At 42.5% G+C, this 142,119-nt stretch overlaps 7 protein-coding genes across 19 annotated transcripts in view; 4 read left to right on the top strand and 3 right to left on the bottom strand.

Annotated features, from left to right (window-relative positions):
- Positions 1-2,891: 2,891 nt before the first annotated feature.
- Positions 2,892-22,836, bottom strand: slc30a2 (solute carrier family 30 member 2). Of its 2 annotated transcripts, XM_015947758.3 has the most exons (8): positions 22,617-22,836; positions 13,135-13,346; positions 11,377-11,523; positions 10,769-10,922; positions 9,332-9,551; positions 8,904-9,009; positions 3,787-3,921; positions 2,892-3,237 (listed from the first exon to the last, which is right to left on the bottom strand). In XM_015947758.3, exons 1-8 carry the CDS (start codon positions 22,697-22,699, stop codon positions 3,092-3,094), a joined length of 1,203 nt encoding a protein of 400 aa, XP_015803244.1. In that variant the 5' UTR covers positions 22,700-22,836; the 3' UTR covers positions 2,892-3,091. The 2 variants fall into 2 exon arrangements, 1 of the variants encoding a protein (XP_015803244.1); XR_011516281.1 differs by lacking the exons at positions 2,892-3,237; positions 8,904-9,009; positions 9,332-9,551; ... (2 more) ...; positions 13,135-13,346; positions 22,617-22,836 and adding exons at positions 6,314-6,407; positions 7,137-7,317 and having other exon boundaries at positions 3,885-3,921.
- A 2,505-nt stretch (positions 22,837-25,341) lies between these two features.
- si:ch211-243j20.2 (uridine-cytidine kinase-like 1) lies at positions 25,342-54,571 on the top strand. Of its 2 annotated transcripts, none has more exons than XM_015947756.3 (15): positions 25,342-25,484; positions 27,342-27,547; positions 28,818-28,924; positions 29,697-29,867; positions 33,867-33,938; positions 37,699-37,888; positions 38,020-38,081; positions 47,941-47,960; positions 49,172-49,270; positions 49,541-49,634; positions 50,443-50,505; positions 51,329-51,451; positions 51,515-51,622; positions 53,910-54,066; positions 54,288-54,571. In XM_015947756.3, the coding sequence occupies exons 1-15, from the start codon at positions 25,396-25,398 to the stop codon at positions 54,362-54,364; spliced, it is 1,638 nt and encodes a 545-aa protein (XP_015803242.3). In that variant the 5' UTR covers positions 25,342-25,395; the 3' UTR covers positions 54,365-54,571. The 2 variants fall into 2 exon arrangements, with proteins under 2 accessions (XP_015803242.3, XP_015803243.3); XM_015947757.3 differs by lacking the exon at positions 47,941-47,960 and adding an exon at positions 43,184-43,200.
- A 7,910-nt stretch (positions 54,572-62,481) lies between these two features.
- mpv17 (mitochondrial inner membrane protein MPV17) lies at positions 62,482-78,626 on the top strand. 2 transcript variants are annotated; one of them, XM_015947755.2, is made up of 8 exons: positions 62,482-62,634; positions 63,753-63,833; positions 72,627-72,742; positions 72,930-73,022; positions 74,395-74,490; positions 77,620-77,652; positions 77,758-77,810; positions 78,158-78,626. In XM_015947755.2, exons 2-8 carry the CDS (start codon positions 63,761-63,763, stop codon positions 78,225-78,227), a joined length of 534 nt encoding a protein of 177 aa, XP_015803241.1. In that variant the 5' UTR covers positions 62,482-62,634; positions 63,753-63,760; the 3' UTR covers positions 78,228-78,626. The 2 variants fall into 2 exon arrangements, with proteins under 2 accessions (XP_015803241.1, XP_054604134.1); XM_054748159.2 differs by lacking the exon at positions 62,482-62,634 and adding an exon at positions 62,711-62,964.
- A 1,562-nt stretch (positions 78,627-80,188) lies between these two features.
- LOC139062685 (spectrin alpha chain, non-erythrocytic 1-like) lies at positions 80,189-87,274 on the top strand. Of its 10 annotated transcripts, none has more exons than XM_070544330.1 (10): positions 80,189-82,861; positions 84,090-84,212; positions 84,366-84,500; positions 84,613-84,689; positions 84,774-84,878; positions 84,954-84,986; positions 85,059-86,146; positions 86,227-86,538; positions 86,633-86,839; positions 86,922-87,274. In XM_070544330.1, the coding sequence occupies exons 2-5, from the start codon at positions 84,159-84,161 to the stop codon at positions 84,778-84,780; spliced, it is 273 nt and encodes a 90-aa protein (XP_070400431.1). In that variant the 5' UTR covers positions 80,189-82,861; positions 84,090-84,158; the 3' UTR covers positions 84,781-84,878; positions 84,954-84,986; positions 85,059-86,146; positions 86,227-86,538; positions 86,633-86,839; positions 86,922-87,274. The 10 variants fall into 10 exon arrangements, 9 of the variants coding, with proteins under 9 accessions (XP_070400431.1, XP_070400427.1, XP_070400416.1 ...); XM_070544326.1 differs by having other exon boundaries at positions 80,607-82,861; positions 84,283-84,500; positions 85,918-86,146; XM_070544315.1 differs by having other exon boundaries at positions 80,608-82,861; positions 84,283-84,500.
- A 6,343-nt stretch (positions 87,275-93,617) lies between these two features.
- uts1 (urotensin 1) lies at positions 93,618-95,542 on the top strand. The gene is made up of 2 exons (XM_015947754.3): positions 93,618-94,501; positions 94,670-95,542. Exon 2 carries the CDS (start codon positions 94,679-94,681, stop codon positions 95,105-95,107), a length of 429 nt encoding a protein of 142 aa, XP_015803240.3. The 5' UTR covers positions 93,618-94,501; positions 94,670-94,678; the 3' UTR covers positions 95,108-95,542.
- A 4,851-nt stretch (positions 95,543-100,393) lies between these two features.
- trim54 (tripartite motif containing 54) lies at positions 100,394-127,060 on the bottom strand. The gene is made up of 7 exons (XM_070544279.1): positions 125,854-127,060; positions 124,161-124,327; positions 108,462-108,636; positions 105,245-105,340; positions 104,897-105,130; positions 104,190-104,212; positions 100,394-103,522 (listed from the first exon to the last, which is right to left on the bottom strand). Exons 1-7 carry the CDS (start codon positions 126,169-126,171, stop codon positions 103,390-103,392), a joined length of 1,146 nt encoding a protein of 381 aa, XP_070400380.1. The 5' UTR covers positions 126,172-127,060; the 3' UTR covers positions 100,394-103,389.
- A 5,302-nt stretch (positions 127,061-132,362) lies between these two features.
- The window catches only part of dnajc5ga (DnaJ (Hsp40) homolog, subfamily C, member 5 gamma a), a 13,956-nt gene continuing 4,199 nt past the window's right edge, over positions 132,363-142,119 (bottom strand). Inside the window, exons 2-7 of the mRNA XM_015947752.3 lie at positions 138,436-138,563; positions 136,992-137,205; positions 136,086-136,242; positions 134,403-134,569; positions 133,819-133,862; positions 132,363-132,595 (exon numbers count right to left, since the gene is read on the bottom strand). Of these exons, the coding sequence (XP_015803238.1) occupies positions 134,406-134,569; positions 136,086-136,242; positions 136,992-137,205; positions 138,436-138,554 (654 nt within the window). The 5' untranslated portion in view covers positions 138,555-138,563 and the 3' untranslated portion in view covers positions 132,363-132,595; positions 133,819-133,862; positions 134,403-134,405. The remainder of the gene's footprint in view (positions 132,596-133,818; positions 133,863-134,402; positions 134,570-136,085; positions 136,243-136,991; positions 137,206-138,435; positions 138,564-142,119) is intronic.

Genomic DNA, 142,119 nt, shown 5'->3' with positions numbered 1-142,119 from the left:
ATGGGAGTAACCTTTGGATTGTGACTTTTGTTTCTCGTATACAAAGCAACAATGGATTTTATTAGACACAACAGACTCCAGTGTTGTTTCTGGAAAGCTCTGCATCTCCTTTTGGATACGCCAAAGTTGGAGTTGCAAATTTTGATTGAAACCCCCATTTTTTCTACCCAATAACTGAAAAAAATCTTACTTTTCAACAATATCTGTTGTAGTGTGGACCAGGCTTTAATAAAAGACTATAAATGTGCTTAAAATTCACCAAAAGATTATTATGCTAGTTACGCTAGCATCTCACTGAGCTTCGACCATTTGAGAATAATTGGAGACTAGTTGGAGAAACACTGAGACAAAAGTTCATCAGCTCTGCATCAGCCGAGGTATTCCTTGAATTTGAAGCATGTAAGCGGTAGTCTAACGCTATTGGTTAGTTCTAGTTGACGCTCAGTTTTCTATAGGGAGCCTAAGCCACTTCCGCATCATGGGTCCCCGGAAGAGCAAAAAAATTAATGCAAGTCAACGAGGCTAAAAATGCTATTTTCTAATCCGCTTTGCCTTACGCTCTGGATCAGACATATGTTGTACTGCAATTTAAATGAAAAGTAATGATGGGTACTTTGAGATTTATCAGCTTGAAAAAGTTCAAAATTACTATGACTACAAACTAGAAATCGGTATGTCACACATGTGACATCACTACATAATCTCCTCTCCCCTAGCGTAGCTGCTACTTACCACATGGCCAGATTTATGGTGGTTCTTTCCTTCTGTGGAAAGTTTGCTCCGTGTCTGGTTCGATGATGTCACTTTCGTGAAGCGCATCTGTAGTCCTGGACTTATTTACACCCAAAACCTAAAATAGCATTCCCCCTGTTCGAAAATAAGCACGTTCTTTGTATCAAAATGTGTCTTTAAAATTCACGGACATCATATGTGAAATCCATGGCACATAACAAGCGGAATTAGAAAATAACGTTTGTAGCCCCGTTGACTTGCATTCATTTTGTCGTTCTTCCGGGGACCCATGATGCGGAAGTGACTTAGGCTCCCTATTGCACGGAGCTCTGCGGGGCAGGGGGCGTGATTAGCAAAAAAAAAAAAAGAAGACATAATGCTTACATTATATCACAGTACATGATGAGACAATGACTTTTACGGATTTCTGAAGAATCATATTTCTGAAACTCCGGAAAGATACTTGAAAGCACATTTTCAAAAAGTTTGACATTTGGTCGGATCACATGTGGCACAAGACATAATAGCAGATACATGTAGCTAATTTCTCTTCTGTATATTAACCTCAAAGTGTCTCAATTTGATATTGTTTATTTTATGTATAATGTTGTCGTCCGACCTCTCCCAAAGTCATCTCACATTCTGACTCACGGAAATTAACATGAGAAGAGTTCTAGAAGGGTTCAACATTCTCTGCAATTGTTTCAAAAGTAAACGTCTGATGCAAATCTTTTCAATATTTTGAAAATTTCTGTGACTGGCTCAGGAGAAAAATTGGGAATTATTCGATGCTTTTATGCGTTTTTTGTCAGTCGCAGCTCAGTGAGAAACTGGTTTTAGTCAACTATTATTTATTATTTCTGTATTTTTGTTTTTCACTCACCTTTAAGGCAAATTATCACACGTATTTTTATTCTTTTAATTTATTTTTATGGCTGCAGAAACAGATTAAAATGACTTAGATTTTCCTGAAAGCTTGCTTCAAATAAAAGTTTAATGCTTTTCTCTGTGTGACGTATTAAAGGGATATTCCTCCTCTGAGTGGAATTTATTCCGTAGCCATATTCCCCAAAGCATTTTGTAACGAGCCCAGTCATTCTCCTAATCTGGCAGTACTCCGTTAGCATTAGCTTAGCATGAACAATGTAAGTGAATGGCAACAGTTAGCATTTCATGTGAAAAGTCTTGGAAATTTTTCTGGATGACTTCAATAGTCAGATCAACTGCAAACAAAATTATAAGTAACATGAAAGTATAACAGGAGCGGATTTAAGGCCGGACCACACTGCGTTTTTCAGCTGTTGCACACGACTGCTCCCGACACACTGTGAGGACTCCAGAAAGGTGGCACAAGATTTCAGCCAAACCAAACAACTTCTTGCTGTATCAGAACATACTAACGTCACGAGCGCGCCCCTGAAAAGCTTACATCGATTAAAGCCGACAGCTAACCAAAACAACAAAGCTGAAAAGCAAAAAAGTGCCGCCATTAACACTTCTTTATTAGACCCTGATACGAAGTGGTCCGTGTGTTTCTGTGTGTAGCTTCCACTCTTGCTAATGTTGCTAATTCTACTCTTGTTTTGTACTCTCGTCACTAGCTGTTTGCGTCACTTCCTGGGTGTATTTTAATTGGTCAATTGCAGACGGGAGTCATAAGTTTTCAAGCATTGTTTGAAGACTGTTGGAGGCTGGCTGGTCGTGGGAGTGTTCAGTAAGCTGTTGCTGAGCCGGTCGCACTGGATGGCCACGGACTTGTAAATCGCCCTCATGTTCACCAGTTTTTGTCAGCTGATGTGCAAAACGCGGTGTGATCCGGGCATTAGACTAGGGACTACATTACTACACACCACCCACTGTAACTTGTGGTGACCTGTAAGTGACTCAGTCTGCCAGACGTCACGCTGCTAGTTTGCAGTCAATATGATTATGGATGTTACCAAGAAAAATTCAGATCATTATTGAGTTATTTTAATGACTTTCACACAAACTGCAAACTGTTACCATTCACTTCCATTGTTTATGCTAAGCTAAAGCTAATGGAAAACTGCTAGATTAAGACTATGGCTGGGCTACAAAATGCTTTTTCTCACTCATCTAAATCTGAGGAACATGACAACAGTGGTGGAATATTCCTTTAACGTGATAAAACAGCGTAGGTTTGTATGGAGCCCCATCATCAGTGCTCAGCGTGAACACATGAATGATTTTTTTCACTAAGTCAACTGGTAAATCTACCGAGAACTCGTTGTTCGTTTCCAGGAAGCTGCAGCACAGTGGTCTAGCCCAGGTTAAGTGAGTGTGCCAAATCCATTCTGAGTCCTTTTGGGTCCAGTTCCTGTTCAGTCCGTTATTGGAGTCAGTCTCTGGGGTCCTGGCAGCGGAAGCAGTGGCTCATCTCCTCCAAGTAGAGCTCCACCTGGATGGTGACGCTGTGGAAACCAAACTTGGTGTAGAGCAGGTCGGTGGCCTCCTGCAGCACTGCCTGAGGATCTGATCCTTCCTCTGGTGTAAAACAACAGAGTAGAGAAAAATAAATCAACATTTAGTTCAGTTTTTCTATTTTAGTCGCCTTTTATATGTTGAATTGTTATATAAAAAGCATCCATCCACATGTGTGAGGGAAGAAGGCTAACAGATGCTGCAGCGTCTGCACAGGCTGAATAGTTTATTGTGGTGAAGTTCTGAGCCAAAAGGCCTCATCTGCTGATTTACTGGCCAATCTGCATCCCTGTCCTAATCTAGGGTTGGAGTGTAGATCAGAGCGCGGCTCGTGTTTGGAACAATGGGATCACAGGAACAAGAGGGTGAATTTAGCTTTAGCTATTTAACGTGTAGATCTGCACCACAGAGCATTTCTGTTTGTTCATAATGGTGTCTGAAATCATGCTTACCTGCTTTTTCTGGATAATTCTTTGGATTATTTAGTGCATGCAGATTTCTTTTGTGCACGGTGAACTGTCCTGACCTGCTAAACATGAACTCTTTGATTCTACATTCCCGTTTACAGTTCTATCCCTAAATCTGCTGGATCTATGTGCAGTTTTCTGTTACCTATAGCCAGATGGACAGAAACCAGAGACTGTCCCAGAGTCAGAGACCAGAGGTGCAGACAGTGCATAGACTTGACCGCTTTCACAGACAGCAGCACCTCCTTCACGGAGTTAAACTCGATAGCTTTTGGAGATCCTGAGAAAACAAAAGGCTGTATGTTAATCATCTGTAATTCATGTCAAAACAATCACATTTTACTGTTTAATACTTGTTTTACATAATGTTTCTACTGCCTCTAAAGGGACATTTCAGCTATTTAAAGTGTATTTTCTGTGTTAACGTTTTTAAATAATTTGATATATTGGGCCGAAATTTCCCAATATTTATATATCAGCCCATATGACTCCTTAGTAAAACTGATTTAAAGTTAGGCACATCCACGGGCACCCTGGCACCTGCAGAATTTAAGTGCATTTTTATATTCCTGAATACCGTCTGTTTAATAAATGCTCACAAAATTATTTCCAACAAAAAAGTATTATAATGTCCCAGTTTAGAATATGTAATACTTGGTCAGGTTACACATTTCTTTGATTAGCTTTAGTTAAATGTCTGATCTTAACACAGAGCAGTGAACAAAGTTATAATTTAAACAGCTGGTGTTCAAAAACTGATTGGGTTTCAAATGTTTGGTGAATCAACTAAAGTTATTAGTGACATTTTAGCATGAAAATGAGGTGGAAATTTTTTACATATCGACCATGAAAATTGGCTGACCATGACCTTTACATATCGGCATCGATACAGAAAAAACAATATCGGTCGACCTCTACTTCAAAGGCATTGAGGTCAAGGTATTTCTTAACATTCCTGCCAACTTGATGAACTTGAGACAGTTCTCCACACCTTCATCTCCTCACACTTAGACTACTGCAACTCTCTTTTCACATGTCTGAGCCGAACCTCCCTGAACCGTCTACAGGTGGTTCAGAATGCCTGTGCTCGGCTTCTGATCAAGTCCTCCAAACACACCCACATCACCCTAGCCTAGTGAACTAGACCAAATTCTTGCTTTGCAAAGAATGGTCTAGGCACGCTCCATTGGAACCTCCGCAGCTCCTACCAGGACTCTGGCTAGGCAATCACAGCTCTCTAGAGGGGTTTCAAACACATAAAGAGCTGTGATTGGTCCATATTGGTGGGCCAATCATAGTGCTCTATCTGTTTAGTGAACAAATCACAGAGCTTTATCCGCTTTGTGGGCCAATCAGGGCACTCTATATGCCTGGTGGGTGGGATGATGCAACAGAGTGAAACAAGAGTATGTCACATTCATTGTCCAGTGGAATGCGGAGATCATTTGAAAGAAAACGGTAGAACCCGCCCCACAACCGAGAGCCGTCAATGGAGTGTGGCCCAGTGTTGCCAGATGTACGATAATTATCGTATTTGTACCATAATTTTGGGCTCTGTACGATGTACGATCAATAGTTTCAAAAATCCTCAAATGTACGATAATTTCACATTGCATCTAGTAACACCGTCTTTTGCTGTGGCTTTCCCAAGTCACTTACATAATTTTAAACTGTTCTGAAGTCAGATTTCACCTCAGTGCTTACAGGTTTATGCTATTGTGTCTATTACAAAAACTGACTCTGGATCTGTACAATCAATAGCCCAATCACATCGATAGGGCCTACTCTCGCGAGAAACTGTAAGGTTATATAATGTGGCAGTGGCCCGCCGGTTTTTGCTGTTCGCCTGCGAGCACGCCGAGTTAAGTCTAATCTAGGAGGACTGAGCGACGAGACAATGGCTTCTAACCTTAAAAGAAAAACCAGAGAATGGACGGAAGAAGGTAAAGCAAAGCAACATCGGACACAAGTTTATCGTCCTGCGTGGGAGTTGGACCCTATTTTCAAAGGATGGATTGCACCTGTTACGGGGAACGAAACCAAGGCTTTCTGTCGTTGCTGCAACACCCAGATGGTATCAGAAATCACCGTTCTCTAGAATCATGCAAAGGGAGCTAAACACAATGAAAGGGTCAAATGCATTGCGCCAAACCAGACATCTATTCTTAAATGTCTCCAGCAAACTAATGAAAAAGAGAAGTTTGAAAATGATGTGAAAAATGCTGAAATCAAGCTATGTGGCTTTTCAGCCGAGCACAACATTGCACTGAGAAGCACAGACCACTTAGTACAGGTGATTAAAGGCATTCTGCTGCGACAGACAGTGAATCACATGAGGAGATCGAGATCAGCAACTAGGTGAGTAGGCTGTAGGGCTGCAACTAACGATTATTTTCATAATCGATTAATCTGTCGATTATTTTTTCGATTAATCGATTAATCGGTTTGTTATTGTTTAGCTATTTAACCTATACAAGTGATGGATGCATTTCAGTTAAGAACAAAAAAACATAAGAGAATTGTGCAGTTGACTGCAATCTATTTTATTGCACATGAACACAGTCAGCAGTATAAAATGAGCTAAACAGTGCAAAATATCAGTCCAGAATAATTTTTAGCATTAGCTGGAAGCCTGCTCCTTCCACCATGGATAGTGGCCTCATGTCTTTTACCAGCATGTTTAGAATAGAGTTTGTAAGTGGTATGAATTGCTGGGGGGTGAGTGTCTTCTTCCCCATGTAGTTGTCCATCGTTGCTTGTTTTTTTCTGCATAAGAAACACAAATAGACTGAAATAAGTACACATATAAAATAAAGCAGCACACACACTACAACACTAAATCAATATTATATTATTTGAATTAATTAACAATATACAGTGATCATTTATTTTGAGGGTTACGTTCTACAAAATAGCCCGCAACAGGAGATATTCAGAAAAAAAGTAAAACATTTTTACTATTAAAAAGCTCTAAGTAAGAAGCTCATGAGGTTTTTACTTTGAGTCGGGAGTGTTTAAATTAGCCAGAGAAATGTGAAAAATGTTTATTTTGTGTAATACTGTTTAAGAAACATGATAAAAATGTGTTGTGAGGCGTTTTACAGCGTTAGATAGTAAAACAGCCTTTTAATAGTAAAAAAATGACTTTTTCTGAATTTCTCCTGTATTTAAAAATTGAAAGTGTACAACTATGCCGCGTTATATTCACCTGGACACAGCTTGTCTGTATATTTTTCTCCGCGGAGTTGTCCTTTTTTGAATGAGGAACATAGTTATGGGTTTGTGCCGTTTTTCTCTTAACGAGAACATTCTTATAAACAGACGTGCTAAATTTGGCAAGCGCATGATACACAACACGGAGGAGATTCACGATTGCATCTAGTCAATCAGAAGTAGAACACCGCAGACTGACGCGGCAAAAAAACATGTTTAACATCCACTATAACGAACTCAGCTAAAACACTAAGTCCAGCTTGTTTATTTTCTGTTACTTACCGGGCTGGCTCTTCCAAATGACGGCTCACTTGACCGCGGTGCTCTTCCTCTGCTGCATCAGCCCCCACATGCTTTCGTCTCAAATGTGCTCCCATACTCGTGAGGTTTTTGTCCGGGGTTTCTCTTCAGTTTTGTCGCTTCTATTTTTCTTCCGTATTTCCTCTTGTTCCGCCATTTTCTCACAGCAAGATGAGCGTCAGTAACGTGATACGTCATGAAAACCGAGGGCACCCATTGGCTCATTTCTTCTTCTACGGCTCCACTGGTAGATCAGTGGCTCATTACTGCCACACACTGGCGGCAAATTTAACAGCTTGTAACCGATGTCAGATTGTGGTAAAAAATAGACTTTATGCGGTAAAATATGATTATTAAACAACTAATCGATGACTAAAAAAGTTGTTAACTATTTTAATAATCGATTATAATCGATTAAATCGATTAGTTGTTTCAGCTCTAGTAGGCTGCTTTGTCATTTATCGGGTCAGTTTTTCCACTGCTGTGATGTTTTGTCGCGTGCTTTTAACCTATGTAGAAATGAAATAAATAGGACTGCGCAAAAGTGCATATTGTGTCAATGCGTGGAGGTCGGAGTGGTGCCGACACACTCTGCACGTTTATAGGCATTATATTACTGGTTTTAAAGATGTTTATTTAAACAGGGCAATATAAAACACCTTCTTTGTTATATTATATTGGAGTGAGAAGTCGTTTATAGAACGTTATTATAAATTTATAATGTACGATAATTTGTACTGAAAAACGATAATTTAGGCCTCTCTGTACGATATTGTGGGATTTTGGATCTGGCAACACTGGTGTGGCTAGACTAAATAATACATTTATTTAGTCTGGCTTGCCAGGCTAACATCACCCCGCTTCTCCTCCAGCTTCAATGGCTGCCAGTCAACTTCAGGGTTCATTTCAAGATCCTGGTTCTGGTCTATAGGGCCTTACATGGACACGCACCATCTTACATTGCTGATCTTCTCAGTCCCTTCACCCCCAGCAGGTCCCTGAGGTCCAGTGACCAAAGTCTACTGGTTGTGCAGCACCAGGCTAAAGGTCAAAGGTGATAGATCATCTGCTGTTGTGGCCCCCAGACTCTGGACCTCTCTCCCCCTGAGCCTGAGATCAGTGGACTCAGCGGTCTCCTTTAAACTCGCCTGTTCAGGCTTTGGTGGGACCTTCATCACCTCCCTCTCCTTGTTCTGCTCTTCCTCTGCCTTCCGGGATCCACTGATTACTTAGATCTTTTTTTTTATTAAAATCTTTTTCATTTTTAAAATTTTTGTTCCTATGAAGCACTTTGTGATTTTTATCTTGAGAGGCACAATAAAAAAAAGATAGTATTTTTTTATCGTTCTAGTTTTTACTAAAAGTCAGCGCCAAAAATAACTCAGAGGCAGTGGTTCCCAATTTTTTTCCAGGAGGACTCCCTTGTGTCCAAGACAAGCCGGGGCCTCCCCGAACCCCAAATCCTACCTGTATGAAGACATTAAAAGTGATTCATTAGAGTAATAACTCTTATGCAGAGTTTTCATTATAGTATTGGATGTGTTATTGGGTGTTATTTGTAAAATAAATATTTACAAATATAATCTTAACAACCTCACAGCCTCAGCACAGACACCATTGTGGGGCCCTCCTTGGAGGTTGGGAATCGCTGCTCTAAGGCCTTGTCATCCAAATGACAACGAAATATTACATTTCTCTCAGAACAAACCATCCCAAGAACCAGATTCTGCTGACTTTGAGATCCGATACCTTCCATGAGTATCCTGAAGACGTCTCTGAGGATGGTGAGGGTGGTGCAGAGGACAAAGATAGAAAACAGGAACGTACAAATAGGATCTGCAACTTTGTACTCCGGCTGAAAGAGAAAAGAAGTTATCATTAAAGAGCGGTTAGAGAAACGTCAGATGGTGTTTTATTTTAAGTAATGAGATGTAAAAAACCTCAGGGCAAAAAGAGGTAAAGGCAGCTTGCAAGACATAAAAAAAACATTGCATTCATGCATTTATCAGGTTTACATTAAAATATGTTTGTCTTTGGCACTTTAAGAAATATTAGGTCCAAATATTCAATAATTATTAGTCAGATTGGCTGTTGTGGGTCTTCATATGTCATTAGGTTTCCTAAGAGCAAACTGATGTTTCAGTCTCACCCTAACAAGAATGTGATCTATATCTGACCCGAAAGTAGATGATGATCGCCGCAACCACAACGCCAATGCTTTGCAGAAGGTCGCCAACCACATGGATGAATGCAGCACGGACACTCGTGTTACCATGGGCACAGAGTAGCGTGTGGGAGTGGCCATGACTGACAGGGCTCTGGCCGTCCTCGTCGATTTGGTGGTAACCGCTTCCATGGGGGTGGAGGGTGGTGGAGTGGTGGAGGATGTAGGCCATTCTGCAGGAGAACAGGGAGGGGGGGTACGTGGAAACGTTCAGGTTAGCTTGGTTATGACCAGTTTGAGCTTGAAATAGCTGTCTTTGCAACAGTAGGTGTTGTCTAGAGAAATGCTGATTACGTCATCTTATCAGCTAAAGAAGGTTCCAGTATTAGTGACTCACTCTTCCACACCAGTGAGAGAGGACTTTTAGTTAAACTAAGCATTCTTTTTGTGATCGACTACATTGGAAAACACGAGGATAGGCTGCCAATGAAGATTAGATAATCTTGTCTTTGTTACCAGAACAATGAAATTTCCTTTAGCAGCAGAGTTAAGACAAATACCAATCACAATATTTAAAGTACAGAGTACAGCACTGCTTAACGATTGGGATGTCACAAAATCCTTGGGACCCAATGCAAGTCTTGCGGGAATGATAAAAACAAATCGTATGACAGTGATTTAAAAAGATAGTCTAGCTGAGGGCTCTAGTGCAGAGTATTCATGGAATATCAAACACAAAGTATTAAAATATTACACAGAAATTATTTACATGTTATTTTAAATCAAACTAATTTAAAACATTTCTTTTCTTCTTCAGTACTTTCAGCTTCCTTTTTTCCCCAAATCAGAAAATGTATGGTCACCACTTTTCTCTGTAGAAAAAAATCTGAATAGTTGAATTTGTGTCTATTGTTTAACACTTTTCTCATTTTTGTTGGAGCCTGTTGACTCAGTTGTAATAGCTGTTTTGGGGGCTTGTCCGGGATTTGGCTTTAATAAACTCATTATTTCAGGATTGAAGACAATGATTGGCATTTGATTACTGGATAAATGGACCCGAGAACCTTAAAGGTAAATCAGGGCTATTACCTGGCGGCCATGACACATTTGCCTGAATAAATGTATGTCTTGTCACGGCTGTAAAAGTTGAGTTTTATTAAAATTCACATCTAGAGAATTAAAAAGTCAAACTTTTTGTAAATTATAAAAGAAATAATAAATGTATGTTTCTGCTGTAGGGTTGGCCCTTTCACCATTACGGTCAGTGCAGATAAACGTTTTCTTTAGATCCAAATCTTAAGAATAAAGAATAAATTCTTACATAATTTCTTAGAGAGTTCGTAAACCAGTTAAACTGATCAGTATTATACACAAACGTTTACACCACTGTAACTTCAGTTAATGTTTGAAACAAATTATGCAAACATCAATTCATGTGGGAATCACTCACATAATATTTACAGCGACAGCAAAGCCAGAGGTTAATAGCATCACGTGACCCTCAATTTCATAGTCGTTGCGTACGATCCTCTCAATGGCTAAGTAGACCAAAACCCCGGTGACTATCCAGATGGACATGACTGAGATGAACGCTCCGAGTATCTCTGGGGGAGGAAATTTGGCAGGAATCACATCAGTGTGTGCACACAGTTCATCAGAACATTACAAGGCAGCACAGTCGCTAAAATCTGAGTGTGTTGATTCTTACCCAGAGCTCAAAATGCAACCAAAATCATCTTGAAATGACTAATCTGAGTTTGTTTTAGCTGCAAATCTGTAGCTCGCAGTAATTTTCCTAACAAACCGATGCTCGTTTTTTATGTGATAGTATAAAAGATGACTGATTTAAGACTTCAGAACTTATGTGAAGGTCATGCTCATTGAATTCATCTGATTTATTCTGTCAAAAATAAAGGTGGCAACATGATTCCTATTTTAGAAAAGGGAATGAACAGTCAGAGCATCAGTTGAGATTAATTAACCAAAGGAATTCAGAGTGGTTTAATGATCCATCTAAAGGTTGGTTTCATGCAAATCAAGCTCTTCAGTTCTGCTGACCTGATCTGTGCCAGCCATAGTTCATGGTTTTGGTCGGCGGTCTGGACGAGATCCAAAGGGAGAACAGGCTCACCATCATACTCCCAAAGTCCGTCAGGAGGTGGGCTGCGTCGGTCATGATGGCCAGGCTGTGGGCCAGATATCCTCCTGTTGGAGGTCCAATAAAAACAATGCTTTAAATTACCAATGGCAGTCACACCACTCTGCCTTTCACAATAAAATACATTCAGCAGAGAACGGATCTCTTCACTCTAAAAGACGATATGTTACTTAAAAACAGCTAACTGAGTTTTTATTTGTGTGAATATTTTGGAACTGGATGAAAAGCTGCAACAGGAAGTAGAGAAATATTTCCCAAATGCTCTTGTCCAAATAAACTAACTAAATGTTGGCTAGTACTTGAGTCTGGCGCTTATTTTGCAGACTTTTTCATTATCTGCTTGTGCAATCAAATTGTTCTAATCTGTGGTGTCCCGGGACATTCGGTGTAATGGAAAAGGTGCAGAACAATAGCAAATATTTCAACTAAAGTTTTTATAGATCGAAAGTACAAAAAATGGAGGTTGTGGTTAATCAGAACTTATGCTAAACAGAAGCTATGCTAATACCTCAACTCTGATCAATAGTGAAAGCCACAATGTTAAAAGGGAGTTTTCCTCTCCACTGTCGCTGCATGCTTGCTTAGTATGAGGATTGCTGTATAGTCACTGACTAGTGTTAGTGACTTGATGCAATTTGCTGGGTTCCTTATATAGGACATATTATTTCTGATTGGCTTAATGAACTGTGAATTGGAATGTTTATTATGTGAAGTGCCTTGAGACGACTCTTGTCGTGATTTGGCGCTATATAAATAAACTTGAATTGAATTGAATGGCAAATTAGGAAAACAGCCTAGCTTAAAACATTATTTCGTGCCTCTTAACAACATTCGAACACTAAATAGCAAAAAGTTAAATGTTGAGGAGATAAAAAAAAGAATGATTAAACACCAACAAATAATTCATGAGGGCCTCTCGCTTTTGTCAAAATGCCTCTGCCAATAATGTGGCTCAAACTGAGAGCAACCATTGGGCCATCCAGGTTTTGGTCTCACCAAACCGCTATACTTCCCTGGGTCCTCCGTACTTAGCAGCAGAACACCACTGGTGGGAGATGTTCTCCGCTCAATAACATCAGAGAGGGAGAAACAGCCGGCTGCTAACACTTCAGCTTCAGGACAAACTATCAGATTCCCAAAAAGTAAAACACCATTTGAAGTTGCGGACAACAAACGACGTTTGGATCTAGAAACGGCGCCTGGTGTTTAGAGCTATCTCGTTTCCGACGGACGCGGCCCAGGGGTTTTACCCGAAAGGAGGGGTGAGTGTTCCGCGATCGTGTTTGCGTTTCAAAGTTGGTTCTAAAACTAAAAAACGTAACACATTAGCGCATTAATCAATTGATGCTGACAATTTTATCACACATTAATAGATTTTAATCCAAAGCCTGTAGAACGTTCCGGACCGTTGTCATGTATGAGTCCTATAGAAGCCATTGAAACATGTCAGGTTATGGTACATTTAACATATAACTAATAAGGTCTAATCTCAAGTTAGCAATGAAACTCGTGTCCTAGTTGTTTCTTTTGTATATGTTTTGAACCTTACCGGTCACCATACCTTATTTCTTGTCCTAAAGGAAAACACTTTTCCATTTAACATTTAGAACATCTGTCTGACTTTTTCCTTTCTGTTTCCTGCATTTGTAACTTTTTACCAATAATCTCTCCAGTCATGAAGATGAGACAGACTCCTGACGCGATGAACAGCTTCTTCTTGGCCAGCAGCTTGTCCCCGCTCTCCTCACACGTCGAGGCTTTGGGTCCGTGGCAGTGCGCGCCAACTCGGTGTTTCAGCTCGATGGCGCCCGACATGCCTCCATTCTTAAAAGGGAAGTCTGGGTAGGGCTCTTTGGAGTCTGAGAAGGAGCTGAAACGTCAGAGGTTTATATGTTTTGAATGGTGTTAGCACGTTAAGGGCTAACATGCTAACACTATGAAAATCCATCCAGTGGTTAATGAGAGCCAAAAAAAAAAACACATTATTTTGTTCTTATATCAGAAGGGTGATGTGATATGATCTTTTCTTTAATCATTTAGATAAAAGGTTAGATTTGTTTTTACAATTCCATACAGTCTAATTTCAACGTTCTTCATCTCCTTTAGCAGCAGCATGTCATAAACAGCTAATGTCCAGAAATGTGACAAAAGCAACACAACCCAGCTTTTTACAGTGCTTCTTCTATTAAAGCATCCAATATTTCCATTTAAAGCTTAAAATATGAAATAATATAATAACCCATTTTTTTTTAATTTTATTACGTAATTCTATAACAAATAATGGTAATAAGCAAAATAGTCCCTTGAGGGCCAGTAGCTGAACTGGATTCTGATGAAGGTACTAATCCTGATGCTCCAGCTGAATACTATCAGGACAGAAGGGGTTTGTGTTAATAGTCCACGGAATTAAAAGTATTTTAATCAGTTATGAGAAGAGCTTTTCTAAAAGATGTGTTCAGCTGAACAACTGCAGTTTTTTGTAGTGTAACAGAAAACTTGTATTATGCAGCTTAGTAAAAATGACCAACAGCACAATGGGAAACACAGAATTATATAAAAAAAAACAGGTAACACTTTAGGGAACACAAGTTAACCATTAATTAGGTGCCAATTATAATGCATATTAGTGGACTACTATGTCTGATTTAGTCACTATTAAGCTATTATTAGGTGCTTTTTACCAGTGCTGTAATTCTAATATTAACAGGCCATAATTAAGAGTTTTATCAAAATAAGCTGTTCATAGTGTTTTGTTAACTGAAAATGAATGGATTGTTGCTGATTGACACACATACTAATGAGCTCAAATCACTATGTGGCTTTTAAAATCAATATGTGGCTTTTTTTATTTGTCGATGCTTTTAACAAAGTAATTCAAGGGGAATGGTTATTATGCATTAATAACCAAAAATATTATGTTCTGGTATTATGTAAATAAACACCAAACTCCACATGTTAATAGAGCCTAAACAACAATCAATTAACCACTTGTAAGCAAGAATCTGTTCCCCATTCTAAAGTCAGATTTTATTCATACCTAATTACTAGTAGTTTAGTATTAATTAACCACTTAAAGGCAAGAATATGTTCCCCTTGAATTACTTCGTTAAAAGCCACATATTGATTTGAGCTGATTAGCATGTGCGATAATCAGCAACAAACCATTCTGAATGGCTTATTTGATAAAACTTATAATTTATGGCCTGTTGATGTTAGAATTACGGCATTAGTAATAAGCTGTTAATAAGTGCTTAATAATGACTAGTTCAGACTTAGTAGTCCATGTAACGTGATGACGGAGCTATTCCACCGAAGGTTATTTACCCCCTCTCCTCAGGAAGAACTAATCTGCATGAGACTACCTCAAGGTCATGCATTTGCTTCTAAACTGTTTCCTTTCCAGCTCAAGAGAAGAATGAAGACAAAGGATTCTTCCCTTTTAATAAATCAAAGAACTCTATTTTAATAAGCTAATCAAACAAAGTTAGCCAGTAATAAAATGTGAACCAATATGTGAAATGACAATATTATGATTAGTAAGTTATAATAAATAATATAACTTTAAATGTTTCCACTAGACATACTGATTCACGTAGGGCTTAAAGTCACATGACACATTTATCTTTCTCATCCAATTGGAACCTCCCTTTCTGAAGCGTGGCATAGTCTCTGTGGTGTTTATAAATCTGTCAAACTTTGATTCGACCGTAAATCAAAACATCCAGATTAATAAAACCAGTCCCACGCCATCTTAGTTCAGTTCACCACATTCTAAGAGAAGTATAGGACCGGCCACCCGGACTTCCTTTTTAAGCAAAGAACCGACAAGCTGGACAAATTCTGTTGCACTTTACCAACCAAGCAACGGTTCCTTTCAGAATAAAAGCTGAACTCACTGACCCTCCGGGTCCATCTGACGCTGTCAACCAACTGTCGCTTTTTACCTGGAGACAATCCAAAGACTAGTCTGTCGTACTGCTGACGCTGTTTCATCGGCTCCGGTACCGAAAGGGGGGTACGAGGACCTGGCATTCTGGATCTGTATGGAGGTCTCATGCTAATGGTATGTGTGGAGCGACAAAATGGTGCCTTATGTGTTTATGAAACTCCGATCAAAGTTAAAAGCAAAACATCACTTCCCACTCAGACTTGCTTCTCCGGATACGAGAGTTCTGATGACAACATCACTCACACATACACCATCCATCTCACGTCTCATTCACACCAAGATCCATTCATCGCTTAGAGTTTAGAGTTAGTCTTGTTTAAAATTGTTTAGAAATAAATCTTCTTAAAATTTTTAAAGGTGACTCTCTTTTCTCTTGTCTCTCAATTAATACGAAGTGGTTACATAATCCCTGCAATAAAAAGTTCCAGTCTTCTGGTTTAAGTTATCCAAAGATCCATAAGATTGATTTCATATTTCCTATGGAATCTCACATCTTATGGATCATTAAATAGATGTAAATGAAATCATTACATTCACTAATATGCATATTAATTGGCAGCTATGGTTAATTTGTGTTCCCTAAAGAGTTACCTAAAAACAATATTTAATGAAAAATGTTGAGCAGTAATAAATGTCACACTTCCCTAAGTTACTAAATACAATAAATCAAGTTACTTTTTATCTTTATTAGAGTTTTTTAATAACGTGGTGCCTGAAGAACTGATGTTGGTATCAAATAGATGTAGCATGATTCTGAAGAAAGGACGTTACAGTCAAATAAGATGTTTTACAGGAAGGAATACGTTCCACAGTATTTTCTGTTCAGATGTTTTTAATAAAAAAGAGAATTTAGACACCAGTAAAGCTGAAGGAGTTTGTTTTTTAGGAGTAGAGATGTTACCGTGGTGGGAATCGGATCCAGCTCATCAGCTCTGTGTTTCCTGTAACAGCAGCAAGTCTGGCGTACTTTGGGTGTTTACAGGATTGATGTTCTTGAGTAAACGTTGCAGCAGAGACTCGTATCGTTTAGAAGATCTAAAAGCCTCTGCAGAACCTGACCAAGAGTTCTGGAATCAATGTTCACTTACGTAGATGGATGGTGAGCAGGGTCACTCAGAGGACAGGGATCAGCAACAAGGAGTAAACGCAGACACTAAACATCAGTCTATAACTTTAATGCTGAACTATTTATTGTCTAATGTTAATATATTATGTAATAAAATAATGGCATCGTATAACAATTTATCAATAATAAAGAAGCTAAATCGGCCCTTGAGTCCTGTAGGACCTCCACCAGGGGGCAGTAAACGTGAATAGGACTGAATATGGGAGGCTTTTGACCAAGGTACTAATCTACGGTGGCCCAGAAGGTTCAACAAAGTACAAAACCTCAAATCATTTTTTATTATGTACTTCTGTTACAGGTTTTGTCGTTGCGTTGCATATTCTGTATTTTGTTGAACCTTCTGGGCCACCGTACTAATCCTAACACTCCATCTGGAGACCTTGAAGCCAGAAATCAGACCGTAGAACTTCTGCAAATGTACAAGATGGATCTACACGGGGTTTGAGACCTTATCCACATAGAAATGTAGCTGTTACATAATATTCTTTTATTTTGTTCTTTCTGAAACTCACCTTGTGAACATGAGACACATCTTTATATTTTCTCTTTCTTGTTTATTTAGTTTGTTATTGGTCTTCAGTCTGTTGTTTTTAAGATCAGGCTCAAGACCCACCTTTTTAGTTCAACTTTTAACTGATTACTATTTATTGGATTGCTTATTTTACTTATTTGTTTTTATTACTGTTGTGTTACACATTTATGTTTTTTTCTATAATCACATTTTATCGGATATTTTACATATTAGCTCTTGTGATTTTACATGTTACGTATTTTAATCCTTCCAGTGTTTCCTCTGTGGAGCCCTCTGCCTCGGGACCGGTGGTCGGTGGCGGCGGCTGGGGCACTCCTTGGGTAGTACCCAGGTAGTGGTGGGGTTGCCATCCTCCCAGGGCGCCCTGGATTGGTGTCTTGGCTGCTGCCGTGGATCTGCTGCTGTCGAGGCAGATGGCTCCCTTGATGGTGTCTCATTCATTACCTGTCCAATCTGAGCTCAGCCTAGTGTTTACTGTGGTCTTTTAATGTGTTGTGTGTGTGTGTGTGTGTGTGTGTGTGTGTGTGTGTGTGTGTGTGTGTGTGTGTGTGTGTGTGTGTGTGTGTGTGTGTGTGTGTGTGTGTGTGTGTGTGTGTGTGTGTGTGTGTGCCTGGGAATGGTTTGTGGATTGGGAGTGAAACTGTCACAGTTTTAAGTGTGGGAAAGCGAGGGATTGTGGGTTATATGGGTCATTTTAATCTGTTAAGCACTTTGTGCTGCTTGCTTTGCATGAAAAGTGCTTTATAAATAAAGTTTGATTTGATTTGTTATTTAATCTTGTTCAGAACAAATGAAAATGAATGCCAGTCCAGTGTGTGGAGCTGCAGCAACGTCGCAAACTGGGAACATCCGTTCCAGCAAAAATCACACAAGCTTCACGTTTGAAAAACAAGAAAAATCACATTTTACGTGTTTGTGAGTTGGAATAAATAATATTGGAGCTTCAAATGGCGGGGAAAAAATCTTCTTTTATAGAAACTTGTTAAAATATCACATGAAAGTCATTTTCTGCATGTTTCGTGTTTGATTTGGGAACATTTGTAATATATTTGTGAGATCTGATGTGGTTGCACCTTTTCCACGTGGCTCACCTGTTAACGTGTCAGATGCACGTGTTTCTAAGGGATCGTGTAAAGCTTCATTCTGCTGATGGGGTTGTAGGTTAGGTTAGGGGTAGTGTTGGGGCTTTAGATATCCCTGCAACCTCACATCGAACCAACAGACAACTGGAGCCGAAGTTAGTTTTACTCTGCAGAGGACTGCGGCGTAACTCTCTCACGCACACAAATCTCACTTCCTCGTGCAGTACGTTTTATTAACAGAGCTTCATCTGCATAAGCAGTTGTCAGGGCATTGGCTGCACTCAAACAGAAAACCACCTCCACATGACACGATGGAGAAAACCAACCATTCCACATGACGTGAACAGAATACCATGTGTGGTGTGTACCTGTGATGGTATCTGTTAAAACAAGACAGTCTTGTTTCCTGTTTACCAAGAAAGTTCAGTTAACTTGCAGTCTGGAAGTTTCCATTTGAGACTTACATAGCATAATAACCTCTACCCTATACCTATAACCCTAACCCTTTTCTCTAACGGTAGGACTCCATGAAAAGATCAGAGTTCTTCTGGACTCAACCAAGAGATGAAACTCTTCACCTCTGAGGACTCCCACTCAGCCCTGAGCTGTAATCAGGGTTCCTCGTTAAAAAAAAGGGGGGGGGGGGGGGCAATGATGTAGCTAATGAGGTGGAAAAAAACTCATTTGGTCTCACTTGAATAAAACCACACACACACTTTTAACTCTCACTCCCCACACAGGAGATTGCCAGTGTTGCATGATTGGCTCTTATCACACACACAATCATATTATGGGATGTCCGAGCTCAAAGGAACCAGCCGAGCGGAAAGCAGAGTGTGTTAAATTATGCCTCCGGGATAAACACACACACACACACACGTTCTTGTATTTGCATGTTAGGACTTTGTATTGACTTCCATTCATTTTAGTGAGTCCACTGTGCCTAACCCTAACCAGTGAACTCCTAAAGTTATCTGTAACAAAAACTCAATTCACATCTTATCTGTAAACCTCACCCCTAGGGAGTACTCCGTATTAGGACCGGGTTTTTGTCCTAACAAGGACCATTGGTCATATGAAGGTTAGTAAATATCCCAAATCCGGTCTTCACAAGAGTACAAATACAAGCCACACACACACACACACACACAGAGAGAGAGAGCGAGAGAGAGAGAGAGAGAGAGAGAGAAAGAGAGAGAGAGAGAGAGAGAGAGAGAGAGAGAGAGAGAGAGAGAGAAATAATCCACAACAAGGCAACATGATGACTCGGGCTTCTGTGCCATAGTAAACACAGTTGGGGGTTTCGTATGAAGATGATATTCCTCTGTTGCTCTGCAGCCCACGGGGCAGGGGTGAGGTGTTTACTGACTCTCGGCAACGGCAGCAGAGAGGATTCAGTCATCTGTGAAATGAAATCAAATCCCTGAGGTCCAACACAAAATGCCACGTCTTTACAAGAACGCTTTTATTTCCCCTTCCATAGAAATGCCTGCAGGGGGGTGATGGAGTGCTGCAGAATGTTTTATGACCTGAAAGTCAAACTAAATCCTATTATTCCGTTTTCTTTTATTCAAAAATCTATTGTAGGAGGTGTTACCGTATTTGTCTGGACGTGTTGTTTTATGGAGGAATATTTGACAGCGGCGGTATGCTGTTTGCTGCACGGCTGATATTTTAGATGCACTGAGTCACGTTTAGAGAACAGAACCACCCAGATCTTATTTCCTGGTGTTTGTTTTTAGCCTGTTTACTTAGTAAACCTACACAGATGGATGAGCTTCCCTCACTTCCTTTTCTGGGTCATGTTTTAATGATCTTTGGGCCTTTTAAGCTTTTTAAAGTGTTTTTTTTTTATCGCTTTGCTTCAAATTTAGAATGATTTTTTTCTCTTTAGCAGTAATTTTACTCACCAATTTTGGATGATTAAACAAATTTTAGATTTGAATTCTGAAGTTTAAGAGACTAAAATCAAACAATAATGATGCATCTATCTGTAGCGAGTCCTCCAACACCATGTAGGCATGTCTAACGTTGCACAGGTGAAGACGGTGGCCCAGTGAGAACAAAATAATGGGACTCATCTCCTGCAGTGCTTAGATCTTCCACAAGGAGGCAGAAGTCTGAAGAATGTACTAATCCTGTTAAAGAGATGCAAAAGGTACTCAATATGTGGAGCAGATGTGACACATCTGGCTCTACGGGGTCTGATTTTTCTTCATTTAGATTTCTACGACATATTTTCAGTTTGTCTGCTGATTAAAATTAGAATAAACGAGTGACCCAACAGCAGGCTGGAGGCCCAACCAGAGTCAGGCTTTTCCTGCCAGATTTTCAACAATTCAAAGCAAACTAAATCCCACCTGGGAACGTCACTAATTACCAGCCAACGGTCCAGTAAACTGGCTCCAGTAAATAAAGTTATGAAAACATTGATGATGATTTAAAAATATTTTTTTTCCATTTCAAAACGTTTTTTATTTCATGAAATATTAAATACTGATTCAAAACTTATTAGAGCTTATTTAATGTTTAAAACTATTTTGTCTTTAAATAGAAATAAAACTTTTTTAACTATTAACCTTTTAATTTGTTGTGAAGTTTTTTTGTGTGTGTTTTTTAAATAAAACCATAATTATTCTATTTGTTGTCCTTAAACTAAAATTCACCTTTAAACTGCGGTTTAGTGGCCTAAAAACACCAAAACTTTAATTTTGTGTTTTTGTTTCTTTCTTTTGGCAGATAATCAAACAGGAAATGGGAACTTTTAGGGAAAAAGTCCAGTTTTATAAACAATAATATTCTATTCTTCTCAGTCACTTTTGTTAGTTTGTTAATTCAAACCTGAAGACTTTTAATTTATTGAAACATCATCAGTAATTTATAAATCTGATTTTTGCTCTCGATCGACTCTAAAGTAAATATTTTCTTCCTTGGGAGTTTGGACCACTGCTAAACCGAATTATCTCATCTGCTTTGGCTTATTTAGGGGATTTTTTTCTTTCATTTTGTAGATGAAAGCATTTTTCACAGGTTGTCATATTGGAAAAGGTAAATGACGTCATGATGAGTTACATAATTATTGGCTCATCTCAGCATCACTGATAACTCGTCCTGAGCTTTGAACTCTTTGATAAAAACCTTAAATATGATTTACATCATAGTTCCTACAACCAGACCTCTGATGTTTAATTCACTGATTTATAAAAAAAGTAATAGTATTTGTACATTTTTTTTACGTTTTAGAAACTATTTAGGCTTAATTTGCAACACAAAAATTTATATTATGCTATTTAAACTCAGATTTAGCATTTAACTGAACCAGAGCGTTGATGTTTGTTCTTTGGTTGCCTAAAATATTTATTTATTTATTTGTTTGTTTGTTGGTTTGTTTGTTTGTTTGTTTGTTTGTTTGTTTGTTTGTTTGTTTGTTTATTTATTTATTTATTTATTTATTTATTTATTTAAATGAAATGAGTTTCAGAGAAAAGCGGCATTTTTTGTATTTATTTTAAGGCCTTCATTAAAAAAAATTGTCATTTTAACCTAATCTTCAGGAATAAATTTGCCTTTTTTTTTTGGACCAGCAGCGGGAAATGGGAAGAAGTCTCCTTAAATACACAGCGTACACGCGCACAAGAACGGCGCAAATGGTGCGTGAAATCGCAAATGTGGAGCCATATGCGCATCTGTCTGCCTCTCACCACCCCTGTTTGAACCCAACTGATGGACCCGAATCTTGTATCCTTTGTTTTTGCAGATGCAGGATTATTTGCTGATCTTTAATCCGGAATTAGCGGATTTATTCAAACAAAATTTTTCTCAGTTTGCAAATTTTCGCGCGTCAGGTGAGAACCGGCTGGCCGTGAACGAGCCAGGAGACTGATCATGCAATGGCCTGTAGAGATAAAAACGACATTTAGATTTATTATGTCGGGATTAGAGATAATAAATGATAATTTCCTGCTGGGCCTGCTTAGAGTCGCTCTGTTGATTTTCTGCACCAAAAACATAATTTATTTAGTTATTTTTGGTAATAATTCTATTTCCGGGCGTGTTTAACAGATTCTAACATGCATGTGTGTTTCGTGTCAATGTGTGTGTGACATGAGGTCCCGGACGCACGCGCTCCCTCTAATGACAGCTGATGAGTTTTTAGCGCTGCTCGGTGAACCGGCCCCGGGGCCATTTGTCACAGCCTGTCCAGAAACAAGCCAAGCATGGAAATGAATTTGTTCATTCACATCAAACAGCCGCGCGTCCTGCTCAACACGCACCACATGCACGTTCCCACTGCGCAAACTCCGCTTACTGCTCATAAATATGTTTCATGCATGCACGTTCCCACTGCGCAAACTCCGCTTACTGCTCATAAATATGTTTCATGCTTTATAATAAAATGAAAACGTTCTTAAATTCAGACAGATTTCGTTCAGAAGTTTTAATTGTCTCACCTTCGCAGTTTTAGGGAGTACATCTTCGCGCTTTTCTCGTCTATCAGGTGAGATTTCTCCGAATTTGCAGCTTTATTATCCATATTTTCAGTCAAGACCCAAAAAGATAAAATTCAAAAAGTAAAAGTTAACGCAGATCTCCTTTTGTGGGGGTAAAACAGATGCTGCTGCAGGTCCAGGTCCTCAGTAGAAGCGGGTTAAAGTCCTCATGTCTCTGACCTGCAGGATCCCTTCAGTGCAGCAGCAGGAAACCATGTGCGCATTTTCCCATGTGGGAGGTTTCAGGAGTTGGGAGGCTCGTGAAGCCGCAGCGAGGGGAGAAGGCGCAGCTGCAGCAGGAGCAGCTCTGATAAGGCCAGGACTCCTGCAGATTAAACGTCACTGTCAACACGAGAGCTGCAATAAACATGAATAAGTGAAATACGGTTCACGCCCAAGTATTCTTTACTTTTTTTGTTTTTACTCCAACATTTTAGGTTTTGTTCACTATTACAGCCATTTTCCTGCTGTGGTGTCACATTTGATGTCTTACAAAAAAGAGGATAGGTTGCAGAAATTCAAAAGTTTTATTCACGTGAGATTTAACGTTATAACCATTTAATATGCTTTAATACATTTGTTATATGATTTTTTAAAAGCCGTTCAAAAGCAGTCCACTAAAATAATGTTTTGACTTTTTATTAGACTCAAGTAAAATGTGTCCATCTTTTTTTTAGTTGTTTTGTAAAACTCAAATTTAATTTCCAGCATATAACTCATTAAGAAGTACAGTGATGGCCTCAGTAATAATAATTGTACCAATAAAGAAGAATAATGATGTGCCAAATATTTAAAGGTTTATTTCCAGTAAGATAAGCAAGTGAAAAGTTTCGCTCATCTTTTGTGTCATCATTCATGTATGATGCGTTCAAGTGCAGGTGGAAATAAAAACGTAAACGTTTAGCTTCTATGTCAGAATTTAATTATTTTTCTCTGTTTAGTGAGTTTTGACTGCACATTTAAAATTGTTTCAGTTTGAGTCCTTCTATTTGGTCTGCAGTGTTAAAATAAATTATTTGTATATTTTATCTATGTAGTCTAACATGTTTAGAAGGATGAAAGAGCAAGTCACCCTCTACCAAAGTCTTAAGCCGGACGGACACTGTGCGACTTTTTCACTCGTAGCACTCAGCTTCAGCTCAAACTGTACGACTTCCTCGCAGGGCAGATCTCACGAGTCATGTGCTCACACTGTACGACCCAGTTCTCGCATGCGACCTGACTGCTCACACTGTACGTCTGGTAGCAACACGTCGTACCTAAAAAATATGCTAAAAAAAGGCAGTTTTTACACAACACGTCAGACTTTTTTGTCTTGTGTTGCCTGTTGTCCTTCGGGAGTGCTGCAGGAGGACACACAGGGATTTATGGGGGTTGGATGAGGAAAACGAATTAAAGAAAGTAAATATGTGTTTTGTGATCAGTTTAATTTGACATGAACACGACAAACACGCTTTCTTGACAATCCTTGTCATTGTGTGTTAAAAAAAGTGTAGAAATAAAAACTAACAACTTGTGTTGTTAGGGAAATAGCGGGCGAGTGGTGTTAATGCATGATTGCACATGCGCCATGAGCAGTTCTGGTACTTTTTGGGTCGCAGCTGCTCGCTGTGCCGTGTCAACCCTCACGAGGAACGAGCAAAATATCAAACACTCCAGAAGTCCGTGTGAGTTCACGATTGCTGATCGGTAGCTGGTCACGTGGTGTTAATCGCCTCTCGTAACCCCCTGTCCACTACACGACGCTCAGCGCAAGACTCGCCTTGATCTTGTGGATTCTCGCACGAGTGGAAAATCGGCTCAAAAAAGTGAAAAAGTCGCACAGTGTCCGCCCGGCTTTACTCCACTTCCACTTCCTGTTTGAAAAATGCAACAAATGCTTTTGCCTGGCAGACCGAGAGGGCGGAGCTGCTGACAAATACTCGCACAGGCTCACAACGACACTGTGACATCATATGGTACCAGCTAACGTCATGTACCTCTTAGCCAATAGCGATGACAGATTGAAATTTGAATGCAGTGCAGAGTTTTCACCTGAAGATGGCACAACTCTGACAGTTTTAGGCAGACTTTAAATTTTAACTAAGATGCACTGAAGTGCCAAATTATTGACTACACGTGTCTACAGCAAGATTAGACACTTGTTTATATCCTTTAGCAAAAAAATAAATAAAATTGATTTGATGGTGACTTGCTCTTTAAAATCTGTAACCTAGTAAAGTGAGGAATGATTTAGCACGGGAGCAGCAGGAGTAAAATGTCTTTTAAATCTTATTTTAATTTAAATGACCTCAGATTTTTGAAGTGTGTTAATAATAATAAAAAGTTGTTTAGAGTTTCAAACCACAAAGACTCGCATATAAGCATTTACATCAACTCAGTGTAGTTTCTTAATTTTCGCTCTTGTTTTCAGTTTGTTTTTGTTTATTTTTCATTATTCTCACCATTATCATCGTCTGTTTTTGAGGTTTAGTCGTTTGCATCAGTAATTTTAAAAGTTTGGGCTGATTTTCTTTAAAAACTCACCGACTTTTCGTCGCTGATGCTCAGTCGTTTATCTGTGTGTATCGCTGCAGACCGTCGGCCTGAAAACCGGGGTGAGTCTGCTGCGGTTCACCGGGTCTGCAGCAATACCGTTCTCCTCAATTACGGATTTTCTCCGATGACCATAAACATAACAAGAGTTAGCGTCTTGTGACGTCAGCACGCACGCAGTGTTTGGTTTCCGCGCCGAACCAATATGGCATCGAGCAGTCAGGGCAGTAAACCGGGTGAAGAAGCGGTGGATGAGCGGATGGAGACGGACAGGTCGATGATGAGGTCAGACAGGTAATAAAGAACCTGATGGAGGAAGGTGTGTTCGACACGCGCCGGTTTCAGCTTTGCACGAGCTCAGTCAAGCCGCTAACGCAGTTAGCCTGTTAGCTTAGTGTGTCAGCGTGGCTCCGCGAAGAACAAAAGGAAAACAAAAAGCTGGATAAATAACTAAAATCACAACGAAACTTTAGTCCAGATGGTTACAGAACTTCCCATCTTCAAACAAACGTGTCTGCCATGTTAGTCATCTCTTTGTGTGACCGTTATTTTAATTTATTCACGCAGTTTTATTAAAAAAATAAACTCAAATCTTTCCTGTACTTCTTTCCTGTTTATTGACCAATATTCTGTTTTTCAGGGTTCATAGCAACAATTCGGCTTTGTCTAAATAATATCAACCATACTATTTATTGTGTAAAGTAACAGATTTGAATGTAACCTCAGCATCTGAACAAAAGTTCTAGTAAATTATTGTGTTATTTTATTAAAAATGGTAATATATCACTGTGGATGTTTTTCACAGTGAAGATGTTCTCACCTCTCATGCTGGTCACGGCTTCGTTTAGTTTTTTAAATTGTAAATATGTAAAAATGATCTGAAACTATAGTCGATGCCTGGAACATGTCTCGAACCCTTCTCGGTTTAGTTTCTGTGATCTGTAAACGATCACAGTTATAAAACCCGACTTAGAAAATGTGACATTTATGAATGGTGTGTGACTTCATCTGTGATTTTTCGTGTTTTCTTGCAATTTTCCGTCTCCATCCAGTTGCCAACAGTCCTATCCTAGTGAGAACATATCATTTAATGAGCTGCTATGTTTACAAATGCATTGAGGGAAGGTTTCTGCTTCTGAAGATGAACAGAAACTGGAGCCAGGTGATGAGAGCCTTACTCATGCGAATGTTGGCCACTCTGCATCATGTTGCATCCTGGGCAGCGTGTGATTTCCTGGGGAGAGGTGGCGAGTTTCCCCTTCCTCCCCCTCAAACACACCGACATAAAGGACTTCACTGTGGAGACGAGCTCACAGAGGAATGTTCTAGTCAATACGTTCCCTCTTCCTTCTCCACAGGACAACAACAACATATATGCAGGTGTTATTGTTTTACAGTTTCCCTTTTTGTCCTTTAACAGCATCACATCTGTGTTGATCTGCTTTTGGTCAAAATGACTCTTGACAGCGTGAGACCTGCAGATATGTTGAAATAACTAAAAAGCTGTAACTGGAGCAGCAGCAGGAGGTCAAATATGAGCTGCAAAAGGCTTTTCTGATGGCATAAGTAAAATGCTTTCTATGCTACAGATGAACTTATGGTTTAGGTAAATAATCTCCATTTAGTTCCAGAGATGCTTCGATTCTGGTTTTCAGTGCCGACTCCGACTTTTGTACAAGTCTGACCTGCGAATAATGATTTTAGTCCTTTTCTGATTAATCACTGTTGCCACTTTAAATGTTCTTCTAAATAATATAAATATGATTCTGAAAACCAGACCTCGCACGAGGAGGGTCTATTATTGTTAGCGCGAATCAGACTTTAGCCGTGGTGAGTTCACAGATCGGACAAAGTGTCGGATTTCTTTGCTGCTGGTCTGATCACGGACAAAACGGATTTTCCTGAATCACAGATTGAACCGATTACGCTGAATTAGAATCACGTATTTCAATGGAATTCTTTATATTTTTGAATTTGGACTTTTATGTTTGTGTTTGTTTCACGAAGAAATTGAACTATTTGTGTGCTTTTCATTCTAGAGCCGTCCATAAAAATGCTGTTTTTAGATAAAGTTGACGACCAATCCCAGGTTAATTAGAGTTGACTGAACTGGAGCATAAAGGTCGCTGATGTTCCTGTCTCCATCTCCAGCGGTTGTGGTGATGGTTCCTTCTGCCTGTCGAATCGCGTGCCTCGCTGCCCTTTGACCCCTTCGTTGACTCCACGTAAACGGACCACGAGCCAGTCTAAGACTGAGCCTCCTCTTCTGAGGACCAACAAGAGGACCATCTACACCGCTGGCAGACCTCCCTGGTACAACGTCACCGGGACCACCTTCAAAGAGGCCTTCGTCATCGGTGAGAGCAGAACGACCGTCGTCTGATTCACAGTTCACTCAAATCCTCCATGAGGAGCATGCATCGTTCTTCTAAGCATGGAAGAACACAGATCCGTGTTTTATAGCATCATCATTGGTATTAAAACAAGTTAAATGTGTGGTGCATAAATGGGATTAAACACGGTACGTCTATTAGAAGCTTTATGGCTTAACTCTTCCATCTTAGTCAGCAGGTGCGTCGATTCGCTCAGTCGGGAATCTTAAAGCTTCACCGTGCTCCGGCCGATCTGCACAGTAAAGTATCTGCTTCGGCATGAGTCCCAGCAGCAGTAAAATGTGTCTGATGTTCATGGAGTCACCGTTCCGTGGAAAAACTCATCAGAGGAGCGGGAGAGGTGGACATTACCTTTATTCTGCAATCTGTTATTGTCACTGGCCCGCAGTAGCTGGCGACAATTTCACACTCCGCTGTCCCGAGGCTCCAGTTTAAAGGACCAGAGTCGCGTAAGAGAGCGTGGCCCCAGAGGCAAAGGAGAGCTGCAGTGAAGATTGGTGCAGTAGAGAAGGGAGTGAGGTGCTGGGAAACAGAAGGATTAATGACCAGGTAGGGGTTGAAACCCTTATCCAGAGGTGGCTGCTGCATCGATGACGAGCTGCTTTTATCCAGAATTCTTGTTTAAACCAGTTTTCACTGCAGGACGACAGCAAACAGTCTAAGAGAACCCGATAAAAAGTTTTTTTTAATTTAATTACACATATTTTGCAAGTTGGAATGGGTTTGTGCAGCATCCCAGATCCGAGCCAGAACCACTAACACCTGAACAGCAGTGCAGTTTTCCTGTTTCCTCATCTCCAAGTCGGCTGTTTTGACCTAAATGATTCTTATCAGAACAGAAAACCCATCCAGATGCTTCACTCAAGAGTAGTTTATGTCACATGAGTCGCTCTGGAAGCTGCACACACACACACACACACACACCCCTTTTCCTCACCGCCGTGCCAGTGGCCCAGTTCCTGAGGGATTCCCAGAAGGGTGACAGGTGACTCCGGTCTAACTTTTGTTGCTTTTATTTATCAGTTTTTTGCAGCCTTTGGCTGCAGCAACCAGAGAAAACCAACCAGACAAAAGTAGGCGCGGATGTGGCTCATAGAGCCGGTCAGGACCGGTTTTTTTACAGAGCAGTTATTCGGCTCCATACAGGCTTTCTTGGTTTGTTGTGAACTTTGCGGCTCTGCACGCTTGTCCTCGTTAGCTGGAAGCAGTGATATCCCCTTTCCTGCTCCTGCAGGTCTGTGTGGAGGAAGTGCATCCGGGAAAACCACCGTGGCCAATAAGATCATTGAAGCCTTGGACGTTCCGTGGGTGGTTCTGCTTTCCATGGACTCCTTCTACAAGGTAGAAAACCCGGCTGACAGAACTTGAATTAAAAATGTAAAGAAGAGCTTTGATCAGAAAGATGGTGCTGGATTATTTATTTATTCATCCGGTTTTCCTAGAGAGTTAATTAGCTTCTGATTAGAAAGCAATAGCTGGTTTAAAATCACGTCCTGCTGGGTTTTGAGATCAGTAATTCTTTTCTACCTTCCTGTTGCTGATTGCTGCATAACTGATCAAATCCAGTTTTACATCACAGCCCGATCCTCTGAGACCAGAATTCAGTGATTTATTTATTTATTTTTCTGGTTCCTTTTTCAGAAACAATCCATCCCTGCACTGGTTTTACTGGTTTTAGTCTCTTTTACCTGAACAGTAGAAAATGAGTCAGGAGGGTTAATTGTTTTTTTAATTGCTGGAAACCTTTTAATTTGAAGGTTTGCAGTATTTTATTTTCCCATGATTTGAGTAAAAAGTACTTTAATTTCGCAGCGCCGCCCTCTTGGGCCACCAGGGAATCCGTCAGCGCATTTAGTGGGTGGGGTAAGACTCTGGGAGGGGGTGACCAACTCTTTAACTGTGGAGGTCAATTTGAACAAAAAATACAGAATCAGCTCTTTCTGTTCTGCTGGTTTGCTCGAGAGGGGAAAAGTCACACAAATAACCTTCATAATAAAAGTCCTAACATTATATTTTTAGAGACAGACTAGGGTAAACAATGATGTGGTCCGCGGATCCTTCCTTGTTTAGTGCTCCTCCTCCTCTGGTGTTTCTGACAGCTTAATCCTCTCAGGTGCTGAATAAAGAGCAGCAGGAGCTGGCTGCTAAGAACGAGTATAACTTCGACCACCCAGACGCCTTTGACTTCGAGCTGCTGGTCAGCGTCCTCAGGAAGCTGAAGAAGGGCAAAAGCATCAAAGTGCCGGTGTACGACTTCACCAGCCACAGCAGGCGCAAAGAATGGGTAAAAACTCACCAACTACGTCTGTTATAAAGAGCTGGGATGAAACGTTACTGATGGACTTGTTTCTGTTTGGTTCATTACTTTATTTTTCCCTTTCTGGTCAGCCTGCAGCTGAGGTCCAAAGCAAAATTATACGAGAATCCTTATAAGTTTATAAATATTGTGCATCATGGAACCGTAAAAACTTTCTGGAAAAGTAATTTCCACTTATGACCTAAAATTTCATTTAGTCTTTTAATTAAAAACCTTTTACTTTGAAAAAGTTGGGTGAGACAGTAAAAGTTATGATATATTGTAATATAATATTATTAATGTTAAAGGATTTTATTAATATTAGTGTAGCAAAGATTGGAAATATTCTATTTAAGTTTTTTCCGCTTATGTTCCGAGTTTGCCTCAGTGAGATTACCTGCTAGTTTAAACAGGGTATCCATGGGTCCTTAAAAAGTCTTAAAAGGTTTTAAATTTGCTTTTTCAAATTTAAGGCCTTAAAAATCCTTAAAATTTACAAATAATCCTTAAATACAGTTTCCAAAGGTCTAAAATTATCGAAGACCCAATAAACAAGATTCTTTTGTTTCTATAAAATTTGGTGAATTTCTAGTTACCGTTCAGCATTTGTTGTGTGTGATGTTGCGTAAGCGGAACCGTACACATTCAGTTGGTTGTGAAAGGGGGCTATTTTTAGATGAGCACATTAGCTGGTTAAGCTAGTGGGAGCTTGTGCCATGGAGAAGTGCAAGTTTAATGGTAACTGGAGGGCGAATCCCACGTTTGTGACGTGGTTTGCACCGGTTCCAGGCAATAACTGGAAATTATAGCTTAAATTTAATTTTAAAAAATTGCTTAAATTTGGTCAAAGTGTCCTTAAAAAAGGTTGTTAAAAAGTCTTAAATTTGGCTCTCTTAAACCTGCAGATACCCTGATAAGGGAATTCCTTAAAGTGGCACATCGTTTTTACTGTTAATCTCTGGAAATATTCATTGAAATGCTGAAAATGAATAAAACGATGCCCAGTAGTTGATAAATACCGGCGCCTTTGTAACATATAACCATTATAATCAGGTCTAAAATACATGGGAGTGGGTCTAAGTCTCTGGGCGACGCCATGTTTCCTTCTACGGGAGCTTGTGAGGACAAAAATGAGTTTACTGATTTGTGACAAACAGTCACAGAAGTTTCACCATCCATAAATGCTGTTTTACATGTTGACCTCTTCACTCGTTGGTGATGAGAGAGGCTGATGTGCTGTCATTTTGCCGGAGGTTGAGATCCCGTGGATTTTTGACCCTAAAGGCTAGGGACGTCCCGATGCAACTTTTTCACTTCCGATATGATACCGATATCGCAGCCTTCCGTATTGACCAATATCAACCCAATAGGATATCAGCACAAATCAAACATACTTTTACCTGTTTCATAGTGTGGAATGTATGAAAGGCTGATCAAATGGTATTACTCAATGGGAGAACAAGTGCCAATAACAGTAAGTATGAAAAAAAATGACCTTGTTTTTAACCATTGGTTGCAAAAATGTGAACCTGAACAGACCGCTTGTATCAGAGATTTTGATGCAGTTCGATATACTCAGATACACAGTTTTTGGGCCGATATCAAATGACTTCCGATATCGAAATGGGACATCTCTACTAAAGGCCATCCGTTGGTGAGGTCTTAAGCCTAATTTATACTTCTCCGTCAGCTCCACCAGGGAAAGACATGCACGCACGGACTGAGATGCTTTGCCCTCATACTTCTCGTCTCCTGGGGAGTGTTGCAAAGCAATTCCCCGCCAGGACAGCAGAGGGCGTAGCGCTGTTCTGTGGTATCCTGTCGTATCCGGTCCAAGATAGTGTGTTTATATTGTGTATTTAAGAGACTTTTTAACACGGACAAATTTGTCCCTCATTCTCCTCCACCTCTTCATACACTCGCCACCTCTAAACCCACGTTTCCCATCATTTGTGTCCACGAATAGAATTCTTGCTTGCTTTTCTCTCCTCCAGTCACGGGGGAATTAAACGTTCATATTTTGGAGCTTTTCCACGAGGTATTCTTCAAGCTGCTCCATCGTCTGCCGCTAGATATCCTTGGCTCTCTTTGTTTTTGAAAGCGCAATGGCGGCGGTGTAGACGACAGCTGTGTCCTGACCAGTCGCAAGCATGCGTTCTCCGTCTTGACGGACGGATGTTTAGAAAAGAGAGATTGACTCCGTCTGTCCTTGCGAGGGCTCTCCAGCAGGCTCGCAAGGATGGATAATGGCGTTGCGTGCGTCCGTCCATCCCGACGCAGACGTAGAAGTGTAATTTAGGCTTTATTCAAACACAAAAATACCGCTTGCTTGCAAAAATGTAGGTATGTGCTGCCCCCTATCGCCGGGTAAAATAAATACACACTGTCACTTTAAGCATTGTGTCAGGGTTTAAAAGCCACACTTCACACCTTTTTTGTATTTTTAAATCATTGTCTTGAGCCAGTTAGTGCTAAATGGCTCTTTACAGGGTTAATGACCATCCATCCCCTGTGGCCAGAATATTCCACCTGCAACTTCAGATTGGTGGGCTACTCTGTTGGGACGTACATACCTGGCACTGCAGTCCAGTTCCAGCATGTTTCCTGTGTGTTTTAGATCCCGAACACGGCTGATTTGTTTAATTTAGTGATGAATCACTCCTGTAGACACTAATAAATGCTGGGAGCCGCTTCAGCTGTTAGATGAAGGTATTAAAAAGACGTACGCCCAGCCAGGAGGTCGGTTTTCCTTCCAGTTCTACAAACAGACACTAGGGGGTGCTAAAAGAACGCACAAACTGCCAAGTCTCTCTTTAAAAATCTCCAGATGATTTAGTTTTGAGAAATGATAGATGTATGGTTGTTTGGGTCAGGTCTTGATGTTGGACTAAGCTGTTTGGTGAACTCTCAGCTGTCACTGCTACAAATTTAGCTCAATAAAAAAAATGGAGTTAAAAAATGTTTTAGGTGAAATTGATGCAAAAAGGAATGATTTTTAGACAAGCTCCTGCTGAGATACAGAGTTTAGTCCATAAGACACTTACCCTAAAATGCAGCAACAGGCAACCCCCCCCCCCCCCCAGATGTTTTTGTAGGTAATAAAAATGAAAACTAATTTCTGAACGGGATGAGATTACTGTAACGGTTAGACGTCCCCAATGCCTCGGCGGATGTTATTAGTCGTCTGAATTGGTGCCAGCTGAGATGCTAATTATTGAGGATTTAGTGTTCAGCACATTAGCCACCAAAGGAAGGAGCGTCCGGCCCACGCCGCTGCGAGGAATCAATCTCTTAGTGTAGCGCGCTGACATCTCACTATTTCTTTGCGATGTAATTTCATGGCTGAGCGGCGGAGCGCCTCGCGGGAGATCGGCCGGCCTGACTCGTGACTCTGGAATCGCTTTATGGGTTTTATTGTTCTCTGATGGATGTAATTAAGTCTCAGATCCAGAGAGGTGTCAGATGTGAAGGCCAACCAGCTGCAGGCTTGTGGAAAACTCACTGGTGGATTTCTGTATGGACAACAAGCCGTTTTTTTAAACAGATAAAATAAACAAGTCATTAAATGCGTTTTTCTCTCCTGTTTTATTTACCATTTCAGTCCTGGAATAAAGTTTGTTAGAGGAAATTAAAGAATCCAATAATAAAAAGTCTGTTTTTCAGCACCAAGCAGTCGGGCTTTCCTGTAAAGATTCAGCCATCCAGCCTTCAGAGTTTGAGTCAACTCCTTTAACCCTCCCACTGTCCTAATGGGTGACCCCATGAGGAAAGTTGACCATTGAGCAGGGTTGATGGTTTATCCCTTGGGTCCACGTGGCAGGAGTGAGCACCACCACCCTGCCACATGGACCTCAAGGGATAAACCATCAATCCTGCTCAATGGTCAACTTTCCTCATGGGGTCACCCATTAGGACAGTGGGAGGGTTAAAATGGTTCTGTCAACCTTAATGTTCATGATTCTGTTTTTGTTTTGTTCCTTTTGACAGAAAACCGTTTACGGAGCTAACGTGGTCATCTTTGAAGGCATCTTGGCATTTGCCAACAAAGAGCTTCTTAAGGTAAAGAGGGCTCTCATTCAACTGGATTTCACTCTGAAGGAAACACTTTAAAGGGGTTTCTGTGTGGTGGATAGCTCTCTTTAACATCTACAGCGATCGGTTCTTTTCCACCAAAGAGCTAGCAGCTAGCCACAAAGCAACGTAAGCATTTCTAATCAAAACTTTCACAGCAGTTCCTGCATATCTTGATTTTCCAGCCTTTCAGTTTTTTAAATTATATGTTTCTTCCAGCAGAATTGTTCTGAAAGTCCATCCAGTCGTGCTGAATCAGCTCCTAATGTTGACTTTAGTTTTAAATGCAATGAATGTTTTTGGATGAGAGGCATTTAAATATGGCAGAAAGTCATCGTAACCTGTCCTACTCAGGCTAGCCGTGTGCTTGTAATGCTAACACCTAGCTCAGCTGCTAATCAGTTAAGTCATGTTAACAGACCAAAGCTAATAATTATCCCTAAATAAACAAATGTCTTTATTGTTATAGAGCCACAGTGAAGCTATCAGGCTGGCGGTGTGTCACACCTAAAAGGGTCCGGGTGGAAACGAGCTCTCTGCTCTGTTTATGACAGAATGTGATGACTGTGCCATCTCTGCTTTGGCAGCTTGTCGACACATCCAGAAACTTCACGATTTTGTGTCTTCACATCTCCACGGGTGTTTACATTTCTTTCAGGCTTGAATTTCGCCGCAGAAATGTTCCCTTTTACGGTTTGCAGCTTCATGCAGGCACATCCTTGTTGTGTTTTTATGCTGAATTAGACATCGTGAGCGTGGCTCTTGGGCTTTATTTGTGAAACGCAGCCATCTTTGTCTCGGTGTGGGTAACATCTGCAGCAGCTGGTTAACCCTCAGGAGAACAGCTGAGCCCCTGTGGGGCTTCACATCGGTGCTTTTATACAGATGCTGCTGATGTCTCTGAAACCATCCAGGCGTCTTTGTTTGTGGAGTTTAACATCTAAATGTTCTTTGATTCTTTCTTTGTTCTGGCTGATTATTGAGCACATAACATGGAAATATATAAAACGTTTGTGAAGCAGAATTACTTGTTCATTTTAATCACAGATCGGACGCCCTCGATGCGTTACCTCTTATCACTTCTATTTATTCCTTTAGACGTGTAAATGATCAGATGTAATGTAAAGTTTCAAGAGTTTATGTAGCTGTTTTAGCCTCGAAGACTTTAAGCAGGGTGTCTGCGGGTCCTTAAAAAGTCTTAAATTTGCTTTTCCAAATGTAAGGCCTGTAGCGTTGACAAATGGATTATTTATTTGTACTTATGACCAGGAAGATGTGATAGTCTATATAAATATAAAATATGACCTTGCTTGATCTTTATTGTAAATATCAGAAGATTATAGGATTTTTGCTTTATTAAGTAACTATACGCACTTCATTTTGATTCAGAAAAGAGTCAGGTTTATAATAGTAAGAAATTATTTTATTACAATTAAGATTTTCTGTGATTGGATGGAGCTAAATGTGATGAAGGCTATGTGCTAATGTGATGTAGGTCAGAACTTCCGAATCTCGGAGAGTGGCGTCTCCGGATGAAAAAGAATTTGGTTTGCGCTAAACTATGAAGTTGTTATCTTTCATAAACACATCAGACACAATCTGTCATGTCTACTTCACCCGTTTTAAGAGACCCTCTTGGTGGATTTGAAAGTCACAGGGGTCGGCTGACCGCTGGCACCAGAGGGCTGTAGAATACCGTGGTACCGACTCTTCAGTCCAGAGGTGTCTTGGGTCACGACAGCTGGATGGAACCGTGCGTCTGGAGGACTCTTAAGGAGTCTAATAATAATAATATCAGCTTAGTTCTGCAGGAACTGTTTTGCTGTCTCAGCTTTGTAGGTGCAAAAAGGTTTTGAAGACGTGTCAAAATCTTTGATGGTTAAAGAGGTTGCGACAGGAAGCTTTCTCTAGAACTAACGAATCACTCAGCATGATCCAGTTTTAAGGTTTTGATGTTATGATTTGCACAGCCAATCAAAGGCTGGCAGCTTGGGAGATGTTACCAAGACAACTCGGAAACACACCTTCTTTGATATCGGATGTTCTGACTGGTTTAAAAGTCTCTATGTGTTGGAGTTTAACTTATCCGTACTTGTTATTGTGTGAGCGCAGATGTTATGGACCTGTCGTCTAAACCTGCTGAACACACTGCAGTGGTAGACATAACATGACATTTCATCCATTGAGCACTGATTAATGAAGCATTTCATTATAATATGATTGTAAGTAGTAATAAACAACTTTTATTTAATGATTATCGAGATTATAAGTCATAGAAGAAGTTCACATTGATTTAGGAAATCATTCTTGATTTTATCACTTGATTCGAGCTGGAGTTCTTTTTTCGTTGGAGGAGACAGATGGGACCTTGGGAAAGAAAGTTATTGTTTATCTTTCAGAGCTGCAGAGTCTGTGAGCCCCAGCTGGTACGAAGTCTGGCTCATTTAACGGGAACACATGCAGTGTTGTCTCCTTTCTGACCAGATGTTGAATAGATGTTGAAAGGTCAGACTGTACCTAAACTGACCATTGCTGGACGTTACAGGCCTTAAAAATCCTTAAAAATGACAAAGGTCTTAAATTACCAAAGATCCAATAAACAAGATTCTTTTATTTCTATAAAATTTTTGTGAATTTCTAGTTAGTGTTCCGCATTTGTTGTGTACGATGTTGGCGTAAGCGGAACCGTACACATTCAGCTGGTTGTGAAAGGGGGCTGTTTTTAGATGAGCACATTAGCTGGTTAAGCTAGTGGGAGCTTGTGCCATGGGGAAATGCAAGTTTAATGGTAACTGGAGGGCAAATCCCACGTTTGCGACGTGGTTAGCACCGGTTCCAGGCAATAGCTGGAAATTATAGCTTAAATTTAATTTTTTTAAATAGCTTAAATTTGGTCAAAGTGGCCTTAAAAAGGTCTTAAAAAGTCTTAAATTTGGCTCCCTTAAACCTGCAGATACCCTGTTAAAATGCACGAGAAACGGGATTCGGCGGTAGAGGATGTGGGATCGGTTTTTAATAAAGATGCTTTTGATGGACAGATCTGTATCTATCTATACGAGATTGTCTTTATAGCAGATGAGTCCTGCTGCACCGCCCTGTGTGTGGGTGTGTGTGTGTGCTGGACTGTGGTGATAAGGCCCAGAGCCTCTCCTGGGACCATCTATGATGCTGATTACTCTCTTACTGGGTAATAACAGCTGCTGTCGGCTGTGATTGATTGTGTTTTGTGTCCATGCATGTAGCTGAAGTCAGTCACGGCTGCAGACCTGCTCTGCTAATAGCTGTTATGCTAATAGAGCGGTCCGCCGGCTGGGGGACTGGAGACGCCGCACCTGTATCGTTGTAATATTTAACATTAATCTACTAAATAAGTTTGGCTCGCTGTGAGGCGGCGATGCAGGTTTTTATGTTTGTGAGCTGATTGGATGAAATGTGGGCGTTTGTTGTTAGCACGTTTTCTTTAACAGAGTCGTACTTTTCACAATTCAAGAAACATTATTAACCTGATAAGTCTGGTGCCTTGTATCCATCCAGTAATACATGATAACAGAGATGCACTGATATGAGAATTTACGCCGATATCGTAGCTTCCTGGTAGCTTTAGTGGACCTTTGTGGCCAAATGCTCTTCCTTTTGGGGCCTTTGATGCTCGAACACATTTCATGTTTTACTGCCAAAGCCTCCTGTCTCCAGCCAAGAGTCTGCTAGTGGTTCATAACACCGTTGTCTTCTTGTCTCGCTGTCCCAGCTTCTGGACATGAAGGTGTTCGTGGAAACCGACTCTGACATCCGGCTGATACGGAGGCTGAAGAGGGACGTTTCCCAGCGTGGTCGGGACATCAACGGCGTCATCAAACAGTACAATAAGTTTGTGAAGCCGTCCTTCGAGCAGTACATCGAGCCCACGGTGCAGGTTGCTGACATCGTGGTTCCTAAAGGTCCGTGTCTTGTTTGGGACCGATTCCGCTTATCGATAAATCTGCTTTTTACTGCAGCTCTTTTAATTATGTAAGGTGCCACATTTCTGTTTTACTGAGATCTCTGGGGACTTCTGGTGCTTTTCCTGCAGGTGGAGAGAACTTTGTAGCTTTAGATCTGATCGTTCAGCACGTCCACAGTCAGCTGGAGAAGGTAAGGATTCCCGATAGTTCCTCACCTGATAGTTTTCTTTGGTTTACATCTGTGGAGTTTTCTGGTTGCTGTTTCAGCGGCTGATGAAAGAAACGCTGCTTTTCCCCCAGAGTTTGTGCTTCCTGCTGCTACAAATAAGAAAAATACTGAATAAAGAGAGATTAATGGTGATCAGATTACCAGCAGCTGCTTTTGAATCCGAACCCAAGTGGGTTCAAAGAACTCTGAAGTCTCAAGCTGCATAGTTGGTGTGACTACATGTGAGCATGGTCTGTCAGGGGTAACTGGCACCAACAGCGCTGACCTGCATCTCCTCTAGCATATCGTAAATAATAACGTTCAACAAATTACTCCATATGACCTCAGACTGACATTTATTTATTGCCATTCCACATTTTCTAGTTACATAAACCAAAATCTCCTGATCCTCCATGTTTTAGATGCTCCAGCACGTCTGATGTGTCCAGGGGCACCTCCAGAAAATTTTGATAGGGGTGGCCGGATGGAGCCAAATACATTTTTGGGGTTGCACACCAAATTGGTTCTTGTGGTAACTCTGGGAGAAATTAGCCTGTGGCGATATATTGCATTGCACCTTTATTCATTTTTATTAAAATAACAGTACATATCCAAAGCACTTAACTTAAATTTTCCAAACACAAACATTTTGGAAAATTACATTTCAGTTATTTAAAATGTTTTCCCAAATTTAATTTAAAAATATATTTGTTTAGGTTTATTCACCTGTGTTTCTGTGTTAAAAAAAAACAATAGAGATAAAAACCTTTATAAAATGGTGTGCAGCAGAAACATATGTATATATATTTTTTCAATTCAAATTCAAAAATACTTTATTAATCCCTGAGGGAAATTTGAGATTACAGATTAGGGAAATTACAGATTACAGATTAGGGAAATTTATTCTGATTATTTCTTTACACATTAATTGTAATATTTTATTTTGTTTTACAATTATGTCTTGAATAAACAAGATTAATATATGGTTTGACTGAACATTAATATGATTTGTTAACACTGGCCTTTCCTGGGGGGGCCAGCAATTTTCTAGAGGTGGCCGTAACCACCCCTGGCCACCCCTTGGGGGCACCCTTGTATGTGACTCAGCAGCTGAATTAAAAGTCTTCCGTCAGACCAAAGGCTGAGCAGCCTCAAAGCCAGGCGACTAGGCTGACTTTAGGCTAGTCTGAGTAAGACCTCATGCTCATTTCATCCATTCAAAGTGTAATAAGTATAAAACAACTTTAACAAATCCTCATTGACTAAAGATTATTTTATAACCAAAAAACATTTAATTTAGTCCTTAAATGCAGCGTTAGAGCAGGGCAGCTTTACTAAAAAGGTTAAAACTTCATTATCCTCGTTGTCCACCCCGCCCCTCGCCTCTCTGCCTCCTTTCATTATCCCCTTTTCCTTTTGCACTTCAGTGACCTCAGTCCGACAGGTCTTTGGTGGTTGCCTGAGATTAATGGCGCTGTGAGGAGAGGAGAGGCGTCCTCCATCTTTCTTCACCTCATTCTTCTGTCATCCGTTCACTTTATGACCTACAACGAACTGCGATCTGCTCCATCTTCAACATATTCATCCACGGCCGCCAGCGGACCTCGTCGGTCTTCCTCGCTGCACGACACACACCCTACGTCGCACGGACCGGGCGTCTCCACGTGTCCTCATTTAGCTTTTTGCGTGACTTGATTTTAAAATAATAACCCGTCTCCGTGGTGATGCTGGAACAGAGCTAGATAGTTTTGTCCTCTGCTGCTGTGCAGAAGGAACGGTGAGCACATGATTTTTACCAAGGAGAGGTTTTCCACGGGTCAGACTTTTATTTCTGCTGGTAGAAATGAACATTTTGTGTTTTATTATTTTTCCTCCAAAGGAAGAAAAAAGAAAATACTAGAACAGTGAAACTGTCATTTGTTTTTTAAGACCAGACCGATTCTGGTTTTGAGAGCTGATACCAGTTTCAACTCTTAACATCCCGATACCACAATGATTTTGATTATCTCAAAGAGCTCTAAATCTGATTAATATTGAAATTATGATTCTTCATCGTGAAAAATCCATTCCTGCTTGTGTGAAGTGGTGCTAGAGGTGATGAGTTACTGGATTCATGGAAAATGTTGGATTTTTTTTTATTAGAACTACAAAAAAAAAATCGCAAAAACTTCAGATTTACTGAATATTGGCCAATACCGATCACCTGCAAATATTAGTTTTTCTGTATGATTCAGTGTCTTATTAAAGTTGGAACAGAACAATTAAAATTAAAATCCAGTGTTTTATTCGTTAGAAGTATTATGGTTCATAAATTAGTGCTAATAACTAAGTATGAATAATACTATTGAGGTTTGTTACACATTTAAATTCAATTCAGTTCAATTCAAAGATACTTAATTAATCCCAGAGGGAAATTAGAGTTTCAGTACACACAATTCTGAGATCAGACATACATACATAGGCATAGACACATGACAAGAATTGGTGGCTGTGGTCATTCGCAACCCGAGTCGCGCTACCTTAATAGAGATAAGAGGGTTACATGAGGATTGAGTCAGGTGGAGGGAAAAAAAGGCACTTTTCTCCACAGGGAGGGCAGCTTTGCTAAGCAAAAAACACCTCAGACAGAAATGCAACAGACTTCAGACATCACACAACATAAGTGTCCACTAGGTGGGGAGGTAGGGTTGGGGACTCTCCACACGTCAGTGCATGCAGCCACGATAAGCAGCGCTCGTCACCTCCGTTTGGACGGGGGGGGGGGGGGGGGGGGGGTCGTTGGGTTTAGATAGCACAGTGACTCTGGAATGATTCAACGGCCTTTACCGGTCACAGTCCCGCCCAGGCTGTGATAGGGAGACAGAGTTGCCATGGTGACAGCAGCATTCCACATTTCTTCTGAGGGAGAGTATTCACTTAAGCCTCACAGGCTCAAGGGCACTAGATTCAGATAAGAATTTGTTTAGGGCCAGACAGAGATAATTTCCTCTCTGTCTTAAAGTTCCGTTGGTCCTCAACCCCTCTCAATCCCAATAATGGCGTAAATTAATCTATCCCAATCCATGCTGTCCCGTTAACTCGCTCCTTGATGGAATCCACCTTCGGTGCCAGGGTCTGAATCTCAGCCAAAGTCCCAAGCTTTCGACTCATCTCGACAATTATGAGTTTGTGCATTCACAGTGCGGTGTAATCCGTCCCTGAGCTCCGGGATTGAGCCAGGATTCCTCGACAGCTCATTAATTTTCCAGTAAGCCAGGTAACCGCTCAGGCCGAAAAGCAAGAAACTTGACACCAACACCACGAATATCCAGACGTTTTCAGAATCCTCTACAGACAGTTGAGAGAGGCAGATCAGGTTCCACTGTTTCCAGGAGTCCATGATATACCCAGCTGGCTCTGTCCCAGAGGGGCAACCGGAAGCCCCTTCTCCCGTTCTCATTGTTGAAAACATTTTGTCAATCGCGTTGAGAGACCAACTGACCAGGTCCATTTTAATAATTTCCAGTTTCCAGAAAAAAGGCAGAAGCGCCGTACACCCATAGAGCCTTGGGAAAAGATAGGGAGGAGAGGAGGAAAACAGAGTCTGTACTCTCCAAGAAAATCCGTCCTTATGATTTGGCATTTTTTTATTTAAAGAGCAAGTAACCCCCAAATCAACTTATTTCCCTGATAAACTATATAAATGTGTGTCTAATTGTGCTGCAGACACATGTAGTCAATATTTTTGTACTTTAGTGCATTTTAGTTAAAATTTACATTTTCTGCCTAAAATTGTCAGTGTTGTGCCGTTGTCAGGTAAAAACTCTGCACTGCATTCAAATTTAAATCTTCCATCACTATTGGCTAAGAGGTACCTTAGAACGTTAGCTGGTACTATATGATCTCACAAGTCACAATGTTGTTGTAAGCCTGTGTGTGTGTGTGTGTGTGTGTGTGTGTGTGTGTGTGTGTGTGTGTGTGTGTGTGTGTGTGTGTGTGTGTGTGTGTGTGTGTGTGTGTGTGTGTGTGTGTGTGTGTGTGTGTGTGTGTGTGTGTGTGTGTGTGTGTGTGTGTGTGTTGTTAGCGGCTCCGCCCTCTCGGTCTGCTAGGCAACAGCATTTGTTGCATTTTTCAAACAGGAAGTGGGAGTGGAGTAATACTCTGGTAGGGGGTGACTTGCTCTTTAAGTTTTTTATTCAGTTAAATTTAGTGCACACTTCAGTCAGATGGTGAATAAAATACTGTCACTGGGTTTGGGTTTTACCTGTTCAGAATTTAAAAAAAGTCTTTTTTAACTAACTGTTGGGCCTTAACGGGCCTTTTTTCATGAAATCACGTACAGATGTGAGCAAAACTAAAACAAAGTGGCGATACGAGGTTACACCTGTCAGTTTAAGGAGTAAAGTACTTAAATACGTTTCTTAGTTACAGAGAACTTTCAGGGATTCATTCAAACACTTTCTGCCAAAAACATATTTTTATTCCTGTTTAATCAATCAATCAGATTTTATTTATAAAGCGCTTTTCAAGCAAAGTGCTACTCAAAGTGCTTTACAGAATTAAAATGACCCCAAATTCTCATAAGTTTAAAAATATTAAAACACACACACACATATCAATAAAAATTTATATTCGGCTGAGTCCAGATGAGCCAAGTAAGGTAAGGCAAGGAACTGCCATCAGTGGAACCGTCTGCCCCGGCAGCATCAAGTCTTCCACACTAAGTCAAACTAAGTCAGTTTAAACCAAAAAAAGCAGCAGAAATTTGTGAATCCTGCAGATGAATCAATACGTTATTCAGTTTTTATTCTAACTTCATGTCCTGTCCTTCACAGACAGTTTATTTTCTCAAGTCCTTCATAAAATACAATGACGATAGGATCGCTACAATCTGATGTGTGATGCACTTTTACTTAGACACATGGCCAGGTGCTCAAAGACATTTGTTTTAAGTTTGATTTTCTGCCGTACTTCCCTCGTTCTCTAATGTTTCTCTCACACTGTGTGTGTGTGTGTGTGTGTGTTTGTGTGTGTGTGTGTGTGTGTGTCTCCCTGTATGTGCACGACCCATTCTCGCCTGGCTGAATGCTGTGTGACCGTTCCAGCGTGAGATCAATGTGAGGTATGACTGCCACTGCTTCATTTGACTATAACAGCACATTTAGAGCCACTCCTGCTTAATTCCTTCTGGTCGCTCATGAACTCAAACGGTTTCTGACTGAAATAATTTTCTGATGTGTGATTGGTCCATCATAGCTGAGACTCATAGACTCAATAGTCCCATTTAGGAGTTTTTCCTCCTTTGTTTTATTAAAATACACGATTTTGGTGCAGCAGTAGCTCAGGAGGTGGAGCGAGTTAATCGAAGGATTGTAGGATCGATCCTGGCTGCTGTAGTGTCCTTGGGCAAGACACTTGACCCGCCCTGCCTGATTGTGCTGGTCGGAGGGACCGTTGTTCAGCAGTCTCGCCTCTGTCAGTGCGCCTCAGGACAGCTGTGGCTACCTAGTAGCTCATCACCACCAGCGTGTGAATGGGTGGATGACTGGTTGTGAAGCGCCTTGGGGGTTGTAGACCCCTAAGGCCATTCACCATTTAAAAACGAACATTTCTAATAAAAGCTTTTGTACACAGAAAAACACCTGATGGGTTCTGTTAACATTGATGAAAGAGCTTCATCCTCCTCTTGTGAAGTGGAGATGACCTCTACCAGGAGCAGACATGCTTTTTCTGGCCCAGTCCCAACACTCTACGGTCTTCAGCCAAGTGCACTTAGAGGAAGTGCGCTATGAGGCTTTGAGTGTGTAGTACACAAGTGTGGTAATGATAGCTGACTTGAGACATTGAGCGTTGCGTCATCGACCACAGGGGATACCCGTCACTGTTTGTGCTACTTATAAAAATCTTTATTAACAAATTTTAGACAATTATTTGAGAAAATTTGCATTCTTTGCTATTCCCATTAAATCTTAGTCTAAGACATTCAGAGCATGAATAAATATCATAAATCATCTTAAAATGAACATCTTGAAAATCTGGTCTTCAAGCCCCGCCCATTCACCTGCCTGGCTGCCCCCCCTCCCTCACTTTGCTCAAAGTTCCACCCACTAACCTGGCTGAAAGTGTTTTAAGTGTTTACTAAGGGTGTTTCTCAATGCCAAGGAACCTCTCCTTGATGTCTTGGCCCCGCCCCGGTTGCCTAGGAGACACGTCATCAGGAGCCACCAAGATGTGTTCCAATGTTCATGTTCTACCGAGGCGTGTGTTCTCCGTTTGTTAGTCATTTAGCTAGCTGAGCAAGGATACACGGTAGGTGTCTTGTAGCCTAGCCTTGGTCAAAAATTACCCAGAATACACCACAGTATTTTCAAAAAGACGGCGGATCAGAAGCTGGCAGCTACTTCGGGGACAATTTTCAAGTTTAAAAGTAAGCCAGCTAATTTAAAGTCCATCCTTCCATCCATCCATCCATCCATTTTCATCCGCTTGTCCGGAGTCGGGTCGCGGGGGCAGTAGCCTAAGGCTAGAGGCCCAGACTTCCCTCTCCCCAGCCACTTGGGCCAGCTCCTCCAGGGGAATCCCAAGGCGTTCCCTGGCCAGGTGAGAGACATAGTCCCTCCACCGTGTCCTGGGTCTACCCTTAGGTCTCCTCCCGGTTGGATGTGCCCGGAAAACCTCACCAGGGAGGCGTCCAGGAGGCATCCTGACCGAATGCCAGAGCCACCTCAACTGGCTCCTCTCAATGTGGAGGAGCAGCGGGTCTACTCCGAGCCCCTCCCGAATGACCGAGCTTCTCACCCTATCTCTAAGGGAGAGCCCAGCCACTCTTCGGAGAAAACTCATTTCGGCCGCTTCTATCTGTGATCTTGTTCTTTCTGTCACTACCCAAAGCTCATGACCATAGGTGAAGGTAGGAATGTAGATCGACCGATAAATCGAGAGCTTTGCCTTCTGACTCAGCTCTCTCTTCACCATGACAGACCGGTACAATGTCCGCATCACTGTAGATGCAGCACCAATCCGCCTGTCGATCTCAGGCTCCAGTTTTCCCTCACTCGTGAACAAGACTCTGAGATACTTAAGCTCCTCCACTTGGGGTAGGACCTCATCCCTGACCCGGAGAAGGCATTCTACCCTTTTCTGAATCAAGACCATGGTCTCAGATTTAGAGGAGCTGATTCTCATCCCAGCTGCTTCACACTCGGCTGCAAACCGCTCCAGCGAAAGCTGAAGATCACGTTCTGATGAAGCCAACAGGACCACATCAACTGCAAGAAGCAGAGACCTGATCCTCAGGCCACCAAAACGGATGCCCTCCACACCTTGGCTGCGCCTAGAAATGCTGTCCATAAAGGTTACGAACAGAATCAGTGACAAAGGGCAGCCTTGACGGAGTCCAACTCTCACTGGGAACAAGCCCGACCTACTGCAGGCAATGCAGACCAAGCTCTGACACCGGTCATACAGGGATCTAACAGCCCGTATCAGAGGGCCTGGTACCCCATACTCCCAGAGTACCCCCCACAGTGCCCCCCGAGGGATGCGGTCAAATGCCTTCTCCAAATCCACAAAACACATGTAGACTGGTTGGGCAAATTCCCACGCACCCTGCAGGATCCTCCTAAGGGTATAGAGCTGGTCCAGTGTTCCACGGCCAGGACGAAAACCACATTGCTCCTCTTGAATCTGCAGTTCAACAATCCGATGGACCCTCCTCTCCAGAACCCCTGAATAGACCTTACCAGGAAGGCTCAGGAGTGTGATCCCCTGTAGTTGGAACACACCCTGCGGCCCCCCTTTTTAAATAAGGGGACCACCACCCCGGTCTGCCAGTCCTGTGGGACTGTCCCCGATGTCCACTCGATATCGCATAGCCGCGTCAGCCAACACAGCCCCACAACATCCAGAGCCTTAAGGAACTCCGGGTGGATCTCATCCACCCCCGGAGCCTTGCCATAAAGGAGCTTTTTAACCATCTCAGTGACCTCAGCACCAGAGATTTGAGAGGCCAACCCAAAGCCCCTAGACTCTGCTTCCTCACTGGAAGACGTGTCGGTGCGATTGAGGAGGTCTTCGAAGTATTCTGCCCACCGATCCACAATGTCCTGAGTAGAGGTCAGCAGCACACCGTCCCCACTTTAGATAGTGTTGGTAGCACACTGCCCCCCCCCCCCCCCCCCCCCCCACACACACACACACACACACGTAAGCGGAGGGAGGCTACCCTCTCATTCACTGGGGTAAACCCCAACGTACAGGCACTAAGATGAGCTGCAACTAGTATGCCCACCCCTGCTCGGCGCCTCTCAGTGGGAGCAACTCCAGAGTGGTAGAAAGTCCACCCCCTCTCAAGGAAACTGGTTCCAGAGCCAGAGCCATGCGTTGAGGTGAGTCCGACTATCTAGTCTGAACCTCTCAACCTCACACACCAACTCAGGCTCCTTCCCCACCAGAGAGGTGACATTCCATGTGCCAAGAGCCAGCTTCTGTAGCCAAGGATCAGACCGCCAAGATCCCCGCCCTCGACTATCACACACTGCACCCAACCCCTTTGGCCCCTCCCACGAGTGGTGAGCCCATGGGAAGGGGAACCCTTCCAGGCGCTCGCCAAAGTGCCCCACCTCCAGGCCTGGCTCCAGAGGGGCGCCCCGGTGACCCACGTCCGGGCGAGGGAACACGGTTTCCATTTATATAATTCATCATAATAGTCTTCGGGCCGCTCTTTGTCTGATCCCTCACCTAGGACCTGTTTACCATGGATGACATAATTTTTTTTTTAAGATCCAAAGAAGTTATCTATTGTTGGTTAGTCGCATAGTAGTTGCAGATTCTGTGGCTAGTGGGTAGTAACTCACTTATATTTTTTATTTAACAAACATATACACAATTTAAAAAGTAAAAGGCTTGTTATATATTTATATTGAAACTAATATGTATAAAATATAACGTTATCTCCCTTATCACGTGACGTTACGTGGCCGCCGCGGAAGCCACGGTCACGTGATGTAAGTCTGTTCCATTTAACCGTTTTCTTTGACCAAGGAAGGACAGTGTCCTCGTAAGCAAGGCGCCTGGCCTCGCAAGACATCGCCTCGCAAGACAAGGCGCCTGACATTGAGAAACACCATAAGTAATCGATTACATAGTAAAAATGGGCGTGGCCTCTAGAGACCACGTGCAATACCACAAACAAACAGCAGAGGGTGACGTCTAAGTGTCAGACTCTCCCAAAACACATGAACTCATGCAAAAGGGAATGAGTACATTTTCATTTGATCCCTAAATTGTCTTCAGTTGTGATCATTTCTACTTTATTGTCCAAATCCAAATCAAATTCCTTAGGAGTGAATTCCTGGTTGGAGTCTATGAATGCCCAAAAAATTAACTTTATTTTGTTTGTCTGCTTTAATGGTGTCTGTTTCTTGCAGCTGTGTTCACATGGCTCCACACCTGCTACCAGGTCTTCCACTGATGATTGAGTCTGTTTTAAGTCGACACATCAGAGGGTTTTGTCTACGATGTTTGTTAAATCACGTGGAAAATTACCTAGAAATGAGTAGAAAAAGATTTTTTTGGGACGAATCATCATTTGTAAATGTTGACATAAACATCAGAATGATGCGAAAAAGGTGCAGCAACTCCAGCTGCTCACATCTCTGCAGGATTAAACCAAGAATGTTTGATTTAAACTTCCTTTTGAATAAAAGTTAAACGGATTGTGCTCCTCAGAGCAGACCAGGAGGTTTGTTCAGTGTTGCTCAGCAGCAGTCAAACTGTTCTTTCTCTTCCTTTTCTGTTGTTTTTCTCTTTTCTTTCTGCGTCGTTTGAAACCTTGAATCTCACCAAACGAACCTTCCTCCAGAGGAAGCTCCGCTGGGACATGTGAGGCCCACTCAAAGCATGCAGCTTGGATCCACTCTGACATTTTTACACTGTTTTAACGTCTTCTGCATGTTTTTAATCTGATTTAAGCCTCACGTTTGTCATCTTGGGAGCTTTTTATGGCTGAAGAACCATTCTAGTTGTTGTGGCTGACGCTTTTAAAGTGCTGTGCAGCTCTGCTCTAAAACAGAAGCATGTGTTGTTTTAGAGGCTGGAAGCATCAAAGTAAAGCACGTGTTTGACACTTGGCTTTACGTTTTAAGGACGGCTTGCCTTGTTTTGTTTTTTATGGCTTGTAGATCCTGACCTGTGCTGATGTTGTTCTGACACAAAGCATTAATAAACTTTTAACACACTTTTTAACCAATTCTAAGAAACGGGTATTTTTAGGGTCAGGCAGAAAGAAGCGTGAGCACCTCACAGCTGCTTGTGTTGAAGATTGTAATTTTCTCTGTTAAAATCTTGTTTATTTAATTCAGTTATTTATGTCAGACATTGTCAGTGACCTTATTGTGGAGAAATATGGTATTGGTGCCTCCGTAGCCTCAGTTTAGCAGAAGCATAAAGAAAATTCTGGCTGGATGTGACCCTGATGTGTTAATAAATAATAACCATCACAGCTAATGTTGTAAAAGTTTCTAAAATAACCTCACATAGCTGCAACATTTAGTCGACCTGAGCCGCTTAAAGATGGCAGCAATTGTGCTCTGACTAGCCGTTAGCATATCAGTCCTGCAGAACATAAACAGATTATTTATAATATTTACTAAAAACACTTTAAGATGATCAAAAATAATGCAAAGATACAAGGACTGCTTGTTAATTTAACTCTTTGGTCACCTGGTTAGTAAATAACAACATTTACCTGTAATACAGGCCACAACAAGAGAAACGTTTTAGGCCAGATTCCCGTTTGTGTTGGGCTTTAGTGACCGTTTATTTAGCTTTAGGAGCCAGAATATAAAGCAGCTGCTAATGAAACCAAACATCTGCAGCAGAATCTGTTCAGTCACTTTAGTCGAGACTGAATTTATAACGTGTCCTTCGGTCTGAGAATTTGATGCCAATTTATCCGGCTTAACATGTTCACCTGGTTCAGATTTCCTGCAACAGCTGAAGGTGGAGGAACTCATCAGGAAGCCAAACGTTGTCTTGACGACACTTGAAGACGCTGCAGCAGAAACGCCGTTAACTGTTTGTGTTTGTCACAGATCGGCTCTGGCCTCGGCTCATCAGGGTCAGCCTTTACCCAAAACCCTTAGCGTGATGGAGAGCACGCCACAGGTCCGAGGCATGCACACAATCATCAGGTTAGAACGAACACACACACACACACACACACACACACACACACACACACACACACACAAATAAACATTTCTTTTTTTATATAGGAGACTCAAATTAAGCAATTTTATGCATGTGTGTGTGTGTGTGTGTGCGCGTTTGTGTGCGTGCATGTGTGTGCTTGCGTGTGTGTGTGCGTGCGTGTGGGTGAATGCGTGTGTGTACGTGCGTGTGCGTGCGTATGTGCATGTGTGTGGACGTGTGTGCGCGTGTGTGTGTGTGTGTGTGTGTAGGAACAAGGAGACAAACCGAGACGAGTTCATCTTCTACTCCAAGAGATTAATGAGGCTGCTGATCGAACATGCCCTCTCCTTCTTGCCTCTCAAGGTGAGCTGTTTGGATGTGAAGACCAACAAACTTCCAGAAGCAGGAATCTTGCTCAGATCCAGAGGAAACGCTCAGTTTTCCTCCGTTTCTACAGAAAGATGCTGCTGGGTTTTGTGTTGAAGCCTCTCTGAGCTGCTAGTGGCTCATTTGGAGAGGGGTCGGTTTTCAGTGTTTGTCTCGTGTTCCTAAAGCTTCCTGGTGGATTTTCTCAAGAATCCGGATGGATTTGGTCACACTGATTCTTTGTGGAGGGCTGCGCGGTGCCGCAGTGGTTAGAACTGTTTCCTTGCAACAAGAAGGTCCTTGGTTCACTTCCCAGCCTGGGATCTTTCTTCATGGAGTTAGCATGTTCTCCCTGTGCATGCGTGGGTTCTCTCCGGGTGCTCCGGCTTCCTCCCACAGTCCAAAAACATGACTGTTAGGTTAATTGGTCTGTCTAAATTGTCCTTAGGTGTGAGTGTGTGTGTGATTGTTTGTCCTGTGTGTCTCTGTGTGGCCCTGCGATGGACTGGCTCTCTGTCCAGGGTGTACCCTGCCTGATTGCCCATTGACCGCTGGAGATAGCCCCCCCCCCCCCCCCCCCCCCCCCCCCCCCCCGGCGACCCTACATGGACAAAGCGGGTTCAGACAATGGATAGATGGATGGATGGATTCTTTGTGGATGTTAAATTACAGTGAAGATGGAGAACTCTCACAGCCCAGAGAGAGTCTGGATGTAAAGTTAACAGCTGATGAAACAGCTATCAGACTCTGCTTCAATGCAAACTTGAACCTTTTTGTCTCCTTTTCCTGGCTTTGTCTGGTCCAGCCCGTTTCCGTGGAAACGCCCCAGGGTTCCATCTATGAGGGAAAGAGGCTGAGCGGCAAAAGGGTGAGTTTGTTGTTAATAAATGTAAGTTTGTGGTTAATAGAATAGACTTTATTGATCCCTCAGTGGGAAACTTCACTTGTTACAGCAGCAGAAACACTTAAGAGAATAAGAACAATAATCACAAAGGTACATGTACACACACGCAGGCAGGAAGCTAGTATTGTAACCTTCAACCGCTAAAAACCACCAATAAAAATGAAGAACTTGGGTTCCAGCACTATGCAGCACCCTGTAAGGGACACACCATCAGCAAACAGAGGTGTCTGCCTTCTGCAGAGTGAAGGATTGTGGGTAACAGAGGTTTGGTAAAAGTTAAGTTTGCTTTTCAGACTGTCATAAAAGGTCAGATCTGGGTCACTGGATTTTTAAATACATGTAAATTAAATACATTTGAACTAAATGTAAAAGATGACATGGCTGAATTTTATTTTGAAAGGGTTACAGCAATAATTATTTCATGATAAATTAATTAAATATTGTAATTATATGATAAATTTGAATTAAATGCATAATTTACAACAGAATAAAATAAAACCAGTCAACATAGACACCAGTGTCAATAATTCAATTATAAAGTAATTATGTTTTATAAATGAAATGTTTTTAGCCATGATCATTTTAATGTTAATTATTTAGCATATTACATTTATTTAATATTTGGATTAACACCTTTATTTTATTTATTACATTGTGTGATTTTTGGCTCCCATGTCAGAAATATTCCCGAGACTGCCCCCATGTGGTAGCATCTGGTTATCACACCTTGTTAGTGCAACAGAGACATGGATTCAACTGTAAAGGCCTCTTTTTCTGTTTATTTAAGATCACTGGCGTTTCCATCCTAAGAGCCGGAGAGACGATGGAGCCGGCTCTGATGGCCGTGTGCAAAGACATCCGATTAGGAAAGATCCTCATTCAGACCAACCATGACACCGGAGAACCAGAGGTAGGTGTGTGTCGCATGAAGTCAGAATGCCCGAGCGTCTTTAACTCCGACCTCCTCCTCCAGCTCCACTACCTCCGTCTGCCTAAAGACCTGAGCGAGGACTACGTGATCCTGATGGACAGCACCGTCTCAACAGGAGCTGCTGCCCTCATGGCTGTCAGGGTTCTGCTGGTGGGTCATCATTTGGGTTTGCCGCCTCATCGAACAGGTCATCAGTCATGCAGGCGGCTCACCATCTATAACAAACAGAAGCTGAGAAGCTTGGAAAGTCTTAGCCAATCAGAGAGCTGGGTTTGCCCACCCTGTGGGCAGTAGACAGCTGCTGCTGTCTGAAATGACAAACCAGTCAGATCAGGCTGAAACAAACAGTAGCTGTGCAAAAACAAGAAGTCCTGTCTAATCAATATTTAAATGTGATGGTTTCGAGGGTTTGATGGACACCCGGGAAAATATCCACGTGTTTACGTTGTTTTTTGGCAGCGTTATAACGATTTAAAGGGTTTGTTGGCCTTCGCTTGCTGAAAGACGACAAAAATCCCTCCGTTTTGATTTTATAATTAGTGTGAATAATTCAGACGTGGGAGTACGAATGTTTGTGGCTGGTTATTTTTTTGTGAAGACTGCTTTTTCTCAAGCACTCTGGTGCAATGTTGCCCCCAAGGGGTGGCCCAGCAAAAGCCAGTGTTAATAAATCATATTAATGTTCACTCAAAGCATAACTTGATCTTATTTATTCAAGACATAATTGTAAAACAACATAAAAATGATACAATGAGTAAAGAAATAATCAGAATAAAAAAAACTTGTTTCTGCTTCTCACTATTTTAAGTTTTTATATTCATAGCTTTTTCTGAACACAGCAACAGGCGACTTGAACTAAAAATATACATTTTAAAATGACATTTTAATTAACTGAAATGTTTGTGTTTGTAAAATGTAAATTAAAAGTTTTGGATACGTACTTTTTTTTTATTAATAAAAACGAATAAAGGAGCAGTGCTATACATCGACACAAGCTAAACTCTCCCAGAGTTACCACAAGGACCACTTTGGTGTGCCATCCCAAAAATATTCTTTGGCCCCGTCTGGCCACCCCTATTAAATTTTTCAGGAGGCGCCCCTGCTCTGGTGACCTGGAGTGGAGAGGTGAAGAAAATCCCCCAAATCCCATTATTTCTATGCTGATGATTGACAAGTGTACCTTCCTATGGCTCAAGGTTCAGCTACCTCAATCCAGCCCTTATTAGACTGCAGTACAGATGTGAAATCTTGGATGGCTTTAAATTACTTAAGCATCAGTGAGAATAAGACTGAGGTTACTGTATTTTTGCCAAATGGCAGGAATAGAATCATGCATTTTTGTGGCGACTCTGCAATTGTGTGATTGTTTCATGTTGTGTTCGGCCCTTTGGTCTCCCTGTCGTGTGTGAAAGTGTGTTATAAGTAAGTGACTGGACTTGTATTATCAAAAATATTATGAAAACTTAAAAGATATCTAAAAAAAATTTGACCAGGTCGAATTGAAATATAATTCAATAGAAATCCAGTCTATTGATTAAATGTTAAAAATGCTTGCCATACAGCTTTGTTTACAGTGGAAATGAACGTTTGATGTTACCTATATGGTAAATGGCCTGTATTTGATATAGCGTCTTCTAGAGTCTTGGAACCCCCCAAGGTGCTTTACAACACAATCAGTCATTCACACATTCACACACTGGTGGAGATGAACTACGATGTAGCCACAGCTGCCCTGGGGCGCACTGACAGAGGCGAGGCTGCCGAGCACTGGCGCCACCGGTCCCTCCGACCACCACCAGCAGGTGACGTGGGTTAAGTGTCTTGCCCAAGAACACAACGACAGACTGAGCGGGGCTCAAACCTGCAACCTTCCGATTACGGGGCCAGCACTTAACTCCTGTGCCACCGTCGCCTTAGGTACCGTAGTATAGGTACCGTTGGAAACGATATGCATCACCTTTTTAATTTACGGAAGTTTATCATTTATCTAACAGACATTTTGTATAAAAATTATTCCAAATCAATCTTTGATGGTTTTAGTGCTGACAGGCCTTTTGTGTCTTATGTTTAATAAGCATAAAAGGAACTAGTTTCTACAGTTTCGTTAAGCCTCCAGAATAAAGCCTTGTGTTTATCAAAGCAATAAACATCTGTTTGTGCAAATATTGCAAAACTTGGCCAGAACTGGAGGAAACCTACTAAACCTGTCTGTTTTCATCCTAGCTGTCCTCAGCTTCTCCTGCTAGGTGCTAAAAGTTCCTCAAAACTTAAGATATGAAAAAGCTGCTGGAAGCTTGTTATGGCTAGATTGTACTTTTGATTTTGACTCTGATCACAGCTGCTATTTTACTGGAGAAAATCTTAATTTCTTGTCCTTTTTTAAAAAAAAATTTATTAAGGAATTTAGATTTTTTGTTTCCCTCCTGATTCTCTGAAGGACCACGATGTAGCGGAGGATAAGATCTTCCTGTTGTCCCTGCTGATGGCGGAGATGGGCGTCCACTCTGTGGCGTATGCCTTCCCGAGGGTCCGCATCATCACCACCGCCGTGGACAAGGAGGTCAACGAGCAGTTTCACATCATCCCAGGAATTGGTAATAATTCCAACTCTGTAGATATTTATCAGAAATGTTAGTTGTTCTTCTCAGCAGGTGCAGGCGCTCTAAACACAGTAGACGTTGCTTGCTCTAACCTTCTTAAGCTGTCGGTCACAAACCGCTCTTCTAAGGAAGCGTTTGGGGAAACTGGGTGAAAACTTAGATGAGAGATGGATCGAATTCGGAAAATGTAAAATTCTGTTCTTGATCTTTTTCAGGTAATTTTGGAGATCGTTACTTTGGCACGGACGCTCCGTCGGACTGGTGCGAAAGTGATGAAGGGATGGACCTCTGAGGAACGGACAGAACATGGAGAATGTCCCAAGAGCACCAAGCTGAGAGGTGGTTCTGGAGACACGTCCCCAAAGGTCCGGTTCTTCCTCTAACCTCTAAGGGACCAGAGTTCTGGCTGTGTGTCCAGGATGTTTGTCAGCTTTGGAAACCTTTCACACATCCTGACCACAACTCCCCTCCCAAAAATCCACTTAAACAACATTTAATCCCTAATCCGCAATCCTAAACTATGTAATCCAGAAGATAATTATGGCGTCAGATTAAAGCATGGTCCGTTGGGATTAGTTTTACTTTTTTAAATGATAAACGGCATCATCTCAGTGATCAGATCAAATTTGTTTTGCACAATAAAGTTGCGTTAAAAATGCAACAGCCAATTACTGATCAGAGTCTGATGAGGTGGCAACGAGGCGTGGCGTCGTTTCCTGGCTTTGAGCTTTTCTACCAACAGCTGTTTATACTTCCTGATGTTTAAAATCATCTCGGGCTGCTTCCACCAAAAGGGACGACAACAAATACTTGAAGAGGACGACAAACTTTGAAAAGGTCAAAGGTTTAAAATGAGGTTTTATTGTTTAGGTTTTCCTCCCCCTGAGTTATTTTAGGGGTTTAAGTAAGGATTCCTGCAGTATTCCTAGTCCGCTGAGTGCAGAACTTGTTGGTGGGATTAAAACCTCCAGGCAACATTTCTGTAATGAACCCGCAGCACCGCGAGCTCAGATCGAGTTTGCAAACCTGCATCCGCTGCTTGTTTAGTCGTGTTTTATGTTATTTATTTATTATGTTTACATAGAATCACTTTGAACACGTCTCACATTTATTAAAAACCATAAAAAGGAATTTTGTTTGTACGGTTTCCAAAGCGTCTGCGGCCAGCAGCGTTCCAACGAGCCGTGGCGTTCTGCTGTGATGTCAGCAAACCTCCACGGTAACCAGTTTCCATCCAGCTGTTGCCAGGCTGGTCCACCTCTGGGTTCAGTAAAAGCACCGTGGATGTGCTCCTTAGAAGTCAAACGCAGAGATCCTCTCCTGTCGTTTCTGTGGAAGCTTGTTACCCCACCGAGGGCGGGTTTGGTGTTTCGGTTCTTTGGTGAACCGTGCCGTTTTTCTGGTTTCACGGACGTTTGATGTTATGGATGTAAGTGCCACTGCTCTTCTACAGAATAAATACTTGAAACACTTCTTATTTTGTGTGTAAAAGTTTCTGAACCTTTGAATGATAAAACAAGGAAAAGGGCAATGAAATGGTGTATTTGTTGTATTTTTCTTTATTCATGTAGGGCAATAAGAAATATGTAGTAAGATGTAAAGTGATAATATTATAAATTAATGTCTAATAACATGTAAACATAGAAGCATGATTTTAGTTGAGTTCACTTTAACGCAGACTAGAGTCCACTAGAGCAGTGGACCCCCATTCCTGTGCCGAAGTCGGGCCAGGGCCCCCAACTCTTATGCAGACAGAGTTATGCCTCTTACAGAAAGATGTGATTGTACTGTTGGGTGTGTAATCTGGATTTTATAAATGAATTAATGTATTTTTTAACTATAATCTTGGTAATCTCACAACTTCACAAGTGTGTGGACCTCCTGCAACCTTTTGGGGACCCCCTTAGGGGGTCACGAACCCCAGGTTGGGAACCACTGCAGTAGAGAACTTTTCTTCCATTAATCACGCTCTTCTCTGCATTTACTGTGGGACTGTGTCTGTTTTTAGTGTTTGATGCAGTGAAAGCAGTGTGTCAGAAGTTGTCAAACTGTATTTCCTTTTGCTGATTTAGATATTTAGCAGTAAGTCGTTTTTAGTTGCCAACTTTGTTAACTCTCACACAACGCCACGCATTTGACTGTCTTCACACGCTCTCACGCAACAGTCCCAAGTATCCATGTATAAGAGGCACCACAGAGGGAGCTGGTCAGTCATTCGAGTTTAGATACTTGAGTGAGCAACATGTCTGCTTTCAGGAGTCTGGTATCGGGCGCACCACGATGTTTGCCGTTACAGGATTCGTCGTTTGGGCTTTAGTTCCGAAGGCTGCTAGAAATGCTTTTGAGTACTTCTATGGAGAAAACCAGGATTCATCCAGTTTGGTCCAACCACAACGTGAGACCACGTCTGAAGTTGGATTGGAAATCGTTTACAGTTTTCTCAGGGACGATGACCCGTTGGTTTTAAAAGGTGAAGAAACGGATTGTAGTTCCCAGAGAACTGCTAGAGAATCATCTGGTCCATAAATACTCAAAAGGACTCACTGACTGAAAAAACCCTTTCTGAGAATCACTCAGGAGAAATAATGAGTTGACCCGGGGCTTCTACAGAAGATCTGAGCTACAAGAAAATGAAAATCGTTGTTGCAGAAGAAGCGTTTACACAGAACACAGCTGAACTCATGGTGGCTTCAGATGATTTGTTTGAGGAGAAATGTGAAGATAAGTCTGGGATTTCTGATCAAGGAGACAGTTTTCTCCAGATGTCCTTTGAAAGTGACCCCAAAAACATGAATGAGGAACTTTTAGAGGAAGTCAAACCTGAGTCATCAATCTCAGATGAAGAAAATGAATCTGTATTATCTGTTTTAGATGAAGAATTAGAACTGTTCACACCTGAAACGTTGATTTCAGATGAAAATTGGGACTTTTAGAAAACGAGGATTCATCCAGTTTGGTCCAACCACAACGTGAGACCACGTCTGAAGTTGGATTGGAAATCGTTTCCAGCTTTCTCAGGGACGATGACCCGTTGGTTTTAAAAGGTGAAGAAACGGATTGTAGTTCCCAGAGAACTGCTAGAGAATCATCTGGTCCATAAATACTCAAAGGACTCACTGACTGAAAAAACCCTTTCTGAGAATTACTCGGGAGAAATAATGAGTTCAGACTTCGACGTCTTTGACTTGAAGGACTGTAGCAAATTTCCCAGAGAAGGTATGGCAAACCGAGTGGATTCACCCGGGGCTTCTACGGAAGATCTGAGCTACAAGAGAATGAAAATCGCTGTTGTTGCAGAAGAAGCGTTTACACAGAACACAGCTGAACTCTTGGTGGCTTCAGATGATTTGTTTGAGGAGGAATGTGAAGATAAGTCTGGGATTTCTGATCAAGGAGACATTTTTCTCCAGATGTGCTTTGAGAATCCAGAGACGGACGCTAGGCTGGTTTCACATGACCCAGAAACACGATCAGAATCGTCTTCGCTTTCAGATGGGAGCAGTTATTCTGAATTTGTAGATTCTGGTAAAGTGAGTTTGACTTCCTCAGACAATCAGTTGTCCTTTGAAAGTGACGCCAAAAACACGAATAAGGAACTTTTAGAGGAAGTCAAACCTGAGTCATTGATTTCAGATGAAGAAAATGAATCTGTATTATCCGTTTTAGATGAAGAATTAGAACTTTTCACACCTGAAACATCGATTTCAGATGACAGATGGTTAGATCGATGCCGAAAACGCCTTCTGGGGTCATCATCTTTTGATGAAAGTGACCCTAATTATGTTCAAAGTTATTTGGAGATGTTAAATGAAGTGCAATATAAAATCTTGTCAGAATTAAGCCAACAGGAGGCACACGAGGATGAATCGCCTCCTAGCGTGTCCTCCAGTCTTGTTGATCCTCAGGGAATCTTAGAGAATGGAGCTGAAACGTCTTTAGCTTCAGCAACGGGAGGTGACTCCACGTTTTTCACTGACGAGGAGGACATGAATTTATCTGACCAAGAAGACGATCTCCAGTTGTCCTTAGATGGGAACGACACAAACTTTTTAGTCTCTCCAAAGGAAAGTTTAGGAGAACGGGAATTATAAGCATCGGTTTCACAAAAGGAGTTAGGAGAGGACTTTCAAACATCAGACTCTTCAGATGAAAGTGATGACAGTGTGTCTCTTAATTCTGAAGATGTCATAAACTGGTCTGAAATTGGATTTCTGGATTTGCCGTCCTTTCACCAAAGTGAGGAGAAATCATTGTGGGCTTCAAAAGACGAGAGCAAAGATGTCTCAGGTGTGTTGAGAACATCTGATCCATCTTCAAAGATGGTTTCTCCCTGTGGTAGACCGACAAAACGTGTTAAATGGGGAGATGAAGGTGGTCTTTCTCTCACTGCAGTGAAATATTTTTGGAAAAACAATGCAGTATCATTCCTCTCAGGGGAGAAGCAGGAACGTTATCCCAAAAATGTAAAATCAGAAGCGTTAGACGAAATATATTCAGATTCAAATGAAGAAACGAGTGACGATGAAACGTCTGTCTTCTCAGAAGACGAACTAGGTGGGGATGAAGATAAAAGGTCTCCAGCTTCAGAAGAAAGCGATGACTCGTTTGTCATGCCTGATGAAGCTGACATAAACTGGTCGGACCTAGAAGAGGAAGTCGTAGGTTTATATCGGTTAGATAAAAAGAAAAATAGATTGTTGTGGGCTCTAGCGAACAGATTTACTAAGCCAGAAGAAAGAGACGCAAAATCTTCTCTGAATCGTTTGGGTGAGGAGGATGCTCCTCCAAGCTTGTCGTCCAGGACCTGGGACCGCCCTCAGGACCCAGCCTGGCATCAGCAGGAGAACAAGGATGGATGCATGATTAGAGATCAAACATCAGCGACTGCAGAGGAGAACTCAGGAGGGAACAAAGCAAGAGCCACAACGTTGAATACTCTGCTTCCTGGCAGAGAGACTGGGTCAGGGTCCTCACATACACGTGGCAGTAAAACATCTGTCACATCTGGAAAAACCCTAAAAGGAATCAGGATGTTTAAGAAGAAAATCAAGTCTAAATTTCAGTAACTTCTGAAATAATTCAACACAAACCCCCAAAACAACAAAGCATTTATTCCTCATGCTTTCCGATTTAGGCCCACCTGATTACCACGACCTCAGTGCTCTACAGGACGAGGGGAAATTATTCAAGTAGACTTTAGTTATAAAGCTCTAAAACCAGCAGTCTGACCTAACCCTACCTAATGAACCACGACTTAAAGGGACGACTCTCATGCTGAGTTAAAAGGCAACAAGATGGTTTTCAGAAGAGATTTAAACTCAAACGATGAGTAAAACATCTAACCTGCAGTGGCCGCGATTCCCAAAGCTTAGCAGCTGGCACAGAACGTGCCCCGCCCCCTTAAGCTTGTTCTCAGACACTAACAGGATCGCTTCGGCTGAAGGTAAATGTACCTTTGAGTATCAGAATAGAACAAAGAGTTGGGGCGACGGTGGCAAAGGAGTTAAGTGCTCGCCCCGTAATCGGAAGGTTGCAGGTTCGAGCCCCGCTCAGTCTGTCGCTGTCGTTGTGTCCTTGGGCAAGACACTTAACCCACGTTGCCTGCTGGTGGTGGTCGGAGGGACCGGTGGCGCCAGTGCTCGGCAGCCTCGCCTCTGTCAGTGCGCCCCAGGGCAGCTGTGGCTACATTGTAGCTCATCCCCACCAGTGTGTGAATGTGTGTGTGAATGGGTGAATGACTGATTGTGTTGTAAAGCGCCTTGGGGGGTTCCATGACTCTAGAAGGCGCTATATCAAATACAGGCCATTTACCATTTTTACCATAGAAAAACTAGCTGCAAGTAGAACAATCAAATAAAAAACCAAACTTCAAAAATAAGAGTCGTCTTAAAACTCATTTCTTTTCGAATAGCGTTACAGAACATGTTCGAAGTTGGCTTGCTTTCATGTTATTATTATTTTTTGTTTTTAATAGCTGTTTTATTCCTTGTTAAGCCAATTTTATTCATCGTTTTATCCATTTTGCCTTATGCTCTATGTTTCATGTTCTATGTTTAACTTCTCTTTTTATGACTAAATGCCTTTTTACAATGTTTTACAATGTAGGCCCCCGAAATGGGTGGTGGAAGGCGCTGTATATAAATAAAGCTTTGATTGACTGAAAAAGCAATAAAATACAAAAAATATATAAAAACAATACGTAAAAACCAATAAAATATAAAAACCAAACGTAAAAAACGTATAAAATATAAAAACCAAACTTAAAAAGTAAGAGTCGACTTACAACTCATGTCTTTTTGAATAGCGTTACAGAACATATTTGAAGTCGGCTTGCTTTCATGTTATTTTTAGTTCTTGTTTTTATTTGCTGTTTTATTCCTTGTTAGGTCACTTTTATTCACCATTTTATCCCTTTGCCTTATGCTCTACGTTTTATGTTCTATGTTTCATGTTCTATGAAAACTTGACCGTTGATCCGCTACAACTAACGTGTAAAAACTAAAGCAAGAAATTACATGGCATTAAAATAATGTGAAAAAAACTGGAAATTTTGAAAAGGGACCTGTCACCTGCACAATGAGACATTTTTATGATGTTTAATGCTAATAACGTTGCCATGGTAAATTGAAACATCAGGACATACCACACTTCCCATGGTTGAGACGGTCATTTTGATGTAACATTTGTGTGTGTGTGTGTGTGGGGTGTGGGGGGTGCACGTTGCCTTTCAAGCTGAATAAATAAATCTTGGGGTGGTGTTGGGGTGCCTGTAGGCAGGTCCCTTGATGAGTAAAATTATATTTAGTACAGATTGCTCTGAGGTGATCTTTGGGCCCAAACAGCACAGCGTAGCAGTTAGGTTGTCCATCAAGCTGCAACAGGAACAAAAACAAGAGATCAAAGCTTTTAGATGTTTTAGGTTATTTTTTTTGTAAAAACAACAAAAAAAACAACCACACAGATTAAACTGCTGAATTTTATTTATTTGGTTTTATTAAAAAGAGATCATAGTTTGTCACAAATATGGCTGAATTTGGATTTTTTTGGTTGAACTTAATGCTAATAACTTTATTTAAGAGAACGACAGAAGAAGAAGAAGTGATGAAGGCTCTAGATTACGATCTGACCCATCATTCACACAGAATACAGGACTGATGTAGTCCGGTTTCGTTACAACTTCCGGACGGACCGTTGTTTACACCAACTGTGAATCGTATGCAGACGTTTCCCGAAATGTGCTCCTGCGTGTGCACTGAACCTTGGGATTCGTGCAAATTCATGTTAGAAATTTGGCATAATTAATTAACAGTTTCCTGCTCCTCTGCCCTATTTCAATCTGTAGTCCAGGACCCATCACTGTACAGAAACTGCTTTGTTGAGGGTTTTGAATGATATTTTCTGTTCTACGGATAAGGCGATACTGTGCTGCTTTTGCTTTTAGATTTATCTGCAACATTCAATACAGTCGATCATGGCCTTCTGATAGATATACTTGAGAACTGGGTGGGTATTAGGGAGCAACCCTTGAATGGGTGAGGCCTTGTCTTTCTGGGAGGAATTTCGCAGTAAGTTTTGAAGGGTTTACATCTGTACGAACAGACCTCAGCTGGGGGGTACCACAGGGATCTGTTCTTGGTCCTCTTTTTTTCTCCCTTTACCTTACCTCTTGGAGCCCCTTTTCATAAGCACAAAATCAAATGTCATTTCAATGCTGATGATTTACAAGTGTACCTGTCTATGGCTCAAGGTTCAGCTACCTCAATCCAGCCCTTATTAGACTGCAGTACAGATGTGAAATCTTGGATGGCTTTAAATTACCTAAGCATCAGTGAGAATAAGACTGAGGTTACTGTATTTTTGCCAAATGCCAGGAATAGAATCATGCATTTTTGTGGCGACTCTGCAATTGTGTGATTATTTCATGTTGTGTTCGGCCCTTTGGTCTTCCTGTCGTGTGTGTGAAAGTGTGTTATAAGTAAGTGACTAGACTGGACTTGTGTTATCAAAAATGTTATGAAAACTTAAAGGATATCTAAAAATAAAATTTTGACCAGGTCAAATTGAAATATAATTCAATAGAAATCCAGGCAGTTGGTTAAATGTTAAAAATGCTTGCCATACACTTTGTTTACAGCGGAAATGACGAACGTTTCATGTAACGTAAAGGTACAGTAGGAAACAACAATGATCACCTTTATAATTTACGGAAGTTTATCATTTATCTAATGGACATTTTGTATAAAAATTATTCCAAATCAAACTTTTGATAGTGTGCTGCTGCTGCCTGCTGACAGGCATTTTGTGTCCTATGTTTAATGAGCGTAAAAGGAACTAGTTTTTACAGTTTAATTAAGCCTCCAGAATAAAGCGTCGTGTTTATCAAAGCAATAAACATCTACACGTGCAATTATCGCCATGTTTAATACATACTCATCTAAACCTGAAGATGTGAACGCTTTGTTTTGTCTTTAACCGTGAATCCCTTTTGGAAAAGTCCAAAATCGGAGCTGACATGAAGGCACCTCCAGCTCCTCTCGGTGAGCCACCGGGTTCACCCCGCAGGCACGTGCATGTTTCTTCTACTATTTTATATTTTAGGTTTTAAACTGCTTTGAACACAACACAGTTAGAGGTGAAGCAGGAGAGATGTTCTGGGAAGTTCTGCTCAGTAACGAGGATTAAATCCTTCAGTAGAAACTGTCAGAACGTGACTGACTGACCCGTTTAAGACTTCTCATCCTAGTCAACCAAACTCTGTTTAAACCTGCTCGTTAAAGCGTATTTAGTCAGTTATTTTCTTTTTCTGATGTCTCCAACACAAAGAACGTATTTAAAGTTTGGCTGAAATTGGTACGAGACCCATATTCGTACTCCCAAATTTCGTTCGAAAATGTGAGAGTTTTACATTTATCTGGAAAATACCGAATTATGATTGAGTTAGCAAGGACTGTCTTTATTGCTTCTTAATGCCTAAAGTATAGTATTTAATTCGGCTATAAGAGAAGACAGTTAAATTTACATTTAATTAAATGAATAAACGTTTACCACAAATCTCATTCAAAAATACGAGTGTTTCTAATTTATCTGCGTATTTTTAAACAAAATTTTACCATTTTCTGGTCGTACCCTAGTTACTAAAATACAATCCTTAATTCGACTTTAAGAAAACATTCTCTAAAGTCAAATTCAATATGACAATTGGTTTTAAACCTGTGTCAAACCCTTCTCTCCCGAATTACTTAGGCTGAACGAGTATTTAATATTTTGTAAATGCATTCGTTATGAGTTTAATTGGATTATGCTGTAATGGGTGACGTGGCAAGGCTGATTAGCTTGATTTGAGCCACATGCCTGCTGGTTACATCAAGAACAGCCTAAACAGGAACAACAGTAATGTGTGTTGTACTTTTCAAGACATAAAACATGCATTAAAATAATCATAAGCAATAGCAGCATAACTGAAGGGATGAGCCAGGATAGCCTGCGCTGTTGGGAACACCTTGAACAAGGAGATCTCTAACAGAAGATGGTGCTTGATCCTTCAGAGCTTTAATGTCAAATTCTGTTCTGGTTTACATGTGAAGATCTCTCATCAGAACTCCAGCTGGAGGCTTGAAGAGAACTCTCAAAATATACTGATTTAAAAAAATCCCTTTTATCCGTTTTATTTCTCATCACAGGAGTTAGAATGGCAGGTCTGTGGAGATCCTACCAGACCCTAATGACCAAATACCCATGGACTGTCCAGATCGTCACTGCTGGTAGGAACATCTCTGACTTCATTTCTATCAATATTAAATTACATCTAAATGATTTGTTCCCGTCAGAGCTAAATATTACAGAGAGGGTAAAATGTTCTCTGGGTTCATATGAAGACCAGCCTTTGCTCCATTTCAGCGAACCTCAGCAGAAACAACAACGATAACCTTTGACCTGTGCTTTCAAGACTCGGTTCAAATGTTGCTCGATTCAAAACATTTATGCCGCTGTGGTGGGTTTTCCTGATGAGGGAAACTCATTTTGAGCAAATCAACCTGCTGATATGTGTTCAAAACAAACAGCAAATTAACTATTTTTTATTCACAGATAAGATTTAAAGGCACAGTGTGTGATATTTTTACCAGTTTACTATCAAATCCTGTTTCCAGTTCACAAACTTGTCCTTTTTCACTAATATTTCTCACCAACATCAATTCTAAATATTCCTAACTTAAAATTATACACACACACACACACACATAAATATATATATATATATATAAACTGTGGTTGACGCTCCATGTTCATCCACCATCTTAAAATACAGTAGCTGTTTAGGGACATACGGGCTCCACGTTACCCGTTTGGACTATGACTGTAACCTGAAAGAACCAGCAGAGGGCAGCAGTGCACCCTGGAAGCATAGAGTCTGCTAATTCAACTAAGAAATAGAAAAGAATAGCTACACCGTTGCTGTACTTGTTAGTCTGAATTTAAAAAAAACGATTAAATCAAAAGACACATAAAATTAGTCAGTTTGTCATCATGTCCAACACAAGGAAGCTGCATATGTTCAGACCCCCGCCCGCTATTATCTGGAAGCCAGCCTCCGATTAGTGTCCCTGACTCCCAAACTCACTTCAAGTTGTTCATCCGTCTTTTTCTAGTACCAGAATTCCCGATCCGGTCCCAGCGTGTCCATTCCAAAGTCCTTCTACTCAAGTCTCCTCTCTTCCTGCAGCCTGCCGTCTCGCCCAACACGCTCCAGCTTTCGTCCGATAGCCAGTGGCTAAATCAGCGTTGTTTACTTTATCTCCACAACACTTCACTAACAGCGATGTAGTTCTCCACGCGTCACAGAGACGCTCCGACTCAGAGGGCTTCTTCTCAAACGTTACCTTTAGACTTGGGTCTCCTTTTTCTGGTAATCCGTGGGAGTGTACACACCACATACAAAGCGTCTCCCCGGCTCTAGCCATGGCTAACAGTAGCTCGGTAGCTCGTGACGCCCATGTCCACCACGCCAGCCGCGAGCCACGATTAGCTGGTTGATAAGTCAGCATTGCTTACTTGATCTCCAGCATGTCCCCGGCTCACCAACACTCCTCCACCAGCCGTGGTTAACGACCAGCCAGTGATCGCTCCATATCCATATAAGCTGGTAGTTTGTTTACATCGAGGCACCGTCATCCACGTGAAATGGGTGTTGTGGGAAATTATGTCCCCCTGAAATATTCTGTTTCCCTTAGGCAGTCAAGAGCAAATATTTCCTAATTCACAGAACTTACTGTCCATTATGAGGACTGAACTACCTCAAATAAAAGATGTTAACCTGAGTGAGATTACATCCTTTTACATAACTTTCAAATATGATAAGTAAGCTTGCTGCAAAAGAGTGAACAAGAATGTTTTTACTCTATCTTTTTATTGTTTTTAGGAGGAATTACAGATAAAAATCACAAGCATAACATTATTACATTACATGACATAATTTTCCCGTAAAAGTTGATCACAAATGTTGAGAAAATAGCCAGAAGTGCGATCTCCCGACACGGGAGGGACAGAATATTTCAGGGGAACACAATTTCTCACAACACCTGACCTCCCAGCTGACATCACCCCTCCGTGTGTGAATCGTGACCGCTTCAAGATCTAACAGAACTAGCTTGCTTCCTTCAGGACTGGTAGGTTGATAAACAGTCATAATTATAAATGCTTTTTAAAGAGGTAGAGTAGCTTGTTTTAAGCTTCGTGTGGGTTAAGCTACACAGGTTAGAAACTGATTATACAGTCAAACTCATGAGTGGGCCACCGTAGCTGCAATACTTTCTCTGAACTGCACGGCGCTAAAGAGTCACATTTTTTCATCGTGATTTCAATGGATTTCACACACGGGGCCTTTAATTAAAAAATTAAAATTGTGTTTTTGTTCAGAGGATTTTTACAAAGATAATTCAAGCGTATGGTAACAGTTTTATTTTAAAATCCTTTGGAAAACTGAGTGGATTTCCTTCCTTCCTTGCAAAGCTGAGTCCCATTCTGTCCCGCTCTGAACTTGAGACAGTTCTCCACACCTTCATCTCCTCACGCTTCGACTACTGTAACTCTCTTTTCACGTGTCTGAGCAGAACCTCCCTGAACCGTCTACAGGTGGTTCAGAATGCCTGTGCTCGGCTTCTGACCAAGTCCTCCAAACACACCCACATCACCCCGCTTCTCCTCCAGCTTCACTGGCTGCCAGTCAACTTCAGGGTTCATTTCAAGATCCTGGTTCTGGTCTATAGGGCCTTACATGGACAAGCACCATCTTACATTGGTGATCTTCTTAGTCCCTACACCCCCAGCAGGTCCCTGAGGTCCAGTGATCAAAGCCTACTGGTTGTGCATCACCAGGCTAAAGACCAATGGTGACAGATCATTTGCTGCTGTGGCCCCCAGACTCTGGACCTCTCTCCCCCTGAGCCTGAGATCAGTGGACTCAGTGGTCTCCTTTAAAAAGCAGCTGAAAACTCACCTGTTCAAGCTGGTTTTGTATGACCTTCTTCACCACTCTCTCTTTATTCTGCTCTCCCCACCTATTTCACCTTCCTCAGGATCCACCGATTTCCCTCTTTCCTATTCACTCTCTCTCTTTTTTTACATTTTTAATCACAATTGTCTATTTTTTGCACATTTGAAATATATTTCTAATCATTTTCTAAATAATTTTTAATATTTTTAATTTTTATTGTTTTTGTGAAGCGCCTCTTGATTTTTATCTTGAGAGGCACTATAGAAAAGATCTTTTCTTCTTCCAAACTGATGGTTTGAACTCTATCTGTAGTTCAGTTGAATCACCACTAGATGGAGGCAAAAGCACTAAAACAGAGGGAGCCTTTCTAGAATAACAAATATGATTTTTACTCTTTAGTAGCTCTTTATTATAGGCGTTCTTTATTTTGAAGCATTATATTTTAAACTGATGTTTTTCTCTTGTGTTTAAAATCTAAATTAATCCTATTTATTTAGGTTTGTGAAGATAAACCGTAAGAAATGTTAATCTTAAGAAAACTGTAAGAAACTTCACTGGCTCACAGCTATGAACGAAATTGAACTACGGAAGCTCTGCATGGACAAAACGTCAAAAACGCTAAAATCAAAATACTTCAATATATGGGACACACTTCCTGCAAATCAATTTTCACAATTGAAGCTAATACCTATGGTCCTTCAATAGATGTGCTCCTGGCTGCAAAGCATTGCACCTTAAAATATAAAATGTTGTTTTTACTTGTGAGTGTTCATGTAGACAAATAAACTTGTTGATATGATATGTAGATAAATATGTAGATACACAAACGTGTTTATATTCAGTACAAGTTACATAGATTTATTTATTTTTTTTTGCTTCCGATAGTTGAAAAATGAGAAAAGCCCCTTGAGAAAATAATTGCGAATTAAATCGCAATTGCAATATTGAAGAAAAAAATCGCAATTAGATTATTTCCCTAAATCGTTCAGCCCTAGTTCCTTATATAGGAAGCTTTTTTCTGATTGGCTTAATGAATTGACCTGTACTGGAATGTTTACTGTGTGAAGTTCCTTGAGACGACTCTTGTCGTGATTTGGCGCTGTATAAATAAACTTGAATTAACCTTCCCCTCACCCCCATCCTAACCTTAACCCACTGGCGCATGAAAAACTGTTCCTAGTTGTATCGTCCGCCTCAAACACGGTTAACGAGAAGTTTAGAACGAGAAACTGTTAAGGTTAGGATGGGGGTGAGGGGAAGGTTAGTAGCAAGAGGTTAGAGGTTAAATGTTGGGGAAATGTGCGTTTTGCCGCGGGCTTCGGAAACCGACGCTCTGGCACCGTGCGGCGGCTCCCGACGTGTTGGAAACAAACGCTTGGTCACTCATCGTCAGTTTTAGCCGCTTCAGGTGTGAGAACGTGTTGCATGGACTCACCCATCTTCACTCAGCTCAAACTTTTAATATAAGTTGATAAAAAGTTAAATTGTGTAACACCATTCATAAATAATTCATCTGCTTCACAAAAACATCAAAATTAAAACAGAAGAAAATTTCAACATACTGATAATTATAAACAAACACAATAATCACATTAAAGGATCTGAAAACCTGCTTGAATAAGGAAACATTCAGATTCCAGACTCAGTATAACATAAGTTGTTGGTTATGGTGGCAGCCATCTTGAATAGCGCTGGTGATGTGATGCGTGACTCAGGATCCATTAACTACACATTCTTATTTTATTGATCAGAATTTAAAGATTCAATAGAAACTAACATCGTTTACATTTTTCTCCTTTATTTTCAACAATAGTTTATCTACCTCGGCTGTTAGCTCAGACCTGGTGGCATTAGTGATTTTTACTGGTTTTGACCCGTAAGTCAGCATCGGTCGACACGCATCTATAATGTAGACCTCCTCTGGGATTTCCACTGTAGAGCATCCTCCTCAGCACACAGCGGAGATAAATGAGACCACAGCTGCTGTTGTTCACGGGATGGAGGTCAGTGGTCCCCGGCTTTGGTCGCTTAGGCAAGACACCCCCCAGTTAGCTATCTGGTGTGTGTGTGTGTGTGTGTGTGTGTGTGTGTGTGTGTGTGTGTGTGTGTGCGTGTGTGTGTGCGTGTGTGTGTGTGTGTGTGCGTGCGTGAGAGAGAGAGATGAGGGACAACCACCTCATAGGCTGAAATACTGTACAAGAGTTCTCTGTTCTCCATCACCAGTAGGCTAAAGTTGTTTTCTGTTCACGAACGATTCTTAATGAAGCTTTCAGAGAAATCTCATCCAAGATGGCGGCAGTGGCAGTTTTACCATTAGGCATAGGTCGGCGGCCGCCTGGGGCCCCCTTGTGTTGGGGGGTCCCCTAGCCCTGACCGCCGGCACCCCTCTGTTAATGCCACAATATTCTTATTACCAACCTGTGGCCGCAGACAGGATTGGACATGCACACTTCTCGTTACCATAATTCCTGAACTGTTCAAGATATCATTAAAATTCCAAAAGTGCTGAAATGATTAAAAATAGGGCTTTTCGTGCATATACAATACATTACGGTAGCCACCGGGATTCCCTGTCTTGAGCGCAACGAATCACTACACAGATTCAGAGACGTGCTGAGTTTGTCATCAAAATGCTCCGTCTTATAACTTTTGAATGGCTGATCAGATTGAAAAAATTTCAACGGTTCCTAAAAGTACATAAAAGCAGCTTTCCAACGATCTATAGCATTAAGCAATCAGAGTTATGGAAATCCTGCTGTACAGCCTGATTGAAACGGAGCGCAGCACAGAGGTGAAAGCGGATAACGGAACGGGGACGCTAATTGGCATGAAAAGCCGGCATGAAATTATGGAAATGCCTCAAAGAAAATCAACACAATCAATTAGGTGTCCCAGAAGGCTTATGTCTGAAGACCGTGACCACGAAGAAGGACATATCTCAAGTGAACCAGGGTATGAATTTTTGTTCAGTCTTTATTTTTTATTTTTTTATTTGAACGGTCCTCATCTATTTGCTAATTATAAGATTCAGCTTCATTCCAGCATTATTTCTTTTTACAATAAATAATTATTTTTGCTAAAACAAAAGTTTTTGGTATAGCAGTTCACGGTGTACAAGCGTGGCAGTGTGAGGTGTGCAGGACTCTGCCTGCAGCTGGAGAGAAACTGCTTCAAGACCTACCACATCACATAAAAACGTCTGAAAGTTTACAAAAATAAATGGTCCTAAAAAGTGCTAAAAAAGATACCAAGGTTCAAACTTTTTTAAGAATGGATGCATTACAGTTCAAAGTTTAAATTGTTTGCCCAAGTCATTTCGAAGTTCCTGTTCCAATCCAATTTTATTTATATAGCGCATTTAAAAACAGCATGTCGGCTGACCAAAGCACTGTAGAGAGGTAAACCTAAAAAGCCATTTAAAATACACATACATACACATTAAACACAGATAAAAGCTGTCATAAAATAGAAACACCTAAAAACAATACAAATGTATAAAACAGCCAATAAAAGAGAAAAACAGAAGTCAGTAAAACAGAAGAGCCACAGCATAAAAGACCGATCATTGACCTAAAGCCAAATTAAAGAAATGTGTCTTCAGGCTGGATTTAAACTGTGCCAGTGAAGAAGCCTGGCGTACCACCAGAGGGAGTGCATTCCAAAGTCTTGGAGCTGCAAAGGTGAACGCACGCTCCCCACGAGCTTTATATTTCATTTTAGGGACTATGAGCAATAGATGATCAGCAGACCTTAGTGACGGGTGGGGGGTGAGCAGCTCTGACAGGTATAAGGGGGCTAGACCATTCAGGGCTTTGTAAGTAAAAGTAAGAACCCTGTGTTGAATCCGAAATTGCACCGGAATCCAGTGTAGATCCGCCAGAATGGGAGTAATGTGGCAGCGTCTATTAGCATTAGAAAGAAATCTGGCTGCAGCATTCTGGACTTTCTCCAGACGATTTAGGACAGATACAAAGTTTATTACTGTTCAGTAATAAATGTAAAACATTCAAATCAGTTTTTTTTTTGTTGCTTTTTTCACTTTTAAGCTGATCTTTTAAAGGCTTTAATATCAATAAATTCTAAATACAAACCATACACTGAAAGCTGAGGTTGTTCTGAAAAAAGGAGAAGAGTTACACACTTTGTACTTTTTATTACAATTTTACAATTTTGTAAACATCAAAAGGAAGCAGAAAGAAAAGACAATGGAAAATGTTTAAAGGGAGGAAATCATGGACCAAAATGGAAAATAGAAAAAAAAACAGGCAAAAGCACAGGAGCACTGACAGGAAAAAGAAAGCTGAGCAAATATTGAAAACGCTCAAAGGGAGGGAAATACAGGAAAAAAGACGACGACTAATAAAAAGGGAAAATAGCTCATGTCAGAAGAGGGGAGAGTTTCGCAAATCCAGTTAAAGGTAAGATTGTCGAAAATTTAGTGTAAGGGGCCCCATGTCTGTGTTCGCCTTGGGCCCCCAAATTGCTAAATCCGCCACTGGTTGGCGGCCACAGCTAATCAACATTAGCCAACACATAAAAGGCTCTAACTCTCTGTTACAGATAATAAGCTGTAATTTCAGGTCATTTCCAACAAATATTTTCAGGTCATCAGATGATTTGACCAAAAAGGATTTTCTTCATTATTTCTCTACATCAGATGATCTTGAAGGACGAAAAGGATCTTTTCTAAAGCGCCTCTCAGGATTAAAATCACACGGCGCCTTAAAATATAAACAAGATTTTAAAACATGATTAAAAATATGTTTTAAATGAAACTAAATTAACAAATGTGATTAACAAATGTAAGGAAAGGGAGGAGAGATGAATAGGAAGGGGGAAAATCGGTGGATCCCAGGAAAGGCGGAATAAGGAGAGGGTGTGAGGAAGTTAACACTATAAGAGGAAGTAGTTTTTCCTGGAAAAAACCTTTCAACCAAGCTACATTTTGAAAGGGGAAAAAAACATTTCAACGGCCCAACCCCCTTTCTTCAGGCACCACCCCTAAGCCCCGCCTCCTGCACACAGGATGAAACGGGTGCTGTCCACCATTGGTGTGTGCAGAAAATCAAGCTAAAGGCTCCAGAAACAACTTCCTCTTACCCAAAGGGTTGGTGACCAGATTTAACCACTTCAGCACTCTTTTCTTGATTTGGAGCCTAAACCAGGAATAAAACTTTTTTTCTGAAAAAGTCTAAAAATGTATGCAAAGAACAGAAACTACAAATGAATAAGTAAGAAATGATTAGAAATTTTGAAAAGTTTATAAAGTCTTTCAATTGTAAGATCCACGGGTTGAAGTTTTACAGCGAGTGTGTTTTAGAGGGTATTTGTCTCATAGCCTTTATGAAGGGTGTTTCATGGCTTATTTGGACTTTCTTTGGCTGCTTTTTCTACGCCAGAAAAATGGCTGACAATAAAGTTTATCTTTTGAAATTAAAAAAGGAAACGTTACCATGAAAGCCTGGCTCTTTGGTTGCAACTTATCAGGACATGAGGCCCAATTGAAAATTATTTTAGAGAAATAGTTAATAGCAAAAGTAGAGACAAAGCAGTGTTACAGCAGCTGAGTCTTATGTGATGCACTTCCTCAGGGTTTCCCCCAGAAAATGAGTTAAGCGTGGCGGCTTCGGCCGTGGGGAGGTTGGGATCACGTGCTCCGTCCCGCAGCGCTCCTCCGTGAGAGGGGGGGGGGGGGGGGGGTTGCACACGGTCGGCTGCTGTTTCTCACCAGTATCAGCTGATGAAGGGCTTTAGTTTCGCTGCGCCGTTCGTGTCAGCGAACACGGTAGGGTCGGGGAGGGGGGCGGGGCATGACGCTTAGCCTGGCGGGTGGGCAAGCAAAGCCTGGCGGCCCGCCAGGCTTATAAAGCGCTGGGATAAACCCTGACTTCCTGTTTGTAGATATTCAGAAACGCCGATTACATTTCCCTAAAGATCTCGGCAAACACTGTAGTGTTGCTGTCTCATGTGTAACAAATGCTTCCTAATCAAAGTGTTTGCAGCGACAGGGATTACATTCATGTAACACCACGCTCGGTGTACTGACAGTTTTGTTGTTCTCCAGGGTCTTTAGTGGGTGTCGGTGATGTCATCTCCCAACAGCTGATTGAGAGGAGAGGATTAGCTCATCACAATGTGAGACGGACAGCCAAGATGATGAGCATAGGATTCTTCTTTGTGGTAATTTTTATTTATTTAATCTCCGGGCGTTCAACTTTATTTGTCCTCATAGGAACACCAACATGTTAGCTTTATTTAAGGAATCTGCAATGGATGCAGTTGCTGATATCTACTGGGAAGCATTTAAATCAAATATTTATAATGTTCAGGAAAGTGTCTGGGGTTCATTTATTTTCTTTGATTAAAGGGTCCAGTAATCGGCAGCTGGTACAAAGTTTTAGACAGGTTGGTGGTGGGAGCAACGAAGAGCGCTGCCATGAAGAAAATGCTGGTTGATCAGGTGAGAAAACCCTCCAAATCCTTCTTTTCCTCCTCTTCTAGAAGTAGCTAAGGAAAATTTGCCAAATTTATTCCAGATGTTTGCAACAAATTAGTTTCCAAACGGTCTTGAAAGGTTTGTGAGGGTTTCTTGATTTGCTCGTGGGAGTCCCTTGGCCCTCATGTCAATGGAATTTTGAGCATCTTTGATACAATTTGCTGAACAGAAATTCCTTGTCCTGATCTAGAATTCATCTCAAACTCATCTCAAACTTTCCTCGAATGCATTTAGAATTCTTATTAAACTTATGTCGAGCACGTCTCAAAGTCCTTTTGAAGTTGTTTCAACCTTATATTAAACTTGTATTGAACTCTTCTCAAACTCTTCCCAAACTCTTCTCAAATTCTTATCAAACTCTTCCCAAACTCATCAAACTGTTCCCAAACTCAAATCAAACGGTTCCCAAACTCAAATCAAACGGTTCCCAAACTCTTCTCAAACTCTTCCCAAATTCTTATCAAACTCTTCCCAAACTCATCAAACGGTTCCCAAACTCTTCTCAAACTCTTCCCAAATTCTTATCAAACTCTTCCCAAACTCATCAAACTGTTCCCAAACTCAAATCAAACGGTTCCCAAACTCAAATCAAACTCTTCCCAAACTCGTCCCAAACTCAAATCAAACTCTTCCCAAACTCTTCTCAAACTCTTCCCAAATTCTTATCAAACTCTTCCCAAACTCATCAAACTGTTCCCAAACTCAAATCAAACGGTTCCCAAACTCAAATCAAACTCTTCCCAAACTCGTCCCAAACTCAAATCAAACTCGTCCCAAACTCATATCAAGCTCTCAACTTTTTCTAGAATTAATTTCTTAATCTTCTCATTCTTGTATTAAACTCTTCTCAATTTAGCTCATCTCATACTTCGTTTGATCTCTTATCAAACTCATCTTGAGCTCTTCTTTATTTTACTGAGAAAGTGTAAGAAATCTGAGATCACTTTAGAGGATTTTGAAATCACAGCAAAACCAATGAGGATAAAATTGCAAGAAATCAAGACTGTTGCAGGTTGACATTTTTGTGGTGATTTCACTGAATGTTGAATTTGTTAAATAAATATAATGTCTCTTAGTATAAATGTTTCAAGTTGAAACAGAAAAGGGTATTTATCTGTAGTAAAATGATGAATGAAGCTAGTCTTCCCAAATAACCTAAACAGGCTTAATTTAAACAGAGTAAAGATTAACCTTAACATTAATTCAGCTGTTCCTCATCATATTTCTGTACAGTTTTAAGAGTTTTTTTTTCAAATGCAAAGCAAATATGAAGTACTTAATGTACTAATTGTCCTGTTTTATGTGTTTTTTATTTATTTTTTATTTTTTGTCATAGTTGTGTTTTGCTCCGTGTTTTTTGGGAGCTTTCTTGTGTATTTCTGGCGCTCTGAACGGACTAACGGTGGAGGAAAACGTCGCCAAGCTCAAGAGGGTGAGTGACCTTTATCTGTGTCTGTTTGCTGCAGAAATCAGCGGTGCAGCTAAAAAGTTTTTCAGTCCAGAGTATTCAGTAGGTCCAGATTATACACAAATCATTGTTTTAAAGCAGAATCGATAATGATGAATTATTCATGAAGCTTTTCTACCTAAACCTTTGTCTTTGCCAGTGAACACCAGACAGTTTATCTCTGTGGGTTTGAGCATCAGAATAATTAAGAAAAAATATTTTTACTTTCATTTCTGGCCCAAAGATCTAGTTTAAAACACATTTAGAGAAGGAAGTTTTAAAAAATGTCTCCTTTTGTTTGTACCGAGTGGTGATTTACTCTTTCAGTGGTTTGGACAAAGACTTTGTTACAACTCGACCCGAGTGTTGACTCAAACTGAGCAGGAGGCTTTCTGCTCTTGCTGATGGGTTCAGGATCTGACCTCCAGCGCTCACCTCTCATTTTCATGGTTAGAAACCATTTCCTGTGATGGAGGAAGAGACAAATGGGGGGGGGGGGGGTGGGGGGTGGCGGGCAGCTGCGGTGACTCATACCTCCATTTATGTATGTGTGTGTGTGTGTATTTGTATGCCCGGCCAGAGCGAACTGTCATGTTGTGCCAGCTGCTCAAACGTCCATCACTGCTTTACTTACCCAACGTGCCGCTGATCACCATCAATTATTTACCGAAGGAGAGGTGCGGACCTGAAAGGCCAGCCTGGTAAATGTCAGAAAGGACACAAAATAAATGACAAATGTGCTCGTTCCGACCGGGCCTGGCACCGAGGAAGTGTGAGAGGAAAGTTAATGGAGCTGCCGACAGAACAGCCGCTCTAAAACTTCAAAGTGTTCTCTCTCTTTTTTTTTAAGTTTAATTTACTTAAAAATCAACTGTTTAACTTATTTAATCTTGAACACCAACAGGGATCAGATTTAAAGGTCAGGAAAAAATCAAATAAATGTTTTCAGTCCTTATGAAGTCTAAAACTTAAACCTTCACAAGCTCATAATTCTGATAACAGCGTCAGTAGTCGTAGTTTTGTGAACAGATTAGAACCAGAAGCTTTAGTGGACTTTTGCTGCTGGTTTTGCACTTTTTTCCAGTTTCAGATGCGGTTTGGGTCTTGTTCTTTGAGTGGAGCATCTTTACTTTCCGTCCCCAGAAAGTATTGAGTCAGCCTCCAAGTTAATGATGAGCGAAGCCTGTAATTTACATCACAGCTAAACATCGACTGTGTTTTTATTGAACTGTTTTTATTCTGGTTTATTATGACCTTCTGTAAGGCGCTTTGGTCAGCTCTCACGCTGTGTTGAAATGCGCTGTTACGAATAAATTGGTATGTATAGATCAGACGTTTTCTGTAAGTCTTCACAAGGTTTGCACACACTGTTGCAGGTATTTTGGCCCATTCTTCCATGCAGATCTCGTAAATAGCAGAGATGTTTTGGAACTACACAGACTTTGTCATGCTGAAAGACCCAGCCATGTTTCGTCTTCAATGCCCTTGCTGATGGAAGGAGGTTTCCACTCCAAATCTGATGTTACATGGCCCCGTTCATTCTTTCCTTTACACGGATCAAAAACAGCCCCAAAGCATGATGTTTCCTCCCCCGTGCTTTACAGTAGATATGGTATTCTTTAGATGCAACTCAGCCTTCTTTCTCCTCCAAATACGACCAGTAGAGTTTTATTTTGGTTTCATATGACCATATGACATTCTCCCAGTCCTCTTCTGGATGATTCAGATGCTCTCTAGCAAGCATCAGACGGGCCTGTACTGGCATAAGCAGGACACATCCCCGGTGGCGTAGTGTAACCTTGGTCTTGGCTCTCTGCAGGTCATCCACCAGGTCACCCCATGTAGTTCTGGGATTCTAGCAGATCATTCTGACTCCATGGGGTGAGATCTTGCGGGGAGTCCCTGATGGAGGGAGATAATCTACGGACTTGTATGCCTTCCACTTTCTGATAGTTGCTCCCACAGATTCAGTCATGAGTCTGGTGCAGGACTACAGTTTTGTTTCTGGTGTCCTTTGACAGCTCGTTGCTCTGGGCCACGGTGGAGTTTGGAGCGTGACAGTTTGAGGTTGTGGACAGGTGTCTTTTATACTGGTAACCAGTTCCAACAGGTGTCATAGGTACAGGGAACGAGTGGAGGGCAGACGTGCCTCTTACAGAAAGTTACATGTCTGTGAGAGCCAGAAATAATTTCACCATAAGTTGCAAATAAGTTCATAAAATAATAAATTAAAATGTGATTTCTGGATTATTTTCCCATCTTGTATCTCGTAGTCGAGGTTTACCTGTGATGTAAATTACAGGACTCATCTTTTAAGTGGGAACTTGGAGGCTGACTAAAAATGTTTTTGCCCCGCTGAAACTAAAGATGCTCCACTCGAACCACAAGACCCAAAATGCATCTGAATCTGGAAAAACATGACCAACAGGACTGCAGTGTGTTGGCTAAACTGGCATAAAGTAACTTTTAAGACTTTAAGTAGGTGGAAATGTCTCTTCCGTTTTTGTGGACAGAAGATTTTGACGTAATTTTTCCTGCGGTGGTAAAAGAAGCTTGTTTGGCCGTAATTAGAAAAGTGTTTCAGCCTGGAAAGCAAAGCGACCCGGAACATTAGCTTGTTGTTTTAACGTGTCGAGGCTCTCCGAGGTGACCTTTAGGTAGACGACAGGAGATCTGGTCTGGGTCTGAGCAGTCTCCTTCAAACACATATGCGTGCACGCGCGCACACACACACACACACATGCATGCACGTGCACACACACACATGCATGCTCACACACAAGCACGCTCTTGCATGCACACATGCACTTACATGCACGCACATGCACAGACACACATGCACACACACACATGCACAGACATACACACATGCTTGTGCATACACATGCACACACATGCACACGCATACACGTGCACACACACGCACATGCATGCACATGCACACACGCACATGCACAGACACACGCACATGCACGCACACAGACACACCTGCTTGTGCACACACACACACACACACACACACACACAGGACTAAAGTTAAAAAGCACAGGTTTTGTTTTTTTGTTTTAGTTTGTAGATTTGAGATGAAATCCTGTTTCCTTGCTGTCTCCACAGGACTACACGGATGCTCTGCTCTCTAACTACTACGTAAGTTTTCCCAAATCTTCTCTTCGACTTGATTCAGAGAATATAAGATCTGCTCCGTTAGAAATGTGACCCGAGAATTTACCAGAATGCTGTTGTCCATTTTAGCTGTGGCCTCCCGTTCAGATCGTAAACTTCTACTTCATCCCACTTCATCACAGGTTGGAGTTTTCATTCAGGTTCTACTGGTTTGTGTTCAGAAGTAAAGTTTATTTATATATATATATATATATGTGTGTGTGTGTGTGTACACGTAGGATATTTTATTTCTGTATTTTAAGACGTCTTCATTTGCCTTTAACTTCTTGACTGTCTGAATTTTTGGGTGAAATTGTCCAAAAAGTCTAAAAGAAACCTTCAGAACAGCTTCAGGAGGTCTGGAAAACTTCTGACAAAGATCAGTTTAATAGATCACAATAATTCCTGGCTGCCCTGAAGCTTTTCTCTGTAAATATTCCGTGATGCGTGTCTGTCGCGCTGATGAACGCGGTTTTGCTCCTCCTTGCAGGCTGGCTGTCGTCCAGGTCGTCGCTGTTGCCTGGAACTCCTACCTGACCTGGAAGGCCAATAAGATTTGAAGAGAACTCGCTGCTGCTTCTGATGATGATGATGATGATGAATTTACTCATTTGTAGATGCTAGTGTGTGACTTATTTTACTCTTCTGGTATTTCCAACGTGTAAAACTGTGACTGAGTCACACGTAAAGGTCGGGTCTAGTCCGTGTGACACAATCGCACTTGAAAGTCAAACTTGCGTTTGCAGAACTGGCCGTGAAACTTGGTTATTAATGGACTTGGCAGTGGTGCTGCAGTAGAAACACACATTAACACCTGCTGGTTTTCGCCCTCGCTGACTCGATGAGCTCTTTTGATAATGTACTTGTGATTTACATGTTTGGTTTAATCCATTCCTCTCCTCCCACCTCGCTCTGGTGGGCGAGACTGTTCCAGGTAATAAAAAGTCAGGAAAAAAACATCCAGATGAAATTTGTCTGAAACTTCTTAAAAAGAGGTGTGTGTGTGTGTGTGTGTGTGTGTGTGTGTGTGTGTGTGTGTGTGTGTGTGTGTGTGTGTGTGTGTGTGTGTGTGTGTGTGTGTGTGTGTGAAATGCTCAGACTATTTGTTTTTCAACAAGTCTGCCATGGTCTCTAGTATGAATGAATCCTTTTTGAGTGATGTTCTGTGAGAATAAAAGCTCTGGCGCTCCTGTTTGAGTTAGTTGTTTGTTGGGGGGGGGGTAATGATTTTTATTCAGTAATCCTCATGAAGCTAAAAATCGAATTTACTACTTGTAGCGTGACTTTTCTGCTGCTGTCATTTGTTCTTCCGACAAAAAGCCAAACTCTTCTATGTCACATGGAAATTGTGTCATGCCCTGCCCACCTTTGATTGGGACTGCCCACAGGAAGGAGAGGGCAGAGTGCGTCACAGCTAGTAGAAGCTATCCATTAGCAGTTGCAACTCCACAACATGGTGGACCACGCTCAGGCTTGTGTTATTTGTGGGGATAAAACTTCAACGTTGTTTGTTTTTTTTCCCCACAAAATGAGAGCAAATGAAAGGCACTTTTGGACTGAAGGAACCTTTCGTAGTTCTTAAAAACTTTTCAGGAACCAGCCTCCTTTTACGCGTTCGGACAGATGGGAACTCTGAACCCTTTCCCGTAGTTCCTAGAAACATTTTAGCTTCTATTCTGAGGCTAGGACTTCCCATTGTTCCTGAGGAACTAGCTTGTTGGTTGGTGAGCTACACCCCTTTGGTTTATTTCTGTCATGACTTGTGGAAGGCGTCTAACTCAAGACATGCAGAATCATCACGGGAGTCAGGAGGTAAGGACTTAGTCTATTTTGCAAAAACGGAAACCAAAGGATCACTGGAAATCCAGTGAATGAAGCAGTGAGGCGATTGTTCAGAGTCCAAGCTCAGCGAGCTGTGGGGGAAGTGGTGGGTTGAGGTTAACGAGTGCGGAGACCCAGCCGAGCGGGAGGTGAGGAAGCGGAGAGGGGAGATACAGGAGCCGTGGAGGAGGATGGGACGTAGTATGAAGATCCATGGTTCGTAGCAGAGTAGGTGATGGTAGTGGTGATAATCCAAAACTGGAGTAATCCGGCTTCGAGTGGTGTCTCCATCCTCCTTTTAAATCCGAGCTCCTAATGACAATTCGGCGCAGCTGGTACCCCTCTGCTCCTCACCTGTGGAAAACAGAACCTCAAAGGTGGTTAATTGAGGAGGAGCACTCACCTCGGCACGAGAATCATGACAATACCCCCCCCCCCCCCCCCATTAACAGGCGCCCCAGCGGCGGTCCTAGAGGCCTCAAAGTCGGAGATGAGGGGGGGATCCTCGAACGACTGGGGGACCCATTAACGTTCCTCTGGGCCACACCCCTCCCAGTCCACCAGGTATTGCACTCCCCGGGGGCGAGAGTCGAGGATCCACAGAATCTGGTAGACCAGACCCCCCTTGTAGAACCGAGCAGGCGGCGGTGGGTCCGGGGTTGGACAGAGAGGGCTGGTGGCCACAGGCTTGACCAGGGACACATGAAATGTCAGATGGATACTGAGGGACCGTGGGAGTTCCAGACGAATGGTCACAGGACTGGGAACAGCCACAATTCTAAAAGGACCTAGGAGCCAGTTTTCTGGACGTGGCCTTGAGGGGCACATCTCTGGATGACAGCCAGACCATCTGTCCATGAGTGTAGACCGGCGCCGGGCGGCAATGCCGATCCGCCAACTGCTGGTTCCTTTCAGCAGTGCGCTGAAGAGCGGCCCTGGTGGCTGTCCAGGCTCGACGAGCCCAGCGAAGAAACTGTGGTGTAGTGGTGGTGGAGTCAGACTGGAGGGGAAACAGAGAGGGTTGGTAACTGAGGGAAGCTTCGAAGGGAGACTGACCTGTAGCTGCGGAGACGTGGCTGTTGTGGGCGTACTCCATCCAGGCCAGGTGGTTGCTCCAGGAGGCGGGGTTGGTAGCACACACACAATGAAGCATAGCTCCCAGCTCCTGATTCATGCGTTCGCATTGTCCATTGGTCTGCAGGTGGAATCCAGAGGTTAAAGATACACGGGCTCCCAGGGCATTGGAAAATTCCTTCCAGACCTTGGAAACGAACTGGGGGCCGCAGTCTTAGAGGATCTGCTCGGGAATTCCATGCAAACGAAACACTTGTTTTATCAGGAGCTGGGCAGTGATGGCAGAAGATGGGAGAGATTTCAGAGGTACAAGGTGGCAAACCTGGGAGAACCCATCTACTATTGTCAATATTGAATTGAACTCACGAGAGACGGGTAACTCACAAACAAAATCCATGGTGATGTGCGACCAGGGGCAAGACGGAACGGGAAGGGGACACAGTAGACCAGCAGGTGAGTGGTTGTTACCTTTGTGTTGGGCACACACATGGCACGCCAAGACGTACTCCTTCACACCTTTATAAATTGACAGCCAGCAGAAGGAGAGCTTTATGAGGGCCCAAAGTCCGTCCTACACCAGGGTGAATGGCGAACCTTTCGGTATGAGCCCAGTGGATAACCCTCCCTCGTACGACCTGAGGAACAAAAAGTCTGTTTGGGGGCCGTTACCTAGACCGGGATCGACCCTGAGGGTTTCCAGGACTCAGTCTCTGATCTCCCATGTGAGTCCTGCCACCATGCAAGATGGGGGCAGGATAGTAACCGGGCCGGGGTCGTCCTCAGGCGAGTGTTGACGGGAAAGGGTGTCTGGCTTGATGTTCTTGGACCCTGGCCGGTAGGAAATAACAAAGTTAAACCGAGTAAAGAAAAGTGACCAGCGGTATTGGCGTGGGTTTAGCCGTTTTGCTTCCTTGAGGTAGGTTAAGTTCTGGTTGTTGGTCCAGATCACAAAGGGCTGTTCCCCCCCCTCCAGCCAGTGCCTCCATTCTTCGAGGGCCAGCTTTACTGCCAACAACTCTCGGTCCTCCATGTCGTACCGACTCCGTCGGCGTCAACCATCTAGAAAAGAAGGCGCAGGGATGGAGTTTATGGTCAACGGGAGATACCTGGGATAAAATGGCTCCAACCCCAGTGTCAGAAGCGTCCATCTCCAAAGTGAACTACTGGCTTGGATCCGGTCTGGTGAGAACTGGAGCCTCCGTGAACTTCTTTTGAGGGTACGGAAAGCCGCTTCAACTTCTGGAGACCAGGAGAAAGGTTTAGTGGTGGATGTGAGACAGGTTAAAGGAGCGGCTGTCTGGCTATAGTTACGTATAAACCGTCCATAAAAATTGGCAAAACCCAGGAACCATTGTAACTACTTCCTTGTGGTGGGCTTAGGTCAGTCCGCCACAGCCTGCACCTTATCAGGGTCCGCCTTTAACCGCCCGCTCTCCAGAACAAAACCTAAAAACTTAACCACAGAGACATGGAACTCGCATTTTTCTGCTTTTACGTAGTCTGTTCTGTAGGAGACATTGAAGCACAGCCCTGACATGCTTCTGTTGTTGGGTGATAGAGCTGGAAAAAATCAGGATATTGTCTAGATAGACGGTCACAAAGTCATTAATATGATCACCCAATACCGCGTTGACCAGTCTCTGAAAGACAGAAGGTTGGTGAGTCCAAAAGGCATCACCAGATACTTGAAATGCCCCAGTGGCGTCTTGAAGGAGGTCTTCCATTCGTCCCCTTGGCGGATCCGAACCAGGTGGTAGGCATTTCGAAGGTCCAAACCAAGCCCCCACAATGCCGCTCAGAAAATGGTCCCAACCCGGAAGTAAGAAAAATTGCAGTTCCACCCTCATCCGCTGGGGGCTGGTACCAGAAGCGAGCAAATCCTCATTGACCCCCATGTTAAAAATGCCATTTTCACAGCAGAAATAAACATGTTTACAGCCTGGTTCAAAAAATGGTTTTTTGTCTAAATTATCTAGTTTATACTCATGACAACTCTGAGGGGGGTGAATTTTTTTCTCACTCTTCTGTTTAAGTGTATTGAAAGCCTAAAATTCTGTATAATTAATGAGCATCCGACACACGTGACCGCCGCCTCAGACCCACGTGACCACATAGCTAGCTCCGTGGAAAGGCCTCAGTACAGCCTCGGTCTCTCCTGGAAACTGTGTCGGGATTTTGAGTCTCTGTGCTTGTGAATTCTGTTTTGGATAATATTGGTGCAATTGTTGGACAAAATGACTTGCTGTGGTATTAATTGCACTAATAGAGCGTCCAAGGAGTCTCCACTTCATTTTTTTCGGTAAGTTAAAATCTATATTTGTATTTTATGTTACTGCTGCCTTTAAACTAGCTGAGTTTACCGAAGTAGCTAGCTAACTATCAGTTTAACATGTAGCATGTACTGTTTAACCATGAAATTTAAATGTAAAATACGGTAAAATAATTAATAGGGCATATTTAAATGGGTAATAGGGTAAAACCCAGTGCATTTAAGATAAAAATGGGTTGAAATATGACGGGGCGCGCCGCTTGGGGGGACACTTCTGTGCTCTATTCTTTCATCCGGTAATCCCCAGCGGTCAGGCCGGGCAGGCTGATCGATGCGGCGCCTCGCTGCTGCGGGCTGACCGCTCGTGGAACTCGGAGACAGATCTGACCGGAGAAATACTGCAGCTCGTTGAGAAGTCTATAGGGCATACAGCGTTTCCCTTAAATCCCACTGCCACGCCGACAAGATCCCAAGTTTCTTTGTTTTTGTTGGCGCTGTTTACCGAAGAAGCAGCGGGAATACCAGCAACTTTCATCAGACTCCTAAAGTTAGTTTTTGCAGGGGACCCCCTGTATTTTACTGCTCCCTCCTGCAGTCTTCCCCTATTAAAATTTAAAATGTGTAACTTCATGTATTGGGATGAATGACTAATATTCATGTTAACTAAAACGTTAGGTATTTAGGGGGAAAAAACAAAATAATAAACATTATACAGATGTCAAATAAATCAAACTGTAATTAAACTTTATATTTTCAAAGTCTCGATTCTGGATAAAATCCAACAACATATGCTTTATAAATAAACACTACGCATGGCTTTTACACACACACACACACACACACACACACACACACACACACACACACACACGTTACATTGTGATTTCTTAGTAAATATTCTATTTGGCGAGAGATAAACTTTATTGTATTTATCCTAGTGGATCTATAATTAAACGGGTAAACTAGTAGTAGTACATCCAACATCAAAGAAAGTAAAATGTTATTATCAGGAGAGGGAGAATGATTAAGTGGTTAGCAGCAGTGTGCTAGACGATGGCCCCCTCCATGAGGCCACCACAGCTCAGCAGAACATCATTGTAGCTTCTTCTGGGGAGAAAAACACTTAGAGAGAAAATAAAGTTAACAGCTGAAATAGCAGGAAATAATACAGTTAAAGAGCAGATTGTAGAAGAAAGAAACCCCTGGGTTAAACTGGTCTGTCTACTGCATAATGCTGAACTCTAACATGTGTCCTCAGGAAAGGACCTGATTGGTGTCCAGAACCTGCTGAAGAAGCACCAGGCTCTGCAGGCTGAGATCACAGGTCATGAACCTCGCATCAAGGCTGTCACCCAGAAAGGAGAGACCATGGTGGAAGAAGGTAGAGCAGGTCTGGTCCTGACATGTTTCTGAGGTGTCTGCAGGTTCTGGCTCACTTTGTTTGGGTCCAGGTCACTTCGCTGGTTCAGAACCCTCGGCCCGTCAGAACATTCTTATCCACCACGTTCTAACACCAGACCTGTTAACCCGACAGCAACAAGTGGCTCCAACTGACGATGAGACCGGGAAGGAGCTGATTCTGGCTCTGTACGACTACCAGGAGAAGAGTCCTGGAGAGGTCACCATGAAGAAGGGCGACATCCTCACGCTGCTCAACAGCACCAACAAGGTTCGTGTGCCCTTCACAGCCGAGGAACGACCTCCAGCTCAGAGCGAACATCTCCACACCTGCTTTGTGTTTGTGTGACTTTAGGTTGTTTTACTTGAACTCGCGTCTTTAGCTGAATGAGGATGGAGAGACGGGTCGGACCTGGAGCAGGTCGAGGTCTTGCAGAAGAAGTTTGACGACTTCCAGAAGGTTGGACTTTTCCTCCTCTCCGTCTTCCAGCAGCAGCTGTCAGATCAGCTCAGGTGATAATCAGCAGGTGCTTTTGTCCTGCAGGACCTGAAGGCCAACGAGTCCCGCCTGAGGGACATCAACAAGGTGGCATCTGAACTGGAGTCAGAAGGTCTGATGGCTGAGGAGGCTCCTATGGTTCAGGCTCAGGTGAGCGTCACCTGTCTGCAGCAGCTGGTCCCTCTCACTTCCTGGTTTGTTAACTCTGCTCGTCTCTGTTTGTAGCAACAAGAACATCTGGGTTCTGCTCCTGGAAAGGTGCGTGTTGTCCTCCGCCTCCACCAGAACCAGACGTGGTGTTTTTGTTACCACTCATTTGTTTGTTTACAGGATGAAGCCGACTCTAACCCCGGCTTTCCATAGGAGTCGTCAGCAGCACGTTACTGCAGCAGCACGTCATAGCTGCTGATAGGAACCGCTGTGGTCAACAGAACCTTTTCCACCGGAGCCGTCAGCAGCGCGAGTCGGCCACGTCTCAGGAGCAGCATGTCGCGGCCCTTACGCGCCGGTTCTATTTTCTACGCGCGACGCCTCTGAAACGGGTCAAGTTCGACATTTTTGGGGAAGGAAAGACAGGAAATCGGACGCGGAAATTGAGAGAAGCTACCGAGATTTTCAGAATAAAGAACGTACTGCTTTCCGGTTGCTTTACTTTTAAAAAAGGTTACTAACTGAGCGGTCCCGTGAGAAGTTTTCACACAGCTAGCGGTCTCCTTTGTTTTTCAGGTCCGTATTGGCGATTATAAAACGGACAGAACATAAAACACAAACCATGTTGTAATTTTTCCTGCTTGTTGTTGTGTTTACTGACGAAGTCACTCGAGTGACTTTGTGCTCGGTCGGTGACAGCTGCTCCCCTGCTGCTTCGCGTCTCGTGGGAAGGGCCAAGCAGCAGCTTACGCGAGCAAGACAAGCTGCTGCAGTAACGTGCTGCTGACGGCTCCCGTGGAAACCCGGGGTAACACGGCGTCACCCTAGAAGGTGAGTTCATTCAGCTGATCAGAGGTCACCTCTGATGGCCGCAGTCACGGCCGACCGTGCTGAAATCACACAGGAATTCAGGTGACCCGGCAGGCACCAGGTGCTGGTGAAAGTGGGGACATGTCAGCTGGTTGCCATGGCTACAGTTATCTTTATGCATCTGTATGACTGCTGACTGGTGTGTGTTTCCTGTGACCTTTGACCTCAGACCGTACGGTTGGGCGTTCAGACGACGGCTAACTTTAATTCCATCAAGGTAAGAGGAAGCTCTTCCCTTCCTGTCTGAGCGATCCGTCTCCAGGTTTCCTCGTCCGGCGTCCAGCCCGCTGGCGTCCACCTTCATCTCACTGGGTTTGGTTTCTCTCCAGGAGCTGAACAACCGCTGGCGCTCGCTGCAACATGCTGGGCAGCGCCCATGAGGTGTAGCGCTTCCACAGGTACCCCGCACACTTATGCGCCGCTTACGGGTCAGTAGAGTTTGGACCCACACTCAGACGGAGTTCTGATGTCTTCTCAGAGACGCTGATGAGACCAAAGAGTGGATCGAGGAGAAGAACCAGGCCCTGAACACAGACAACTACGGCCACCACCTGGCCAGCGTTCAGGCTCTGCAGCGTGAACATGAAGGCTTTGAGCGTGACCTGGCAGCTCTGGGTGATAAGGTCCGCTTTCCTGATTGGTACCAGGACCCGAGTTGTCTCTGGAGACACGTTCTTCATGGTTCTGGTGACTCCACCCCAGCCGTTCCTGATCAGCAATCAGCGGGGTGCTTTCCTATTTAAGGTGGATGGAGGACACAATTTGACGCCAGAAGATTGCCTCAGTTTTGGTAGTAACCAGCCACTCGTGTTACCTCTAGTGTTCCTAGGATTAATGTTATTTCGTAGTGTTTTTGCTCTTATATTGGATTTACCATTCTTCAGGATTCCTGTCGACCTCATTGGATACTGACCTCTACTCCAGGATTTGGATATTCAACACACGGACCTTATCACCACCCTCCATAACCCACCTCTCATCTCACCCAGTGCCCCATCCACCAGGACGCCCCGCTTCTCTCCACCTCTGCTCCCTCTCCTGCGCTTCCTCTCTACCTCTCCCTCCTCCAGCCAACACATACACCCACCACAGTAAGTCTGCTGAACACCTCTGCCTGCCTACAATGGATTTTGAAACCAGAACCTAAGCTCACCTGTGTTCTCCCTCCTCCAGACGCTGAGCTGTTGTTGCAGTTCCAACCACAGACTTATCTGTGCACCTTAAGTTCCTCCTTATAAATAAATCATTTTTTCCATCAGTTTTTGGTCAGTGTTGTATTCTGCATGTCTTGGGTTAAGTACCTTCCTCCAAACATGACACTCCTCCTCAAAGAGCAAATCTGTTCAGCACATTCTGACAGACAGACCACCATTCTTCTGTCATGATGCTGTACAGGACATTTTTAGAGTTTTTCTTTTTAAAGATAAATAGGATTACATTTAAATAGCAATACTTTCACATTATCATTTTCCCACACTTCTGTATAACTGTATTTTGTTGTTTTTCAATAAAGAATGACAAACTAAGTTTGGATTTGTTGCACACAAATATATATCTGTAAAAAATATCTACAAAACTAATGTATACATAACAAGTATGATTGGGTTTTGCAATACGGCACTATTTTAGTAAGATTTTTAAACCAAGTAAAGTTAGTAAAGAACACATTTCTATTGTCTGCTAAGAAACTGTTGGGATTTAAAATGGGCCTGTTGTACAAATAACTTGTAAATGATTATTCCTCACTTTTGTCTTAACCAAAGAAATTCCAGTAATTGAGCAAAAACATTTATTTTTAACACTACATTTTATAAAACAGGGCGCAAAGTGTCGGCACATGTATGTATGTCGATGGTCCACCCCAACCAAACCAAGAGACACAGACGTCAGGGAGGCCAAGGTTGTCTCTGCAGCTCTCTGGGCACCACGCCTCACGTAGCTGTCTCCAATTATCCAAATGGCTATGGAGAAAAAAATAACAGGTTTGTCATAATTGTTTAAAGTACAAAACCACACATGAAGTGGTGAGACAGGTATGTGGAACTTACACTTGCTGCTTTGCATAGCTGATGTTGGAGACACACAGGCTGCCATGGTGACATTTAAACAGATCTAACAAAAAAATAAAAATGAAACTTAAAAACTCCCAGACCTCATGTCATATTTACTAATCAGCTATGGCTGATTTATTGTTTGGATCACAGTGAGTTACACTAATTCTAATATATTTTTATTTCTATTATACATACATACTTTTTAACTGTTATTTTCACATGACTGTTATCAGGCTCTCTTGTTCTGGTTCTCATGATAACTCTGTGTCTTCCAGTAAGTTATCTTGTGCTTACTTCATCTGTAGAATGTCTCTTTACTTTTGGTAAATTGTACTGAGTCCAGAATAAAGACTAGTTGGCTGTACAAGATACAAACAAGTATAACATTTTGGAAATATATGAAATGTATTTACGCTGCTAATTTAGCTCGAATACTAATAACTGCAATATTTTCCGGACTATAACTCGCACTTTTTTACATTTTCTGGCAGGTCCTGCTACTTATACTCCGGAGCGACTTATATAACAAAATATGTAGGCTACACCGCGCTGCTGCGGGCCGACTCCGACCCACACAAGAATGAGTTCCCCTGTCCCGCTGGGAGGGTTTCAAACACCGCCAGCATCTGTTAGAGCCTGTGGCGGGGTGCTGAGGGCCGGCTCCAGCCCAGGAATGAGCTGTCCTCGCCGGCCGGGAGGGTTTGAAACACCGCCATCCTCTCCTCTGCTGGCTGTTGTTCATTCTGTTATGGTTACCGGTGCTTGTGTTGCTATGTGAAACGCTTGGTCTCAGATTTTGTAAGAAAGATAATAAAATGTCCCCCCAAAATACGACTTAAATATATTTTCTCTTATTCATGATACATTTAATGGCTGGTGCGACTCAGGAGTGATAGCGCCGAAAAAAACTACTGAAAACTTGCTCAAAGCAAAATGTATTCATTACGGAAATAAATTATAAACTTACCGATTTAAAACTTTTTTAATACAGGTACTTCTCACGAACAGGCGCAGAAAACCTCCACCTAAACTCCGTGTGAGGTTCAGGTCGATGGGTGTTCCAGTTAGCTCCGGTTGGGTTGAAGCTAGGTGGCTACATCCGTTAGCTCGGCTCCCACCTCCGCTTTAGCTTTGGGTTAGCCAGGGTTAGCTTCAGGTTAGCTCGTAGCTAGTTCGCCTGGGTGTCGTCACTCGAGCCCAGCCTTACAGCCCCACCCTCAGCGCCTCCTCTCTTCCCTTTTATGGAATTGTCTGGGCTGGACGGAACCTGTGACACGGTCAAAATGGCGGTGGTGGACACCTCCCATTATGGACAGATAACGTGTTATTGAAGCCTATGGAATCGAATTGTCCAGTATATGTACAGTCTATGGTCCAAACAGGTAAAAACTGGCGTCCTGGATGGGCTCGAAGGTGGAGGACAGCAGTGGGAGAGAGTACTTGTCCTTTACTGTGATCTGGTTTAGCCCTCTATAATCGATGCAGGGACGAAGAGAACCGTCCTTCTTTGCGACAAAGAAGAAGCCAGCACCCAAGGGAGATGTTGAGGGTCTGATGGTCCCGTTGGCCAAGGCCTCTGAGATGTAGCTCTCCATGCTGTTCCTCTCCAGCTTGGAGAGACTGTAGAGACGGCTGGAAGGCAGCGGAGCGCCGGGGAGCAAATCGATACCACAATCGAAAGGGCGGTGCAGAGGCAGCGTCGCTGCTCGGTCCCTGCTAAAAACCTGTTGCAGGTCGTGGTAGACTGCTGGTACTTGTGAGAGGTCAGGAGGCTCAACAGAGGTCGCGTCGGATCCCTTCGAGACTGGAGAAGCCGAGTTGAGACAACTCTGTTAGCACGTCGGACTCCAAGCCTCGATTCTGTTGTCTTGCCAATCTAGGTGCGGGTTGTGTTGTGCAAGCCAAGAGTGTCCTAGCACGAACGGGGTCTGAGGGGATGGAAACACAAAGAGTGAAATTGTCTCAATGTGATTACCTGAGGCTCTGAGCTGGAGCAGCGTAGTCCTGTGCGTGATGGTGGATAACGACCTTCTGTCTAGTGAGGAAACAGGCATGGGTTTTTGAAGAGGAACTGTGGGGATTTCCCAGTCTCAGAGCAGTGACCTGGTGGCGTTGACCCTCCCACATCACAGAGCAGGCGAGGGTGAACCGGGTGGTTGTATTTTCAATGTTGCTACCCACCAGTCCAAGGCTGGATTGACGGCGTGTGGAAAACGAAGATGGATCCATCGATGATGTCCCGTGAAGCTCTCGATGTCTCTTGTCGATTGAGACTGAGAGCGTAATAAGACCCTCCAGGGTGGACGACTCAGGACACAGAGCCAACTGGTTCTTCACTTTATCATTGAGCGCCTAAATAAAAGCTGCCTTTAAGGCGTCGTTGTTCCAAGTCGTCAATGTTCTAAATTCCAGTGCCATGTCAGCAACCGTTCGCCGCCCCTGGGAGAGGTGCAATAACCTTTTTCGTTTGTCAGTGACGGTCTCGGAACTACAAAAAGTCAATTTAAAATCATCCAGAAATTCCTCATAGGGGCCAGATAAAAACTTGGAGTTGCAACTCTTAGCCTCAGCCCATCTAAGAGCCTTGCCCCTTAGCAGCTCTACAATAAAAGAATTCTTAGCTGAATCCGAAGAAAAGGCACTTGGGAAGCGCTCAAAGGCCAGGCGACACTGCACCAGAAATCCAAATCCATCCTCGAATTCACCGGAAAACGTTGGACATGGCGGAGGCGGAGCTAGGCGGAAGTAGGTGAGTTCCGTAGGACCAGTAACTTCCAGTCTGGGCTGAACCACAGCCGCTGGGAACGGTGGCGATGGTTTCGGGACTGCTGATGGAGCCTGGGTGGGGGCTGGAGCTGGAGCTGGCAACCAATCGTGTAGTTGTTGAACCAGAGCCTCCAACTGCTGGTAGCGTTGATTGGCGACTGCCAGTTGATCAGTTAGGACGGGAAGAGTCTGTTCCTGCTGTGCCATCTGGGTAGCCAGGTCTGCCAGTGCTAATTCTGCTGGGTTAGCTTGTTGGCCGGATGATTCTGTCATGACTTGTGGAAGGCGTCTAACCCAAGACATGCAGAATCAACACGGGAGTTGGGAGGTAAGAAATTAGTCTTTTATTTTGCAAAAATGGAAACCAAAGGAGCACTGGAAATCCAGTGAATGATGCCGTGAGGCGATTGTTCAGAGTCCAAGCTCAGTGAGCTATGGGGAAGTGGTGGGCCGAGGTGAACGAGTGCGGAGACCCAGCCGGGCGGGAGGTGAGGAAGCGGAGAGGGGAGATACAGGAGCCGTGGAGGAGGATGGGACATAGTATATGAATATCCGTGGTTCGTAGCAGAGTAGGTGATGGTAGTGGTGATAATCCAAAACTGGAGTAATCATCCGGCTTTGAGTGGTGTCTCCACCCTCCTTTTAAACCCGAGCTCCTAATGACTTATTCGGCTCAGCTGGTACCCCTCCGCTCCTCACCTGTGGAAAACAGAACCTCAAAGGTGGTTAATTGAGGGGGAGCACTCACCTCGGCATGAGAATCATGACAATTTCTGCATCTTTTGTGTTCCAATTCGTGTTTATTTAGAAACCGACTGGGCTGCATCCCGTATACTCCTGCTGCCGCCAGCACACCTCCCCAAATCCAACAGGTAAAGAAAGCAGGTACATTACATTTACAGATGTTTCTCTTCTTTTGATATAACAGAAGTTTGCAACAGGAAATTGTCCGTTTTGGGTTTAAATCAATAGCGATAGCTGCTGAGAGTGAGCATATGTTTGTACCAAATGAATATAATCATGTAGCTTTCTTTTTGGTGAATTTCTACTTTGTTCTTGGATTAGTCATCTCCCGACTCACTCTGCATGCTCTAGCAGCCTCGACGTGATACTTGTGATCTGATAGCTCATTACAGTATTCTCGTAAAGCATTTAATGAGCACTGGTGCCGTTAGCTTAGCTTCTTGGTGGTGTTATTCCGACACTTAAAGTTAACTGTCGGAGGCGGATTTGTTGTTCCCGCCTCTAAACGGTCTGAGGGTGCTGAAAGGGTTCCCCGAGGAAGGGTGTGAAAGTGCCTAAAGGCAGCAGAAGAGTCACAGTGCTGTTAGCCAATCAGAGACAAGATCTTTGTTTGCCATGATTATTAATGAGTAAGAGTGATAATCCTGTCCTTTTCTGCCTCCTATCCTCTGACTAACTTCTACCTCCTGAAACAGGAGCACCAGAGGGTTTTATTTTCCCAGAGACAGACTCACCAGGCATTCACTCATTCATTCATTCATACGAGACCACAGCAGATTTACCGAAACAACAAATGAACAAGACCTCTAGAGGCCCAAACGAATATTTTTTTAAATCAGAAACTAAAGTTTAACAAACAATTTCATGGAAAAAAATAAATAAGCAAAAATTATTTTAAAATGTAAGGTTATTTTAAAAACTAAAAAAGTACCAAAAGAGTCAAACAAAATGTAATGGAGAGCAGAAACTTTTAAAATGATTATCAGGCTTCATTAACATTTAGAAAGCCGAATTGTTGGTTTATTTCCTACATATTAAACTAAATATTTTTGAGCATTTTTATTACATTTCACTTAACCCTTTGATGCATAATGATCACTACAGTGGACAGGTACTCAAAATTGTTATTTCTTTATTTTTGCTATTAAGCACAGCTGATGAAGACTTTATTGCATGTGAGCCCCTCCATTTGGACTTCAGTAAGTCAAGCCACCATATTTCATGTTCAGAATGCACGTTGTCCACTGAGATGGACATGTAATAAAGTATTTGTAAATTAACAAAATGGTACAAAAATATTTGTTGAAATTTGTTTCATTCACATCTAAAAATGAATGAAAAAAATTGTTTAAAAAATCATGGTTGAAGATCTCATAATTCATGCATCAGAGGGTTAAAAAGCACGTTAAACTCTATTCAGATTAACACGCGAGTGATTTATTACGTTTTTGACCATGTTTCTTCAAGTTTTTTAGCATCTTTATTGCATCATTAACATCTCTGTTGTGTTAAACTTTTAGATTTATTCTCAGTGTTTGACCTCATTGACCTTCATGGAAAGCCTGCGTTTTAGAGCTGTTGTGTGATTTTCAGCCTCCAAGCTGAGCTGGCAACAAACACTCTGGTTTAATCTGCAGGCAGGAAGCAGCTGACGAATGTGCTGAAAATCAGCCAAACAGCCTCTTTTACCTCCTGGAGGGATGTGAGCATCTCCCCAGAGAGCCGGGGCAGCAGAGGGCAGAGATACTCAGGAGCTGCTGATGTTCTGGGATAACTTTTAATGTTTGGGAGAAACTTAAATATTAAGCTATTCATGAGAACATCAATAGGAAGGTTTTTGTTGGGCGTTAACTTTGACTGTTTACTCTTCCAGTGAGGAAAAGGCAAGAAACCGGTTTTATTTTCTGAATAAAAATCACTCCGTTATAATTTCGCTTTTCCTAAATGGAGACTTCAAACTTCTAGTTTATAATGAAACTGTTTATTCTGCTCCCACTTGCTGCTCTAACTGAGGGGAGATCAAACTCAAATATTAAATTTTTTGTTCTCTTTTTTCTTTTTGTTTTTTTGCAGTGATGTCAGACCTGATTAGTCATGGAGATTACTGGGAGGGTGAGAATGGTTTTCAGGGATTGATGCCAGATTTGGAGGATTGTGAAGTCCTTCATTATGTAAAACGAGAGAAAAGAGTTGTTTTTGTCATCAAGTGGGATTCAGCACCACGGACAGCTCCACACTTTTCATTTCTTGTTTAAAAGCTTCTGACGCACAAACGGATGTAGAAACTTTGTTTCAGGTCAACTTTTAAAATTCAAACTACTTACATGTGACTTTACTTTCCCCTTATTTTCTGATTTAAACGTTTCATCTTGAAATACACAATCGAAAAACAAAAAAAAGTTTGTTTTCCGTTTTCCTTTTTTATGTTGAAAATAGAAAAGCAAAAAATGAGTCGACTTCCGTTTACTTTATTTCGTTTTTTGATTGGTGATCGGCAAAACGGCTCGTTTCCCTTTGTTTCCCAAAGGAAAATCGTTTGGCTGTCATGTACACGGACCCTTTAGGTTACATGTAAGCAGGTTTTAGTCCGCATATCCAAATAAAAGTAATTTGTTTCCAGTTGATTCGATTTTTGTTTTATACTCGGGTGATGAAACGCATTCAGTGACTCGATGCAACCTGCTGGGTTCCTTATATAGGAAACTTTTTTCTGATTGGCTTAATGACCTGACCTGTATTGGAATGTTTATTATGTGAAGTGCCTTGAGACGACTCTTGTGATTTGGCGCTATATAAACAAACTTGAATTGAATTCAGCAGCAAAGTGTTAAAATGTGAGCTGCTACGCGTCATTTCAGTCGATTTACTTTCCTCTTCTTGCAGCTTTTGACTTGTTCTCCTCCTGTTTACAAGCCAGAGAGGATCTGAAACAAGTAAAACACAAAACCCGCTCCCGGAGTCCGTGCAGCTCTCGGGAGCGCGCGCGGCTGCGTCTCCGGAGTTGTCCACTTTCCAATACGCTCGTTACTTTCTTTGCACTGACGTCATAAGGAGCCGTTTGCATGTATAAAACCCTCCGGACCTTCTGCGGACTCCACTCACAGGACCTCCCAGACCCGGAACCGAACCGGAGACCGACCCTATCAGCTGCAGCAGCAGAGAGTAAAGCGAGTCCTGAGGGTTCAACAGGTGTTTTCTTTTCTCGAGCTGCTTTTATTTACCTGAAACCTCAAATCTGTTGTTTTTAAATACATTTCTTTTAACAATAAATCTATTTTAAATTAATTTATTGCTTAAAATTCTTTTAAAGTGCAGAATTAGTAAGTTAAGAATTTTTTTTTCTGTAAACCTCTTTAGCTGCTGGACATGAAGTCTGTCCCCCTCCTCCTGCTCCTCTTCTCGGTCCTCCTCTCATCACACCTCCGCCCCGCCGCCGGCAGACCGCGCTTCCTCCCGGGCAGGTTGGATGGCAGCGGCCGCCTCCAGGCGCAGCAGCTGGACGGAATGCTTCTCAAAGCGGACGCAGACGGAACCGCGTCGGAATTCCTGGGCGACAACGTCCTGAGGATCCTCCAGAGGAGAGACCCGGACCACCTCCACCTGCTGCCGGAGGAGGAGGGAGAGGAGGAGGCGCTGAGGGCCGTCGCGCAGCTGCTGAAGCGCAGCGAGGAGCCGCCGCTCTCTATCGACTTGACCTTCCACCTGCTGAGGAATATGATCCAGATGGCCAAGATGGAGAGCCAGCGGGAGCAGGCGCAGCTCAACCGCAAAGTCCTCGACGAGGTGGGAAAGTAACCTCCTGACCTCGTCCTCCAACAGCGCAGAACCTGTGAGATGAGCTCCAGTTCGCGCAACATTTTACGCACATGGTGCCATTTTACGCATCACATCAGTGTCTATCGTGTGTTATCTAAGAGACACCAGGGGAAAGGGTTTCCATCTCTCTCACCATCTCATCCCACAAACCAACAACTCTCGACCTGTGACGTCACAGCTAAACGGAAACCGTCAACGTCTCGTTTTAATGCTTCTGGACTTTCTCGTTTTTTAAATCATTTGTGCCTAAAGCGATCTGATGTGAGCATGAACGGTTTCAGTTTGACTTCCGGGCTGGGTGATCAAACAGAATTAAGACCCCCTGATTGGTTAAATGTGTTTATTATTAAAATCACTTCAGCAGCATAAGATAAGGTGATCTGAAACAACAAAACTGCATCTGAAGCTGCAGAAAAAAACAAACTTTCAGTTTTAACCCAAACTGAAGATCTTGGTGCTAAAGAAGCTCCTGATAAAGAATCTGTGTTTAAATGTGTGAATATTTAAACCTTGTGTTGTGATTGCAGCCCCCCAGATAAGGAACAGGTGGATGATCATCTCCACACCTTGCTGTTTGAGCAGATTCACCTGTACTGTAACAACTGTAGCATGCTGACCAACAAGAAAAGTACAAAAACAGTCTTTGCCTCACTTTTGTGTCTGTTGCATTTTCACTTTGTTTCAGCTAAATATTTAAAAAAGCCTTTTTGCCCTTTCTATTTTGTAATAAAAAAGTTTAATGCGAGAAAAATGTTGCTTTTGACTTATATTGTGCAAAGATTCATTGTTTTTGTTTGTGACTGAAGTCACGTGTTTTACCAGCATCATTCATCCATTCACTGCTTCATCCTCAAAGCACTTCCTGTTATGTCATAAATATGAACAATGACCCTTTTGACTTCCACACAAAAGGAAAAAAATGAACATTTATCCTGTTTATAAATGATTTTTGGGCAATAAAGAGATAATAGTGTAAATAACTTAAATTATTGGACATTTTTTATTTTAGAGTTTTTATTAGTTCAGTATTTTCTGGAGTTTCTGTTTTTTTTGTCATAAGAAAAATGTAAGAATGATTATTTTAATTGTAGGATAACGTAAATAATGTTTAACCTATTATTCAATCTTCTCCATAAATTCTGTTTTTTTATTTCAGTGATTTTTTTTCTGTACTCAAAGCTTCAGACTTAAACTCCAGCTGTTCTAGTTAACCTTCTGAGTACCACAAGAAAATAATTTTATTTTTTATTCATTTTTACACTTTTCTCTCTTAGATTTGGCACCGAGAATGAGAAAAATCTGAATTTTCTGGTTTAAAACCAACAAAGCAAACTTGATTCTGAGTTTCTGTTTTACTACATTAGAACATAAACTAGATTTTTGGTTTAAGTTTAGTGAATCTGATTAAACAAAGATTTAGTGTCATTTATTCTGATGAATCTCATCAAACGTTTCCAAGAGTCTCAGACAAGAATCAAAAGTCCTGCAGCTCCTCAGAGAAGTTTGGCTCTTCTTTCATGAACGACTTTTAATAATAACTTTTGTAAATAGCTGCTAGATATCCTTCAGTCTAGATTTGTGTCTGACGACAGAAGCCTAAAACGAACCCACGCTGAGCCAGAAACAGAGCCCAAATGATGAAGGATGAATGGATCAATATGTGTTTTTGAGCCAGAAAACTCAAATGACACTTTTTCTTTTCTTTTTAGGGATCAATGTTGCGACGGCTGCAGGGTAAACATCATTAATCTGTCTGTGATGATACGTTCTGACCCATTTGGACCCAGAGAAGAACTGATGCTGCTGTCAAACATGTGGTGATGAATGAAACAAGCGGCAACTTTTCTGACCTGATTTGACTTCCGATTGAGTTTAAACTCGAGATAATTTCCCTTCACTTGCTCCTTTATGGGTCTAAACTTTGGGTTTGGGTTCTGATAGTTAATCTTTGAGACTCAACTGCTCTTTTGCTTGTTGTAGTTTGTCTTCAGCCCAAGATTCACTAGTTTCTGCTCAATAGCTAAACAATGGCTGCATCCTGGTCCAGCTGCTTGCACTGTTGCCTCACAGCAAGAACGGTTGCAGGTTTGAATCCCAGCTGCAGCTTTACAGAGCATGTTCTCCTCGTGCATACATGACTTTTTTCTGGTTTCCACAGACCAAAAACGCATGTCGGGATGTTTTGTGTCACTTTGCTAAATGAATAAACTAAAACCCCCAAATTTCTGTATTTTATTTTGAGTTATCCCGTGTATTAACTCATCTCTGTATTTTGTAACAGCTGGCTCTGAGTGACAGGTTGTGGTTGTGTTGGATAGCTCAGGCAGGAAGAGGACGGGTTGGAGCTCTAGTGTATGAAGGATCAGTTCCAGGTTGGTTTTTCATTTTTCAACTGTGAGAAGTTGGAATTCAAAGTGTCTGATATGAAAAAATCACAGATCAAATTAGTCAAGAAGTGTCAAAAATAACTTTACAAGGACTTGAAACGTCTGAAGTAGCAACAGAAACAACCGATGAACTGAGAGATTAGACCTGTTGGTGTACAGAGAGAGTGGGGGACTTGGTAAAGGTTTCAGAAAACCTACAGAGTCACTTAACAGTCAGTCACAAGTAATTAATAAAAGGCTTTACATAAATCTTTCTACTTCTAGGAGTCCAGTAGGTTCTGCCAACAAAGGTCTGGCGAGAGGCTGAGATCAGAGCTTCAGATAAACGTTTAGGCCTTGGAAGGTCAGGTCAAAGCTAGCTCGGGCCGCACGGGGTTGGGTTAGCATGCTGAGAGATCAGGGTTTGGTTCCTGAAGGATCTGTTTGTTTTACACCTTATATGAAACTTTCAGAAGGTGAAAACTCCTAAACCACAGCTAATTGTCACCTGTCTCTGTAGCTCAGCCTGCAAGGCTTTAGGATGGTGTTCCAGTGGCTTGGTGTTCAATCCCACAAGGAACTATTGCTTTTACACTTGATCAACATTATTCAAAGCACTCAAATCCTGTCTGAAGGAATGCCTCATCAGCCAACTGTGTAGCTCAGGCTGGAAGGCAGTGGCTTGGTTCTCAGAAGGCCCAAGGTTCAAGCCCAGGGGTGGACACTCTAGTATTCAATCCAAAAACTTTTGGAGCACTGAGCTAGAAAGACTAAGTTGAAATGATCCACCAGAACGTGTCCGGGTGTGAAGGGCGCTGGTGGCTCAGTCCCCGAGTTTCTCAGCAGTGAACGTGGAGGGTTATTGTGACCGAGGTGGCATCTGCCTGGAGTTTTGCTACGTTTGCTCCTTAGCTTAGACAAGTAACAACTAAGTAACTTACAAGACAACAAATTAAGTTACTTATCTACACTTGTAAATTGTTAGCCAAGTGTAGATAAGTAACTTAATTTGTTGTCTAGTAAGTTACTTAGACTTAGTTGTCACTTGCTACGTTGCGAACGTTAAGGCGCAAAGTTGGGATTAGCTTGACACACACACACACACACACACACACACACACACACACACACGTTTGCACACTGGTGGTGATGAGCTACGATATGGCCACAGCTGCCCTGGGGAGCACTGACAGAGGCGACTAAGACTCCAACATTGTTGGATTCCTTGGTCGCGTTTAGCACCATTTGGCAGAGCATGGTGGAATCTGAAACATCTTCAGCTGAGTTTGTAAAATTTGAGTATTGTAAAAGTTTCTGTTCAACATGAATAAGAAGGGAAACATTTACCTGCATTTATCACACAAACAGCTGTGGTGTTGTTATGTAAAACTGACGGTAGAGTGGTGGCATTGTGCTTTTGCTGTGAGTTCAGGACAAACGTGTAGAGTCAGACAGTTCATTCAGCTAAATAAATGAAATTTAAACATTTGTACAGATTCTTGAAAACCATTCTAACAATTTAATAAAAATGACAGAAAACTTAAAAAAGTCAAACGGCATCTTTAGCATTTACAGGAGTTACAGCTTTAGAGGCCTCCTCCTTGAACCGTCACCTTATCGCGGTGGAGGAGTTTGAGTGCCCTAATGATCCTAGGAGCTATGTTGTCTAGGGCACTTTGTGCCCCTGGTAGGGTCTCCCATGACAAATTGGTCTTAGGTGAAGGGTGAGACAAAGAACAGTTCAGATGATCTTTCATGGATGTAAATTCAAAGAGTCGGAGTACCCGGCCCGGAGGGTTAGCGGGGTCCCACCTTGGAGCCAGGCCTGGGGTTGGGGCCTGTGAGCAAGTGCCTGGTGGCCGGGCTTTCGCCCATGGGGCCCGGCCAGGCCCAGCCCGAACCGGATACATGGGCTCATCCAACTGTGGACCCACCACCCGCAGGAGGAACATGAAGGGTCCGGTGTAATGTGGATCGGGTGGCAGACCGAGGCGGGAGCCTTGGCGGTCCGATCCCCGGACAAGAAAACTGGTTTTTGGGACATGGAACGTCACCTCGCTGGCGGGGAAGGAGCAGGAGCTTGTGGCAGAGGTTGAGCAGTACCGGCTAGATATAGTCGGACTCACCTCGACACATAGCATTGGCTCTGGAACCCAAGTCCTTGAGAGGGGTTGGACACTCTCCTTTGCTGGAGTTGCTCCGGGTGGGAGGCGGAGGGCTGGGGCTGGCTTTTTGTTAGCCCCGAGACTCTCTGCCTGTGTGTTGGGGTTTACCCAGGGGGACGAGAGGGTAGCTTCCCTGCGCCTTCGGGTCGGGGAACGGGTCCTGACTGTTGTTTGTGCTTATGGGCCAAATATCAGTTCAGAGTACCCACCCTTTTTGGAGTCCCTGGGACGAGTGCTAGATAGTGTTCCATCAGGGGACTCAATTGTCCTGCTGGGGGACTTCAATGCTCACGTGGGCAATGACAGCATGACCTGGAGGGGTGTGATTGGGAGGAACGGTCCGCCTGATCTGAACTCGAGTGGTGTTTCATTACTGGACTTCTGTGCAAGCCGCAGTTTGGCCATAACGAACACCATGTTCGAACATAAGGACGCCCATCGGTACACTTGGTACCAGGGCAGCCTAGGTCACAGGTCGATGATAGACTTTGTAGTCGTATCATCTGACCTGCTGCCGTATGTTTTGGACACCCAAGTGAAGAGAGGAGCGGAGCTGTCAACTGATCACCACCTGGTGGTGAGTTGGATCAGATGGCAGGGGAAGATAACGCGTAGACCTGGCAGACCCAAACGCATAGTGAGGGTCTGCTGGGAACGCCTGGCAGAAGAACCTGTCAAGACGGTCTTCAACTCCCACCTCTGGCAGAGCTTTGACCGCATCCCGAGAGCAGTGGGGGACATTGACTCCGAGTGGGCCTTGTTCCACTCTGCGATTGTTGAGGCGGCTGTTGCTAGCTGTGGTCGTAAGGTGGCCGGTGCCAGTCGTGGTGGCAACCCCCGTACCCGCTGGTGGACACCAGAGGTTCGGGGAGCCGTCAGTCTGAAGAAGGAGGCCTACAGGGCGTGGCTGGTCTGTGGGTCTCCAGAGGCAGCAGACAGGTACCGGATAGCCAAGCGGGGTACAGCAGTGGCAGTTGCCGAGGCAAAATCTTGGGCGTGGGAGGAGTTTGGTGAGGCCATGGAGAAAGACTATCGATCGGCTCCAAAGAGGTTCTGGCAAACTGTCCGGCGCCTCAGGAGAGGAAGGCAGCAACTCGCTCACACTGTTTACAGTGGGGATGGGGAGCTGCTGACGTCAACTGGGGCTATAGTCGGACGGTGGAAGGAATACTTTGAGGAGCTCCTCAATCCCACCTATGCGCATTCCAAGGAGGAACCAGAGCCAGGAGACCTGGGGATGGACTGTCCAATCTCGGGGGCAGAAGTTGCTGAGGTAGTCAAACAACTACACAGCAGCGGAGCCCCGGGGGCGGATGAGATTCGTCCTGGGTATCTCAAGGCTATGGATGTTGTAGGGCTGTCATGGTTGACACGTCTCTGCAACATTGCGTGGTCATCGGGGGCAGTTCCTAGGGAGTGGCAGACCGGGGTGGTGGTCCCCATCTTTAAGAAGGGTGACCTGAGGGTGTGTTCCAACTTTAGGGAATCACACTCCTCAGCCTCCCTGGAAAGGTCTACTCCAAGGTACTGGAGAGGAGGGTCCGATCGATAGTTGAATCTCAGATTGAGGAGGAGCAATGTGGTTTTCGTCCTGGCCGTGGAACTGTGGACCAGCTCTATACCCTTGCAAGGGTGATGGAGGGGGCATGGGAGTTTGCCCAACCAATCCACATGTGTTTTGTGGATTTGGAGAAGGCTTATGACCGTGTCCCCAGGGGCACCCTGTGGGGGATGCTCCAGGAGTATGGGGTGGGTGGCTTTCTGTTAAGGGCCATTCAGTCCCTTTACCAGAGGAGCGTGAGTTTGGTCCGCATAGCCGGTAGTAAGTCGGACCTGTTCCCAGTGAGGGTTGGATTCCGCCAGGGCTGCCCTTTGTCACCGTTCTGTTCATTATACCTTTATGGACAGAATTTCTAGGCGCAGCCGTGGTGTGGAGTGTGTCGAGTTTGGTGGCAGGAGAATCTCGTCTCTGCTTTTTGCGGATGATGTGGTCCTCCTAGCTTCATCCAGCTCTGACCTTCAGCTCTTGCTGGGTAGGTTCGCGGCCGAATGTGAAGCAGCTGGGATGAGGATCAGCACCTCCAAATCTGAGACCATGGTTCTCGACCGGAAAAGGGTGGCTTGCCAACTCCGGGTTGGGGGAGAGGTCCTACCTCAAGTGGAGGAGTTTAAATATCTCGGGGTCTTGTTCACGAGTGAGGGTAGGAGGGATCGGGAGATCGACAGGCGGATTGGTTCAGCATCTGCAGTGATGCGGACGCTGAGCTGATCTGTCGTGGTGAAGAGGGAGCTGAGCCAGAAAGCCAGGCTCTCGATTTACCGGTCGATCTACGTCCCAATCCTCACCTATGGTCATGAGCTTTGGGTAATGACCGAAAGAACGAGATCGCGGATACAAGCGGCCAAAATGAGTTTCCTCCATAGGGTGGCCGGGCTCAGACTTAGAGATAGGGTGAGGAGCTCGGACATTCGGGAGGGACTCGGAGTTGAACTGCTGCTCCTCCGGATCGAAAGGAGTCAGTTGATGTGGTTTGGGTATCTGGTCAGGATGCCTCCTGGACGCCTCCCTGGGGAGGTGTTTTGGGCATGTCCTGCCGGCAGGAGGCCCCCAGGTCGATCCAGGACACGTTGGAGAGGTTACATCTCCAATCTGGTCCGAGAACTCCTTGGGGTCCTGCCGGAGGAGCTGGTGGAGGTGGCCGGGGAGAGGACGGTCTGGAGCTCCCTAGTTGGGATGCTGCCCCTGTGACCTGGACCCGGATAAGCGGAGGAAGACGACGACGACGACGACGACAGTTAAAGAGGCACGCAGAGCTGGTTTTAGTCTGCTAACGGTAGTTAAAGGGGCCATGTCACTTTGTGGAGCTTTTTAACCACGTGATGTTGTTGTTTAGTCATGAAAAAACAAACACATTTTAACTGCATTCATGCATTTCCCTGTTTCAGCTGCAAACATTGACTTTTACTTTGAAAATCTCGTGAAGCGTCAATGGAAACTAGGCCCTGCTCCTCTACTGGAAGCTAGTCTCTGGTCTGAAACCTGTCTCCTCTGGTCAGTGGAGGATGTGTGTCGTAGGTGACTCGTGTCATGTAGTAGACTTGGTAGTCCAGAGATTAGAGTGCTAGTATCCTGGTCTGAGCAGTAACTCGCCAGCATGATGTTTTCAACCCTTTATTGGTAAACTGTTTACAAAGTAAGGACTAATTTGTGTTTTTATTTTGTTTATTTAGCTGGTGTGAGTCCGTGAGAGGTGAGCAGAGTAAATCAGCTCAAATGCTGCTAGGAAACAACCAGCTTCAAAGATCTTTACACAAAATAATTAACTGAAAAAAATCAACAAAACTAAAATATTAAAACATGAAATCTGCTTCAGCTGGCTACATAAGTTACTGCCGCCGCCACCGGGATTCAAACCCACATCAGCACGCGGCGAAACTAGAATAAGAAGCTCACACTTGAACCCCTGGACTACCACAAAAGACATCACAGATGCTGTTGAAGGCACATCTTGGAAGCGCAGGTATGGGAGGAGCTTCACGGACACAAAGCTTTTTCCCGGGTATGCATTCAGGCTGACAGAAATAACTCATGTGAAAGATAAAAGGACATCTCAATAATAATATTTTATCATCTGCTGAGCTGACCTTTGCTCTATAGCGTGATGTGGGACCTTTAAGATGTGCTGAGGGAGTCTGCTGGATGAACCTCAGCTGCAATCCCAGCTCTGCTTTACATGCAGGAGCAGAAGTCCATGTTTCTCAGTGAGTCTGCGATGTCGTCCGTGTTGATGATGAAGTGGTCCATGCTCTCGTAACTGAGCTCCAGGCGCTCAAGGTTCCAGGTTCTCATCACCACTGACATCCTGTCAAAACACAGATTTCAAAATAAAACTCAAGCCCTGCAGCTGTTTAATATAAAAATGGGCTTAAACTTTAAACATTTTGTTTATTTTATTAGCCACTCTTGTTACTATAGCGATGTTTAAGGCTTTTGCACGATGAAAACTCAAATTAAACAATGAAAACCTCCACACTCGACTCATTACAGGTTATTTTTCTCTAAGATGAAACCGGTGTGGAACCCATAAATTCACTGATTAATAATAAATCTGTCAAAAGCCAATATTGACTCGATCCATCAGCCAGTGAACACACACAGATCCCCGGTCGTTCACACGAGGCGGCCGCCGATGGCAGAGCAGATTTGCTTGTTTTTTTTATGTCAACAGTTGGATCTGTTCAATAATTAATCAGAGGTGACACGTGTGAGAGCTGATGACTGGGCAGGTTTACTCAGTGCCAAAGCTGCAGCAACTAAAACCACAATCACCTTCAAGCTTTTCAGCTGAAGGTCAGATGAAATGGTGCGGTTCTAAATCACAGGAAATCTGCTTTAATAAACCAGTTTTTAAAAATCTGCGTGCAGACATGCTTTGGTGTTTATGATGCTAATTGATGGCCTCCATCGAAAAAAATGTGTACAGGAAGTTAAATACCTCCGAATGAGAGCCTCGCACCACACACACTCACCGTTCCAGCAGGACATCGGAGATCTGTGGATGGAGGAGAAGATTCCTTCAGTTATCTGTGTGAGCCACACCTGTAAGCTCTCCCCAACCCTCAACGGTTCGTGTGCGCTGAGTTCCCCAGAAGTTCCCAGCTTCATGAGGGTTAGGGTTTGACATTTACACACGTGTGAGCACACACCTCATACTTTACAGGTCTCGTTCACTAATGTCTGTTCTTGTAGAAACCTGATCTGTCGTGGTGAGTTGCACGTGCACCCTGAACGTTTTCCTCTACCCTAGTCACCTGCATCAGCAGCGGGGCAACAGTCGGGTCAGAGAAAGCCAATCTCTTCTATGTCACAGGGAAAATTCATATTCGTGATCCCGCCCACCTTGGTTTAGAACCACCCACAGGAAGGAGACAGCAGAGCGTCTCGGCGAGTAGAAGCTAACCGTTAGCATTAGCTAATCCAAGCATGACGGAACACGTTCAGCTTTGTGTTGGTGGAGACGTAACGTGAACGCTGCATTTTTACCAAAGAGCGAACAGAGGAAGAGTCACGTTGCTGTTAGCCAATCAGAGGCGAGACGTTTGAATATCATGAATATTAATAAGCTAAACTCATAACTTCTTTTCCTCCTTCTCTTTCAGTCTGAAATAAAACAAATAAGAGCATGACTTGTTTCCTCTCTGCACCTGATTCATGATGCAACAGGTGTGTTCCTCACCTGGATGAACGAAGCCATGTGAGGCTCGTCCATGGATCGAACGGCCGTCTCCACCAGTGCTACGGCGGTCTCCAGGTGGTCGCTGTGCCAGCTGATGAGGGATCGCACATGATTCAGTTTGTCATCCTGATGTTTGCTGATGAATCCAATCAGCTCGTGCTTTCTCTCCTCCAACGTTGCCATCAGGTCGTCGATTTGGTCAGCCAGGTTCTCCCTCTGTCTGTGAGCATTCTCCTGAAGGGAAAACGCAGACGAAGGACCTGAAAATGTACTTGACCACATGCAGAACATGTGGGTAGGATCAGTTAGGTAACAGGAAGGGGGGGGGGGGGTGTTTGTGGGTGTCACCTCGATGCTGCGGCAGATTTCCTCCATCTGAGAGATGGCCGCCTGGACTTGGTCGTTACTGGCAACCAAGACAGCAATCCCGTCACTCAGCTCCACCTGCACAGAGTCAACAAAGTAAAGTTCTCCCATGAGAACTGAAACTCTACCAAACCTGGTTGTTTTCTCTGTTTTTAATATTAACTTTATCTGTTTTAATAAAAAATGCTGGTTTGACAACCTCAACATTTAATCTCTGTGGTTCTGGGTTGGTCAGCTCCTCCAGGTCCGAGGTTCTGGATCTCCACCCGAAGAAGTTGGGTTTCTTCCTCTGGGTTTGGAACAGGTCATTGCCTCTATGAAGGAGCTAAAGTATCTTGCTCCTGAGCGATGGAGGAGAGCAGACCTCTGATTTGGTCTGTTGTGTCTGTCATCATGACCAAAACAAGATCCTGGATGGAAGACACCAGGATGAGTTTCCTTAGCTGCTCCTCCTCATCGGAGAGTCAGCTGAGGTGTTTGGGGCATCTGTCATGGATGGTTCTTGCTCGTCTTCCTCTGGAGGGTTTCTGGGCCCCTGGGAGGACAGCCTGAGGCAGACCTGGACCTTACCAGCAGGATTATAAATCCTCTCTCCTGGAAACATCTTGGAATTCTTCAGAAAGACCAGAAAGGGAAGTCTGGGTCAACCCAGCCTTGGACAACTTGTGGAAAACAGATAGAAATCACAACTTCTTTTCCAGTTTTGGTCATTTGAATAATTAAAACATTTTCATATAATTTTTTTTATAAATTATTGATTTCCTGTTTGGTAGATTTTTGTTGTTTTTTATTTTTTTATTTACTTTTACACACACACACACACACACACAAAACTAAATTCCACAAAATGTTTTACTTCCCCATTTCAAATTTGGACAAATCTGCAAAATAAATAATTAAATTAAATTAATCATTCATTTATATGCCTCCACTACTTAGTTAAAATAAAATAAAATATAATAAATCATTCATTTATATTAGCCTCCACGACTTAGTCTTGTTTCTAATTAGAAGCAAATAAATTCCATCTTTCAGTTCTTTTTAAAACACAGAAAAGGTTTATTTACCTGCAACGTTTCGTTTGCGGCTGCAAACATCATCAGGTAAACGTTTTGTGTGTTTTAAAAAGAACTGAAAGATGGAATTTGAAACTCAACGCAGCAAGAACACACCAGAGAAGCAAGTCAAGTTTAAAATGTGATTTCAATAATCATTTCTTGTATTTATATATAAAATCTGTGTTTACAGCCACAGCGGCCGACCTACATGAAGTAAATGGAGTTTATCTAACATTAAAATCATGAATGAGCTGAAAAACAACAGAAATCGTTTTACAGAACATGAAATGAAGCCTCACAGTCGACCACTCATCATCATCATCATCATCATCATCATCATCGTCGTCGTCCCTGATCCACATCCGATTCAAAAGCTCTTTATTATTTATCAGAAGACCAGATCCAACACAGACGACGGCCCTCTGACTGAGTCACCAGCGTTTCATCAGCCTCCAGTGTCTTCAGCTGGTTTCATCTACAGCTGACGCGCTGCTGGTGGAAGAAACTTTCACACTTCGGATCGGGCCAAATGAAATCACCAAACTGTGGTTGCTAGCTCTGCTCACGGCTGCAGAATCAACAAGCGTCTCATCTGCATTTCAGATGAGTGATTCAGAGACGGAGTGAGAGATGGCGATCCGGGCGCTGAAATGTCAACAAACCAGCTGCTCGATAACGATGCTGCCGCCGTCGTCTGCTGGTGCTCTTTGTCTTTCGGGGGTTTCTGGGTCAAAATTTCAGTGGAATCTAGAACGTTAAAGGCAGAGAGGATGGTGCTTTCTGGAGCATGCTTGAAATGCTACTGATACAACAAACAACACTTTTTTAAATGAATCACTTTGATGGCTTCTGAAAGTCCAATCTTGCTAAATCCTCATCCAATCATCGTGAACGTCCCGTTCTTAACAACTGGATCCTGATCCATCCATCAAACTGCCCTCCGACCGTCCCTCCCCCCTCTTTGTGCTTGAATTTCTCATTTTCAACTCGGAGCAGCTGACCAGGAAGGGAATCCAGAAGCGGGTTGCATAATGTAACAGTCAGAATGTTCTGTTTGCAGATTTCATTTAAGGAATTGTTTTAATTGTTCTGATTGGAGTCCGGTTCTGCTGTCGGGAAACATTTAGGTGATGGACCTGTTGTCTATGAACGCAGCTTGTTGAGCTGTTGTCTTGGCAACGTGCATGTGTGTGTGTGTGTGTGTGTGTTTGTGTGTGTGTGTGTGTGTGTGTGTGTGTGTGTGTGTGTGTGTGTGTGTGTGTGTGTGTGTGTGTGTGTGTGTGTGTGTGTGTGTGTGTGTGTTTATGGGGAACTGAGAGGAGAGTGAGTCTAAGGAGGTTCGGGCCCGGTTCTGGAAGTTCTCCTTGGGTTCTCTGTGGGTTTTCCCAGATTGTTGATGGCACTGAGCTGCTGATTTTGAAGCTGTGGGCTTTTGCACTCGCTTGTCCCTCAATTAGGAGACATTCGTGGTCGAAGGGTTAATAACAAACCAAGGCAGCTCTTGATGCACCATTTTCCATGACCACCAGATTCCGTGACTGGGGTGGAGCCTGAAGAAACAGGGCCGTGTCCAGATCTTTTAAAATGGGGTGGCCCAGGTGAGGCACAACTTTGTGCATGGGTGGCACCAATGGTTATGCTTTTTTTGTTTTGCCCCCAAGCCTTTTGTGGACTATGAAAAGCCTATTTAAAGGTGAACTAGTGTGGTGGCACCTGGGGTGGCCAATCAGATTCCAAGGGCGGCATGTGCTACCCCAGGCCACTCCCTGGACACGCCCCTGTGAAGAAAGGGGGCTGGACTTTGACTTGTTTTTTTTCTGTACATGTAGTTTGCTAGAAAGGCTCCTTCCGAAGATGTCCACTCCACCTTTAAGCTTTGATGTTGCAAACAGAACGTTGTCTTTGGGGACACGAGAGAGCCGTCCGCATCAGGAATCGTCTCTGGTTGTTTTGTGAAGAGATACTCAGAGACATACGGGAGGAGAAATAAAAATAGGAACAAGAGGAGGAAAACAAAGGTCACTGTCTCCTTCTGAGGAGACACTTAAATAAACTCTGTTGCCATTTAACCTTTAAACCAAGCCTCAGCTTCAGCTTGGTGGTGAAACATCTGCAGAGACGTGTCCTCTGGAGTTGTTTACCTTCTGTCTCGTGTAGATGCTGCTGAGCGGGGCCACCTCGCAGTCCCTGTGTTGTCCGAACACTTTGCACATGGAGCAGGTGGGTGTCTGGCAGGACAGGCAGTAGATGTTGATCTTCTCCTCTCCGTGTTCTTCACACATCAGCTGCTGCTGGTGCTGTTTCATGTCCACAGACCTGCAGGAGACGAACCAGACAGGAACATCTAGATCAGGGGTCTGTAACCTTTAAGATCCAGGAGGCCATTTTTCTCCTCAGGCGCCTGAAGAAATCAGAGCTGCAACTGCTGCAGGAACTTCAGAAAGAGACTTTTTAGTGATTATCTGTAGAACAGGATCATCTTTTTTTCTTCTCAGATTTCTGAGAATAATGTGAGTAATCTCAGATTAAAATCAGAATTCAGACTGTTTTTCTGGGATTAAAATATATGTATATTTACTTTTATTGGTAAATTTGCCTTTCAGTACAACACTCTCTGTCTTCTGCCCACCGCGGCGTCGGGATGACAGAATAAGAGGGTTCTTCCATCACCCACAACAAGGCCCCGCCCATAAACTGGTCTTCATTTAAACACAAAAAAGGTTTTCTGAGCTGGAGATGCAAAAACAACATTTCTGGTTTTGACATTTTTTCCTTTTGAAATAAATTATTTGATTTGTAGTTCAGATTTTAATTACAGATCAAATGTACTCATATTTTATTACTTTTGCAATGGAGGGAAAAAAGCTCCGGTGAGCCTGTTTGAGGATGAAGAAGTCAAGTCAACTAGAGGAGACATCTGGAGCCTTATTTCCTGATATTTGGACATCTCTCCTCTGATTGGCTAACAGCAACGTGACTCTTTTTGCTCTCCAACGTTGATGTTTTATGTCCACAAATAACACAAGCCTGGAGGAGTTCTGCTGTGTGGTGGAGCTGCTAATGCTAACAGTTAGCTTCTACTAGCTGTTTCCTGGACGCTAAACCAACAGCAGCCTTCCCCGTCGTGAGCTAAGATGGGTGAGTCCATGAATAAGTGACAGTGTGACGTAGATCTGTCAGGATTTTCTAATCCTAGAGTTTCACCGTCTGTTTTTTATCAGAAGCTAATGCAGGAGATAGGTGTAGGAGACTATTTTCATGTTCAGCCTGCATGAAACACTCAGAGTGACCAGTTAGAATCAGACATAATAGGGTGTGTATGGGGAGCATGAGTGGGTGTCCGGCGTGCATTTTTGTAAGTCTTGGGTTGTATGTGCATGTGTGAGCATGAGGGAGGGAGTGTGTGACTGTGTTTGTGTACGACTGTATATGTCAGGTGGGGCCTTTGACTCCTCTCTTCTCCTAGAACTTCTTTTGATGATATAGATCTTCGTCTCACCTCCCCCTGCCACACCTGGTGTGGGGCTTGTGCCATGGTCTGCCTGAGTGTTCGTGGCAACCGGGTCAGGGGGTTTAAGATTTTGGCATCTGCCTGATAGATCCCGGTGGCTGCCTGGTGGGGTCTGGGTCCCTGGGCTCTGCTGGGTCCCCGGCGGGGGTGGTCGCCCCTGGATGCCGGGCTCGGCCGGCTAGGGGGTGGGAGGCTGCGGGCGGGCCTGTGGGCTTGCCGCTGATATCTCCCGGGACTCTGCCGGCTGCTGGTTGTGGCCCCCCGGGGCGATCCTCTGTGCCTCTCGGGGGGGGGGGGGGGGGGGGGGGGGCTTCCTGGTTGCAGTCTCCTTGGGGTTCCTGTGTTCTAGGGCAGCTCCTGGATCTCTGGGACTTGGAGCTCCCCTCATCTCCTACGAATCTTTGGGGGGCGGATCTGTGGTCCCTCACACTCTCTATTGGATGCTCCTATAGAGAAACCTTACATAAACAAGCGCGTGTACACACACAGGTGCTCACATGGTGCTCTCAAAAGTATGGGCTTGGGCACGTTCAACACATGTCTTAAGACTATGGTGGGCACTTAATGCACTGTGATTTATTATCGTGATTCTTCAGTTAAGCAATGTTGATTATATATTTTCTTCATCAAGTTGATGCAGTGATAGCTAGATCTTGTTGTATTGTTTTTGTGTCCCTTTTTTTTTTTTGTCTTTTTCTGCAGGTCTAGAAGCAGACTCTTGTTCATTGTTTATTTTTGTGGAACACCCTCCCCCCTCCTCTCTCCCCACCTTTTATTTTCCTTTCTCTTTCACCTCTGTCTCCGTGTCTGGTCGGAATTACAAAGCATTCAACAACAATAACAATAAAGTTTTAAGTACTGTATCAGGCGTGACATTAAAAGCAAACGCTTTGATGCTCCACCTGAGAGTAAATCTGTAAGGCTTGTCACCAGCATTCAGACATCAGTTCTGCTTGCTTCACAGCCAGACAGGACACGGTAAAAAAAAAAATAAAAATCAGACATAATAATTTAAACATGGTTTTTCAGTTTTTGGGTGAAATCATTTTGAAGCAGTTTTTATTGATGACTCCATATTGATCCAGCCGTAGAAGCTGGACGTCTGAAGCTAACGCACAAGAGTTCTGCACCAGTCAGGCAGACCTGACGACTCTCAAGAGTCCAAAAGAGGTTCAGTTCTCATCATATCAACCAAAAACTAAACGTTGCACAGGAAAACAATCAGATCTTCCTAAAGTAAAGTGTTCCACAAACCCCTTCAAGTCTATTTTTACCACTTCAGCTTAAAGGAAACTTGGCCTGTTTTTATTCTGATTTCTGAACACAAGCTGTAAAGCGTCCACAATCACTGGCAGGAGGACCTGGCACCATCTTCTGTATTATTCGACGGGATTAGCTTATATTTCTGTTATCAATGACGTGTTTTAACGTCAGCGGATGATGACAGAGTCACACACAGGGTCGAAGCGGAAACAGCAGCTGGTTCTGTTGATTAGCTGGCTTATAAACTGTCTGGTGTTTGATTTGAACTCATGCAGAAAAAAAGGAGAAAAAACAGTTAAATTAGAAGTTGAAAGAACATTTGTGAACAAGCAGGTCTATTTTAGCGCTCAGATGAAGAAAGCCAACATTTTCTGATTAAATAATTCATTTTGTTCCTAATCTGGTGTGAAAGTGAAAAATTTACTCTGAGGATGACTTAAGCATCACTGTAAGTGATAAACCTCAGACTGAAGGAACTAATCTTCTGAGGACAAAACTTTTAGTTAACTGAATAAAACTCATTAAATTCTGCATAAATGAGATGAAAAACAAGTTATTTGACAGAATTAAAATCCCTGGTCACCATAAAATGAGATAAAACCAAAATTAGAAGATTAAATGTTTATTTTTACTTTATAATGTAATGTAAGGAGCTGAAAAATATAAATTACATTTTAAATAAAACAACTTGTTTTAGTACTTGTTCATCCCTCTATATTTTATGTCTGTCTGGGGTTTTAGAAGAGATCCACTTGCCACGTAACTAAGAAGTCAGTTTGTTTTATTTATTTGCTGAAATCTCATTTTGAGCTGTGAAAATGTGTCACACAAGAGGAAAGAAATATACGGGAAAAGTCACAGTGATGCAACTATAAACAAACCAACATTTAATATGAATTATTTATAATTATTTAAATGACTTTCTGGCTCTTTTGTATTTTTCATCATTTTCAGTGAAAACTACAAGGAAAAACTGTGGAAATCAATGTTTTACTGTCCTCTAGTGGTCATTTTCTGTTACTGTTATTGCTGATGAAGTAAGAAGAAATAAAAACACACAAAAATACAAGTTTATAAAAATAATTAAAAATTAACCAGTGGAAAAAAAAATCCAATAAAAATAAATAAATATAAAATAATTTAATATACAGAAAAAATTAAGTCTTGTCACATTTTGAATACCCTCTAAAAACCTTATTGGGTGTTAATAACTTATTATGAGTGGTAGTAGTAATGGTAGTAGTAGTAGTAGTAGTAGTAGTAGTAGTAGTAGTAGTAGTAGTAGTAGTAGTGGTAGTAGTAGTGGTAGTAGCAGTAGTAGTAGTAGTAGTAGTAGTAGTAGTAGTAGTAGTAGTAGTAGTGGTAGCGGTGGTAGTAGTAGTAGTAGTGGTGGTGGTGGTGGTGGTAGTAGTAGTAGTACTGGTAGTAGTAGTAGTAGTACTGGTAGTAGTAGTAGTAGTAGTAGCACTGGTAGTAGTAGTAGTAGTACTGGTAGTAGTAGTAGTAGTAGTAGCACTGGTAGTAGTAGTAGTGGTAGCGGTGGTAGTAGTAGTAGTACTGGTAGTAGTAGTAGTAGTACTGGTAGTAGTAGTAGTAGTAGTAGCACTGGTAGTAGTAGTAGTGGTAGTAGTAGTAGTAGTGGTAGTAGTAGTGGTAGTGGTAGTAGTAGTAGTAGTGGTAGTAGTAGTGGTAGTAGTAGTGGTAGTAGTAGTGGTGGTGGTGGTAGTAGTAATGGTAGTAGTAGTAGTGGTAGTAGTAGTAGTAGTGGTAGTAGTAGTGGTAGTGGTAGTAGTAGTAGTAGTGGTAGTAGTAGTGGTAGTAGTAGTGGTAGTAGTAGTTGTAACCGGATTACAGGATACAATAAGATAATTAAAAGAAAAAATAAACAAATGGGCCAATAATTAGGTTCGGGGAGAATTGGAGGTTGTTTAAGAATGACTGGAGTCACGGGTATAGCATGAAACGGTTTATATACTAAATTTTAATAATAATGGGAAATATAACACATAAAGATAACACACAAAAACAGATGAAAACAATCGACAATAGTAAAATGCTCGGTATGAGATTTGATCATATGAGTCACAAGTCAGCCGGCGTCAAGTCAAATCCCCACGCTTGGGGTGAAAGTCAGAGTCCGGTGGTGCGATTTTTTCCTACCGCACCGTTGAGATTGTTCACAGAAGAGAGCAGTCTGCTCTTCAGTTACTTGAGATGTCCTGGTTCGTTCAGTGGTTAAGGCTCGCCATCTCCCTCGTCAGGAAGAAATCCAGTTCTCGTTCCAAGTGAGTGATCATAGGAGTCAGGATCAAACCCAAGGAAAAAAAAAACCCAGCCTGTAAACAACAGGACTGTTAGCGAGTTGGCATCGACCCTTCTCGTCACATCACAGCATAAAGTCTTACAGACTTAAACAAATGCTTCACTCTATTGGCATAGCCAATCATGTTTGGGTTCACAGTTCAACTAACATAACATCAATTTGATTGTCTATTAAAATAATTCTCAGTAGCTCTGGAAATATAATTACATATGACAACAATTGTTCAGCTCAATAGGCTCAGTTAGATTCTATTACTCTACACTATTTAACAAGAAATACATTCATGACAACAAGGATACATTTAGTTGTGTTTCTATACAGCATTGTGACACCTTGTATATCTGTAACACAATAAATAAATAAATAAATAAATAAATAAATAAATAAATAAAATGTTCTATAACAAAATTCAACAAAATATAAATTCTGGTCCTTTGGTCCACCTTTGTAAAATAATTCCTCCCTAATCAGTTAGCTTTTATTTATTTTTATTTATCTATTTTTTTTATTATTAAATGTTTGGTTAAGGGACGCATTGCTAATTCTATGGCGTTAGCTATAACGCCCCTGAGGACCTTGTACATCTAGGCCGTACCACCATTAACTGGCGGTTTGAGCCGTTAACTCCTGGGAATCCCATATGCCCTACCGCCGTTAACTGGCGGTTTGAGCCGTTAACTCCTATATGCCCTACCACCGTTAACTGGTAGTTTGAGATGTTAACTCCTGGGATCTAACGTCTAGCAGCCCACTGCTGTCACCTCGGTTGCTGTAATTAGCTTTTTGAATTTAATAATTTACTGAATTTAATCTCATTCACTCACCAACGCGCTCCAACGGTTCCCTCCTACAGAGGATTGGTTCACTCTGTCGTCTCCACACAAATCTATAAGAATGGAATTAATTTGATAAGCTATTTAAGTTTCCTTTTTTTTTTTTAAGTTGCATCGTTAGCTTTTTCTCTTCTTTTTTCTTTACTCACCGCGTTGGTTCCAAGTTCCTAGCTCTTATTAGAAGGAGTCAAGTCCGCCTCTCCCTCTATCTATGCGGCACCCAAATCGGGGTTCTTCACGGCCTCGACCGTTGTTTTTTTTTTCTCTCTCTCTCTCTCTCTCTCTAACCGCTCAGTCTTTGCTTTCTGTATCTGCGTGCTGCACAGCCGTTTGTCTCTCCTCTCGCTCAGCTGCGTCGCACGGTTTTATTTCGCGGAGGCGGGACTTATTTCTCTCAGCCAATGAAATTTCAGATTCCCACCTGGACCAATAGTATACAGCTTTCCTCTTCTGTTTCTGTTAGTGATGTTCAAGATTCTTGTTTTAACCGATGTTTAATATTAAACTCGTTATTTTAGTTATTCACCCTTCCAATAATTCATTATGAAATTATCTATTAGTTAATTAGATATCTATTACTTAGTATTGTTAATTTCCTTAATTTATATTTTATATTTTATCTAAATTGAGGATGGATCATATTAGTAAGCCAATTAGTTAATACCTCATTAAGGTTCTAGCTTCTGGGTTACATCCTCCCCCATTAAATATCATGCACGTCCCTGTGCATTGTTTCTACGGGGTACACAACTTCTTGAGTAAGAGAGTCAATAAAAGCTTTATTAAGTCCTTGGAAAAGGGACCTAACTACGGTCACTAGTGGATTGCCCAATTGAGAGTAAGTTAGTCTTTGAGGAGGCTGACTACTTCGTTCAGATCTCCTGACATACATCTCTGGTTGCACAGTATCATGCTCATCCGTTTCGGTTTGATTCTCAACTGAGACAGGACGAAGTGAGCTCTCTGTTTCCGACAGAGCTGATGAGCTATTCTCTAAGACTTTGGTCTTTTCAGATGTATGTGTCTGATCGTGTATGATGGGTTCAAAACTTACATCACGTTGCTGCGACTTTAGGACACCATCCAATTGAGGTAGGTTTGTGTTAGTTTCATCCCCCGTTTCTACGTCAGGTAAGTATACTTCGTTTTTTTTCGTTTTTTCAGGTAAGTATGTTGCTGCTTCTTTCACTCTTTCAGGTAAGAATGTCGCAGTTTCACTCATTCTGTCAGGTAAGAATGTTTCGGTGTTGATGCCTTTGTCAAGTAAGGACAATTCAGCATTTTCATTACCAGCTAAGGTTGGTTCCTTGCGATCCCCTGTGTGTAAGGATAGTGTGTTTTGTTGTTGAATATTATTTACCGGTCCTGAATCTGCTATGAGTTCCCTATTTGGCAAGGTGACCGCTATTTGATAGGATGGTCGGTTTAGCACTTGTGGAAGATCAGAGTAATAAAACTCATCTACCTCTTCGTCAAGTGGCTCATCTGGGTCAGGTTCTAAGGCTGAACTCTGTCTTGTATTGGGTCTGCTAGGTTTCGTAACGCGTTCTGTTTCATTTTCTAATGAAGAGAGAAAACCACAAGGCAGTAAAAGATCTCTGTGGAGTGTTCTGTTGGGTCCTTCTCCGTTCTCTGGTTTTACAGTGTATACTGGCAAGTTTTCCATCTGTTTGAGAACTATATACACTGTTTGCTCCCATTTGTCTGCTAATTTATGCTTTTCTCTTAAGCGAAGATTTCGGACTAAAACACGATCTCCCACACCTAGTGTGGACTCACGAATGTTTCTGTCGAACCGTTCTTTGTTCTTCCTCGCTGTTTTTTGAGAGTTTTTTATGACAATGTCATAACTCTGTTCCAGATGACTCTTCAGTTCTTTAACATACTGAGAATGAGTTATAGAGGGCTTGTTCAAATGCGGTAACCCAAAGGCAATATCTATAGGCAACCGAGGCTGCCTGCCGAACATTAGCTCGTAGGGAGAGTATCCCGTCACGTCATTTTTTGTACAATTGTACGAGTGAGTAAGTGGTTTTACAAAATCGCGCCAGTGATGTTTCTCAGTGGCTTGTAAAGTTCCCAACATGCTGAGTAATGTACGATTGTACCGTTCAACGGGGTTGCCACGAGGGTGATAAGGGCTCGTTCTGACTTTACGGATACCAAGTAAAGAACAAAGTTCCTTGATTGTACGTGATTCGAAATCCCGTCCCTGATCACTATGAAGACGCTCAGGAAACCCGTAGTGGACTAAAAAATGTTCCCACAGGTTCTTCGCGACGGTGGTGGCTTTCTGATCTTTGGTTGGGATGGACACTGCATACTTTGTAAAATGGTCTGTAATCACTAAGACATCTTTAGTGTTCTTACTGTCTGGTTCTATGGAGAGAAAATCCATGCAAACTAACTCCATAGGTCTGGTGGTGGTAATACTCACCATTGGAGCAGCTTTGTCAGGGAGGGCCTTCCGACGGATACATCTTTCGCAAGTTTTAACTTTGATTTCGATATCACTAGCCATTCTTGGCCAGTAAAAACGGGACCGAATGAGATCTGTCGTACGTTCAACCCCAAGATGCCCCATATCATCATGTAGGCTTTGCATGACTGTTGAACGTAATGAATCAGGCAAGACTAACTGCAATGATGTCTCTGGTCCTAATTGGCGTCTCCGGTACAGTAAATCATTTTGAAACTCAAACCGTTTCCACTCTCTCAAAAGGTTAAGAACCACCGGGGGTTCTGCAATAGTATCAGTTGGCGGTTTATTGTCAGTCATAAGCAGCTGAATGACTCGGCCAATGGTTGGATCTTTCCTCTGCAAGGAGACAAGGTCAGCATGGTTATACTTGGGCACAGCAAAGAAACTGTCACTATTGTCTTCCAACTGGAATAGGTCTGGAATGGCCGCTGCAGACATGGCAAGTGACTGAACTAAACCACAAGGAGAATCAGCCTCATCCAAGACCATGTGCTTTTGGCATGTTGCCTTCACTGCTTCGGCTTGAAGTTGAAGCTCGACTTCTTTGACAGAGGATGAAAGATGAGATCGGAACTCATCTAGTCGTTGGCATTCCTCAGTGAATTTTGAGTTGTCTTCAGGTTTATCATGCAGCCTCCTAGACAGGCCATCCGCGTCAACGTTCTGTGTACCTGCACGGTATCTGATGTCAAAATTATAGGTGGACAACGCAGCTAGCCAACGATAGCTCGTTGCATCGAGTTTTGCCGTTGTTAAGAGGTAAGTTAACGGATTATTATCAGTAATGACAGTGAATGTGTTCCCATACAAATAGTCATGAAACTTATCTGTTATGGCCCACTTTAAGGCTAGAAACTCCAACTTGTGCGCAGGGTACCTAGTTTCACTAGAGCTTAAACCGCGACTTGCATAAGCGATTACCTGTGTGACACCGTTTTGCACTTGGTATAGCGCTGCACCCAGTCCGGTCGTACTAGCATCTGTGTGTACTAGATATGGGAGTTTTGCGTCAGCGTAGCCAAGAACTGGCGAAGTGGTAAGTTTTTCAATAATAGTTTGAAAGGACTTCTCACAGTCTTGGCTCCAACGATTCCCAAAGGGTTCTTTGGGGTTCAAGTACTTTGATCTACATGGTGGTGTTTTAAAGTTTTTCCGTTTGGGTGGATAACCAGCCGTGAGAGATGTTAGTGGCTTGACAATATTTGAGTAATCTTTAACGAAGCGTCGGTAATAACCGGTAAATCCTAAGAAAGATTGGAGTTCCTTCAAAGTCTGAGGCTTCGGCCATGTTTTGAGTGCTTCCACCTTATCTGGATTGGTTTTTATGCCATCTCGAGATACTATATGTCCAAGATAACGCACAGATGTCTGGAAAAAACGACACTTATCTGGTGATAGCTTGAGTCCGTATTCTCTAAGCCGTTCAAGAACGTGAGAAAGTCTGGTTTCGTGTTCTTCCAAGGAGTTGGAAAAGACGATCAAGTCGTCTAGGAAAACTAACACTTCCTTCAGATTAATGTCCTTCATACACTTTTCCATAACCCGTTGGAAAGTGCTTGGAGCATTTGTTATTCCTTGTGGCATACGGTTAAATTCATAAAACCCAAACGGGCAAACAAAAGCAGTTTTAGGTTTATCCTTTTCACACATCTCTATTTGATAGTAACCTGACTTGAGGTCCATCACAGAAAACCACTGTGATCCAGCGAGAGCAGAAAAGGACTCCTCCAAGTTAGGCAGGGCATATGCGTCGCGAATGGTTTGCAGATTAAGCTTTCTATAGTCTATACATAGACGTACCTCACCATTCTTTTTCCGAACTACCACTATTGGTGAGGCAAATGGAGACTCCGACTCTCTTATTATACCGGTTTCCAAGAGGGCTTCCAAATGTTTTCTCACGGCTTCATAATCATGTGGATGGATCGGCCGAGATTTCTGTTTGAATGGGGTCTCGTCTTTTAAGTTGATGTGATGTCTTATCTGTTGTGTATGACCAAAATCAAGATCGTGGTGCGAAAACACATCGGAGTAAGTGTTAAGTTTGTTGGTGATCCTCCCTTTCCATTCTTCGGACAAGGGCGAAGTACCGAAGTCAAAACTGAGAGGAGGGTTTGAAGGTGAAGTCTGTTGCTGCGAACTACACGCCGCAAGTACTTTCTGATCACTTTTGTCAGGTTCTGGATATGGCATAACACGATCGGCTTTAACTAACTCAGCGATCACACAGTTAGTGGGTAATGTGATGTCATGGTTAGTTTCGTTTCTTAGTACAACAGGTACTTTGTATGGACCATGTGAAGGTAAGGAAATGAGGCAACAGTCTACAATTATACCCCCTGGTAGAGAACCATTGGTGGGTTGTTCAATGAGTGCATAAGGCTCATGCTTGTTTTGGCTGGGTTGCATAAACCCTTCTAGTAACAGTTTTTTATTTGCAGGGAGAACTTCTTGGGTTCTCCCTCGAAGCTTCACCACACCAACTCGTCCATCTTTGCTTTGTTTTTTTCTGACTGCTAAGGCTTTTAGCACGTGTTGGTACCCATAAGAGAGTGCCTTGGAATCAGGTAAGTTATTGGCAGACAATTGCTCATACAAAGGATCGAGTGTGTTTGTGCCAATGAGTAGTGGTGTATCAGAGTTTGAGCTTATATCCGGAACCACTAACGCAAGGGTAGGTAACTCAAGTCCAGACTGATCGAGCTCTTTTGGAAATGTGACACTTATCTCTATGTATCCTAAATAAGGAACTGCTTGACCGTTTGCGCCCTCGACTTCTAACAGATTACTGATGGGTTTAATTGAGAGGTCAGGTAAGTGTTCTTGGTAAAAAGAATTGGCAATGGTGGTTACCTGGGACCCTGAATCCAGTAAACAATTACATTCAACACTGTTAACTGAGACTGTAGCTGTGCATCGCCCACCCACTAATCTTTTGGGAAGTTTTGGCACTGAATGAGCATGAACTGGCTTGCAAAAAAGTCTCTCTGTCCTTTCCTTAGAGGGACTTGGTTCTACTTTAGCACCTATCTGTCCCACGATAGGAGCTTCTACCGGTTTAAAGGAGGAGACTGAGCAATTGGCTTTGACATCTCCCACTCGCGCTGCTTCTGTCTAAGAGCAAGTCTTTTAGTTGCAACTAGTGCTGGATTTGGCTCGTTGCTACAGCTAGAAGCTATGTGCCCATCTTCTCCGCACTTAAAACAGTATCCAGGCTTTGGTCTGGGCACCACTGCTGTTATCTGCTGAATCTGTTTGGGCTCATCTGGAATTTTAGTCCCCACACGGGGTTTTGACTCTTTTTGAGTTTTCTTTGCCTTTTTATCTGTGTTGTTAACCTTAAGCTGTGCAATTTGGCTCCTGAGCTCAGCGATTTGTTTGCGTAAGTCATCACAGTTATCATCTATTTCCAGTTCACAAGTGTTTTTACTCTGAGAGCATGTTGTTTGCACATTTGAATACACTCTAGTTCGTTGTGCCCCTAAGTGTTGTTTCATGCGTGCTGCTTTAGTAGCCTGTTTGTCTTCTTCAGTGCGCAGTTTGAGGAGAAGTGCTGTAAAATGAGGCGGGTTGTCTTTCTTTTGTTCGAGTTGCAGGTTTGAAATCAGCGAGCTGTCCCAACAGCCTCTGCAAAACTGCTTGAGCAGCTGCTGGTCGGCGTCACTGGAGGAAATTCCATTCCTCTGAATAACTAGGTTTAACAAGGTGTATAACCTCTGAAAGTAATCGGAAGGTTTTTCACCACTGTCCTGGTTTGTGTTTAAGAAGCGAGCAAAGAGCTCGTCGCCGTCTTCGACAGCTGCGTAAGCTGAATCGAGATGTTCAAGGTACGTTTCCGGGTCGGATTTTGGACTAAGAGCTTTAACGATGCTCGCTGCTGGGGCTGACAGACTCTCCACGATTCTTCGTACAATTTGGGACTTGGTGAGTGAAGGATCATTTATGCATAACACTACACTACTACGCCAAGTATCATAGTCAGTTTCAAAAGAAGGGTGTGGAACTCGCCCTGAGAACGGTTTTAGTCTGTATTGTGAAGTAGGCGGAGGGATAACCTCACTGCTTTTAACAATGTGTTCCACAATAACTCGCTGAACCTCAGGTGTGTTTAAAAGATTTGGTGGAATGCAAGGGTTTTGTTTTCCAGTCTCTGTAGGTGGACAATTGTCCTTTGAGTTGTTCATATAGTTAACTTCTGGTGTTAAAGGCAGGGAATATGTAACTTGGTCACTATGGAGCATTGGCTCTGGTTCAGTGACTGGTTCAGATGCATGGGTATCCCTTCCTAAAGATTCCCCAATTTTTGCCAGTTCCTCCATTAGAAGGTCTTTAAATGATTGATTGCTACGCGCAGCTATGTCCCTGAGCTCTGACAGATAGGCATCAGTGGCAGATGTGCTAGTTTCTAGACTGTACGCGCTGGCTAGGTCTTGAATATGGAAGAAAACATCTGGGTTCCTAGTACAAGGTTTGTCATAGGGTAAACATTGTTTCTTTAATTCCTTAACAGTGGCTTCATGTTGAAACTCCACAATAATCTGATCACAGTTTGGTAACTTAATGCGCCTGTTAACTGGTCCGAATCCTTCCATAAACCCAAAGACTTCGTTATCAAGGTCTGTATCAGTTAACCCACTGATTAAAACAGCATTTGAAACTTTGACCTTTTCTGTTTTCACAACTTCCATTTTAAAACACTCAAAAGTACCAATAATGCCAAAATGGCAAACCACTGTGACCTCCAGGATATCTTATGATGTCAGTCAATGGTTAGCTAAGGTAACAACTCTACAATTCTCCTGGCTGGCTCGCCAAGTTTTATGTAACCGGATTACAGGATACAATAAGATAATTAAAAGAAAAAATAAACAAATGGGCCAATAATTAGGTTCGGGGAGAATTGGAGGTTGTTTAAGAATGACTGGAGTCACGGGTATAGCATGAAACGGTTTATATACTAAATTTTAATAATAATGGGAAATATAACACATAAAGATAACACACAAAAACAGATGAAAACAATCGACAATAGTAAAATGCTCGGTATGAGATTTGATCATATGAGTCACAAGTCAGCCGGCGTCAAGTCAAATCCCCACGCTTGGGGTGAAAGTCAGAGTCCGGTGGTGCGATTTTTTCCTACCGCACCGTTGAGATTGTTCACAGAAGAGAGCAGTCTGCTCTTCAGTTACTTGAGATGTCCTGGTTCGTTCAGTGGTTAAGGCTCGCCATCTCCCTCGTCAGGAAGAAATCCAGTTCTCGTTCCAAGTGAGTGATCATAGGAGTCAGGATCAAACCCAAGGAAAAAAAAAACCCAGCCTGTAAACAACAGGACTGTTAGCGAGTTGGCATCGACCCTTCTCGTCACATCACAGCATAAAGTCTTACAGACTTAAACAAATGCTTCACTCTATTGGCATAGCCAATCATGTTTGGGTTCACAGTTCAACTAACATAACATCAATTTGATTGTCTATTAAAATAATTCTCAGTAGCTCTGGAAATATAATTACATATGACAACAATTGTTCAGCTCAATAGGCTCAGTTAGATTCTATTACTCTACACTATTTAACAAGAAATACATTCATGACAACAAGGATACATTTAGTTGTGTTTCTATACAGCATTGTGACACCTTGTATATCTGTAACACAATAAATAAATAAATAAATAAATAAATAAATAAATAAATAAAATGTTCTATAACAAAATTCAACAAAATATAAATTCTGGTCCTTTGGTCCACCTTTGTAAAATAATTCCTCCCTAATCAGTTAGCTTTTATTTATTTTTATTTATCTATTTTTTTTATTATTAAATGTTTGGTTAAGGGACGCATTGCTAATTCTATGGCGTTAGCTATAACGCCCCTGAGGACCTTGTACATCTAGGCCGTACCACCATTAACTGGCGGTTTGAGCCGTTAACTCCTGGGAATCCCATATGCCCTACCGCCGTTAACTGGCGGTTTGAGCCGTTAACTCCTATATGCCCTACCACCGTTAACTGGTAGTTTGAGATGTTAACTCCTGGGATCTAACGTCTAGCAGCCCACTGCTGTCACCTCGGTTGCTGTAATTAGCTTTTTGAATTTAATAATTTACTGAATTTAATCTCATTCACTCACCAACGCGCTCCAACGGTTCCCTCCTACAGAGGATTGGTTCACTCTGTCGTCTCCACACAAATCTATAAGAATGGAATTAATTTGATAAGCTATTTAAGTTTCCTTTTTTTTTTTTAAGTTGCATCGTTAGCTTTTTCTCTTCTTTTTTCTTTACTCACCGCGTTGGTTCCAAGTTCCTAGCTCTTATTAGAAGGAGTCAAGTCCGCCTCTCCCTCTATCTATGCGGCACCCAAATCGGGGTTCTTCACGGCCTCGACCGTTGTTTTTTTTTCTCTCTCTCTCTCTCTCTCTCTCTAACCGCTCAGTCTTTGCTTTCTGTATCTGCGTGCTGCACAGCCGTTTGTCTCTCCTCTCGCTCAGCTGCGTCGCACGGTTTTATTTCGCGGAGGCGGGACTTATTTCTCTCAGCCAATGAAATTTCAGATTCCCACCTGGACCAATAGTATACAGCTTTCCTCTTCTGTTTCTGTTAGTGATGTTCAAGATTCTTGTTTTAACCGATGTTTAATATTAAACTCGTTATTTTAGTTATTCACCCTTCCAATAATTCATTATGAAATTATCTATTAGTTAATTAGATATCTATTACTTAGTATTGTTAATTTCCTTAATTTATATTTTATATTTTATCTAAATTGAGGATGGATCATATTAGTAAGCCAATTAGTTAATACCTCATTAAGGTTCTAGCTTCTGGGTTACATAGTGGTAGTAGTAGTGGTGGTGGTGGTAGTAGTAATGGTAGTAGTAGTAGTGGTAGTAGTAGTAGTAGTAGTAGTAGTAGTAGTAGTAGTGGTGGTGGTAGTAGTAATGGTAGTAGTAGTAGTGGTAGTAGTAGTAGTAGTAGTAGTAGTAGTAGTAGTGGTAGTAGTAGTGGTAGTAGTAGTGGTGGTGGTGGTAGTAGTAATGGTAGTAGTAGTAGTGGTAGTAGTAGTAGTAGTGGTAGTAGTAGTGGTAGTGGTGGTGGTAGTGGTGGTAGTAATTTTCACCTTTTCTTAATTTTTTATTCTTTATGTCCTTTTAAATAAATGGCAAATAATTTTACTTCGTTTTTGTTAAATGGCCTCACTTTGATTTAATGCTGAATATAAAATGCTTCAGTTTAATTAAACCAACGTTTAGCATAAGAGCAGAAAATAAAACATTAATACAAATAAAAGTTCATGGATGTTTCTTCCTGACTGACTGAATTTATGAGTTTTGCATCATTTTCACAAAGTGATAGAAACATTTGGCCATTTGTGGTTTTACAGCTACCTGTGATCTAAGCCCTTCCTACTCCTCACTCATTCACTCACCTGGAGGACTCCTGTTGTCTGTAGATGTCGATGATGTTCTCCACCAGCAGGTTCCTCTGCAGGCCGAAGACCCCGTGGCGGTCCAGGACCACCTCATGACGGCATGATGGACAGCGGAAGCGTCCGCTGCTGGAGGAGCCTCGAGGCTGCCACAGAGGGTTGGTGGCCTGGTTGAAGACAAAAACTGGTTTTCTTGGATTTTTGTTAAAAGACATTTTATCATTTATCTTAATGATAAACAGGAGGCTGTTTAATGGGTTGAGGTTAGTCAGCTGGAGTCATTTTTAAAACGATGATTCTCAGGAACATCTTATACGCTTTCTAAGTTTATTACATCGACATATGTCGATGTAATAATAAATATATATATGTATATATGTTTATTATAACAAATAATTTATCTTTAAATCATAAAATGAAAACAATTAAAGGAACCTTCACTCATATCAGCATTGGAGGACTAATTCAAACGCTTTCAAGGTGATTTAAAAAAAAGTGTTTTTCAAATAGTGATCTGACTTTTTCACCACAACAAATAAGAGTTATTTTTTTATGTTTATGATTTTATGGCTGTTTATGGTGATAAATAAAACAACAAAGCTACAATGATGTGTTAATATGCAGAAAGGCACCCTTTTGTCTGAATCTGCTAAAATGAGCCTTTTTAGGGCCTGTAGCTTGGAATTAGTGTTACCATGGCAACGCTTTTAACAAACAGCCACAATAAAAAGCACCTCGAACTTGACGGAGCTCAAATACAAGCATGCACCTGCACACACTGTGCATCACACTGACTGGCTCGGTTGGAAGAAGTGGTAAATCACTTTTAATGACAATTTGAGTTACCATGGCAACAGTATTGCCAAAATATACATTACAAAGCAACTCTAGCTAAATGTAGTTGCTCTATGTCAATACCGAAGATGTTTATGAAGTTCTTTGCACTAAATCTCTCTCACATAAAGCAATTTCAGCAGTTTTATCATTTTCAGTACTTTCCAAAATGAGCCATTTCAGGGCTCTGTCACTTTGAGAAAACATTGCTGGCCACACCCACCAATTTCCTGATTGGTCCCTATGAGGTGAGGAGCTCAAATATCCAACAGGGGCTCAGAGTAGAGCTGCCGCTCCTCCAGAGTCGACATGTGAAGGTATTTCTATGCTTATTTGCCCATTTTTGAAATCACAATCTGGGACTTCTTGATTTTAGGCACGTAATTCCTGAAACCAACGACGGACAGAACATGGATGGATGGGGTCTTCCTGCCTGGACTGTTTATGGAGTCCGTAGACTCACGACGGCGCAAAACAAATGCAGAAGGTGAGTTTTGCATAATTTGTCTCCTTTAAATCAATCATCTATCAGAGAAGGTGTTTGCTGCTGAAGTTCAAACTGAGCATCAGAATAGAGATTTACGGTGGAATGTTGTTAGTACCAGGCATGATGGTCTGATCTACCAGGATTTGAACCCACAACCATCTAGGGTCTACAGAGGCTGGTCAGACTGGTTCTTGATGATTGAAAGACAGCAGTGGTTCCTTTAGGACCACACCAGCTGCTCCAGGTGGACTCCAGCAGCAGACGACCACACCAGGTGTCAGCTAAGAACATGAAACTGAGGGTAAGTCCCACAGGATCACCAGAACTGGATCAGGGGTTCTGATGAGTCTACCTGTTGATCTTCATGCTCACCTGCAGGACGTCGTTGGCACACCCACGACACAGGTTATGCTGGCAGGGCAGGATCACCACAGGTTTAGAGAACATCTCCAAGCACACGGGGCAGATCAGCTGTTTCTCCAGGTTCTCCATCGTGGTTTTGCTACGGGTACCGGGCTCAGAACTTCCAGGTGTTGGAGGTTTGAACCCAGAAGCAAAGCTCATTGCCTCAGATGGCGAACAGGTAAAGATTCTGCTGGCGTTTGTGAGATGTTTGGTTTTTATTGTAGATGTGACTCTATTCTTCCCCCTCTGAAAGCCCGTCTGGCTCGGATTTACGGACCCTCCCATCAGATATTTTTAGCTCTAGTGTTTGTTCTGGATCGGGTTTCTGGGAGCTCCGGGTGTGGCAGGAGGGTCACCACTATCAGAACTCTCTGTTGATGTTTCCATGAAGTCCGACACCTCAGAGAAGATCCTGGAGACACGATGACAGACGTTCCTGGTTGTTAACACTTCAGATGATTCCTTAAACCCCACAGCTGATTCCTGACTGGTCCCAGTTAAACCAGCCCACAACTCACTTCCTGTTTGCTCAGATTTGGGAGAAAATAGTAAAATCTTGTTGTTTTTTTTGTTTAAATCCTGAGTTCTTCTCCTGAACTGACTCAGAAGTTTTATTTTGTTCATAATTTTATTTTTTTATGTTTCAAAGAAAATCTTGAGTTCTCTGTGAATGGTTGTCATGACAACACGAAGAGTTCATTTAGATTCCTGCAGTGATTAACAAGATTATCTATGAGATGTAATGCTACACGGCATCATATCTAATCATCTTTGTTCTGAGAACGTCCAGCTGATCAGAGCCACAGACATCCTAAAACAACTCTGACTCAGTAAATTCATTTTTATCTTTTGTTTTCCTCTTAGGAGACGCTAAAATTAGCTCTAGAATGTTTGATGGCGTCACTCAGGAGGATGAAAATAAAGCAGGACGAGATGCTGAAACAGAAACACGAGACGCTTCCCTCGACTGAAACAGCTGACAGGATCAATTTAAAGTTTGTTTTTATTTAATTTGATGTCATCAGGAGGAGAAATTAGTTTGTTTCTCTGAGAGAAACAAAGAAATGATCAGAGGAGATGGAGAGTCTGGATCTATCCCAAACTCAGACAGCTGCTGGTGTTGTAGGTGAAATCTGAGGTGTAAAAGGTGAACAGAAAGGGTGAGAGCGCCGTACCCTGTGGAGCTCCAGTACTGCACACAAAGGCACACTTGGCAGTTTTGCTTACCTTTAGCACCCCCTAGTGTACGTATTAATTATCTTTGGTCAAATCAATAATCAAACCTATCTTCTTGCTGTGCATTCCTCTTTTTAAATGGACACTTTAAAACTTTTTCATACTTTTAAATTATTTTCTTGAGCCAATGCTAAAATAACCCTTTACAGGGTTAATGCCCCCATCACCCCCTGTGGTCAGACCATCGTGTTCCGGTCTGTTGGGACTTAGAAAAAATTGAGCTGACCTACCGGGCGCTGCTGTCTGGTTCCAGCATGTTTTCGATCATGAACACAGCTGATTTGTTTCGTTTAGTGATGACTCACTCCTCTAGACACTTAGGAACTCTGGGAGACATTTTGGCTGTTAGATTAAAGTGTTAAAAAGAAGAATGCACAGCGAGATTGGTTTCGCTTCAGACTATAGGGGGTGCTGAAAAGCAAGCCTATTATTTCTTTAACGCATGCCCCCCCCCCCCCCCCCCCCAACTTTTTCCAAAGTCAAGTTTTGACCCCTGCACTTTTTACCATCCAAAGACAATATTACGCTATATTAAGTTGACACTGGTTGAGCTCTAGGACCAAGCAGAAAACAACCATTGTGTTGAAGCCTGTTTCCCATTAGAACATACTGTGAAGACCCCCCCCCCCCGTGTCCCCCCACTTCTAAAGTGAAAATTATGTCCATGGTTGTGAGTCATCACTACATCAACAAATCAGGTGTGTTCATAATCTAAAACATGCAGGAAATGTGCTGGAAGCAGACTGAAGCACCAGGTATGTCAGCAATTTTTCCCCCCAAGTCCAACAGGTGCCCAGCAGTCCGAAGTTGAAGGTCTGAGCGGCATTTCATTAACCCTGTAATGGATCATTTTAGCACATACTGACTCAAGAAAATTATTTAAAAATATGAAAAAGTTACATAGTATGGCTTCAAATACAGAACAGAAGGCAGAAAAAATATAAGTTAAATAACAATCTTCACTGACAAACCATTTTATATAATAATTTCATGGAGGAGGCCATCGGCTAGCACACTGCTCTGTGTGTGTGTGTGTGTGTGTGTGTGTGTGTGTGTGTGTGTGTGTGTGTGTGTGTGTGTGTGTGTGTGTGTGTGTGTGTGTGTGTGTGTGTGTGTGCTCTGTCTTCTCCATCCCCAGTGAGTCATGGTGGATGGCTGCTTATACTGACCCAGGATCCTCTGGAGGTTTCTTCCTGTTAAAAGGGAGTTTTCCTCTCCACTGTCACTAAATGCTTGCTTAGTATGAGGATTGCTGTAGTTTTGGAATGTTTACTGTGTGAAGTGCCTTGAGACGACTCTTGTCGTGATTTGGCGCTAAATAAACTTGAATTGAATTGAACTTGAATTCATTATTCTAATCGGTCACTCTGAGTGTTTCATGCAGACTAAACATGAAAATAGTCTCCTACACCTATCTCCTGCATTAGCTTCTGATAGAAAACAGACGGTGAAACTCTAGGATTAGAAAAGCCTGACAGATCCACGTCACACTGTCACTAACATTCATGGACTCACCCATCTGGACTAACGACGGGGAAGGCTGTTGTTGGTTTAGCGTCCAGTAAACAGCTAGTGGAAGCTAACCATTAGCATTAGTAACACCACCACACAGCAGAACTCCTCCAGGCTTGTGTTATTTGTGGAGATAAAACATCAACGTTGGAGAGCAAACAGTTGTGTTGCTCTTAGCCAATCAGAGGAGAGACGTCCAAATGTCAGGAAATAAGGCTCCAGATCCTGTCGTCTGAAGCTACTTTCTCCTCTGGCTGATTTATTCTGTGCTGAATCAGGCGCACCAGAGCTTTGTTTCCTCAGAGTTCAACTTACAAAGCATTAATTTCTACTAGAGACTGCTGTAGATTAAATAACATACAAAAACTAAAGGACATCAAATTCAATATAAAACCAAACAAATCAACAAAAATGAAATTACTGAAAAGCAAAAATATATAAAACAAGGCAAAAATAAAATTTATCAACTACTTTGGCATCTTTAAACTTTCACTGGCTCACTTTAAAAAGCGTTTGTGTTAAAAATGAACTGATTTATGTAATTCATGCAGCATTTTAGCAATTGAGACCACAAATAAATAAAAATCCAGTAAAAATCCTCTAAATCATTTCCTTTAAACTGATATTTTAAATGCTACATTTGGTTTAGCTCAACAGGGTTGGAGCTAATTAACATAATGCAGTTGGATAAACGGAACGAGCTGCTAACGGGATTACAGGGCTATTTATAGACTGCTAAACACACACACACACACACACTTAGATAAAACACAGGCGGAAGTGTGTTTATGTGTAAATCATTCAGTTCCTAAGGAATTTTTATTTCAGTTAAACAAATTTATAAGTGAAAATATGTTATGAATCACTGATTAACAAACTCACTGCAGGTAAAATGCACAAAAACATATTTTTGTTCTTTTTACCTGCAGTGAGTTTGTTAATCAGTGATTCATAACAGATTAATTCAACTAGATTTAAATGAATAACCTGTATTATTGATAGAAATGTGCTTTAATGAAATACAAAAGGAAGAGACAGGAATATTATGAAATCCCCCTCATTTTATTTAGTCGTTTACACGCCATCCACAAGCCAAGAATCCCCAGAAACAGTTGTTCTGTACGCTGGTCAGGCGTTTCTGTCAAGTTTAACACACAATTATTTCACTTTTCATCTTTTGAAAAGAAATGGATTAGATTAGTCAGATTGTCCAACCAATCCGCACACATGAGGTTTAATGGAAGAACGAGGTTCATGCTAGCATGCTAACATCAGACATGTCCTGACTGAACAAAAACCACCACTTCTCGTCAAGCAGGGCATTTTATTTTCAACATAAATAATAAAATAAACCATGGAACATATTTAAATCACTTTATTCATGGACTTCATTTGGTCAGTTTTATAGTTTAATAAAATAAATTAATTTGTTTATCTACTACATCACATCAAGACTTTTGGCCATTTTGTTTTAGTGTAGAATGATAAAAATTATCTTACCTGTAATAGACAGTTTCTTAAACAGCCTCTGTTTGGAGAAATGAAGTGTCTGCATTCAGGAATGCTAAGCTAACTGCTAGGTTAATGTAATCAGAAAACTACTTTCAGGCATTTTGGCAGAAACAAGAAATTCCAGCCAAACTGGACACTTGATGCAGCGTTAGCGCTTCATTTAGCTGCTGCACGCAACATCGATGCTAGTAAACAACCATAATTCTGTTGGAATAAGTTTATAAAACAACATATGTGAAAAGCTAAGATACTCTGGAGATTGAAACAGTTTCTAGACAACAGGAACACACTTTGACACACCGTTAGCTTGTCCTGAAGGATGCAGACTCCATTTTTCTGAACAGAGGCTGTTCATGAGGACATCCTGCAGTGGGTTAGGAAGTACCATAATTGGATTAAGTTCTGATTACCTACAAAATAATTTTAATTTTGTCCCCTGATGATAAAAACTGATCTGAGGTGAATTCCAGCTCGCTGGATCAAAATCTGATCAACTAAAGAGATGCTGATGTTTTTCTCTGACCTGGCTCATGAGACGTGTTCGGTCCTCAAAATTTAAACTTGGATGTGAATCGGTATGTTTGGTGGCGCTCACGTGGAAACGCTGCACAGAGAGATTACTACAGATTAATCTAATCTGAGAAGACAGAGAAAGTATGTTTGTTATCAGGAACAGGCTTTTGTTGGTTTCAACTGATCCAAAACATCTGAATTAAACCCATGAACGTACAGATTTCTACATGAAAATGTTAGCATTAAAAGAGCAAAACTGTCAGAATCCCTTTTAATGGATGTTAAATGAGCTCATAAGTGAAAGATGGCTGATACAGAACCTAAAAGGCGAGAAAAACCCAACAAGCAGCTTTGATTTACGTTAATTCGTAACAATAACTGAGATTTATTTGATAAATTGCTTTTAAAATGAAACTAAATTAGACGTCTTGTTAGGAAACTAAATGTGACAAAAAAATAATAAAAAAGCACCAAAGTCTTAGAGTTTAGAATAAAACCCAAAGTTATAAAATATTAACCAGCGAAATTAAATAACCTGCACAAAAATAAACTCAGCTTGTGGGAAGATGAACCTTCAAGTTTTGTCTCACCTCATTTAAAACCAGTGTGTGTGTGTGTGTGTGTGTGTGGGTGGGGGGTGGTGGTGGTGGTGGGGGGGGGGTAATAAAAATGAACACCTCAATACAATTATTTTTTAATAAATCCTCTTTATAACATCGACACCTGGACAAAATAATTATCTCAGGTGTATTTTTATTTTTGAACAGGAAAATGTCCCATGAGTCACAAGAAGGGGCAGGGCTTAAAACGTATACTAAATCCAGCCACCAGGGGGCGATTTTTACGCTTCAGCTTACGCGCCAGTTCCTTTTCTCTGGATGTGAGACCAATTTTAAGTTTTAGTTTAAGTTTTACTGTTAAAATTTTAAATAAAAATTCTGGCCAGTCATTTTTACTTCCTTTGTAAATTAGAGAGAAATGTAAAACTCACCCTAAGGAGCAGGCATTTATAAAGGGAATGATTACATCTCAAGTGAGGTGAATCAGAGTCTCTTTAGTCATTTTGTGGAGCAAGAGGTAAAAAAAACAAGATGAATCGGGTTAAAACAGACTCGGACACGTGTTTGACAATCAGAACCGTGGCATTAGAACAATGGCCCGAACCCGGTTAGCCGTGTGCTTCACGTTAGCAAACGGAACTCAACACAAAAAGAGAGCAACAATAATGCGACAAAGAGTCTTCTGACGTTCCATCAGAGGTCCATGATTTGGCATCGACTCACCGCACATCACACTGGGTTTGGGGGTGAGCCGGGTAATTCGAGCAGTTTTTCGCTGATCGGGAGGAGAGGCGGTTCCATGCTGTACAGAAAATAACGCATGCTTTGGCTCAGACGTTTAGCATCAGACCATGAAGTGTGGCCGCCTCCTGATGGAAACTTTCCTCTGAGGCAAAGTTTTCCCCAAAAATGTCAGGAAGTCTGTTATGAAAACCCTGTGATTGGCATTTAGCGCTCATCCAGCAGAGTAATGGTCTGAAGATGTTGATGCAACATTTAACTTGGACGTTCCTCAACCTCCTCAAGTCTCCTGTCGTTTCCGTTGTGCAGCTGGTTACTCGTCTTTAAACGTGAACGTTAATCTTCTACCCGCCCAGTTAAGTCCACCTGATGCATCCTTAGTTGGCAGCCTTAAACGGACTAGTCAGAAAACAGGAGGGAGAAGAGTGTCGTCCCAAAGAGTCTATAGAGAATTCCCATAACTTGGCTGATTCCACGGAGACGGACGGGAGCAATCAGGAACCCGCCTCGCATTCCAGGAGGGTTGGGATGGGCATGGGGGGTGGGGGAGGTCTGGACCGGCTGGTGATGTTGGACTGGTTTTTCTCTGGGTTCAGCAGTTGGATGCAGCTGGTTGGTGGAAGAACCCAGAAAGGCTAGGAGGAAAAGAAAAAAGCAAAACAAAAAAAAACCAAAAGTTAAATTAAGTTTAAAAAGACTGAAAAGATTACCAACGTAAGGCCAGCACCGCATATCAGTGAAGATTTACTAAAAATGACTTTTTGGCACGGTAAATGATTAAATATTACCAATGGCGCTATTCAGATGTCATTTTTCTTAAATAAGAGTTATTTTTGTCTAGTACACTTGGTCTCAGCGAAGCTCCGCCCACGCCCGCTCCGACAAAACACACCCGCAACACCGTCTGCCTTGGTAGTCCAGCGGTCCAGACTCCGCCCACTCGGCAGCACCTTATGTAGCCAGCAGAAGCAGATTACATCTTTTCAGAATTGAGTTTTATTGATTATTGATCTCTAAAGATCTCTGAATTTGGTCGTTTCCAAGCAGCATTTCAGTCTTTTCACCTCAGGTGGACTCAAACTGGCTAAACGAAGACAGTAAAAAACAGATTATTCCTTTTATTTTAAACGGACGACGGTGGCACAGGAGTTAAGTGCTCGCCCCGTAATCGGACGGTTGCAGGTTCGAGCCCCGCTCAGTCTGTCGCTGTCGTTGTGTCCTTGGGCAAGACACTTAACCCACGTTGCCTGCTGGTGGTGGTCGAAGGGAGCGGTGGCGCCAGTGCTCGGCAGCCTCGCCTCTGTCAGTGCGCCCCAGGGCAGCTGTGGCTACATTGTAGCTCATCCCCACCAGTGTGTGAATGGGTGAATGACTGATTGTGTTGTAAAGCGCCTTGGGGGGGTCCCAGGACTCTAGAAGGCACTTTATCAAATACAGGCCATTTACCATTTACCATTTACCATTTAAACAGTTTATGGTTAAAAACATCATAGCAAGTGTTGGTAAAAAAAGAAGAAAACGAATTACACGCTTGTGCCAGACAAACAAGAGTGAGTGAGTATGGCTGGAAAATAAGCATATTTCAATGAAATTAGCTCTATTGACATTTACGACAATCTTGTAGAATACTAAATTTATCTGACTGCAGTTTGCAATGATCAGAATTTCTGAGTGCAAAAGAGCGTTCGTCATCTTTAACTTCTAATCTCCTGTGCATGGTGACAGGGTCAATCTACGACACAGTTCTCTGCACAATACTGCTATCTAATAAGCTAATGTGCACACAAATGAGTGTGCATGTGCTGTGATGTCATTGTTTACATAATGTTTGAAAAAGAAGAACTTAAAGGAATTTTACCTTCCTGCTTGCTTTCGCTGAGCCTTAATCACACGGTCACTTTCCTGAGAAGAGAGAAGGTTTGTCACTGACGTTTCGATGCAACATTTAAATGCTTTAAGTTGCACAAAGACAAAGTAAAATACGGCAAATTTGAACCAACATAAAAGCAGGATTTACAAAATAAACCAAAAATATGCTGATGTGATTAAAATCAGAGCCGTTTACATATTTCAGTGAATATCTGCTTCATCCCACTGAACAACTCCCATGCATCGTACACATGCAAGCCCTGATAGAGTGTGTGTGTGTGTGTGTGTGTGTGTGTGTGTGTGTGTGTGTGTGTGTGTGTGTGTGTGTGTGTGTGTGTGTGTGTGTGTGTGTGTGTGTGTGTTGAGGTGCACGATAGGAAAACACATGCAGGTGAGAAACTGTGAGCAGGAAGATTTCTGTGTGACGACCATGAAGCCGTTTGTTTACAGATCAGTGAAGAAGCAGCCAGAGAGGAAGGTGACAGGAAGCAGAAAAGATGGAGACGGATTGTGATGGAAGACAAAACAGTGGAAGATGGCGGGGACACGCGGGTTAGACGAGGCGGCTCTTACGAGTCATTTAGACTCTGGTAAGTCATCCCCGGGGTTTCCGCCTCCTTCTGCTGTGGTCGGAGACTGTGGCTCAGGTGGAGGCATGGGCATAGGCAGGGGGATGGGCTTACTCTGGTCCTCTGGGGTTTCTGGACTAGATGAGGGCTGGATTATGATTACTGTGGCACCTGTTGGAGCATAAATAATCCTGGCTCACAGACTCTGGTTTAAATGTAAGACAACATCAAATTAAAGGAGCAAACAGAAATAATCCAACAGGACATCTATGGAGGCTGTTGCTTAGAAACGCGAGGTACACTTTATTAGGTACACCACGAGTGCTATTACCAGGCTGGAACCCTTTCTTACCTTCAGGGCCACCTTAATTCTTCATGTCATTGATCTACCCATGTGCCCTAAGAGGTTCTGGTCCATTCTGACATGACACCATCAGCTCCATCCATGATGATGATGAGGTTCTGGACTGGTCTGAGATATGGTGACCGTTGGGAGTCCAGTGAACTCATGGTCATGTTCTAGAAACCAGTTAGAGATGACCTGAGCTCTGTGACCTGGAGCATGATCCTGCTGGACGTAGCATCAGAAGATGGTCCATGTGGTCATGAAGGGATGAAGATGGTCAGCACCAATGCTCAGGTAGGCTGTGGGGTTTAAACCAGGCTCAGGTGGGACTAACGGGTCCAAAGTGGGACAAGAACACCCCTCCACACCACCAATACACCAGCAGCAACCTGAATCACGATCCATGCTTTCATGTTGGTGACACCAAATTCTGACCAGACAGCAAAAATCCAGACTCAGATGGTTTTTCCAGTCTCTTCTGGTCCAGTTCTGCTGATCCTGTGGGTATTGTTGCCTTGGATTCCTCTTCTTAGCTGACAGAAGAGACACTTGGTGTGGTCTTCTGCTCCTGGAGTCCTTCTGGAGAAGCTGGGGTGGTTCTGCAGACCTCGGTAGGAACCAGAGCCGCAGGCAACGTTCCATCATCTAGAACCAGTCTGACCAGTCTGTAAGCCCTAGAGATTGTTGTGGGTTCAAATTCCAATAGCTCAGACAAGTCTGTCTGGTACCAACAACCAGACCCACTCACGTCTCCATTCTGAGGCTCATTTTGAATTTCAGCATGTTTAGATGCATAAATGCTGCCATCTGATTGGCTAATTAGACATTTGGGTTGACAAGCAACTGTAAAGGTGTACCTAATAAAGTGCCCAGTAGGAGCATATGCCCTTGTTATGTTCTTCGTGTTTCTCATTCAATTCCAGACTTTCTGTTCTGATCTTGTACACGGACTAGCTAACCTTCTGTTTTTACCTAGTTGCTATGGCAACTAGGTAAAAGCCTGAAACTCTGCTAAGAACACAAAATCTGTGGAATTAGAGAGAGCAAGCGTGTGCTGAAGCAATCGTTTAATTATGAACATTTTCTGGAATTCAAAAGTCTGACAGGAAGACAAACAGAAACGGCCTCGTCTCTCAGAAACACCTAGCCATGTGATCAACACTTCCTTAGTCTGCATAGTCCCAATCTTCCCTCTTTTAAGTCCTCGAGTTTTACCCCATACATGATCACATAAATGCATGGAGATGCGTTAAATATGCTGCATCTTTCCGCTCACGGCTACACAGACATGCATCCATCAGTCTGAATTAAAACCAGCCGGGGACACCGCCGAGCGCTCACCTCCGTCCTGGTCGGCTCGGATTTGGGCCTCCAGGTCTTCGGGGTCGACGTACTGGTAGTGCTCGTCGTCGTCGGGAGGTTTGCACTTCCCGCAGCAGAAACAGCAGCAGCAGCAGCAGCAGCAGCAGGTGAAGACCGTGCAGCACACCACCAGGCTCTGCAGGGATTAACGTGCAAACACTTCTTCTCAGCCACAGGGAAGAGTTTAGCAGAACTTGTTCATCTCCAAACTGTCGACGGCAAACAGCGTCGACAGTTTGGAGATTTACTATTTTCTTCTATCCTGTCAGATTACAGCTGGCTCGTTGAGGGACTAGATATGAAATCTAAGGCAAAATACAAAACAGTCATTTAAAAGTAGGTGTTGCTTTTTTAGGGGAACACGGAACAAAACAGATCATGAAACACAAATACCAGACTGTAATCTTAATCGTCTCGGACAGTCAACAAAAAACCAACAGCATAAGCTTCTGCAGAGGAAGCACATCTGCTGCACATCTGTTGTGCTACACGACATTAGAGTGTGCAGAAGCTGCTGGTGTGTGTCAGTCCTCAGCAGCAGGACCGGTTCTACAGACACAACCGGGCCTCTTTGAACTTCAAAGGTTCTGCACAAACTTCCCGAGAACTCGCAGACTCACAGGTGAGGAGCAACTCCCGCGTAAAACTGCATGTAAACGTTACATTTACTCCTAACCATGTGATCAACACTTCCTTAAACTCGGATTATTGGTCTCATTTGGTAATCTAAGGTTTCCATCAGTGGACAAGCTTTAAAAGCAGCTACTAAACTATTTTGGGTGAAGATTAGTTTATCTGTGAGTTTTCCCCTCTGAGTCACACTAAACTACTCCTAAATAAACTGCTATAAGTGCAAAAATGCACGTAAAGGTGAGCGCCACACACCTTAAACCACCACTTGGACATGAGGAAGTAATATTTGACGCTTTCCTCTCCGAACTGCTCGGACACGTAAAGGCCCATGGAGCCATACTCGTCGTAGATCTTCCTCTTGGTCTCGTCGTTTAAAATGGAGTTGGCATTGTTGATCTCCTTAAACTTCTCTGCTGCTTCCGGATTGTCCGGGTTCTTGTCTGGATGGTACTTCAGTGCTAGTTTTCTGGCAGGAGAGAAGAGACATAATAGTTGGAAAAAGCAGCAACAATTCCATCCCATTGTCTGATTAAATGTGTCTAAACCCAAAAGCAAACATCCTGGTCTCTAGTATGAATGAATGCCTTGTGACTCTGTGCTCTACAGCTCCCGATTCAGGAAGTAGAAGTTTGTCAGTGGGTGGTCCCGAGCCAAGGTGGGCGGGGACATGAATGCTAATTTTCTTGTGATGTAGAAGAGACGGGGGTGTTTCTCAGTGTCAAGACGCCTTGCTTACGAGGACACTGTCCTTCCTTGGTCAAAGAAAACGGTTAAATGGAACAGACTTGCATCACATGACCGCGGCTTCCACAGCGGTCATGTAACGTCACGTGATACGGGAGATAACGTTATATTTTATATGTATTAGTCACTTTCAATATGAATATATAACGAACCTTTTACTTTTTAAATTGTGTATATGTTTATTAAATTAAATATAAAAGCGAGTTACTACCCGCTAGTCATCGAAGCTGCAACTACTGAGCTACTAACTAACCATAGATAACTTCTTTGGGTCTAAAAAAAGCATTTTAAATTAGCTGACTTACTTTTAAACTTGAAAATTGTCCACCGGAGTAGCTGCCGGCTTCTGATCCGCCGTCCTTTTGAAAATACCGCGGTGTGTTCTGGGTAATTTTTGACCAAGGCTAGGCTACAAGACACCTCCCGTGTATCCTCGCTCAGCTAGCTAAACGGCTAACAAACGGAGAACACACGCCTCGGTAGAACATGAACATTGGAACACATCTTGATGGCTCCTGATGGCGTATCTCCTAGGCAACCGGGGCGGGGCCAAGACATCAAGGCGAGGTTCCTTGGCATTGGGAAACACCCTGGATTTTTCTGATCCAGTCGTATTCCTGTCTACTTCCTTTCTGCGGCTCATGCAGACGATGGGGTTGGAGAAAATGTCCACGATCAGCGTGCACGTGCTACTCAGAGTGGCCGATCGTATTTCAGAAAGAACAAGTGTTGCATGGTTTCTATGAAAGCAAATCTGTTTCATTCCTGTAAAGATTATGAAACCATGTAGGAAAGGCTTTATTGCACCTTTAGGGACAGAAATCTGAACCAACCATGAAGAATTAGTTCATAATTACAGGCTGCTTTCTGCTCTGCAGCAGCTGATCCGTCTCAAACAGGCAGTGAATAGTTATGGTAGTTACTCTGATTACATCACGCTCAGACAGCTTACCTGTATGCTTTCTTGATTTCCTCTGTTGACGCTCCTTTCTCCAGGCCCAAGACCTTGTACACGCTCTCCCCAGAGGTGGACATCTTCCTCTGGGGGCGGGGCGGGTTGGGTTCAGCCATGGTTCTCCTCTAACAAACGTAAACAGAAGCTGTAATAATGTCTAGCAGCAGGATTCATTTCCTCTAGTTGTTCCTGCTGATGGACTATTTCACCTGTTTTTACCCGACAAACTTAACTCGTTATTCAGAGGCAGCTCTTAGTCTCAATCCACAGTGAGTGTAATTATGCTGTTTATTTGGAACTGAGGGTTCTGGGTATCATTTTATTTTTACTGTAAATAATGAGACATTTTATAGTTTTGAGTCACTAGCTTTAGGCTACTTTGGTAGCAAGTCCACAGAGGAACCCATAACTGTTCTATCCTTCACAATAAGAGTCTAAAACACAAATATAGATAATAAAAGAGGTCATTAACATTGTTTCCTGGTAAAAGTCTACAGAGAACACACGTCATGAACTGTTTTCACGTGGATCGCCACAACCAAGAGGCTGGCGTCGTGTACAGCAGGGCGATTCAACTCTGGGCCTCGAGGGCTGGTGTCCAGCATGTTTTAGTGGTTTCTCAAGTCCAGAGGTAGGCAACCCTGGTCCTAGACAGCTGCAGTCCTGCGTGTTTCCAGCCATGTGTGAACGTGCAGCTTCTAATTGGCTGAACACATCTGATCCAGGTAATCAGCAGCAGGAACAACAAGCAGGACGAGGACCAGGGCTGCTTATCCCTGCTCTAGTCCAACGCACTGGATTCAGTTATTGGATCACCTGCAGCAGCTCATCGGGCTCTGCAGAAGCCTGCTAATCACCTGCTGATTGAAATCAGGTGTGTTGAAGCAGGTTAAAACCAAAACGTGCTGGATACCGACCCTTGAGCCCTGCTGTACAGGAACATCTGTGCAGAGTATAGACTGGAAGCCCCAACGTCAAAGTGGGTAGCCCCCCTAAGGTGGTGGAGAACGAGAGCCAAGCTCCTGCGGGACGTCGACATCCAGACTGACAAACAGGAGGAGAGCAGCAGCAGGTGAGTTAGTGACTGGCAGGTCAACCACCATAAACTTTACTGAAGAATTTAATCCAACTGTAAAAAACAAATACAAAAATTCTAAAAAAAAAAAAAAGACATAAAAATTAACCCCCCCAAAAAAATAAAATAAAAGTTTTTTTTTTATCTGAGTTTTAAATCTAAAGGGTTCATTTATGTGAGAACACTGGTTACTCGATAGTGTCTGCAGATAACAAATGTACTCAACCTGCTGACGTTCACACACAGGGATTTAGGAGCAGATACATCAGCAGAGAAAAAGCTGCTGAACCTGATCTGAGTTCTGATTAAAAACAGATTCTACGGTGAAACCACAACAATAAAAACCTCTACAGCTGCTCGTGTTCACTCCTTCCACAAACACATGAAACAAGCTAAAAGCCTGACTCAGGGTGATGGCGGTGACTCAGGGTGATGGCGCTGAAGGAAGCAGGTCGGGGTTATTTAAGGCAGTAATGTGTGCCAGCTTTAAGCATTTAAACAAATCTAATGAGATAAATAACAAAAATAGTAATTGTCCCTCATTTTGCTGCATCTTCTGTTTTTGTGAGAATTAAAGTTTTTTTTAAAGGAAAAGATTTCCTTTGATATCAGTTACTCCATCGTTCACTTGGGCGTTTTTATCTCCAAACATGATTTTATTTTAGCCTCAGCTCGTTTGTGGAACTAGGACAACTTTAATCCCGTGTGCGAGCCGGAGGGCAGATCATGTTTACTAAATAGAAAGTTCAGTATAAATAAAAACAACAGTTACACAATGCAGAAGAGTCCAGCACGAGTCCTCCGCCACACAGCCAACGCCACAGCGTTTAGTCAGTGACTAGAGAAGATTACATTATGCTGAGCTAACAGATTACCAGCCAAGGCTACGTCAGAGAGGACCAGCGCTGCGGTCAGACGTACACACATACACTCTCTCTCACACACACACACACACACTCTCTCATACACACACACTCACTCACACACACACTCTCACGCGCACTCACACACACTCTCTCATATACATACACACACACACACACACACACACACACACACACACAGAGTTTTTTTTAATGTTCGTTAGACAATTACCCCATTACAAATCTCACCATGATCCCAGCTAAAAACTAGCAAGAATAAAGGCTTTTGTTATGAAAGTCTTATGAACGACATCAAAAATACTCTAATGTCATGAACAGAGCATTCTGTCATCAAAATTATTAAGTAAACCAAAAACATTTATTTATTAAGGAAGTTTGGGAATTATGATCATTTAACCATTTTCAATTTTCTGTTGAAATGAGTGAAATTTGAGCTGTTTCAAGACAGCAGCAGATCACTCTCGTCTGTGCTCAGCCTAGCCGTTAGCTCATCAATCCTGCTGAAGTTAAACTTTCTCCAAACAAAGGTCATTCAGGAAATTACCTACATAAGATATTAATAACCGCCCACTTTTACACAGAAATGCAGTTAATTATCATCATGGCATAAATATTTATCAGAGGAAGCTCCTGTCAGTCTAGTTTTATATGCTGCAGTCGGGGAAGGAAAACCAGAGATCCTTATCCCAGCGACTCTCCCCAGCTCCTCCTGAGGGATCTCCGGTGTTCCTGGACCAGAGAGGAGAAGTAATCTCTCCAGGGAGTCCTCCCAGTGTTACAGCATTCTAATCAGATGCCTGAAGCACCTCAAATGAGGAGTGTTTTCACTCAAGAGTTCCTGTGAAGGAAAATCATCAGAGCGGCTTGCATTCTGGACCAACCATCCAAGACTCATGATCATAGAACATCAACACGCCAGCAAATCCAGATTCTTGCTTTAAATATTGATATTTTTCTTTATTTATTTAATGTAAAAAAAACAATTACTTTATGTTCAACTACACAGATTTAGAATTTTTTTAAATAAATAAACTAAAATGTTCTGCTTGCAAACTAATTATTCAGATTTTCTTGCTCTCAGTCAAATAAAATTCTCTCTAAAATCAGATTTCCATCTTTAAAAACTAGAGTGGATGGCTGCTAACGGACATCATTCTTTTCTCACGTCTCCAATAAGATGCTGTGAAGGGCGACGTCTGTTTCAGCAGCAGAAAGCTGCTCTACTCCTATTGTCTCATCTAATTAGTTAAAGAGCCTCTTAGTGCTTAGGCGGCGTTTCCAGCAGAACCAGATGGTACTTCCACATTTTAGCTCTGAAAACGGGCGACTCGGAAGGAGATTATCATTTGTGCCAAGATTTTATAGAAGAGGAGGACCTCATGTGAATGCTTTTATGATGACTGATCAAAAGTGTCAGATATTTTAGTTTTCCATTTGAACACCTCTGATTAGACTATAATTACAACACACAAGGTGCTTTGCCAAGTAAAATGATCAGAAAATGAAATGGAACAAAAGCAAAGTTTAAAAAGTAAACAGAAAAAAATATACTAATATTTAAACATCAGCCTTAACATTAAAGTGCTGCTCAGTTAGTTTTGGGTTTACTGCAGTAGAAGATCTCCTGGATGAAACCTGCAGGTTCCATCACAAACTGCTTATTCCAGATGTGCACGTCTTTAATAGTAAACACAAGATTTCCTCATCAGCCTTCATTCACGG

The sequence above is a fragment of the Nothobranchius furzeri genome, chromosome 2 (genome assembly GCF_043380555.1).
Source record: "Nothobranchius furzeri strain GRZ-AD chromosome 2, NfurGRZ-RIMD1, whole genome shotgun sequence".
In the NCBI taxonomy this organism is placed as follows: domain Eukaryota; kingdom Metazoa; phylum Chordata; class Actinopteri; order Cyprinodontiformes; family Nothobranchiidae; genus Nothobranchius; species Nothobranchius furzeri.
Note: the sequence above shows the minus strand (reverse complement) of the source record. Positions and strands in the feature narration are given on the sequence as shown.

Coding starts and splice junctions, on each gene's coding strand:
- slc30a2 (XM_015947758.3), bottom strand. CDS start 22,699: ATGGATAATAAAGCTGCAAATTCGGAGAAATCTCACCTGATAGACGAG. Junction 13,347..22,616: donor TACTCCCTAAAACTGCGAAG/GTGAGACAATTA, acceptor CTGACGTTTCAG/CTCCTTCTCAGACTCCAAAG. Junction 9,010..9,331: donor CGATCATCATCTACTTTCGG/GTCAGATATAGA, acceptor TTTCTCTTTCAG/CCGGAGTACAAAGTTGCAGA.
- si:ch211-243j20.2 (XM_015947756.3), top strand. CDS start 25,396: ATGGCATCGAGCAGTCAGGGCAGTAAACCGGGTGAAGAAGCGGTGGAT. Junction 37,889..38,019: donor TGACATCGTGGTTCCTAAAG/GTCCGTGTCTTG, acceptor CTTTTCCTGCAG/GTGGAGAGAACTTTGTAGCT. Junction 51,623..53,909: donor TGGCTGTCAGGGTTCTGCTG/GTGGGTCATCAT, acceptor GATTCTCTGAAG/GACCACGATGTAGCGGAGGA.
- mpv17 (XM_015947755.2), top strand. CDS start 63,761: ATGGCAGGTCTGTGGAGATCCTACCAGACCCTAATGACCAAATACCCA. Junction 63,834..72,626: donor TGTCCAGATCGTCACTGCTG/GTAGGAACATCT, acceptor GTTGTTCTCCAG/GGTCTTTAGTGGGTGTCGGT. Junction 72,743..72,929: donor GCATAGGATTCTTCTTTGTG/GTAATTTTTATT, acceptor CTTTGATTAAAG/GGTCCAGTAATCGGCAGCTG.
- trim54 (XM_070544279.1), bottom strand. CDS start 126,171: ATGGGAGGGTCCGTAAATCCGAGCCAGACGGGCTTTCAGAGGGGGAAG. Junction 105,131..105,244: donor AAATCTGCCGCAGCATCGAG/GTGACACCCACA, acceptor TTTTCCCTTCAG/GAGAATGCTCACAGACAGAG. Junction 104,213..104,896: donor ACATGGCTTCGTTCATCCAG/GTGAGGAACACA, acceptor CTCCATCCACAG/ATCTCCGATGTCCTGCTGGA.
- LOC139062685 (XM_070544295.1), top strand. CDS start 86,331: ATGAAGGCTTTGAGCGTGACCTGGCAGCTCTGGGTGATAAGGTCCGCT. Junction 86,539..86,632: donor AGAAGATTGCCTCAGTTTTG/GTAGTAACCAGC, acceptor ACCATTCTTCAG/GATTCCTGTCGACCTCATTG. Junction 86,840..86,921: donor CAACACATACACCCACCACA/GTAAGTCTGCTG, acceptor TCCCTCCTCCAG/ACGCTGAGCTGTTGTTGCAG.
- uts1 (XM_015947754.3), top strand. CDS start 94,679: ATGAAGTCTGTCCCCCTCCTCCTGCTCCTCTTCTCGGTCCTCCTCTCA.